The sequence below is a fragment of the Durio zibethinus genome, chromosome 16, assembly GCF_047325235.1.
Source record: "Durio zibethinus cultivar Kanyao isolate XHJ-2024 chromosome 16, ASM4732523v1, whole genome shotgun sequence".
Taxonomy (NCBI): domain Eukaryota; kingdom Viridiplantae; phylum Streptophyta; class Magnoliopsida; order Malvales; family Malvaceae; genus Durio; species Durio zibethinus.
Genome location: NC_143177.1, coordinates 21570610 through 21680515, shown reverse-complemented (window position 1 = coordinate 21680515; position 109906 = coordinate 21570610). Strand labels below are relative to the sequence as shown.

Below are 109906 nucleotides of genomic sequence, written 5' to 3'. Positions count from 1 at the left end.
AACTTTACTCTTACCTAAACTCGATTTAAAAAATAAAAGCTCAATTGAATTATCATGAATTGAAAAAACACATCAATTGGATTAGTGTTAATTGACACCAATTGAATATGAATTATTTTGTAATTTTTATAACAATTGACTTTTTTATTATAGAATTTATCTAATAAAAATAAATAAATAACAAGAAAAATGAAACGAAAAATTAAAAACTTTAAAAAAAAAATTAAAAAAAAAACAAAAAGTGCAAAGTGCAAAGTGAATGTTTAAAATGGGACAGAACACCTTTAATTTGTCTTCGATCTAAACCAATTAAAAAAAAAAAGAAAAAGAAAACTGAACCCAATATCAAAAAATTTTAAAAAAAAATCTTATATTGAACTTATGCGAATCAAAATCAATCAAATATAAATTATTTTGTTATTCATTTTTTAATTTCAATTGATTCTTTTTTTTATAAAATTTGTCTAATAAAAAATAAAATTAAAAACAAATTAACAAATAAAAAATAAATTTAATTAATAATAAAGTAAAAAACAAAAAAAAGTAAATTTTTAAAGGAAGGTAAAGATGCCAAGTGGACACCCTACCTTCCTTCAAAATCTACAAAATTAATATATTAGATATTAATTTTAATTATTGAAATTTTAATTAATTTATTTTAATTAATTTATATTTATCAAAGGATTATATATATAAACATATTTGAAAACAAATGAAAATTTTCTTTTAATCTTTCTTTCTCTTCCAATCTTTATTCCTTTCCAAAATCAATTTGTCAATCGTTATATTAAATAATTTTGTTTTATTATTCATTAATTTTAAATTTTAAATTTATGTGTAAAAGTCTAAAATTAAATCAATAAAATAAAATGTACAAAAAATTGAGTTCAGTGGCTCAATTATTATTGAATTTGATCCAATTTAATGGATCTAAGATAAACTATTGGGCCTCAGATGGATCCGCCTATTTTTTGTTCTTTCCCTTCTTGTCCTATTTTTTTTTTTAATCTTTATTACTCCACTTTAAAAAAAAAAAAAAAAAAAATCTTTGGCCAGACTTATAACTCTACTTAAAACAACTGTTCCAAGCCAAAAAAAAAAAAATCTAAAAAACCTTCCTAAAAACCCCAAGAAACTCGATATTAGGGAAAATGATAAATCAATAATTTCATTCTTCAGCCACATTAGCAGGCAGCACTCAGGTCCACACATAAATCAAGAGCCTGTACAGACATGGGAAAAATGATAAATGAATCAACCATTTGAACAAGAGATTAAAGAGGAGATATGTAGCTGCAGAATGCAATAAGATGAAAGTCAAAAAAATTGGAAATGAACTGCTATCTTTCCACTAATCTTACTATACATCTTGATCTCATCATTCACAGTGGTTTCAAATTGCTTTTCAGATCATAACTCTGCAAGAAATTTAAAGCTTGAATCAGGAACATTGAGTTCCGAAAGGTAAAAATCCCAACTAGCCAAAACCCTGATTCATTTGACAAAGATGCTCCAATAGGAGAAATATATCATGCCTGAGTCTTAATGTTCTTTCACATCATTCATGGACAAAATAATAATCAGTGGGAAAAGTTGCCTTTTGTACTTTCATTCAATATTTTCTCCAAAGAATATACAGAATAATAGGGGGATAGGGGGATAGAGGTCTTCTTACAGCAGATATGAAGTGTCATAAGTGTTGTTCAAGGGGACATATCTGTCATAGGTGTTGTAGAATATCTCATCCACTGGTCCCAGTAGGTTAATGCCGGGCTTCAACGTCCATCTCGTGGTTGTCAGTCTCTACTTCTGTTAAAACAAAAGCAATGTATTTTCCCTTGGGATCTATATTATCAGCATATGAGCAACAAAAGAGGTACCTGGAGCTCTAAAAATAAACCTTGGAAGCTACCTGATGGGAGACTTATAGCGCTTGTTTATTTGTTGAACATCTACTTCTCAATAAATCTTATGCACCTAAAGTGAATGATCAATATAAGGGAATTAAACTTTCCAAAATATATACATATAAGGTACTTAAAATACTCTTGATTTCTTAGCACTGAGTTTTTCTTGTCCTAAGTATTATTCTCTTTTACCACTAATCACTAAATTCTTTACAGAAAACAAAGAAAATTCAAAATGTGCTGAGAGATTTACCTTACAGTCAGGCTTGTTGAGCTTATGAGTGCCACCATAAACTGCACTTAAACGTGCAAATGCCTGCCAATAGAGACACAATAACAAGTCAAACCAACAAATGTTTCTATTGAACTAGGAAAAAAACCTACAAATAAAGACAAACCTAAGGCAATTCTCCCAGTCCATATAGTTGATAGATATAAGGAGATTTTCCTTGAAACCATGCCAAAGACTCTGCATAGAGCTTTATAAAACAAATGCAGAAATACTCTGAATATATGATAAAAAAAAAGGTATGTGCGACCAATGAAGAATAAGATTAAGCAGAATGTATTTAAAAAAAAATGCCCTAGCATAAACTTAATTTGGTTTCTTCCAACCACTGTTATCTGTCATGGAAGCTTAAGAATTAACCATTGCATTTATAACAAAGATGATAGGAAACAAATTTTTACCTTCATTGACTTAACAAAAGCCAAAGCTGGTTGATCCAAGTGACTATCATCACTGTGGAGTGCCAAGGCATGACCGATAAAGTCAACTGCATCATTTTCCAGCCCATACTTTCTACATTGCAAAAATTAGTATGCATCAAGACCAGTAAACTGTAACTAATACTAGCTAATGGATAGGACAACTAGAGTAAGCAATATCAAAGATCACGCTCAGAGATGATCCTTCAAATATGTCATATCTTTGCCCTAGATATTTAAAAAATGCCCTAGCAAAAACTTTATTTGGTTTCTTCCAACCAGTGTTATCTGTCATGGAACATGGAGCTTAGGAATCAACCGTTGCCTGTATAACAAAGATGATCATGATACGAAACAAACTTTTACTTTCATTCTCTTAACAAAAGTCAAAGCTGGCTGATCCAAGTAACTATCATCACCGTGGAGTTCCAAGGCCTGACCAATAAAGTCATCTGTATCATCTTCCAGCCCATACTTTCTACATTGCAAAAATTAGCATGCATCAATATCAATAAACTGTAACTAATACTAGCTAATGGATAGAACAACTAAAGTAAGCAATTGTTAGGGGCATTTTTTTGTCCAAAAGGTAAAATAGTCATTTCCCCTCATTAGAGACAGTTAGCAAATAGTCAAGGGCATTTTCAATTTTTGGACTGACTTGACTTGTCAGGCTGACTTTAATCCACGAGCCATGTCAACTTGGCCACCTCACCAGTCTATTTACTAGGTTTTTCTAGATGCTGACTCGTCATTTCGTGATTGGGTAATCAATGTCTAGCTCAGCTCGACCTACCAAGTAATCCTTGGCCTTAAGGCTAACCTCGAGCAACCTAACCTATCCAAAACCCCCCAGCTTACAGGTATAAATAGCACATTTCATATACCATTTGATCCATTTTGCTTTCTTATACTTCCTTACATTCTCCTTCTTATGCTCCTTTGACCGATCTCTAACTTGAGCGTCAGAGTACAAATGTTAGGACCATCCCCAGCCTTTGCCTTTAATTGTTCTCTTTCTCTCTCTTCTGATTTCAAGGTTTTACCCCTAGGAGATAACTCGACGTAAACAATAATATCAATGATCATGTGCAGAGATGATCCTTCAAATATGTCATATTTTTGCCCTCAAGTAAACATCCCTTCTTAAAAGGGAAAAGGAAATTCCTAAGCACAAAAATCCTTGCAAAAAACAGGTGATAGAAACCAATGGTCATGAAAAAAAATTCAAAAGTAAAACATTTTCCCTTTTGTGTAAGAGAAAATTTGGTAAATCCAATAAAATTTTAGATAGACTTTATGAAAAATGTTTATTCTACAAGTCTAAACATACGTTTTATAACAATTGCATATATTGTTATTAATTTCGTAGTTAATATAAGTGCTAAAATAAGCCTTTTAAAGGGAAATAGGGATTAGATGCACACGAAATAAGTTCTCTTGCTGTTACTTTAGTCAGGTCTGAAAAAAAATAATGAAAATTTTATTATAATGACTTGTGTTTTACAATGAGACTTAAAGCCTATTTATACAGAAGTAAACTGTTACAAAATAAAAAATACAATAAATAGAAATAATGACTAAATCAATTCTCATAATCAACTAAATCAATATCTAATATTCTCTAAATCAATATCAAATCAATCTAGAATATTACTGGAATATTAGTAGAATAATATCATCAATCCATAATATTATTAGAATATCATTGACACCCCCCTACAAACTCAAGATGATAATGTAGATAGCTAGCTCTCTCTCTTTCCTCTTCGCTCCGTTCTTTATAAGATAAAAAGAGTGTATAGCAGCATAGAAAAAATTCTAACTTAAACTGTAGGAAATAATTTCATATTATGTATATGTTTAGGACTGGCACACTTGCAAAGAGGTAATCGAAACAGCTGACTTCTGACTTCCTTATATTCGCGTTATAGGTGGTTACAAGTTAATAGGGGAATAGTTTATTATATTATATAATACCTTAAGTGGGTTGCTATTATTTCCAATAATAGGTTGTAATAAGCAGACAGAAGGGTTATCTTCTGTCTTTTGTTCTAAGCTAGCCAACCATGAAAGGTCATGGTCGACAAGAATGAAGAGTGCTTTTTCCATGTATCATGATATAGAAGCCAAGGTAATCGTTTGAAAATTTGGCAAGAAATTGACTAAGTGGATGTGATTTAGTGAAAATATCTACTTTTTGATCAACATTGGTAACAAGAACAAGTCAAAGAGTTTGAGCAAGCAAAGGGTGATGAATTAAGTGACTATCAATTTCAATATGTTTAGTACACTCATAAAAAATATCATTGTGAGATATCTTAATGACACTTTGATTATCACAAAATATAGGAGTATTAGAGTGATGAGAAACACCTATATCTTGAAGTAGCCAATGTAACCATAATAGTTCTAATGTGGCATCTGTAAGAGCTCAATACTTAGCTTCAGTCCTAGAGAGGGACACCACAATTTATTTTTTATTTCGCCAAAAAATGAGAAGAACTAAGAAAGAAACAGTAACCCGTGGTAGAACGATGATCAATAGGATCTCTTACCCAATCAGCATCACAATAACAATGCAAGTCCAAAGGCGAACTAGAGAAAAAATACAAATCATGAAACATAGTACCCTTGACATATAGTAGGATCCGGAGGACAGTAACAAAATGAGTAGATCAAGGAGTAGACAAAAATTGACTAACTAGATAAACAACATAAGCAATATTTGGATGAGTAACTGTCAAGTATACGAGACTACTTACCAGAGTTCGATACATAGAAGGGTCTGAAAATGGTGTACCATCAGAAGGAGAAAGCTTCAAATTCTGTTCAAGTGGTGATGATGTAATCTTACTAACCTGCTCAAGTAATAAGATCAAAAGCATACTTTGTTTGAGACAAATGTAAGCTAGTAAAATCACTAGCGACTTCAATGCCCAAAAAATAACTCAAAGAACCAACATTTTTCATCTCAAACTTAGAACGAAAAAAGGTCTTTAGATCTTGAATACCATTTGCATCATTACTTGTAATGATCATGTCATCCAGATAAAGTAAGAAAGAGTTGTACCATTTTTAGCAGTTCGAGTAAAAATAACAAAATCATGATTACTAGATGTAAAATCAAGTTGTACAATAGTGATACTAAACTTCGAGAACTAAGCTCTGAGGGCTTGCTTAAAATCGTATAAAGTACATCGAAGACAACGAACCATGTTGAAAGGCATAGATAAACTAAGAGATGGCTTCATGTAAACTTCCTTGGCAAGGTCACCATTCAATAAGGTATTTTTAACATCCATTTGAAAGGTTGACCACTTTCTAGCTGTAACAATAGCTAATAGTGAACGAACAGATGTGAGACATGCAACTTGAGCAAAAGTCTCTTCATAGTCAATGCCATATTCTTGTGTAAATCCTCGAGCAACAAGATAAGCTTTGTAACGTTCCACTGACCCATCAGATCGAGTCTTGATCTTGTAGACCTACTTACAATCAGTCATTGACTTATTAGAAGGTCGTTCAACAATATCCCAACTATGAGTTTTCTCAAGAGCCTGAACCTCTTCTGCCATTGCTTGCTACTACATAGGATTAGAGACAGCTTCACGAAAATTTTGAGGTTCGTGTAATGTGACTAAAGCATAATCATAGTGAAAATCATGAAGTTGAGTGTTGAGTTCTCTTACCCTGGTGGAACGACGAAGTGGAGGTGGTATGTATGGTGAAGGGACAACTGTATCAATAGGAGCCTTAGTCAGATTAGACATGTTAGCAGTGGAAGAAGGTAGATCACTTTTTGAGTTAGATGTACCTATAATAGTCTCCTTATTTGAAGAAAAATTAAAAGATGAATCTATAAAAATACATGGAGAATAACATGTTGAATGTAATGAGAACACATTAGTGAACTTTTTATATTTTCAAAAAACTACATGTCTTGAGATGCGAAAATGTTTAAACACTAGATCATAACACTTATACCTCATGTGTTCTATACCATAACCCAAAAAACAATACAATCTAGCTCTAAGTTCAAGTTTAGTCCTTTCATGAGTAAGAAATAAAACAAAGCAAGCACATCCACAAACTTTGAGAGAATGGTAATCAAGTACCTTATTGTATGAACACTCATAAGGAGACCATGTTCCTAATACTTGTGTGAGAACATATTTAATAATGTAAATAGCAGTGAGAACAACGTCACCCCAAAAATGTTCAAGAAGAGAAGAGGAAATGAGAAAGGCATGAGCTGTGTCAAGAATATGACAATGTTTTCTTTCAGCTCAACCATTTTCTTATGAAGTATATGGGCAAGACTTATGAGGAAGAGTCCCATCATCCTTTAACAAGTTATGAAACTTAATTCCTGTATATTTAGTAGCATTATCAAACCTGAAGATTTGTACTTTTCTAGAAAATTGAGATTGCATCATGTTATTGAATTCACGAAAAAAGGTTAAAAGTTTAATTTTTTTTTTAAATAAATATATCCAAGTATAACAAGAGAAATCATCAATAAATATAACCAAGTAACCTGAACTTCCTAAGGTTGGTGTGAGAACTGGACCCCAAATATCAGAATGGACTAAATCAAAAGGAATAGATGAGATAGAATCACTTTTATTAAAAGGTAAAGCACTTTGCTTTTCAAGTTGACAAGACAAACAATAAAAAATATTATGAGAAACATTACCTAAGACACCAGTGGAAGCAAATGACTTTATTCGAGAAATAGATGCATGTCCTAGCTTAGAATGCCATAAATATAAAGAAACTAAAGAGTTGGTTTTTGAGATATAGCAGCAATAATCAAATGTTGTGGAATTTTCAAAGTTTCAAGCTCGAACAGTGTTCTAACCTTACGTCTTGTCTCAACTTTCTGACCTATTTAAGGATCTTACACAATACAACCATATTGTTGTGAAAAATGTAAATCAAGACCAAGATCACAAAGTTGGCAAACAAAAAGCAAATTTAAGGCAAGATTAGGAACAAGATAAGTGTTAGATATACATAGTTTTGAGGTTTCAATTTTATCGATGTGACTAGCTTTTAAGACAGATCCATTTATTGTTTTAATGATTTGATCATTAGGTATAAGTATCTTGCTTTTGAAAAAAGAAAGATCACCAATCATATGATTTTCACAGGCAGTATGAAACAACTAAACATTACTTGATATGGCAGCAGATATGACAGAAAAATGAGATTGAGAGAATACTTAATTGAGCAAAGTTTGAAGATTAGTGGTAGAGATTGTAATGGTCTTAAAAAAAGACTTAAAAATGTTTTGTTTAGTGATTGTTTCCACGGTAGTCTTGTCAGTGTGAGAATCATGAATTAGACTATCGTTACGATGATAATTAGCTCAACATTTTTGAACGGGATGATTAGTCCTTTCACATCATGAATAAGACTTGTGGAAAATAGAGTTAGTATTTTATTTTTTTAGGAGCAGTAGCAATAATAGTATCAGCACTATGAGTTTGACTCATACCCAATCAAGTTTCCTTAGATATCAATTTCATAAGGCATTATCCATAGCTGGTAAAGAATCTCAACGCAAAAATGAAGACTTAATATTCTTAAATTCATCTCGAAGTGCCATTAAAAATTGAATAAGATGAATTTGATTTCGATAAGTAATAAAATTACCAGCATCACTTTTATCCTTGAATTCTGACTCAAAATTTTCAAGCATATCTCATAAATGTTACATAAATGTTACATGTTTAGAATGAAAATAATCAATTGACTGACCTAGTTCTTGATGAAAGCGAGATAAATTGGTCAAAATATGATATTGATGAACAAAGGTAGTAAAGCTATACCATATGGCAAGAAAATACCAAGCATATTTTACCAAGTTCAAATAGCCCAAAATGTACATTGACAGAAAGAACAATAGTGTTAGTGAACCATGTCAAAATTTGATAATCCTTATTTTCTCGTTCTTCTAACCGATTCGCAAATTTATCATCAGATTCTTTTTTTTTTCTTTTTGGTGCTTTGCGTTCTTCAGTAACAACTAGCCATAGTTTTATTCCTTTTAGACAATCACATATAGCCGTAGCCCACCTATTATAGTTATTTTCATTAAGGATAATTGAAATTGGTTTTATAGTTTTTTGTTGAATACTTGCCATTAAGCTCTTGAAAAAAAAATGAAATGGAGATGTAGGAAGTTATGAGTATTGATATAAAAGATGAATCTTGATGATGGGATGAGAAACCTAAAAGAAAATTGAAAGGTGGAAGCAAAAATTAAATTAGAAATGAAAATCAACCAAGGATGAGAGGAGCAAATATTGGTTATTTCAAGGTGATTCACCTTCAGAATAAACTATGAAATCACTCTGATACCATGTTAAGCATTTAACTTTAAACCGATTGGTGGTAAGCGGAAGGACTTAACTTGAATATAAGACTATAAGAAATTAGATACTTATTGGATGTGGATAACATCACACTAACAGGACCTTATCTCGTGTAGGCGAAGATGAAAAAAGCTTATTACTATAATATTACTAGAATAATATCATCACTCTAGAATATTACCAGAATATTACTAGAATATCATTAATTAGGTCCAGTCCTTCATGAGATTTTGGGTCATTGTCTTCATAGTCTTGGACATAAATGAAGAACTTTCTGGCAAGGCCCTTCTCAAAAAGCTACATCAATGGTGATTTCCGTGCTTCGATACATCTTACGATAATTTTTGTAAGTTGTTGTAGACGATAGAACAATGTTAATTTGCACTAATGTTTAGAAGCAAATGATACCAAAAATTACAATACCCTTACTTTTTGTACACAAAACTACCATCCACGGCCTTGAAGTTAAGATACTTGGCAATATCTGTGTGGATGAGAATACGTACCAGACTGCCATTGGCCACCATGAACTGTGAAACCAAATTAAGCATTCACCATATAGGATGACTAACTAGCAAAAAGATGGCATACTCAACATTGGTAAATAGTTAGCCACTGGACATTTTAAACACACAGTGCACAAGACAAATAGAAGGAAATTGCTGAATTTATAGTAATCCAGATGCAAAAAGAAATGCAGTTTCAATTACATATAATTAATTACATTACAAAAACCAAAGCATATACAGATGTTTCATAACCTTCAAAACATATATGAAGTGCAACCTAAAATATGCATCCAACATGCAATTAAGTACTGAAAACTACAAAAATAACATAGATAAATTTGGTTACGGGTTAGTAATAGAGAGGTCAAAAGAAAAAGTTAGTTGCATGCCTTGAGAATCATGTCAATATTAAATTCCCTGCTATTGTGGAGGCTTGTCATCTCTCCTGAAATGGTTCCAAAGCTATAGAGCAGCAGAAAGACATAATTCAGAAATGGGTAAGGGAAATGTAGATTAGCCAAATAGGCAATAGCAAGGAATTGTTTTACTGAAAAGGTTAAAAAAAAGTCCACCATTTGATCAAATTAAAAAAGAATGACCTCTATACAGATAACATGTCATTTCTGTCCTTGTGCAATACCCGTTTTGAAATGAAGATATCCAGATAACAGCTAATGATCAATGCAGAATTTATAAGATTTTAACCTTCCTTTGAACCACCTTAAGCAACACTCAGAAACTAATTCCCACCACATTCAATATTAATTCCTATCTAAAAATTTAAGTACTGCTTCCAAAAAAAGAAAAGAAAGGCAAAAAGTTGGGTGCCCATGATGCCTAAAAGAAAACCCAGATTGCTTTGAAACATGAAAACATAGAAATTAAACAAAGAAAGAAGAGTCCATCAATCAACGGTGACCTACTTTGAGTCCATCAACGGAGAGAAGACCACTGAGAATGCATTCCTTAAGGCTGGTCCCTAGGATTATCACATCCATTTCAGTTTTCTTTTCTCCTGAGAGAGAGAGAATGTATGGGAACTGGGAAGTGAAATGAAAAGGGAAGAGAATAGAGAGAGAGAGTTAGGTTATTGTGTGTTTTGAGATTGGAGCAGGTCTTCAGCAGAAAGTAAAGAGATTATGGCTTTCGGAAAGTACTAAATTCCCGCTATTTAATGCGCGTGGGATGCATTAGAGAATTTCTAGAACAACACGTGGATGGACAGTCCCACTTTTTCATAGGCGTTGCGTCCATGCGTTGGAGAATGGAGTGAGTGGACCTCGTTTCCATCCAGTTTTTCCCGCATGACTTTCTGTCTAAAACCCAGAGAAGAGAGAGAGAGTTTTGTTATCCCTTATTTTCCCAGTTTTGACTTTGTTTTCTTTTTAATTGTTTCAATTTTAATTAAAGAACAAGAGTGTAGGCAAAGAAACAAAAATAGAAAAAAAGAAATTTACAACCATATCTTTTTGAAGTGATTGGATGTATAAAAGTCACGATATTCTTCTCCAGGAACATGGCTAATTGAGATGGTTTCCATTCAGCTCCAGCTAGTTTTTACAGTATGCATAACAAACTCAACATTATATATAACATGAATCCGCAGCTTTTTCCAACACTTCGACCCTACCTTTAATTCGTACTTATAACTCATCTTTATACACTTAACTAGGCATGCGAACCCAGTTTTATTGTTATTTTCTCCAAAAACAAATTACCACTCAATATATAAACTCCATTAGTTGCAATAATAAATTGGTTATAAAGATAAATACATTATACATATAGGAGCCAGGTGCTATATTTACTGCTCAGACATGCATTTAAAGATGAGATTATGCCAGAGGATGATCACTTCTTGACATCATCCTCTCTAGCCTTTCAACACTCAGTTAGGGAAAGGTAACCTGCAAAAGGCATTCGAAGATACACTCAGGCAAAGCTATAGCAGTAATGGAAGCAAGTCTTTTGCAATACCAACTAGGCTTAAATTATGGTGATATAATACGAAAATATTACGGAGAAAGGCACAAAAATGACATAGTTAAAATTTTAATAAAAATTATATGTGAGCTTAATAAAATAAAAGTATTGTGTGTTTAATATCTATACGAATTGTGACATAATTTTTACGTAAAAAATAATATAAATACATCAATTGTCAATAAATGTAACGTTCATGGATGTTACATGACTTACCCCAATCTGAGAGAAATGTCAGAGCTATTATAGCCTTGAGCAGGATCTGCAGAGCTGTGAATATGGGCAATGGACTCTGATGGTTGGCCTTGCTGAGCTACAACAGCTTGGACCATACGAGGTAAATTCTCCATCTACCAAAAAATTAAATTTCCTGTCAAATGAAAGGCAGAAACAAGAAAGTTTTGGAAACGAGAACACTCACTTGCTGTTTCAGTTGCTGGTTTTCTTCCATCAGTTGTGCTCCCTTCACATTCAACAAGTATAAAGAATTAAGATTGAGAATAAACAAAGCACAGTGGATCTTTTTACGATTACAATCATTGAATACAGAAGCAGGTACAGTCAATTGTTTCTGTGCCGTTCTATGTTTTTATTATATCAGTTCCATTGAAACATTCCACCATTGCCTAATTGCTTCACACGTTTAGTTTCTACAAATTTATTTTTTCTAAATAGTGAAATTAAGTTACATTATAAATTAAGCAAGCAAAATTGTCGTGTTCTATATTTGATATCATCCAATAATAATTTATTCCACTATGAAGCTTAGACAAATCCTATCAACTGTGTTGCAAGTTAGCTATGTATATCACCTTCCTCTTGAGGGTGCTGATTTCTTTAAAAAATCGCTCATCCTGAAACAAAAATGTTTCATCATTAGTTAGATCACAAATCTACAAAATTTTCACATGACATTATTATACATCCACTAACGGCGAAAACAAAACTTAAAAGGGGGAGGATAAGGGCTGAGTTGGAGGAGATGAGACTTTAAAAACCTTTGTTTCTATAACTCGTCTCAGGCTTCCTTCCAGTAATTTCTCTAGGTTTTTCAATTCTTCTAAGTTTAACCCTTGGAGCTCCTCTCCCTTCAGCTGTCTACCAATGAAAGGATCACACAGCATCATCATGAAAAATTCATATATCGAAATGGAAAAATAGCAAATATTCAGATTTACCTCAGTTCTTGGGTCTTTTCCGCCATTTCCTTGCTCAACATGGCATATGTGCTACTCTCAAGCTAAAACAAAACAAAAGAGCAGCTTCTTCAGCATAAAAAGGTTTTCACTTTCTAAGTAAATAGGAATAAAAATGAGCAGGCATTTTCAAGGGAAACTAAATCTAAATTCGAATGTGCTACAGGAAGACGCATTTTCATGGACCAAAATTCTTGCTCCTATTTTTCATACAGTACTATTTATACAAGAAGTTCAAAGTTAAAACGTTAAGATGCTAGTTTCACACAATATTTAATACTCTCATCAAGATTCAAAGACTGCAATTTCTTGTCACATTTGTTCGTTTGGATTATATATATATATTTGAAAATTAAAGCAAGGTCAATATCCTCAGGTACCTGAACTGAGTATCATGGTGAAACGACTTAAATCCAGTAGCAAATGAGTAAACCAACAGGTATATTTAGATGGCAGCAATGGATTGGAAAATCAAAATCAAAACTCTGGGAAAAGAATAATATTGTTCTTTAGGTATGTTATATTGAACAGTGATTTATACTGTTTACTATTTTAATATCTACAATAATCCAGATGAGCTTCTCAAGATAAGAAGGCTTATTAATCCACTTAATTGATAATTGAAATACATTTAACTTGTAATTTTTTTTATATATTTATCATAATAAAAAAAGATAGCAGCAGCAACCTTCATTGAATGTTACTACAAACAACAAGAAAAGAATAAAAGTTCTTGTAACCTGCAGCTCAAGAGATGGAATGGGATCCAATCTGTCAATCCTTTCTGACTGCAGATTGCGCCTTTCAATCACCTGCCTCGAACTTGGAATAACAACAGAATGGCACAGAGTCAGTAGAAGAACAACCTTGTCTCAAGACCAAAAAAGCAGATGATATTTGATTTACAATGAAGCTGAAGGTTTAAGGTACACTCCCGTTTGTAGGCACACCCCCTATTGGACTTCAGGAATAAGCGTTTGATATATTGCAACAAAACTAGGGTGACCTAAGGGACAAATTCTCAGTGTTTTTCTGACCAAATATAATGCATAAAAAACATGGAAAGGCAAGCCAGTATGTATGTTTGCAGAGACAATCTTCTCTTGCTCTAGTTCAGGGTTCCTTGCCAGCAACAAGTACGAGTGCAATAGTACTCATAGAAAGGCATTATATATATATATATATATATAAATAAATAATCCTTAATCATTGCTAATAAAAGCACCCTCTTCAAATTATCTTGATTCAGTCTACTTATCAAAGTTACTCTTCTTCCCCATTATTTAATCTGCCTCTCATTCTTTTTTATTCTACTGTGTCTAAGAAATGACTTTTGACAGTTGTTCAAATATTTTTGATCATGTCTATTTTTTTTCTTTTGGATAATTAATACTCTCTGCTAATTCTTATTTGTGTGTATACTGATTCGCTGTGTCAAATTATATCAATTAAATCATTATTAATCATCTTATACCATATTTAATTTGTATTTAAAGAAAAGAATAGTATTACAAGGAGAATTAATCATTCTCTTAGCATAGGATGATTCAATTCTCCCAAAATAAAGAGAATTATTTTTAATCCATGAGATTGAACTTTCATATCCTATCATACCCTTAAAATTAAATCAATAATTTAAATTTATAAATTTTTAAAAAAGATAATTTTAACCAATAAATAAAACTATCATATCCTAATCCTTACTCATATCAAATAGAAGATTTGATGACATTATTTAATCTAATTCTATTCATAATATCATCTTATCCTATCCTATCATAATCTTATGTACCAAATATACCTTTAGTATATTGAGCCATTTTATTGGTGAATAATAAACATAACTTTTAATTTATGAACTTCAAAGTGCCAATGTTCAGCGACCATGTCATGTCAATGGTGAATATTAAACAATGAGTTACTCAATTTAGCTTCACACCAAAAAGAATTACTCAATTTAGCTAGACCTACTTTTCACTCAAAAGGCAAGTAGTTTGTTTCATTCTCTGGTTTACTTCTCTTGAATTTAAGAAGCTAAAAAATCTTATTCCATCTCTGATCATAAACGTGCTCATGATGATTGCGAAGCTAAAGAAAGATAAAAATGTATTAATGTAGCAAATAAATAGTTTCTAAAATGCTCCTAAAGCATAAAAAACTAGCCAACAGTCGCATGTCCTGTTGGTAAAATATTAATCTCTTAGTCCTACTGATCAGTGTTCAAATGCTGATAATCTCAAGTAAAAAAAAAAAAAACAAAAAGCGTAAATAACTAAGTGTTTGGAGGTTATAGATCTTCGCCTAGTCATGCATCCCAGAAGGGCGCAGAAGCAACTAAAACTAAAAGTTCACGGGTAAAAGAAGATTGCCCTTATGACTAAGAAAGAAGCGGATGGTTATATATATTGGCAAGGCCGGAAGGATACATTGTAAGTGAATGAATTGATGTTTTTGATGATAGCAAATGCTTTTATCAATCATGCTTGTGAAAATTTGCATCCTGTATATTGTTTGCCATTGAGTAACCTTATAAACAAATGCTGAGAACCACCTATCTACTTCTATTTTGAATAGTCTCAATTTTATTCAAATACCGTGTGGCCACCAATTATTGAAAGCATTTATAGTTGATGCATTGACATTGGATCAAATATAAACCCTTATTAAAACTCCAATTCTTTTCTCTCCCCTTTCTTTAGATACATAAGAGAAATTGATAATTTAAACTTGAGCTGTTTTATAGAGAAAAGGTTAGCTCAAACTAGAATTTTAAAACATTACTTGAACCTGTTTTATGCACAATTAAAAAGTTCCTAAAAGGTAATTACCTTTCTTGATTTTAGATTAATCTTAAATATTCTTAATTAACTTAGGGATGCCAAACATAAATGTCTCTGCTATGCATGGCCCCATTTTGTTTCACAGTTTGAATGTTTAAGAATCAAATTGAATTTTGTTTTATCCATGTCCCATTTTATAGCTTCATTTTTTTATGAAATTACTAGTAAAAAATTTATATTCAAGTATTACATTTCATATAAGAAATCAATGAATTAAATGAAACAAACAAACCACCGAACCCATATAACTAGATAAATTCCATATAAAATTGAATCAAATCCACGAATGATGAGACTTTTATCCATTACTTGAACCTGTTTTATGCACAATTAAAAAGTTTCTAAAAAGTAATTACCTTTATTGATTTTAGATTAATTGTAAATATTCTTAATTAATTAGGGATGTCAAACATAAATGTCTCTACCATGCATGGCCCCGTTTTGTTTCACAGTTTGAATGTGAGGATCAGATTGAATTTTGTTTTATCCAATTCCCATTTTATGTTTTCATTTTTTTATAAAATTACTAGTAAAAAAATTATAATCAAGTATTACATTTCATATAAGAAATCAATGAATTAAATGAAACAAACAAACCACCAAACCCATTAGTACATAACTAGATAAATTCAATATAACATTGAATGAAATCCACAAATGATGAGACTTGAACCTAAAACTTTCAAATTCCAAGATCTCTTCCTGGCCACTAAGACAAGAATTCATTAGCTTATAGTTTCATGCATGCTGGCCATTTAATTTGTAATTTCTTGTTGTTTGGAGATTCACACATGAGACCTGCATTTCACTTAAAATTTGCACACAGTTGTTTTAGTTGGTACAGTATGCATTACTTCACCAGTGTTCTAAGAAGTAAGATCCTAATAAGCTATATGGAGAAATTTGGTTTGCAACATGATGATTTCTTCAATTTATTCATTTGTTAGAGTAAGTTGACAATATGTATCTATTATGACTCAAATTTAGAATCTCAACCTCTGAACAAAACTCATTATGTAGCAATATGCAATGATTCAATATAGCTAAGTATCTTTAAATTAACTCCAAGAGAGATGTTAGTTTGATGTATTGTGTATATTATTGGACTTGATAGTGATAGTAAGTTTTAGGGTTTTACATTTAAGAAAATTGGGAATAATGTACAAGGAAAAGACCAGGATTCTACAGGAGGATACTTGAGGCTGGTTTTGACATAAAAAATTTTGGACATATGAATCTACTATAAAAATTTTAAAAGGTAAATGACGGTATTAAAGCTACTATTGACAGTTTTCCTTTTTCGATAGTTTGGAGGAAGGGGATTTGAGTTTGGTCACCCTTTTAAAGTAAATGTATGGTAACTGTTGAGGTATGCCTTGACCATTCATACATACATACATACATACATACATACATAAATATATATATATCCATATATGCATACATATACGTACATATATACAAAGATAAAAAAAAAATTTCACTGACATGACTTTAGTATGCAATGATTTCATTTTCAAGCTCCATTTGTGTTGATGTAAAAATCAGTTAAGGAAAATATAGAGCCATTTTTCATGTCCCTGATTCAATGCAAGTTTACTTACAATATCCACAAATATACAAAAATATCTCTCATACCCTCAAATTGTCCTTCAAATTCTTTTTTCTTTTTTAAATCAGTCTCCATTTTTTAGTCTTAATATCTTGTTTTTAGCTTTAAATATATCCTCTTCGTTCTTTAATAAATTAAGTCTAATAATATAGATATTATATAAATATTCCTAGTATTAAATTACTTACAAATCATTGCCTTCCTAATAAATTTTCCTTGTTCAAGAAAGATTACCAGATCCCATCTTTTACACAATTAATTTTATTGCACTTCATTAGATTTTTTTTCCTTTTAATTTGAAACAAGAATAAATTAAATGAAGAGAAAAGAGAGGCAGAAAGGGATCACATCATATGTCCTTAGATATCTTGATCATCTATGCCATGGGATCAGATCCATGTGTAAGATGGAATCTCACAATGTACAAATGAAGTACAAAAATTTATAAGAGTATATAATTTTTTAAAAAATAAAATGATTTCTTCATTAATTCTCCCATAAAGAGCCATCTTCTCACTATTTCATTAGTAAAACTTTGACCATATATATTAACAAAGGCAAATCAACTTATCCTTAGGGTTAATGTTATAAATAATTTCTAAAATATAGTGAGATGTTTAATATAATACCTAAAATTTAAAAATTTTTAATGTGATGCTTAGATATCTTCATCATCTATGCCAAAGGATCAAATCATGAGTAAGATGAAGCCCCGCAATGTATAAATGAAGTACAAAAATTTATAATAGTATATAATTTTTTTAAAAATAAAATAATTTCTCCATTAATTCTCCCATAAAGAGCCATCTTCCCATTATTTCATTATTAAAACTTTGACCATACATATTAACAAAGGTAAATCAACTTATCCTTTGGGTTAATATCATAAATAATCCCTAAAGTATAGTGAGATGTTCAATATAATATTTGTTGATAGTTTAGAATGCGGTGCATCTTACATTGGATAAAAGATTTAATTATTGATGAATAAAATTAATTTTTATATTAATCTTATTCATATTTTAAATAATTATGTTTGAATAAAAACAATTATCATATGACAAATGGTCATAACTATTTGAATATAAATAGATTATTATTCATAAAGGTTATGTTTATATAAAAGGTAATAACCATCTGAATAGAACTTTATGTCTGTTTATTCATTATAAATAAATCTTTCAATATAACCATTTTCACTGCTTTTGATTGAAAAGTTTGAAACTTCGTTGTATCCTAAAGGCATAACTACCTTTAAGAAAGTGTTCTTCATGCCTCAAACCCAAAATTCTTTTATATTATTTCTCTTCTCTTATTTATTTTTTTTAACAATACCTAAAGTTTAAAAATTTTTAATATGATACTTGAACTATGAATTAATTAACTAATATGGTACTTACCTCTAATGTGGCTAACTTCAAATAATAACATGCAACAAACAAACAACCCTTAAATACCACATTAGTTAACAAATTTATAATTTAAGTACTACATAAAAATTTTTAACGTTCAAGTACTATATTAAATATTTCACTATAAGGATTATTTATGACATTAACCCTTATCCTCATTTACAAAATATTAAATCTTCAATTCATGCTTACTTTCAATTCTTCTCCATTACATAAATCTTATTGATTGATCTAGCATCTGGATTCACCAGTCCTGTAAATCACTCAACTAGATCCATTACCTTCTCTTGTTTATTTCAGGACTTTAGTTTATTTAGAAACTTACTTTAGCAGATAGTTATTTTAAAAGGCCATTTTCTAATTAATTTGAAGAAATAACAAAAGAAAATAGAGATAAAAAGAAAAGAAAAAAAAAGAAACAGCCATACAGTCTACCTAGAAAGCTAAGATAGTACTTTCCTGCACTTAGATTACATAAACATTTCAGGGTTATCAGGTTTTCTTATATCCCAAATTTTTACTCTCAAGATCACATCACTACTTGTACCTCAGTAGAAATCTTTGCCATAGGTTAAGTTCTTGTAGTGAGATAGGCACAAAAAGGAGCCAATTGATCACTGATAGAGCAACAACTTGTGCTTAATTATGTAGAGGCTAACACTCATCATCCTTATAACATCATTAGCTGCCAATTTGCATGTACTAATTGTTGTAATTTATACAATCTAGTTGTTTAATCATGTAGATTATGCAAAATAGAAAAGATTTGTTCATTATCCAATTAATTTCATCGTATAATATCAAAATCAAGAACATAAACTAGTTAGTTAATTTCTTAAAACTTTTTTGGACCATTTCTCCACAGTTTTTAAACTACTATGACGAATTCACATATGTTCTTTGTCATCAACAAGATCAAACCTCACCTTCTTTTTATCTATCTGCCTTCGAACTTAAGTTTTGATTCTAATACAGTAGCAGATTTTTAGTATGGCATTGGTCACTAGGTAGGATCCCTATATTTTATGAGCATGTCTTAAGAGACTAAGGTGTTAAAGAACATTGGTAGGAAGATTTAAATCATAGGATTTCTTTTATTTAAGGTTATCATGAATTGAACTTTGATCACTAAAACTAAAACTCCAGCATTTTGCTAGCATATCACATGATTTTGGGCAAATTCATGATAAAATACAATCACCTTTCGGATTAAAAAGAAAAATGAAAGGTAAAGATCAGTGTTATATATATCCTAGTTGCACCAGCAAAGATATAAGAAACATCATCTGCCTAGCCAGCTGATCGGGAATAAAATATGGCTGAAACAAGATTCAGGAAAGTCCGAGGTAGCATCAACAAACATCAGACTTTCAAGTGAAACTATCGCCTCTTACCCTTAGTTTCTGGCATAAATTAAAGAAGTCTTTTTTGAATAGAAATATGAGATTCTAGTACATTAAGTCATTATGAATTTATACTTTGTACAGTTCCCTTGATTAGAAAGATCTTTTAAAAGTAACATTATCTCTTCCTCTCACACTCACCCAGGCACATTCAACACAGTAATTTACGGGCAAGCAGAGATTTCTACATATAAATTAAACCAGGGATAGAGCATAGGAGAGAAGGGAGAAGGAGAGCAAACCTTGTGCTGGAGTATTCAAAGAGCTTTCCGGTGGCTGAAAAGACTAGAAGTGCTATCTCAGCATCACAAAGAGTGGAAAGCTCTTGAGCTTTCTTGAAAAGGCCTCTTCTCCTCTTAGAGAAAGTCACCTGCCTCGCCGCAGTGTTGTCAATCTTCTTGATCTGAATTTTCTGTCTCGTCATTCTCTTCCAGCGAAAAATTTTATCTAAACCTTTCAAAGAAAATCAAACCAAAGCATCAAGGAAACAAGGACAACCAATATTCTAGGGAAATAACCAAAGAAACATAAACAGTTCTTCTGAAAGAGATAGAGAGAGGGGGCTTTAAAGGGAAATATTAAAAGGGAAAAGAAGATGGGCTTCATACAAGAACACAAAAATTTAATCAAAACATCAGAATCCGATTGAACAGCTGATCACAGAAGGAAATGCCAAGCTCCGGGGTAATTACCAAGATTTGCAGACAACTACAAGTATATCTAGAGAAAGAGAAACAGAAAGAGCCAAGATTCATATCGACAAATCAAACGTTGTTGAGAAGCAAAAATCCTAACATTAACCCTCCAGGAACAGCAATAATAAAAAAGTACTGTACTACCTTGTTGAGAAGCACACAAAAAAGACAAAACAAAAATGGGTGTTTGGTCAAAAGAAATCAAACAAAAAAACAGTAATTCTCACCTCAAATCGAGTAAAATACAAGAGAGAAGCAAGTGTAAGCACTGAGAATATGTTTCTGCATATGGAAAATGCACAGAAAAGAATCTGGGATATAAATAGCAAAGATATAAAATGGGGTCACTGTAGGATAAAGAGCTTAGTTGCAGCACTTTTTTTTTAATTAAGGCAGCATAATCAAGAGACTATATACAAAAAAAAAAAAAAAAAAGAAAGGGCATCAAGAAGGAACCATTAAAACCAACCCTAGATGGAAAAAGATATACCAGTAGAAAGAAGAAGCATACAGTTGCAAAAGAGGGGAAAAAAAAAGAAAATGGTTGAAGAATAAAAAAAAAAAAAAACCTACCAATCCAAGCTCATTTAGTATGGAAAATGGAACAAAGTGGGAACAAAAGAAGTATGGAATTGGTCAGAATTTATGGTTTTCTCATAAATTGATCTTTGCTTTTATTTTTAGTTTGGTCGTTCCTTTAGGTGCTGGTGATGACACTTTCACACAGAACCAGATACAAAGCCACCAATTATTTCCAGAGAGAGAAAAAATGGAAAGAAAGAAAGAAAAGGAAAAGACAGGGAATGAGGAAAGATATAGAAAGATTCCTTTTATGTCCCAAACAAGAAGGGGTTAGCTCTGCAAAATAATTTACTATTGGTGAAACATGGTAATAAAAAAATAATTTTCTTTTGCTGGTGGAAAAGGAAACTAGATTTTTATTTTTATTTTTTTATACGGTGGAGTTTTGGTTTTTCGTACAGCTGGACCATGCTGATCGTAGTCAGAAAATTATGACTCATTTGTACCCTCGTACCAGTCAGTTCTTCAAGGCTTCCTCTAAATCCTTCTATGTATTTAGTTCTCGTTAAATTTTACATAGGATAGGGTATAAATATTATATATTTTTAATTAATTATATAATAATTTATTAAAAAATATATTTAAAACTATTATTTTACAAAATATAAATTTATTAATAATGCATAATGTTTGTACATTAATATTACTTCAAATATGTATCATTTAGTTAAATACCAACAATTCATTTGATTGGTGAAATAAAATAGAAATTGAATTGAATTAATATTTTGTAATAATATAAAAGGTAAGAAATAAAATTAAATATGTATTCTTTTGTTTAGTTGATAGAATAGAAAAATTATTTTGATTTTATTTTTATGTGTGATTGATAACAATAAAATATAAAATCATTATATATATAAATATATAGAGAGTTAAATGTCTAAAATACCCTCCCCTCTGATTCTTTGTCCTTTTCATATCTACTTTTCGAACATGAAACTCGATACCAAAATATTAAAAAATAAAAAGCTTCTGACTCTCCCTTTCTCTCTCGTTTACTTTTCTAAAAGAAGAAATATCCCCAAAGCTCCTCTCTCTCTTCTTTTCCCACTTTCTATCTCACTCCGATCTTTAACTGGCAGAAAGATTCACGGTGAGTAGAAGAAGGTTTGTAAGGGGAGATGGAGATGAGTAGCATCGAGAGGGGAGAGGGCGAAATGACAAGATGAGATGCACCCCCTTTAGAAAGAAAGGGTCAAAGGTTTTGGGCTTGTAGCTTTCCCATCCCCACTTCGTCAGGTGGTGCTTGTGAAGAGGATATGCCACCAGAAACCAAGTACAACTGTTGGTCACAACTGCTACCAGAAAGCTGCAATGAAGATGAATTGAAGATGGGAAGAAAGGGCACTCTTGGAATAAGGAGAAATTAAACAAATTCCATGAAGCAAGGAATTGCAAATACCTGCACTTACAAAAGAAAGCCAGTTCTTCTTTCACACGGAACCCTTAGGCCACAAAATATCTTTTCTATTCCTTTATTTTGAATCAAACAATGGAAACGTGGTCCCCTTAAGAAAATACACAGAATAGAAAAATTAAACTATTCCATCTGTTAGAGAATGCAAATATAATGCTCTGCTCTTTTTTCTTTCTCGGCTTGGTCAATGCCCTATTTCTTCCTTACTCTGTTACTCTTTTGAAGTTGGTTTTGCATTTCTTTTAATTATACAAAAAATATTTTACTGATTTAAGCTCATTGTGATAAGATAAAATAATATAATATTATAATAATATTAAAATAATATTATATTTAAAAATGTTACTTTATTTTATATTTAATGTATATAAAAATTATGATAAGATAATTTATTTATTTATTAAAATTATTATTTTTTAAAATTTATATAATTTAAATTATTGATATAATTTTTAAGGATATAATTAGATATATAAATTTAATCTTATAAATTAAAAATAATTATTTTCACTTAAAAGATTTTGAATAATCCTAATCAATAAAATATTAATATTTTTTGCATTCCCTATCTCCTATTTTATATACAAATAAAATATGATATAAGATTATTAAATTTTTTGACATTCAAATAAGTGGAAAAGATAAGTTAAAATAAAAAAAATAATTAAAATTTTAATTTTATTTATTTATATAATTATTTTTTTAAAAGTAACATCCAATAAATTTGTATTTCAAATTTTAAAATTAATTTTTTTTTATTTTAGATTACAAAAGGTTTTAAGGTTGTTTGGGAAAGTAAAATGATTTATAGTGGAATGAGAGATTTATAGTGGAATGAGAGATTTAAGGTTGTTTGGGAAAGTAAAATGATTTATATATGAAAGGGACATGAATGACTTCATGCAAGAAGATTAGATCACCGGTATGCTTTTTATAATGCATGGATGGTATGCTTCCACAATTAATTATCTCAATTACACTTAACTTATGACATATTTAAGATAGCAATTTTCTAAAAGAGTTTTCATCTTATGTACTTGGTCTTATAAAAGTTATCACGAAATCTAAATGCGATTTAATCATTTTTAATTAATTTTATTTTAAATATTTCAATTAGATAAATATATTTTTTATTAATAAATTTGATTTTAATTAAAATTTTATGATTGTAATTAAATCATGTCAATAATTCAGGTAACTCTTATAAAATCTACCTCTCTTGGAATCAAAACTCTTTCACAAATTTTTTTTTTAAACTAATAAAACTTGCATTTATAAGTGCCTTTTTTTTATAGTTTGCTCTGCTCATTGGACTTTTTTTTTTTTTTTGAGAGAGAGATGGATACTATTTGAACTATATATTTAAAATTTCAATTTAAAAAAAAAATTTTGAAAGAGCATTAGGTTACGCAATGAATCGAGAAAAGCATCTTTCTTTGATTGGCAGAAAAAAAAATATATATATATATATATCAATGGTTATTAGGTGAGTTGTTAAATGCATTCATGCATGCCAAACTTTGGCAAACTTTAAGAGTCATTGAATGTAAGAAACGTACATTGGAGTTATTAATTGATAAGACATTTGGCCAAAAATTTTAGTAATATGGTTTCCAATGATAAATTAATATGTGGCTAAAATATTAAAAGAGTTTCTTAAATTTTTTTATTTAAATATATCCTTATATTTTTATTTTGTTTCAATGAATTCTTATTTTTTAATTTATATTCAATATGTCCTTATTTCAAATAAAAGAATGATTTACATTAATGATTTATTTATGTACAAATTAAAAAATAAAAACATATTTTGATATAAATTAAAATTTAAAAGTTTATTTGAATACAAAATAAAGGTTAAGAATTTATCTAGCTGTAATAAAATAAAAACATAAAGAATTATTTAAATAAAGTGATATAATCCTTTATTTCTAATAAAAGATTGATTTACATTAAGGATTTATTTATATATAAATTAAAGAATAAAATTTTATTTTAATACAAATTAAATTTTAAAGGTTTATTTGAATTCAAAGTAAAGGTTAAGAATTTATTTAGTTGTAATAAAATAAAAACATAAAGAATTATTTAAATAAAGTGACAAATTTTAGAGGCTTTCTTATGTTTTAGCTTTAATATTTTGATCTAAGACTTAATTTAGTTAGTTCATATAATTAATTTTAATACAAATTTTTATTTGAATGCAAAGTAAAGGCTAAGAATTTATTTAGTTGTAATAAAATAAAAACATAAAGAATTATTTAAATAAAGTGATAAATATTTTATTTAAAATAAAAGATTGATTTACATTAAGGGTTTATTTATGTACAAATTAAAGCATAAAAATTTTATTTTAATACAAATTAAAATTTAAAGATTTTTTTGAGTGCAAAATAAAGGCTAAGAATTTATTTAGTTGTAATAAAATAAAAACATAAAAAAAATTTTAAATAAAGTGATAAAATTTAGAGGCTTTCTTATATTTTTAGCCTATTTTGAATTGAAACTTAGTTTAGTTAGTTTATACAATCAACTTTAAGGTATTATATTAATAAGCTTAGAACTCAAAGATAACATTTACAATTTTTTTCATATCATGTCTTATTTTATACCAAAAAAAATTGATGTTATCAAATTTCCACAAATTAAAAAGGAACAATGACATCCAACAACACAAACCCTATAATCTCATAAAAATAATTATAGATTATTTATGTGATATTTAGAAAATTTTATATACATAATTTATTCCATAGAAAATTAAGGTACATAATTTATGGTTGTAATTAAATATACCATCCACAATTTTTTTCTTTATGAGAAAAATGTCACAAGTCTTTTTCAAAATAATACATATAGTAACATGATAAGGTCTAATAAAAAATTAATTAGTTATCGATCATTTTATAGTCACAAAATGATATTTAGATAGTAGGAAAGATTTAGATGAAATTTTTTAGCTAAAATTTGTAAAATTTTTTATTAAAAATGATTAAATAAAAATTAAAATAACAAATTAAATTTGATAAATTGAAATAATTTATTATATAAATCAAGTGTATAAATTTTGAAAAAAAATAAATTTTAATAAATTTTTTACTATTAAATAAAAATCGATTAAATTTTAATTATAAATAATATTTTAAATTTTTTTATATATATTATTGATATTTACATTAAATTTTATCTATTTATTAATTTAAAATTTTTATTAAATTTTTTATTAAATCATTTAAAACAAAATTTCACAAATCTCACCTGAAATATTTCATCTAAGTTTTGTCCTTAAGGTACAATAGTATATAACAAAAAAAAATGCAAAATACAATTTCAAACACAAAATGACCATAAACCCATCACAATACGAATAAGTCTTTTTATGTGTTTGAAATAAACATTGCTCTCATTCCAATGTAGGGTTGTAGTGTGGGTGTTACCAATTTCATACTTACACTACATTTTTGTTTTGGGTATATAAAAATATTTACAAAATTCAAGTGCAAAAAAAAAATGGAAATCTCTACATATTTCAATAAGAAAAAAATACATATCTATTTAATGACCAAATAAAAAAACACATAAATAATGAGATTTTCAAAGCCCTTTTCTAACAATGAATAATCAAAATACTGATCAAATAAATTATAAAATATTAAAAAAATTTTTTACCAAATGTAAAAAAAGTTTAGGTCGAATCTGATTTAGCCAAAAACAACCTCAAACATGCTTGAAAATCATCTTTCCCGTTTTTTTAATATTTCTTCAATATTTTTATCATAAAATGTGTTACTCCCTCTGTCCTTATTATTTTAAATTTATTTTTCATGTCTTCAAATGAATTTTCTTAATTTTTGAACACCTTATATTTTTATTTTTATATTTAAAATTTATTTTTTAATTTTTGATATTTTTATAAGTATTGAAAGAGCTTGTCCTTCTTATAAGATCCGATTAAATTAAATTTCAAAATAATCAATATCCAAAATGATTATCAAAAGAATCTCAGATAAAAAAAAAATTCATACAATAATGTATGATAGTAATGAAAATAAATGGTGAATTTATTTTCTTAAATTTTTGTAGTAATGCTGAAAACTAATTAACCATATAATTTGACCTTTGAGAATCAATCATCAATGAGGTAAAAGTCAACATCCATTCTATTGGGTGGCTTATTTATCAATTTGTGTGGATATCGAAAGTACATAGCCTACTTCTTCTTCTTCTTCCATCTTTTCCACATGTATGTGCGTACAGAATTCACGGGAGCTGACAACTGAACTGAGTGGCCAATGCGGTGATGAAATTGTTAATCCTTTCACTCAAAGTCACACTCCAACACGGGAAAATAGGAAATCTAAACTAGATATAAATAATAAATCAAAATTTTATATTAGATTTATGGCAAGAGGTAAACCAACAATTATAAATAAATTTTATCATATTTGAAATATGTTCAATTGGTTCATAGATCATAAAAGTTTATTCTTAATAATTTATTAAATTTAATAAATAAATAAAAATAAAATTTATTAATGAATTATTTATGGAACAAATTATTCCTATACTTATTAAAATGTACATGGATTGAATATTAACAAATTTTATAATATTTATTTAATTAATAAAATTTGAAATATTATTTAAATTAGTTATTAAATTTAATCAATAAACGTAATGGAAAAAAGTTTAAATGTATTTATGAATGGTTCATTAAATATTATGTTATGTTTGCTAAATTTAAAGTGACGCTTAGTTAGAAGGAATTCATAAATTTAAAGTGACGTCTAGTTAGAATTTTGATAATAGGTATTTGATTCCAACAATTACTTCAAGAGAATTTAATTACAAAATAAAATATGATATTCTCAATAGCATTAAAAATCTCGAAATCAAAAACCCATACTTAATTATAGTATTTTAGGATTCTAGGAAAAAATTACTTTATTTCCAAAATTAACCTAAGTAAAAAATGATAAAATAGTCATTACCCTTTTAAAAAATATATCTGAAAGTGATTAAAATTCAATTATAGGTTTTTGTATAAAAAATTTATATTGTAATTAAGGTGTTTGATATGAAAAAATATCTTAAATAATTATTTTATATATTTATAAATTGATTATTTAAGGTATTTTTATATAAAAATACTTTAAATAATTTATTTATATTTGTATAAAAAGATTATTTAAGGTATTTTTTGTACAAAAATATTTTAAATAATTTTTTATAAAAATGATATTTTTATAAAATATAAAAAAATTATTTAAAGTATTTTTATACAGAAAATGTTTTAAATAATATTTTTTATTTTAGACTTTAGGGTTTAAGATTAATATTTTAATAAAATGATTATTTAAGGTATTTTTTGTATAAAAATATCTTAAACAATTCTTTTATAAATTAAAAGATAATTATAAAATGATATATAATATAAAAAAATCATTTAATGCGTTTTTGTACGTAAAATATCTTAAATAGTTATTTTATAAATATAAAAAGATTAGTTATAAAAAAATTATTTAAGATATTTTATGTGTACAAAAAAACGCTTTAAATAGTCTTTTTATAAAATAAATTAAAGAAACATTTTTAATTTTTTTCATGATATAAAAAAGTAACAAATGCATTAATTAATATTTTTGTTAATAATTTTTTTTAATCAATTTTTGTTATTCAAAAAAGTATAAAATACCTCAATTAATGATATTTTATACATAAAAACAACAATAAAATAAAATATTTATTTTATTTTATTATTAAAAGTGTTATTTATCGTTCGTATATTTATTATTAATAAATTAAAATAAAAAATTATTATCATATATGTAAAAAGAATTATGATAATTATACAAAATTAATATACGTTAAATTTTTTAACTAAACAAGTAAATTTAAATATAAAATATCCTAAAAATAAAAAAAATTAAGTATTGCATTTTCTCAAATATTACACTCTTTTTTCAAAATAAAAATTTTACGAACCAAAAACATCTCAAACGATAGGTTCATTTACAGATTTGGTTCCTATAAAATGACCTCATTACCCTATAAAAATTCCAGAAGACCAAAATGACCCCTAACCCACAGCCCACAAGGTTTTTTTCCGCGAATAAGGTCTCTCGTTTTCACACGTTGGAAAGTGTACCGCAATTCATAAGTTCCCTTAATGACCAAAACACCCTTTTCCGGCAAAGCATTTTTTCATTTGGCCAGGTGTCTTGCGCACTTCATCGTTCAAGCCATACTTCCTACTTCACACTTCACTACTTAAACTCCATTCCCTCTTAAATGACAATAATTCCGACTTCCCACTTCGCTACTTAAACTCCATTCCGTCTTAAATGACAATAATGCCTATACACAGTTATTCTTATCCCATCCAAACAAACCGAAAACTCACTGTCATTTGCTAAAACTACTGTCCTCTTTCGTCCACCCATAAAACCAGACACGAGTGCCACTTTTGTCTGCTCATTCCGTTCACTGAACAAATAGTTCCCGCACAAGGAAAAAGCAAGAGAGAGAAACAAAATCCTAGAGAGAGAAAGATTGGGGGAATGGACGGCAACACTACCGAGGCGGAGCGGTGGCTGACCATAGCTGAGAAGCTCCTAGCGTCACGTGATTTGCACGGGGCCAGGACCTTTGCGATACGAGCTCGAGAATCGGCCCCTGTCCTAGCCGACCAAATCCTTGCCGTGACCGACACTCTCTTAACCGTCCAATCCAATCCTCAAGACTGGTACGGGATCCTGCAACTCGTTCCGTTAACTCAGTCCATGGAAGTCGTGGCGAGTCAGTACAGGAAACTCGCCCTTCTTTTGAATCCTGGGAAGAACACGCTCTCTTTCGCAGATCAGGCATTTCGATTCGTTTCTGAAGCTTGGAATGTGTTGTCGAATACTTCTAAGAAGCTCATTTATGATAACGAGTTGAGGTTCCTTCAGTTTGGTCAAGTGAGTCATCTCAGTCAACGACATCATCATCATCATCATCAACAACAACCACAACTTCAGCAACCGCAAACGCAGACGCTGTTTATGCAACCACCACCACCTCCGCCGCCCAAAGAAACGCAAACGCTATTTATGCAAACGCCGCAGAGAGAAAGGCAAACGCAAGTTACGCAACCACTTTTTGTGAGTAGAAGCCCTAGAAATAACAATAAAGATGGAAATGCCGAATTAGAAGGAGGAAGGCAGTTGGGTTTAAATAATAATCCGCCGGAGTCAACTCGGCTGGCTGAGTCAACTTGGACGAGGCAGATTAATCAGATAGGTTTAGCTGGGCCGAGTCAGATTAATCAGACAGGATCAGTTGGTTCGAGCCATATTACTCGGCCCGAGCCAATTCGGGCGAGCCAGATTAATCAGATTGGAACAGCTAGCTCTACTCAGTTTAATCGGACTGAGCCTACTCGGACGGGTCAGATTAGTCAGACAGCAGTTCCTATTTCTCCTCCTCATCCTCCTCCTACGGAGCATAGTCGGTCAGAGCCAACTAGTGTGACCCGGAAGACCGATTCGACTCGGCCTAGCCAAGCTACCGACTCAGAGGGACCGACTTTCTGGACGGCTTGTCCGTACTGTTACGTTCTCTATGAGTATCCGCAGGTGTACGAGGATTGCACACTGAGGTGTCAGACTAAGGAATGCAGGAGAGCTTTCCATGCGGTTGTGATACCATCGCCGCCTGTGAACGGAAAGGACACGTATTTCTGCTGCTGGGGTTTTTTCCCATTAGGATTTTCGGGGAATGATAAGAACATGGGCAGTAATTTTCCCAGTTGGTCACCTATTTCGCCCATGTTTGCTTGCCCTAACAACAAAAATGCTGGAAAACAAAATAATACCAAAAAGTCTGCTTCAAGAGTGTTTTATGATGAACATGATGTATATGTAGAGATTTCTGATTCGAGTGGGAGTTCTGAGCCTGATGATGATGATGATGATGATGAATGGCAGAATGAGAGGAGAAAGAAAAAGGCGAAGAAAGCCAAAGGGAAAGGATCTGTGGGGAGAAATGCAAAGAAACCACTGAGTGAGAGAGTGAAGAAGGGGAGTAATGAGCAAGTTAACGTGGGTCGAGGTGGGAATTTGAATGGTGTGTCCATGGCGCCAGATGGTGTGCGGACTGCTGAGTCGAGCGGAAGGGGGGTAGTAAATAGTGGGAGGAAACAGATGGGAAGAGGAACGAAGGATTTGGGGAAGTTGGATTTGAATGTGGAGTTTAGTAATGAGGTGGAAGAGCCAGCACGAGGGAGGAGTGAAGGGAATCATGCTGGATATGAGGAGGAGGAGGATAACATTGAAGGGAATGGGTTTTTTGAGGGTCTCGATGAATTTTTGAGTAGCTTGCCTATACTGTCAGTCGTTGGGGATGATAAAGTTAGGGCTACTTAGTGAAGTAAGATCCTTGATTTTTGTATTTTTTTTTTCAGCTGTTATAGTTGTTTTAATTGTATGCTTGTAGTATTTAATTATGTGGAGGTACTTGGTATCTTATTTCATAGTTCTTTCAGAGTTGAATTCGACTGTACATTTTGCAGCATCATGTTTTGTCATTATTTTTATTGTTTTGGGCTGCCTGTTTATTTTGAGTGAATTTTCCTGTTTGGGAGGATAGATTAGAAAGTTTGGTACATAACCGTGAGACATTTTTGGGTTGAAGATTGACTATTCTGTCCACCATGATACTTGCAGTCACAGGAATGGGTGGTAAGTTTTCTGACTGGTTCTCTTTCTCCTTTGAGTCGTAAGAATTATTAACTATGACAATAAGGGTATTGGCATTGCCCCCCCTCCCCCTCTCCCCCTTCATGTGTTACTGCTTTTAATATTTTCTTTTGCCTCCTTTGAGGGCGTGTTTCGCCTCTTCTTTTCCCTCATAAAAGGGAAAAGATAAAAGGACTAATGCTGAGATATGGAAGGTGGAAATATGCTTGGAAATGTTGAATTGAGCTATTTAGGCTTATTACTCTTGCTTTGGAGAAGATTTCAATGGACGGGATTAATAGCAGAAGAAGATTCAATTGTTATGGACATATAGTTACCAATTCTTTTGTGTTCGCGAATCTGCTTTCTTTGTTCTAAGCATGACTTTCCTAGGGTTGTTTTCACTATCATTTAACTGTCCCATTCTAAAAGTGCAAAAATATTAGCTTTAATATATTTTTTGTTGATTGTGTCATTGCTTTTACTTTGTATGTGCTTGTAAGTTGTAATTCATGCATCTTTCTTGATCATGACTAGAATTAGTTATCCACAATAATTGTTACTACTGTGTTAGTCTTTCTCAGCAGCTTCAAAGTTCTCTCTTTCTCTCTCTTAAACTGACTATTAGTTCTACCTTGACTGGATGCTTGGTAATATGACTTGCCCAGAATTAGTTTGAAGCTGCAATTCTGGCAGCAACTGCTTATACCTTCTTCATTGTGGTCCTGAAGCCTGACAGTTACTTCAAGAATCAAGAATGGCCTTTCCTTCAGTTATTTCTTGCTCTTTTTTAACTTTAAGAACTGAAGCATCCAAACCTTACTGTAATATGTGGCATCAAGTCCTTAAGGCCAAGTTGTTTAGAGATTTCCAGTCTGAAGGAGTTATTCTTACTACTCTTCTTTATATATTTGCTCCATAAAGAAGACCTAAACACATGATTTATCAGCTCACCTTAACTTGAAATGGATGAACGCCAATTGAAATTGTCAGACTTGGTTTAAATTTTGCAACTTCATCTTCTAGTTGCAGAGTAGTGCAAAATTGCTGGTTTGCTAATCCTGTAGCCATCAGCTCCCTGCCATATGTAGAGACTTCAAATCAGATTTTTCCCTTTCCTTTCTTATTATATCTTGATAGCTGGTAACTAATATGGTATAATATTTTTGTTAAATATCAAAATTCCCCTACCCAACCAACTGCAGCTTTTTGATAATTGAGTCATTGCGCTTTGTGTTTAATTTCTTTGTCCTATAAGAGGCGTCGTCTTTTATTGCAACATTCAGGGAGATAGCTAACTTTTTGATTAGATGTTGAAGAGCCCAAGAAGTTATTCTAATCATTAGTTTTAGTTAGTTGCAATATGGATTCTGCAGATTTTAAATGTTTCTATTCTATTTGATGTGATTTTTGCTTTCTTTTCTTTGTGGTTGGTACTGATAACGCTTCAACAGATTTCTTTTCGTTTCATAAATCTCTTAGTGAAGCAAAGAATGTTGGAACGAGAAGTGCTTGGTTGGATATCTTTGCTTTGAATCTGTGTTTGTTCTTCTTACGGGGTTTTAGGTTGTTGTAATTGACTCTTAAGGGCATTGTGTGGTGCTGGCCTGCAAAGACATATTGAATGTAGTCTGATAGTGACTTCCCTGTCAAAAAGTTGGAGGCTGCTCCTGATTCTTATTCCTTTTGGTGAAGTGCTGCTGATGGTTTTTGATGCCAAGAAGATGTCCAAAAGCAGTACTGATTGTGGAGAACAGATCACTTGGGAGGGAAGTGAACAGCTTTTTAATCTGTGTACCATACTAAGCAATTGCAGAGTGTTGCAAACTAATTCCTGTCTCTTTTCCAGCAGCAAAGGTAAGCTATCCATGAATGTCATAAAAGATAGTATCTCCTATCCATTTAGAAATAGTTGGTTAATGTTAGGCATGTGATCCTGGGTAACGAGAGTTGTGGCAATGAGCCACAAAGTCGAGCTGGTAATTGTGAACTTGCTGCTGGACAAGAATGCTAGCATTGCCAATAGTATGGTTAATTGGTGATATTTGTGACACAATTAGTGTAGATGGCCTTTCCATCTTTGCAGCTATGATGGATTTGAAATGTTTTGCCGTTTGTTTTCTTTTGAAGAGAGTTCTTATAGTTGGTGGCCCCTATTCCATGTCTATAGGAATCAAAAGTTCTCCAATCTGTGAAAGTATGTTATTACTATGAATCTCACAGCATTGTTGGCATGATCCATTTGGGTGGGCTCTGGATGTCTCATGCTCAAGCAGAGCTCTCTTGTTCGTATCAACATTTTCTTGCTGCAATTACTGTGAAAAGAAAAATGAGCTAGGAAATCCAAGGGCCAGTGACTTTTGGCTGGAAGCTTGCAAAAAAATATGCGTGGCAAGAAGTGTTTTGCCATTGAAATCCCTCCGATGCTGGTTTGAGAACTTGAAGACGATGCTAATACTTTGCCTAAATGTGGATGGATTCAGCACGCCCCTGCATCTATAATCACTAATCAAGTTTGCCTCTAAATGGTTATATATATATATATATATATATATATATATATATTATCACACCACCAACGTGTTATATTCATTTCATTTTTTGAGCAAAGACCAATAAGGTTTGAAGATGAAAGGATTGTTACTCAGGTTTTAAAATTAAGGCTTGTGGATTAGGCCAGAGTTTATAGTGTTCGTATAAGCAGTCAATTAGGACGGTGCTCTTCATGAGTTGTTAAAAGGGTTTGGGATTTTTGGATATCAATCTGCTTTTTTGTTGATTGAACATGAACAATTCTAGAGCCAATTAATGAATGAAAGTTACTCTTTTAAGATCTCTTGTGTAAATAATTTTGTCATGCATTCAAACTGTGAAGGAGGCCAAAATGCACATGGCTGGCAGGGTTGTAGCATCGACAAAAATCCTTTGATGGTAATTTATTTCTTTGACATGTTTTCTCCGTCGTTCTTGGAAGACAGAACAACTGAGCAAGTGTAGTTTGATCCAAGTCAACCAACGGATAACCACTTTTTAAGAAAAATTCACTTTCCCTTGTTTTTATGCTTTGAATGACTGCCCTAAATCTTCTCCACTCCTTTCCTTCTGCATTTCTTTCATCACCAAAAAGAACAATGCTCCTTTACTTCTGAGACCCTCTGACCTATTATTTTTAGATCCGTCCAATTCGAATGGCAGCTCTTGCACCTACCTCTCTTTCAAAGGACCCTTTATCGCATCGAACATTAACGCTAAACCACTCCCCCCCCCCCCCCCTCTCTCTCTCTCTCTCTCTCTCTCTCTAGCATTTAATACTATATGTGCATGTTTTTATGCATTATTTTGAATTTGGATTTGCTAGTTTTTTAGCAGATCTTTGGGTCAAAAGTGGGGAAATTCAGCAGACCCAGTTGGGACCGTATACTTCTTTTAGGTAAGGGACTGTTTTAATCAGTTTTCCCACTGTTCAAAATCTGGGCTTGGTTTCTTTTACCTCTTTGTAGGTGGTTTCTTGGAGAGCTATAGGTCCAAATGTTTGATCTTTAATAACTTCATACAATTGCAGGTAAGGTGTTAATATTAACTGAGTAAGAAACAAAAAAAAAATTATTAACTTTTTTTTTGGATTTGAAAATATATGCGGGGAAGTCTATGAAAGGAAAAACTTTTATCTCTTTTCTGTAAAATAAATCTGTTAGTACTTTTTTAATGACTTAATCTGTTTCTGCAGAAACTTTTTGCAATTTTGTTATTGCTCTATGGCCTTAAGAAGGCTTGAAGTGATTTAAAAATGGATATTAAGGTTGAGGATCTGGATGAATTGAACTGATGAAATTTTGTCCCTTTGGCTATAATCATTTGTTATTCTTCACGTAAGGAAATTAAAATAGTGGGGTTCCCTAAGATCTTTCGCGAGTTGGTTCAATCTCTGATTAATCTTGTTTGATGATTTGTTATAGGAGAAGTTATACAATTAAGATATCGACTACAACGCAAGTTTCTCGGTTGACCCTAAGAGATAAGCTTATTTCGAATTTGGTTTTAACTCACCTGGAATATAGTTTCTCGGATTCAGTTTGACTGATAAATCTATTTTATGCTGCCACAAATGTCTTTCTCTGACGTTTGTAGGAGCAACATAGGTGTGAAACTGAAGGCTTCAGCAGAGCCTCCGGCTTTAACACAGGAGCTTAAAAGTGCAAACAGGAGAGCATAGTGGAAGCGGGAAGCAGATGTGATTGTTTGATGAATTGAAAAATAGGTTCCTGAGTTTCAAAAAGCATAAATAAATGTAAGCTACAAAATCTTGGTCAAGGTGTTTTAGCTCGGGATTTCAACCAGGAGAAGCATTCATGGTTCTCAATGTTGCAAATATGGTGCCCACACACAAGGTATAATATACTGTGCTTTTATTTAACTTCTGTTGATATTTTCTTTTTAATGCTACAATGTCTGCACTTAGGAAATGATATTGGAAATTCACCTTTCAGTTTTTCTCTCCTTTTCTGTTCGTGAAGAGTGGGCTGTCAGAAACTAATGCTGCATTGGAATTTGCCGTTAAGTCACTCCTAAGTCCTACCCCTCTCTCTCTCTCTGTGTTCAGCCTTTTATAAGACTTTATAATCTTATATTGCCAGTTATGCAATTCCTTTTGCCGTTTGAAAACATTTTAATCATTGGCCATATCTGCTGTGGTGGCATCCGTGCCCTCATGAGTATGCAAGATGAAGTACATTCAAGGTTTAGTCAGAAAAACAGCTTTTATTTTTTTTTTTTTTGCTTTAGCATTTTAATCTATCACTTGCATCTTCAGATAAGAGAATGAGTAATTGTGTATGCATGCTTAGCTAAACTCTTCTGCTTCAGTAGCTTTATCAGAAGTTGCGTTATTGTTGGAATGAATACCAACCTAAGTACGAAGGCTGCTGCTTCCAACCTCACTTTTGACCAGCAATGCTTGCATTGTGAGAAGGTACTCTCACTCTCTCGGAGTTTAATGTGTCCAGAGTCCCATGGGACTCTTTGGTCCAACTAAAATATTCTGCTTTGGGTTTAATCTCATGCCTGTTGTAAATGTTTCATTTTTGCTGGAACGGATAAAATTTGGGCTTAAAATGTAAAATCAAATGATGAATTTCATGATATTCTTCTTTTCAGGAATCGATCAACTGTTGACTGTTAAACCTGCTTGGTTATCCAAGGATAGAAGAAAAGGTGAAAAAAAGGGTGCTTTCTCTGCACGGAGGCTACTATGACTTTATGGACTATACTTACGAGGAAATGGACATTGGATTACAAAGGAAGCATTATGGACGGGAAAAACAGAGGTGTGGTGAAGAACCGATCACTGTCTCTCGTTCCATCTTCTCGTTTTATCATATGATGCTGCATTCTCCTTTTCTTAAGAATTTACTTGATTTATAAATGACTGTTTTGTGTAATAATATTCTGCTTCTGTATCTGTGTTTAAAGGGGATAGATTTTGTATGATGTAATTTTGTAACTCAAAAAAGAATAAGATTTAGTTGTTGAGAGAACATCTTATTTGCATCCGCAACCATAAACATTACATTGATGCAGAATATGGTGTAAAAAACACTCAGATACCTAATGCCACTGTGAGTGTAATTTGAAACAAATATCTTGATAAAGAGATTTTTAAACCCACTAACAACATAGATATATTGCTTTCAACCATTCTCTCCCTGCTAAAACCTCTCCTTACAGGCTTTCTATCTCTTGTCCTTAACATGATACTTCAATTGTGGCATTGATTTGGAATCATGAACGAGTGCACTTAATGCCCTTACATATTGACAACCAAATCACAAACAATAGTAAACAAACAGCTGCATCAATGGCAAGAGCAATCCGGACTTGACGCCTCCACTTCTTTTGGATGTTCCCAGATCCAGATCTTATCCTCGTTGAACCCAAGTCCTTCTGCAATGAGATTGAAGAACTTGCTCCATTTTGGTTGTTATTATCCAATACGGTTGAATCAACGTTCACTCTATCTATAGATTTCTGATGCTCCTCCAATTCAATATCTCTCACCGCAATCACGTGATCCTTCAACTTCTTCTCTTGGTTGCTAGATTTGCCCAACGAAAGGGCTTTAGTAGAACTAGCAGCTTCAAGTTGTACATTTGCATTACTTGAAGATGGGGAGCGACCTGCATGATCTGATGATGGAGACTCAGCCTTCCAATCATTGCTACTATATGAAACACGTTCTAATGAAGTTATCAAGTGCAGGATAATGGGCATTAGTTGCTCTTGGATGCCAATTGAACTCGTACCTGAAAAGCTACCTCTTGAACCCTTCCCAACTACATTTTTAAATTCATCCCTCATGTGCTCTAGAAACTGAAGCACACCACGGTTTTCATGACCCTTGTCAACAATTATGAAATAAACATACCCATCTTCTATCAAAAAGCCATAAGTCATTTTACTTATTGTCTCAAAATACCACTTATGGAATCGGGGAGTCCTTTCCAAGCACAAGGCAGCCAAATTTTCTATCTCATGATCTCCCCCACTATATTCATACAGAGACCTATTACCCTTTGAAACACAACAATAATGAACTGTATTCTTAATTGATCCCATCAATATGCAGTGAATCTAACTAGGCAGCAAGCATTAGAACGACCAAAAATATTCAAACCTTCAACTCCCAACTGGAATAAGCTTTCAATGTCAAATCCAAAGTTGTAAAGAATCTAGGCAATCAAGATCAGGCAAAACAAGAAGTGAACAAACTTCTCAGTGAAGGACATTAACACCGGGAAGAACACGATTAATTCCTCAGCAACAATATCCAAAGCCTCGAGAAAATGTAAATAAATACTCAAAGTCAAGAATAAAGTCCCTTGTGCCTGTAACAAAGGGAATTTTTTTTTTCATAAAAACCCACATGAAGAAAGCCAACTCAACCCAACATGTAAAAACCTATTACTAAATACAATCACGAATTTCAATCATAACATCACAGAATGCAACAGAAACTCAATACAATTCGTGTACTGCTAGATAAACTATAGTCAAAAATACTAGATACGGGCAAAACCCCAACACACTCCAAATTCCTTAGTGGTTAAAAATCCAATTATTGAAACAAAACAAATATCAATAAATAATAAAAAGCACAAAGTATAAGGAATCAGTGTCATACAGAAAAAACCATAAAAATTTAAGGAAAACCCAGGAATAATTCTGAACCCAATCAAAAGACCCACTTAACAAACAAGAAAAACAAAACGTTAACTTGAAAAACATAACAGAAAAATCAAGCTAAATAGAAGAAAGGATCAAGCAAGAAAAACGTTTGACCTATTCAGTCAAAAAATTTTTCTCTGCGGCAACCAAGCAGATAATTGAAATGGTTTTTTTTTTCTTTCTTTTTTTAATAATCACAGTCATTACTCGCAATCATTATTCGTTACCTGTGAACAAGGTCTCCAGTCTCCAATAATGATCTTCAATATCTGGGTAAAAATGAAATCTTTACATGGAGAAAAAAGAACAGAGGCCTTGGGGAGTTGAAACATGAAAGAGAAAGAAGCTATTGTGAAAAAAAAAAAAAAAAAGAAACCGACCATTTCAAACGTTGTACAATTAAAGTAATGGATTATGATTGATGATTTTTCCTTTTACTGCTATAAACAATGTCGTGTTCGTGTTGACGTTGTTCTTCATGACATTTTTTTAATACAGGAGGAAGAGAGAATGATGCGACGTCCTTTGACCAGCCATAAAGAAAGATAAGCGGACCCCATAGGATTTTGGAAGTATTACACATCATCTAAGGTGGAAAGGTAGGACCCACATATATCTGACCCGGCCTACACCTTTCTAATCCGAAGTGGATTCCAATACGATGTCGGATTATCTTTCTTACTCAAAAAATATTTTTAGGGTTCTAATTTGAGACTCAAAAATCAGAATCTCTTTTTTTTTTTTTTTTTTTTTTTTTTTCCAATTTCTTTTGAGAGCTCTGATTTTTTTTTTTTTTTTTATGGGTTTGAGATTATTGGAAAGCAATGGAGGCAGAGGTGATAAAAGCAGAGTTGGTATTGCCAACGCATATGAGTTTCAAGAGGATACAAATATATGAGAAGTACCCAAAGGGCCAATCGAAGGTCAGGTGGAAACAGCTGAAGCAAATCCTTCAAGCTGAAAATTACCAAAATTACCATCCTGATGAACCCAATTGTAAGTTTCTTTCATTTTTTTTTGCAAGGGTTTTGTTAATTTGTGTCCATAAGTTTCTTGGAGAGTTCACAGTTGGATGAACCTAAAGTTTTCCAGTAGTTTCATTGAAAATGTTGCAAAATTCCATAGTCAAAAGCTTGATAGCTTTGGATGTTGTTGTTTTTATCTACTTGGTCTAAGACATTGGCATTTTACTCGGAATCCCATGTTTAGAAGCTTCCGTTGTTTAATATCTTTTTGCAAAGAATTCAATGTCAAGCCCAACCTGATCAAACAATTTCCTTTGTTTAATTTGGTTTTGCAGATGTTAATATTGAGTCACCGCCTTCAATACATCCGTGCAAAAGAATTTGTGATATAACAGGATTTGAGGTATGTCGCTCTGTTAATCACTTGAAACTTTGATTATTTTTCAGAATATATAATATGATGCTTGCTTAACTTAAACTTCATCTCTGTTCAGTTTATACCCTAGACTGCCTCATTCCTGTTCTCAAAAGGGAAATAACACTGCAGTTTGAATTTTTGCCCGTCTGCTTTAAGCTTCTACTCTTCATATGTGTCTTTCCACTTTTTTATCAACTATATAAGAAAAAGATGCTTGTAGTATGTCAGTCGAGGGTGTTGGTTGTTGCTGTTTGAACTAGGTTTAGATGGATATACTGGGAGTAGTTCCTATATACTAAGCTAACCTCAACTACGCTGTTGATGATTCTCATATTCGTAGTTAAATAAATGATTATGGCTTAAACTCCTTGATTCAAAAGAAAGTGAAATATATAGGCTACCTTGTCTCACAACCTGCGCTAGGTTTAGTGGCTGACTGGTAGATACTGGTGCCATGAATAGAATTCTGGAATGGTTTTGCAAACTTTATTTTGAAATGTTGTGTGAAAATCCTCCTGCAACCAAAAATTAACTATGACTCAGGTCTGCTGTTTTGGAGTCCATTGAGCCATGTTTGAATTGTTTACATATAACTTGTAATATAAACCTGAACTTAACTGTTCTGCTGAGTAGAACTCTAGCTAGTTGTAACTCAAATAGATCATATCAATTTCTGAATACAATAAAGAACAATATACTCATAATTGTTGTGCAGGCACCTTACTATGATCCAAGGACCAATCTTTGCTATGCGAATGCTGATGTTTTCAAGCTTGTGAGATCTCTTCCCAATGGGTATGTTCAAAGGTATCTGGCTCTGAGGAAGGCAGCAGTGGTTTTGAAGTGAAGTTCGGGAACTCAAAAGATGTTGAAGACAGGCTTTGGTCTTGAATCAAATACTTACTTGACAATTAGATCAGTCTTTAATTAAATGAATCATCATAGAGATATCATGACGTATAATCTACACTTTATTTGACTGATGGGTGGAAGGAATACAGGATGACATGTTATGTTCCATCCGTCTCTTGAAACCTCTCCAAAACTGAAGTTCCTAGGATAGTTTTGGGTTAATTGTAGCATCAGATAGTTTTGGGTTAATTGTAGCATCAGATATGGCCTATGAGAAATGAGAATATCTGATGAAGTGCGCCCCAAAGCAGGATCATTCTATTTAGGATTCAACATACTGATTTGTTCATGGGTTCATCCATTTGGACTAAGTTCGGTGCAATGTAATTGTGTTTATACTTAAAATAGAAAGTTATTAACAACTGATCTACTTATTTATGACTACTTAGCACCCATCTTCAAATGAAAAGAAGAAAATAATTTAATATACTTTACAAAGAAAAGTGAAAATTACTCCAAAGATAGTGTATTCTTATGTCAATCAAAATAATGTACGGTATTCAGGTTTGACACTTAATTCACCAATTGCGAATATTATTAATTTATTATTATTATTTTTTTTTCTTGAAGTAGGACAACAATAAAAGTAATCACGAGCCCCTCTGTCTAGATAGTTTTTGAAAAAGAGACCGACAAAGAAACTTATAACACTTTTGTCTAGATGCAAAAGCAATTTGTAGATAGCAGAGTATCCAAAAGAGCAGATAAAGCTCCGAGGTAGTGTATGTTTTGTTGAACGGCCCAGAAAATCCAACTTATGTTTGAAGAAATTCAACTTTAATTAACATATTTAATAGATTTCATAATTTTAAACTAATACAGTAACATGATATATAAAAAAAACAAAAATGACACGTAAATTTTTATGTTTTATATGTATTTAATGAAATCAATAAATATTGATTCAAATTATTAAATCCATTTGTTAGCCTTGTCTGTGTTGTTTCCTATAAAAAGAAAAGAAAAGAAAAACTGTTAGCATTGCAAAGAGTTCGCCTTGTTAATTTACTGTGATAATATATGTGTAATTCAATTGCTTATTCAAGCCAAAAAGATCATAGTGCTTTGAATAAACTGATGAGAACTGAAAATAATTGCTTTGCATTTACAACTAATAACGGAGGAGTCAAATGGATGTGTCATCATCATATCAGAGATTGGATAGTTCCATTGCATGATAGGGAGCAGCTTTAGTTTGAAAGCTTTACTTTCCTGTCATGAATAGGTGAGAAGTTGAGCTAACAAAATGTAGAATTTCTTGCCAACACGCCCTAGAAAATTCCCCTCTTCTCCACTTCCCAACACCTATAAAAGGCTTATCAGCACATGCAATTGCATAAACAAGCACACAGCTAGTATTCATTTTGCAGCACCTCTTTTGATCTGATTTTTAACCATGGCTTGCAATCGTTTTCCTTTTTCCATACTATCATTTTTACTCGTCACTTTGTCACTGATGAGCAGCAACACAATTTTGGTTGGTGCCAGGCGTCTTTTAGAGACATCCGTGCCCGAGAAACCTGAGATACCCACATTCCCTAAGGTTGAACTCCCAAAGCCTGAGCTGCCAGATGTTCCTAAGCCAGAAATACCCAAAATTCCTGAGTTACCAAAGCCAGAATTGCCTAAAGTTCCGGAGTTGCCAAAGCCTGAATTGCCCCAAGTTCCAGAGTTGCCAAAGCCAGAGTTGCCCAAGTTGCCTGAATTAGAAAAACCTGAAGAAGCAAAAGTCCCAGAGTTGCCGAAGCCTGAATTGCCTAAAGTTCCAGAATTTCCCAAAGCTCCTGAGTTGCCAAAAGTTCCCGAGTTACCGAAGCCTGTATTGCCTAAGTTGCCTGACATGCCAAAACCTGAAGAACCCAAAGAACCCGAGGTTCCCGAGCTACCAAAGCCTGAATTACCAAAGTTGCCTGACTTACCAAAACCTGAAGAACCCAAAGTTCCCGAGTTGCCAAAACCTGAATTGCCGAAGGTTCCAGAGCTACCCAAGCCAGAATTGCCCAAGTTGCCTGAATTGCCTACCATGCCAAGTCTTCCTAAAGGCTTCCCCATCCCTTCCTTCACTCCACCATACACAAGCCCTTGAATCATGACACTTCCTTCGTTTTCCCTACGTTACACATATAGTTTCTAGGTATTCTTCATATAGAAGAGTGTTGATTGGCGGATGTGAGTATTCATTTCATGAATCTCTTGTAGACCAGATTATTCATAAATGTGTTGTTTGAGTTGTTGTTTGCGTGGTTCTGTCGTAGTCATCTCCTCTATATTAATCATATATATACTTTCTTAATAAATTTATAGTTATAAGAAACAAAGTCTGATCATTTCCCTATTCAGTGTGGTCGTTGTTATTCAACTTATAACATTTGGCGGATGTGTGCTACGCATAAATTTTTGGCATGGATTGGCTAATGACAACACTCAAACTAACAATTCTTTCTAAACAAAACAAAGTTATTCAAATTCAGGACCATGATCTATGTCTAAAAGAGAGAGCGAATGAAAAGATCATGATAGAAATTCTTTGCAAACACTCATTTGATGTGACCACAATAAAAGTGGTCTTCATATTCATATAGTCCTTCGGATTGTTCAAGCCTCTAACAGTGATAGCCAAAATTTGGAGAAGTAAAAAAGAAAGAAAGGAAAAAATAAAAAAACCCCAAATAACTACATCTCATTACTAGAAATTTGAGGTTTCTTGTCATTTACTGCATTGTATAATTAACACAATCAACTTAACGTATTTGGTCGGAAGAACCTGCTTCTATTGAGGGTTTTCTCCGTCGATTGTGGCGGAGATTAGTGGTCATTTTTATAAGTGCAACGAAAAATCTCACATTTTGAGCTAATTTTTGGAATCAAGAAATTCTAAAATCACCTAACACAAGTATCAGATTTCAGATTAGCAACATCTTCTCGTGTCGGACACATAAGTGCTCCCTCATGGCCTGATGTTTTGAAGGACAAATTATTTGGCTTTTCCCATTGTGGAAGGGATTAATGATCATTTTATAAACGTGAAGAAAAGCCTCGAATTATTTTTGGGTTTGAGAAGGCTCAAAATCACCTAACAATTTCATCATATGAGTTGCTATTGTTAATAAAAAAAAAAAAGAAAGGAAAACTAAAGTTGAAACGTAAAATTTTCACTTAAAATATCCGTGTAGGCAACGAAGATGTAATTAAATGAGAATGTATAAAGGGTGAAAAAGAAAATTATGCAAAGAAAAATAAAAACAAAATGTAATTTTTATTTTTTTAAGGTATTAGACATATTGTTGGATAGAATTTTTTTTTCTTCAAGGACATGAGATCAAACCTTACCTTTAGGAAAAATGGAAGTTTAAAATGGAAAGAAAATATTTTAATTCTGCAACAGCCATTAAATCTAAAAAATGAAAATCGAGAAAAGAATTTGAGATTTTAGAATGCAAAAGATAAAATTAACTTTTTTAAAACGCTGAGGGTTCAAATAATTTGGGCATAGAAGAAATTTTTTTTTGAGTCATTTGCTTATTTATGCATTATTATTATGCAAAGTTTTAACTACCTGTGTGGTCACGTAAGGAGGAAGATAAATATATGCAATACATGCAATTTCTAAAATGACATATACCCAATTTGGATGGTATCGTCGTTTTGATTCAAAAGTCTTACAGTTTCGTTTTATAAAAAATATTTCACAAGTTTGAGATTAGATCTCAATTTATATATTATAATAGATCTTCAAAATATTTTGATGTAAGATTAGAGTGTTACAAACTCTCTCCGTCAAAACTTGACGTTTTTGTCAAACTTAATACAAAGTACGCAGATTCACTAAATTATACCAAATGTTGGGTAAATCCAACACAAAATACATATAGATAATAAGATTACACTAGACATTAAGATTCTAAATGTGACTCCACCGTATAGCACCTAACTCTATAGGATTCTAAAAATAGCTCATATGTTGTAGTACTTAGCTTTCATCCGACTGGTGACTATTCTAATACCATTTATGGAGATCTGTATCAAATCTGGAAGGTATTGTCTATTTTGATTAGGGTGGGCAACCTAACCTGCCCTTTGCGGATTTCGACCCAACTTGAGCCCATAGAGTCGGATTTTTTTTTTGAAAATCGAGTTTCGGGTTAGGTCGTTTCGGTTAGGTTCAGGTTTTACATAAACCTGACTCGATCTGATATTATATAAAAATAATTTTTCAAAATAATTATTTATTTATATATATTTATATAATTATATATTTTGAATATTTATATTTTAAAAAATAAGATTTTATTAATTTCAAGTCGAGTTGGATCGAGTTCAGATATGAAAAAATTTTTAAAAAAATCAGGTCGGGTCAGGTCGAGTTTGGTGAATATGAAGTCCGGTCGGGTTCAAGGTGAGCAAAAACTCGCCCTAATCCGACCTGTTGCTAACCTTATTTTTGATCCGAAAGTCTCACGATTTTATCTTACAAATGATGCCTCTCAAATTGGGTGCAAGTATCCACATCGATATATTTTTAAGATCTATTATGATATATAAATTAAGATTTAATCTCAAACTTGCAAGACACTTTTTGTAAAATAAAATCATGAGATTTTTGAATCAAAACGAATAATATTTCATAGATTGAGTGCGAATATTCACAAATGGAGTGTTCATTAGCCAAATTGAGTCGAGTTAAGTTCTTTTATATTAAGGAGATCACACTTTGGGAGTATTAGAAGAATTTCAGCTATTGAAATTTGAATTTAAATTTTATTGAATGTCATTTTTTTTATAAAATAAATATATAAATCAATTGAGTTAAATTTTAAATTTAAATTTAGTTTAATTGACCCATTTATATTATTTTTATCATTAGAATATTAAAAATAAATTTATCATTAAAATTAAATAAAAACATATTATTTTTTAATATACTAATATCGTCGACTTAAAATTTATTTCCAAAGCTCTACTGAGCCTAACAAATAACTACATCCATAAACATCTTTAATGGAGAAGTTTCTGTCAACCAAAGGAATAAAACTTTAACAGACCATAGTCATGAATGTGATGGTGAGGAGATATGTGAAGTCTAGAATAATATAGACTTTGGTTAAGAATTAAGAACAAAAAGGGAATTGAAACTAAAAACATGCAAACAGTAGGTTACCAACAGTAGATCAAAGCCAGTGCTGCCCGCAAATTTTTCCCTTTTCAGCCAGTTTATGCCTCCTAATGGATAAAGACACCTGTTTAGCTCAACTGCTCACAAGGACTGTGTTAAAAGAAAGCAAAAGGAAGGAATTAGCAAAGCTGCAAAAAAAAAAGAAAAAAGAAAAAGGCCGATAGATTAGATGAATGATACCTTTGATTATGATTATGTTATAATATCATTGTTATGATGATTCATAGTACATAAGTTTTGTCTATTAATTTTAAATTTTTATTCTACGTGAGTTTTCTTTTATGCAAAGAAAATTACCGCTTAAATATAAGAGAATGAATTGTAAGTGTTGAGATTTGAATCTTAAACCTATTAAATGTTACATCATAAAAATGACTATAAGAACAAACTAAGTTATACTCTAAATTCAATGAGCATTTTCTGATTACATGACCAAAAGAATTCAAATTGATAATGTTGAATTTGTTTCTTAATTTAACTTATTTTTTCCACTTGTTCAATTAATTTTTCTAGGAATTGCTGATAAGGTATTTGGAGGTAGAGCACATTTTTTAGGTGATACACCGTTAGTCAAGTAATGTAGATGAGAAGTTGCACTAACTACGTAGAGTAGAAATCCCACCAAACCAGCTTTCAGGCCTCCTATTCTCCACTTCTCGCATCTATAAAAACGCTAATGACAAATGAACAAAGATGCACAGACAAATACACTTACTATCTTGTAATCTGCTTTAACCATGGCTCAAAATATTCGTCTTCCTTTCTTCATTTTACAACTTTTACTGGTTAGTTTGTTGCTAATGAGTACCAACAGTGTCTTGGTAGGAGCTTGACGTCTTTTAGAGACACAAACAACCTTGCCAGAGAAGTCGGAACTTCATGATTAGCCTCAGTTGCCAGAGGTGCCTCAAGTACCAACTCTGTCAAAATTTGAAAAGCCTGAAGTGCCTGAATGGCCCGAAATCCCAGAGTTGCTTAAGTTGAGATACCAGAAGTGCCTGAGAAGAAAAAGCCTAAGTTGTTAAAACCGGAAGTGCCCAAGTATCCTGAGTTACCCAAATCGGAAAAGCCTGAAGTACCAAATCGGAAAAGCCTAAAGTTCCTAAGAAAGAAAAACCTGAATTTCCCAAAATCCCGAAGTTGTTAAAGCCAGAAGTGCCCGAGTATCCTGAGTTACCTATATCAGAAAAGCCAGAAGTGCCTAAGAAACAAAAACATGAATTGCCCGAGCATCATAAGTTATCTAAACCAGAAAAGCGTAAAATGCATGAAAAGGAAAAACCTGAAAAAATGCCAGAATTGCCAAAGTCGGAAATACCCAAGTATCCTGAGTTCCCAAAACCTGAATGTCCAAAACTGCCTGAATGGCCAAAGCCAGAAGTACCTAATAAGGTGCCCGAATTTCCAAAGTCGAAAATGCCCGAGGTGCCGGAGCGGCCAAAGCCAGAAGTGCCCACGTTTCCTGGATGGCCGCAACCCATATTCTCTCAAGCACAGTCAACTAATCCTTGAACCATTCCACTGCAGCTGTGTCTTCATTCCGTATAATGCTAGGTGTTCAAGTATTTTATATTTGGAGTGTGAATAATTGGTTGATTGTGTGCATTCCTCCAACAAGTCTCCTGCTGAGAGGACATTCATATACTAATTCTTACTATTTGAGTGTCCACACCCATAGTGCATGTATTGTTAATTTCTATGTCGAAGTTTCGCGTGTAATATGTAGAACGTAAATCTATACATTGTCATATGGTAGAATATAAAATTAATTAATTTTAATTTTTATCTTTTAGTATTAATTTGAAACTTTTCATATTCATTTAACAACTCATACTTGACCTACCAATTACTCTCTCTAGGAAGATTGAGATCCAAGTGTTTGAATCTCTCCCTCTCATACCTTTTCCGTATGTATCAAAAAAGATTATCATACTTCACTTATAGTGTGTAATTAGAAAATAATAATAATAATATAATACCTTGTTCAGTTTGAACCTAACTGTTAATTAGTTAAAACTGATTTAATCATTTTTTTTTAAAATTCCATATAATTCTAATATCTTAGTACAGTTTATCGTCGTAACAAGTAAATGTAAGGATCACTTAAAAAAAAAATTTTTTTAGTTGTTGAATCATTTGATATTGGTATGCTCAGCTTTTAATAAAAAAAATTAGTAACGTGAGAATGTGAGTCAAATTCAATATTCATAATTTGATCAATCCTTATTGTTTTCGTGAATTAACACAGAGGAAATATAAAAGCAGCAAATTATAAAGTAGAGATTAAATTTGAATGGCTGAATATTGAGATATAATTATGTACGTACAGGAAGTAATGCTTAAGCTTTTGAAACTACTTAGACATGACATGCTTTCCCACCAACAATATTTCTCAAAATCTTCCTACTTTCTGCTTCCTGCATCTATGAAACACTGATGCACAAATATACAGAGTCGTAGGATCCGGGAAAAGTTACACTGTTTTTTGCCTAAAGCTTTTTAGCTTTTTTTTTTTTTTTCTGTTGCACCTGCAACCATGGCGTCTCACTACTGATATTTTGGTCCATTAGCGGCCACAACATCGTTGCTCATTGACGAAATCTTCTGGAAGTAACTTTGTCGGCGATACCTGAACTTCCCAAGCCTGAATTGCCTGAGCTACTGCATGCCATTTCCCCAGGTTAAATTGCCACCTTTACCTGAATTCCCTGAATTGCTAGAACCTGAACTGCCCCAAATTGCCTGAATTTATCTTTAAGTCCACTTTGCCTACCGTGCCAACTCTTGCAAAAGGACATCCCCGACCCTAAGCTTATCCCATCTTATTCAACCACTACCCCTTGAACCATTACACTACCTTCAGTTCCATTATTGGATTTCTAGGTTAAAATATTATTGAATCATTGACGCTGTCGATCGAAATTACAAAAAATATATGTTGAAGTTTTCATTGGCGCCGCTTGTATTGTAAACTAGGTACCTAAGTTAGTCGGTTGGTATTGTCTTAAAATTATAATTATTATTGCTTTCTAAGTGTGGTTGTGTTGAGTATTACTTGTATTTTCATCCCTCCATTTATAATTAAAAAGAATTCTTGCTTTTATTTTTTTTAATTCGTCTTTGTTTAGGGAATTACATGTTTTTAGTAAAAATTATAATTATATAGTTTTTAATAAACATTGGAAAAAAAAATGAAATCCGTAAACCAAATTTAACAGCCTATAAATTAACAAATAATTGGATGAAACTTAATTAAATTTATATTGATAAATAAAGAGATTTCTAAATTTTGAGCTACATAACAGAGTTCATTATCTTGTATCTCCCAATTCCTATATTCTTTTTTCCATAACACAAACTTGAAAGTTTTAAATTAAAATTCCCATGAAAATTACTAGATTTTCTTATTGGAAACCTTATTTATCACTAGTAGTTATTCTTTTCATGTAAAACATATGCTCTTGAAATGCTAGTTTAATATCCACAAGATTTTGGTGAGGCAGGTGCAAATATCTTTGTGTTTTCACGTCTTAACATTATATATGGATAATATTAAATTGATAGATTAATGAGTTTAATGAAAAAATTAATAATATATAAAAATAAAAAAATAAAGATTATTTATAATTTAAATTTGATTAGTATTCGTTTGATAATAAAAAATTTAACAAAATTTTTAATGAAAATATTTATCTAAAAAATAAAAATTTATTAACAATATTTTAATTTTACACCTTTGATATTGGTAATGAAAAATTTTTATTTTATTTTTATTCACTCTATTTTATCAAAAAATTTTACGAATTTAAGAAAAAAATTCATTTAAAATCTTTCCGGAAAAAACTTGAAAGAGAGAGAGAGCGAGCTGGTACTTGATTGAGTCCTGCAAAATTTCTACATTGTCCCACCAAGTGACACGGCACCTTCTTTCGTGGGTCATGGACCGGTTTGAATTTGTTCAAAAAAAAAAAAAACAAAGAACTTGGTTGTCGGGTAATCAGCTTATTAGATTGCTAATAAGTGGATTTAGATTGTTAATGAGTGAATCGCACATGTTTTTGTTTCTGCCGTTCAACTTCTTACGATTATCATCAATACAAAACATCTATAAATGTTCCATGCTTTGAGCTTTTTTTTTTTTTTTTTTTAAGAAAAGAGACTGCTATTATTGAAAATTCCATTTACAAACAAAAAAATCATTGAGAATTGCATAGTTGGTTAAAGCCTCACAATTCAAAGCAAGATTCATAACAATGGCATCATTAACTCAACTCTCCCAGAGATTTTATTTTTTTTTATGAGCGGTCTAGGGTGAGAGTTTGATATTTTCAAAATAAATTTGAATCATTAGAGTTTAAAATTCTATTTTAAAAGTTTGGAATTTAAATTTTGATATGAAGGAGATTAAATTTATGTTAAAATACATTATTTTTCATATTTTAAACATCACATGCATATTAAAAAAATATATTTTAAAATTATTAGAATTAATACTCACGTTACAATGTTGATTTTATGATCTCCTTTAATTTTTTTTCTCTTTTCTATCATTTTATGTCTTTTTTTTTTCACTTTTATAAATTGATGGATGTTATCAATTTTTGAGAATTCCCCACTCTCATGAAAAATAAACAATATCCTTGAAAAAAAAATTTCTTAATCATATTTTGATGGATAAATGTTAACATCAAATGAACCTATAAGTTTTTTTTTTTTTTTAAATAGAACCTATAATTCATCTTAGTTTATTGATAGATAGATAGATTTCATAAGATGAGATAATATATACGGGTCGGTTAAGTGGGACGGCCCAAATACGGCCCGCTTTTGTCTGATTAGACTCAATCAAATTCTAACAAGATTAAAAATTTTCGCCCAACCCAAAAAGAAAGACATCAAGTTATCAACCCCTCGACGGTAAACAAAAGACTTACACAAAAGGGTTACTTTAACCACTTCCATGGTATTGTACTGGAACAGTAAAAAAAATTGTAGTGGGGTTCTAAACTTTTTTTTTTTTTTTATCCTCACTTTTTTTAAAGTTATTTAAATTATTTAATTATTCCTTTCATTTTAATTTTAAAACTTTTAAATATATATATTTTTAGTAAATTTTTTAAATTTATCTAATATTAGTAAAACTTATCAAAAATATATACAAAAAAGTTAAATAATTTATTGGATATACATATTTAATAGATTATAAAATTTATTATATTTTTATATTTGATAAATTAAAAAATGCATAAATTTATGAAAAAAAAATTATACATGTGGGTTTATACTTTTTTTTTATTTAATGACAAAAATTTTTATTTTTTTGGATATGTGAATCTAAAATTTTTTAAATTTATAAATTCTCAAAAATTTTTAATGTTTTTAGATTTGAAAATTTAAAAACTTGTGGAGGAGATGTGAAGAAAAAAGAGAAAAAAGATAATTAAATAGTTTTATATAAAATAATTTAAAAACAATGTGAATGAAAAAGCAAAGGAGTTTTACAATTTAGAACCACTAAAAAAGTATAGCAATAATTGCCAAAGAAAGGGTAAACCGGGCATCCATATTGTCTATATGTTCTCAGGGTCTTGGGCATTAACTGTTGTCTTTGTTTCTCTTTCTTTTCTCACAGTTTGGAGATCCTGTCTTCAGATTATCTCTGTCCCTTGGATCCCACCATATTAAGGCTAGCTGATTCTGTAAGTTTGCTATATTCAGAGTTCTTTCTTTTTTTTTTTCTTTTCATTTTTGGCTTGTTCTTTTATGTTGTTTCTTTACCTATAGCTGGATGGCCTTGTCTTCTCCCCTGCTTGTTCAGAAAGAAAAGGAAAAGGTTTTCATTTCCTATATTATTTCTGGGTTTTAAATTTTTTATTCTTCCATGTAGGTTTCTCTGACTAATCATTTGGTTGTTAAGAAAATTTTGGAGAAAAAGCTTCTTGGGTTGTTAAAAACGAATGTTATGATTGTTAATGCTCATATAAGAAATGGTGGAAGAGAAATGAAATTGGAATTTTTATGTGACAGGCTTTTCTGTTCTAAGAAAGAAAACGTATGATTCATTATGATTGTTTTATTTTATGTTAGCATTGTTGAGCAGTCTAAGATTTAAATTTTTGTTCCTTATTTCTTGCAATATCTCTTCAAACAAGAGGATTATCCTGTTTTGATTTACTTATTTATGCCCTATATATATTTTTTATTTGTTGTGGTCATGCTTCTATCCTTATGAGAGCTTTTTGTTTTGCAGAAAATATTGGGTTGTGTACAAGTAAGAACATAGGGGAAACATAGAAGGGAAACAACATGCCTTGGTTGAGTGTCTTGGTTGATGTGTTCCGCAAGGTTGTGCGCTTGAATTTATACTGCAGAGTTATTTTGTAAAATTTACCTCTTCTCAACTTTACCATAATTTTCTATCAGCTTTGCTCAATCTTCGATGGGAACTATCCACTTTTTTGTCTTTTTTCGTGATCAATATAGGATTAGTTAGAAAGATTGAAAGTTAAGTATTAGTCGTAACCCAAGCTCCTTCTGCCAGTTTCTTGATTTCATACCATTTCTTAAGTACAAGTTAGATCTGTTATTGGTCTTATACCTCTGTGGATTTGGTTTGCTTTATTATTTGTGGCATTTGTTTCTGTTCTCATCCTATATTGATCGGAGTGGTTAATCCAAGGGAAAGAAGTAGTTATGGTGTGCCAAGCAGCGAGTCAAACAAGATTTCGAGCACTAAAATATGAAAATGGGATTGCCGGAAGACCAACAATTGTAGTTAGAATAATTGCATGCTTTCAACCAATGGAGGATTGCCAGGTTTCTTCAATTTAGTTTTATTTATTTTTTTCCTCTGGTTAACTGCTCCTCCAATTAATTCTTTGTAATAATCATTTTTATGAATGGTTGTTTAAATTGATATCCTGTAAATTTTGCTGTTTTCCAGGCTGAGTACTTCCGTCATTTGCTTAAACCTGTCACGTAGATTGATTCCATATATGTGGTATATTGTCAAGCGGGAAATTTTGGTTTTTGTTTTCAACTTTTGTTCATCAAAGAAGCGTTAAAAGAATTGAAATACAAGATTGAGCATTGTCCATCTTCTGGTATGGTTACACCATATTGTTTTTCATTGCTGCTAGTTTATTGGTTCATTTCCTGGGATAAAAAATTTATTTCTCATTTGTCATCTGCAGGTGGTTGTTCTAATTGGATGGTTCAGACCAACAATTCTTGGTTTTTCCCTCAGCATTCTTCTAGGCAACTGCCCAAATTAAGTTGCATGAGCACATCATTACAGCCCAGGCAACCAGAATGCTTGCCTGTATGTATAAATCCCAGCACTCACTTTTTTTCTGGGAGTATGTCAATGCAAGGGTCTCTAGTTCCTGGTACAAATCCTGGCATTCATATGCTTCCTGCAAATATTGCAATGCCAGGGTCTGCAGATATTTCTGTTTTAAAAACAGAGCAAAAATATCATTCTCTTGAGTTGCTTCGGCAGTTATGCCCCTGTTTCCCCACTTCATTACCCTCTCCAGGTACATATCTCAATGAACAGCAATTTATGATTGCTAAGGGCCAGAGTGGTAGGGCTACAGCTAAGGTGGTCTCTGGCTCCTTGCAGAAAGGACTGTTAATTTTTGATCAGTCAGCAAGTCAGACAAGGTTAATTTATGGTTCTGTTCACCCTCCATCTCAGTATGCTACCACTGCCACTACCGAACTGGCTTCTTGTCCTGATTTGCATGAAGGCCGAGCAGTTAAAACAAATCCTTTTACTCCGACACCACCAACTTTACATGAGGAATATGATGAGAACAATTTGAGTGCTGAAGAGGGTGAGGTGCATGAAGACACTGAAGAACTCAATGCCTTGCTATACTCTGATGAAGATGATGATGACCATGAAGTAATAAGTTCCGATCACTCTCCTGTTGGAACTAAACGAAACTACCTGAATCAAGACCATGTTGATGATATAATGGAGGAAGTTGCTAGCTCTGATGGTCCAAACAAAAGGCAAAAACTGCTTAATGGTGGGCATAAGCAATCAATAATGGTGGATGCTGCTTGTTCTGGGAAATTGAAAGGCTCTCACGAGTATGAGAGTGATGCAGAATCAAGCTACGGCATTGGAAAGAATCAAAGAGATGACATGGATTCCAGTTTTCGTAGCAAGCAGTCAAAGAAGGATAAGATTCGCTTGACATTAAAAATTCTCGAGAGCATAATACCTGGTGCAAAAGGAAAGAACCCATTGTTGGTCCTTGACGAGTCTATAGATTACTTGAAGTCTTTAAAGCTCGAAGCCAAAACTTTAGGAGTGAACCACTACTAAAGTTGCACTCCCTTCTTTGTAGTAATTTGTTGGCTAAGTGGTGGGAAAGAAGGATGAGAAAGAACTAATTCTTACTTTGAATGATTGATGAGTTTGAAATCACTACACCGGCTTTTGCTCTGCGGGGTCCTCAGTTTGTCATCTTTTACTTTCTCAAGGAGCTGTATGCTGTATATAATGGGCCAATAAGGGTTAGTGATGCCAGTAACGGGATGCTATTGGCTTTTTTGCTTGAAGGGGGTGAAGAAAAAAACGGGTTTTTGTTTGTTGACCAGAAATGATTATCTTTTTAGCTTTTCGTTGGGATTTATTAGGGAAGAAAAAGTCACCAAGGCTTTGAACGCATGGGGAGGCTGCTAGTGATGGTCTGTGCTGTAAAACGAGGCCCCCCTTTTCTGGATGTGTTGATAGCCCCCATGGATTTAGTGCATGCGCGTTAGGTGAACTTGGGTCCCATTATCTACCCTGTTTCTTTTTCTCCCTTTGATTTTATGTCTTGTCTTCTTTCGTTACCTCGAAAACACATCATGTCTTTTTATTAATCTCCCTAGAGCATGAAGACGAGTTTCCAGGGGTTGGGATGTACTCATGTACATTTATGGAAGAGCATCCTCTTGTTCTTTTTTTTTTTGGGGGGGGGGGGGGGGAGGTCCATCTTTGATCAAATCCTGTAGTAGAAGTTTGGCTTGTTTCCACGTGAGTCTTTAGAAGACTCTGGTACATCCGTACATTTACAGTATGTGGTTGTGATGTGTGAAAATGAACAATTTGGCTTTGCTTCTAGTAATTGCAGGTTTTTTGTTTGTATAATTTGATTTATGTGTGTACGTAATTGGGGCATGGCCGATTTAGTTTGAGCATTTTCAATAATATATGTAGTGATTTCTTTAGTTTTCAAAAATGAAAATTGACAACAATATGGAGGATTAGTGTTAGTCCCTTTTAACATATGCGTAAATCATCATGTTCCAGCTTCCAAACTGCCTTTTCCTTTCAAGGTTTTTTCTTTTGGTGGGTTGTTTGCCTTAAAAGCGAGTAAAGGGTACCTATGTTTTGCCACACAATTGATAATAAACACATAAATGATAATAATTGAGAAAACTATCTCAGCTATCTCTCCTTTTTTGGTTCTTTCTGTCGTCTATCAAGAAAAAGGAGGCAGAAAACAATTGAGGGCAGTGACTAGTGAGATGAGGTGACTGGGTGCAGTGTAAACAAGGAGGCAGCAAAGCATGCAATATGTATAGTGAAATAGAAAGAGAAAAAAGCATGTATATAATGTTGTTAATAAGATACTGTAATAATAGTAGTTATTTTTGTTTTATTTCCCATTACTATTGTTGAATGAAACCTTTGTGACAAAAAAATTCAATGACACGACATTGTGGTAGCAGCAAGTGATGAAACGATGCCTAAATTCCAGGATATACAAAATATAAACCCAACACTGCCACTGGCACCCTTTTGTATGAAAGAGTGGACTTTCAGCGATTTTGGATCATGCATCGCTTTTAAAAAAGCCTAACACTGTAGGTTTAGTTAGTTTTTGTCTCCCACCGCCTGAGATACTTCAAGTTATGCCCACTTTTGAAACCAGAAGGATGGTAAAATCTGCCCAAAATTAATGTGAAATTTTTATTAATGGTTTTTTTTTCTTTGCATTTACCAGTCATTGCATTGGTAGACATCCCAACATGACCAAATTTAAACTGTTCAAACACTTGAAAAGAGGGAAAAAAAAGATAAAATAAATCTGTATTGAAGTGAAAGTAGATATAGAATGTACAAAATTATATAATTTGGGTAAATGATGTGGGATCACCTTACCTTATTGAGTTAGAGCAATTGTTGTTCTTGTTGTCAAATGTATTCATGTTTTCATGTGTGTATGTGATCCAAAGGGGTGAAAGGAAGATTTTATTGTGATTCCATTTTTGGAGAGCCGTCTTTTCCTGATTTTGGTGAATATTATGAGGAGATTCATGTTTGTAGGGCTTCCAACTAATCCTATTAGAAGTTCTTAATTCCAAAGTCATCATTCTAATTTTTGTAATCCTCTGTCTTTAAAGTGCTGTTAAAGACAAACATATTGGATAAACCACTCTCTTTACTTACTAACCAGTAGCATAACCGATCCTGCCATTTGTGTTCCTGATCTGTTATTTGATCAAATATTATGTGAAAAGTGACAAAATATTAGTGAAGATGACATGTTTACCAAATCACTAGCCCATCTTGAGGCATGACAAAACTTTTTGGAATGACAAGGGGAGGTTCTTTGCAATATCTTAAAGTGACTTGGTACTTGAAGATGTGTTTAGAAGTTTAGGACCAACTTTGAATGATGATGATGTTACCAAGACAAAAATGACAGAATTCATAAAAACTTAGGTGTGTGCTTTTCAATTTGTTTTTGTTGGTACGACTTGTCTTTGCCCTTTAACCAGGCACATGCATTTGCAGGTTCTGTTTCTGGTGTATGAATTTTAGATGATTGTCTTCTGCCTGATTTCTATCTAATCACGAATATCTCCATGTGATATTCTGCTTTTGGTCTAATTTATGCAGCTTGCATCCTATCCTTATCTTCGCGTGACAAAGTTATTGGCAGTTAGTTGTCCGTATGTTTGAACTCATTCATGATTTTCTATGTTTATTTGGGCAATTGACACTAGTTTCCTTTGAAAACAAAGTGGACTAAATTAGAATTACAGAAGAGCACTCCATTCTTTAATCTTTTTTTTTTCTTGGCCTTTTGCCTTTATGAAATTGAATTTCTTCATCTTCTAGGTGCCTTTCTAGTCTGTTCTGCTGTGGTTGAGATTTGAGGTCCGATATTGTGGTTTTCAAAGGTTGTCATCTTAGTGAGTTTGCTAAGTTTCTTCCATCCGCTGGTCCATGCGGATGTATGTTCTGCTTCGACATCTTATCAAATTGTCGTTGCAAGTTCTCCATGTCGTTTTGGAGCTCAAGGTAATTAGCCTTCACGCTCTCGAGCTCAAACTTGAGTGTGTTAATATCCTTCTTAGCAGCTGTCCACCCTTGGAATGATTGTGGTGTCCCATCAAGCAATGTCTTATGGTTCGGTATCAAGGGCTAGTATTGAGTTTCTCCAGGATTTTGAGGGTGCTGTTGGCCAATGCATTGCTTATTTTCACTTGTTCCGAGAAGAGCACCTGCACCACAACTCGCAGTTGGAGCCTTTCGTTTTGAGCAGCATGCATATAGGCATCGATGAAGATTTTTTGGCGGTCCATGACACGACAGAGTAGCTTCCTTTCATGCTCAGAGTGTTGGATGAGCCTGTGAATTTGTTAAATAGAGATGAGAATTTCCAAACAACTGGAATATTCATGTTAACTCTATCATATCCATGTAGAATCAATTCAAAAGGAAAGGGGAAAAAGGGCATTACCTTAGGAATCGATTGCTCGATAAAGACCATAATCGCAGGTCCTTGCAGACTCAGGCAAAGCTTCTGCCAGTACCTGAAACTTTGTCATAGACAGGTCTCTATCTCTGGAAACCTCTGTAAGATAAGTATCAACTAGCGTGGCGACTCTCATCTTGGCATTTGGATTATTGCCCCTTTTTGTTCCTTCATGCATGCGTTTGTCAGAAAAGAACTGTCTACTTGAGCTCGAACTTTCTATCTGCTCTTGAACGAGGGAATGCTCCAATAGTCTCTGAACAAGGTCCACATCATACAAAGTTTCACTTTCATTGTAAGAAGGAATGAAAAGATCTGCCAATGTAGCGTGTTCAAACTGCAACCCTACTCGCTTCTCCAATTCAGTTATCAAAGCAGGTGCCACTTTCAACATGTTTGCCATCCTTACAATCCGGAGAATAAAACTGCACGGCACACTGTCTTTCTGCAGTGGAATTATGCTAATCAGACGTTCGATGATCATCCATTGATCTTTGGCCTGAACGGATGGAGTGTCATTTTTAGTTCCCGCTACAATCATATGGAATCCACCTTTACAGCTACTGCTGATGGTCATATCATCAGGTTGTCCCTGACCATCTTTTATCAAACTTGGAAGCCATTTTGCTGTACAATGCATTATTTAGGCCCCAATCAATTCAATTCTCATTCCTTTGACCCTTATAGCAGTAATAACCCTTACAAAGTGATCAATCCTGAGGATTGAAACATCTTCAAACTACCAATCAGGAGGAACAGGTTAGCTTTTACTGGGGCTTGAATTCTTCAAATCATTCCATTTGGGGCTAGAAATTTTAGTGGGTTTCCCACTTTATGCCCATTTCATTCCTTTCGGATTGGCACAAGCCTTCCAAGCTATCGACTCACTGCATCTTCGCGGAATTTGAAGGTTTTCTGCCCATGGTGAGAGGTTTTCACAACTTTTCAGCACAAGAATTGAGTCTATCCAAGAGGATAGCACCACGTAGCTGAGAAATGCTTCAGTTTTGAATGTAAGATTGCCTTCTTCCAAGTCCTCTGTCATCTCAAGGTACTCTGCAGCGCATCTCAGACCGGATATATTCCCCACTGTTAAGTCTACTGCAATACCATAGCAGAATTTCGCAGCTAGCTCAAACGCCTCAGGTCCTTCGGGAAGATCTTCGAAAGCAATTTTGTTCAGGCCTGGGTGGTGTGACTCGTATATAAGCTTCTTCATCTTTCCACTTCTGGAAAGCATGGGATACTTCCCCAAGTTCAGAAATTCATTAAGTCATATGATTGCAGACCAATCGTTTTAGTAACTGAAAATTGAATTTAGAAGCTTTTGAGGAATATAAATAAAAATGTACAAACATCTAAGCAGAGCAACGGCTACCTTGTGCAAAAAAGAAATTGACGTCTCCAACCTGAAATAGAGTGTCCCTTGGAATATCAGAAGCAGCGAAGCTGCACAAAAGACAAAATATTTCAGAAGCTAACTTTGATCTATGTTCTTGTTCTGAAACAAATTAAGATATTTCCTATAGGATAAAGATATATATAACTTGTTTGTTTTATTTTTTTAACGTAGTCAAGAAACTATTACACATGCATGATGCAACCCAAAAAAAACACCAAATATATCACAAAATTACATGATCTAGTTCCATGAACATACCAGGACTGGCCTTTAAGCTCAAACCCATCAGTCTTGACGCCATGCGGGGACGGTTCCTAATGGGAACCTGAGGGGGGGCTTTTTGAAACCCTCTTAGTATGCATATATGTTTATATTAAACACATTTAAATTAGTCTTTTAATTAAAAAATGTTAATTTTATTATTTTTTTGTTTTATAAATTAAATTTATGCATTATAATTTAAGAGATGTTTAAATCACATTTATATTTGTTTATTTATTATATTCAACAATTATTACTTATAAATTCTCACATTTATATTTGTTAATAATTTTTTTTTTCATATATTTTTTACTTTTATTTTACTTTAAATTTCTATAACATTTTGTAATTCTTTTTTCAATAAAAAGTTATCTTTGAACTATTTCACAAAAAGATAGAAAAATATAGTTTCAAAATTTTTTCTTCATTGTTTTAGAGGTATATTTAAATTTCTTATTTTGATAAAAATGTTTAACGATTGATTTATCCATACTTTTTTCTTTTACTTTTAAATTGTAAATTTTTTTTTGTATAATTAATAATTTAATAATTAATTGTAAATCATATTATTATTAAAAATATAATATTATCATAATAATATATATAATATATTATATATTATTAATTGATCTTCTTTTATATTATATATCAAGATCCGCCGCATCATGTTTACTGGAGCTAAGGACTCCATTCCCATACTCTCTGCCTCTAACTGATTCAGTCTTCGACTCCCAGATATTGAAAAACGAAAGGCCTAAGACGAGGTTGAACAGGGTTTTTTTTTTTTTTTTTGTTGGGGAAAAGTGGCACTTGCCAGAGAGGAGGAGAGGAGGAGAAGAGGGAAAACCCAAAAAACAAACACAGCCAGCCAGCAAGAACAGAACAACCAAGTCTTCACATAACAAAGAAAGAACTGATGAGGGGAAGACAAGGAAGAATGGGAATATGGGATGCTTAGAATAGTCTTGAATTGTCGGCTTTCTAACAGATTTTGAAAGCTTTTTCTTGCAAGCTGTGAAGTAATGGGCAGTATAGTATTGTACTGTTTTTGGATCATTTTGGTTTTGCTTTTCCCTTCACTTTTGTGGGTTTGGAAATTTTAGATACTTTTCTCTATGCATAATAATAACAAGAAGAGTGGGAGATTCAGTTTCTTTTCTTCTCTTTTCCAGTGTTATTGCTTTTGCATCTCTCCTCCTTTCTGTCATTTTCGAAAAAAGCATTCTTCAATTTTACATACATAGAATAGAACTAAGCTCGCGTTGGGCCCGTTTGATAAAACAAAAAAAAATTGTTTGACAATTCTAGTTCAAGTTGAGATCAGGATTCAATTACCATTCCAGAAAGTTGAGCAAATATGGACCCTATGGCAGTGGGCAAGTAGTGTCTGTCCGCCAAAAAGAATTGAAGCAACTTGGGAGATGAAAATCCAATTCACTATGGCCTGACTTGGTGGTCCATTTGAAGAATGGTATATGATTATTTGTCTTCTTCGCTGCTGCAAAAGTACTGTGCTTTTATTCTTTATACATGGTATTTACTGTATAAGAAATGATAAGCATGTCCTCCACCACCATGCATTTGGACAGGCTAGCCCACCAAATTGTACATTTATCTTTTCTTTTTGTTTTTCTATCAAGGAACAAATTACTTTAATTATTAGAGGAAAGCTTATCGTAAGTTTCAGGGAGCTCTGAACTCGAAATGTTGAATTCTGATACCTCTCATTATATAGTCAAAAACCAAGTTTTCCTTCCATAGCATTAAGTGTTTTAGTCTTTTAGGATCATTTGAATGGATGGTAAAATTAATTGTGAGATTAAAATAATAATAATAATAAGATTAATTATTATCAATAGTAAAATGTGTTTAAATAATAAGATAACGGTGACAGTGAAATAAAATATTATAATAAAAAAATTATCATTAAAAATATTAAATTAAAAGTTATTATAATAAAATTTTATATTCTTTCAAAAATATTTACATATTTTTAATATTAAAAATAAATACGTATTTAATGATAATTATTAAATTAATTATTTATTTGTTTATGTATTTAGTTATAAATGAATATATTTATTTATTATTTTAACTAATTAAATAAATAATTAAAAAAATTTAAACAAAAAGGGTAAAATGGAGAGAAAGCTAGGGTAAGTAGTAGCTTTTTTTACCGGACCTTTAAAATGCAGTCACTAACCATGGCTGCGGTGCAGTGAAAATATATCTACTGCACTGCAACTCTGTTATCCAAATACTGCATAGGTGCCAATTGGCATAAATTTTCTTGACAAACTTAGGTGCTTTTGAATCCAAATGCATAGAGTGACTTAAATCACTAAAAAGAGTGTTTGATATAAGATAATCACTTCAAAAATTATTGTGATTTTGCATTTAATATTTACATTGATAATTTAAAAATCTTACAAGACGGTAATTTTAAATCACTGGAGGTGATAAGATCGTTATCTTAAGGAGTAATTTGATTCACAACCTAAAGGATAAGTTCAGTCTCTTTGGAAGCTTGAAGTTCACTCTTCAGATATTTCACTTCGACTAAGGCATCAGACAGCTTGAAATCAGATTGTGGCTGCCAGGACTCAGCTATGGCTTCTTGAACTAACATGTCATCAAGCTGTTGGGTCAGACTCTCAACTTTCTTGCCCCCGACCTGACCGGGCTGAAAAGATGATGGATCGATAATTTTAAATGTTGGATTTCGTATACGTTCCAGGCAAGATTTCCCGCCAAGCTTGCTGCTCTGTTGAAGCTCCAAATATTCCTTGTATTTCATTGCTTTGTATGCTGGTGGATTGCTCCCATCTTCCAGCAACTTCGAAGCTGGGCTAACAACTGCATCCAATGCTGGTCCATGTGTCACGACTATAGTTATCCTTGTATCTTTGTTGTTCACCACTGCTCGATGCAGAACACTTTTGTACTTCCCATTACTCAAAATCTTGCCCAAAATTAATATCATATCCGATCAATCACAACAAAATAATGAACAAAAAAAAAAAAACTATTTTGAAAAGGAGGCAAAGGAAAAATGGGGATAAGAACTTAGGACTTAGAGTGCACCTCAATATGATCTCCAATGTTAGCTAGAAATGAATTGGGAATGGGATTAACATTGATCCATTTCCCCTTGTGTTGCACTTGAAGGCCCCCAATTTCGTTTTGTATTACGAGGGTCAAAAGACCATGGTCTGAATGAGGCGGCATCCGCATGGCGAGCTTTGGCTGCGGACACGGTGGGTACAAGTTCGCTACCAGCACTTGCAGGCCATTTTCCAATTTCATGGCCTTGTCAATATAATTCTCTTCTAACCCCAAACTTTCAGATATTCCTCTTACTATTTCTCTTGCTACTTACCGGACTCTTTTGCTATATTCTAAAGCAATTTCACTGTATCCATAAACATTCAGACAACTTGTGTTAGCCAAATTGCTGTTGCAAATGGCTATTAATACCGAACGAGCAGGCATGACTCCAATTATTTGTAATGAGATTGAAAAAAAAAGTTCATCAATTCACCCATCAGAAAGGAAAAAGGTAAAAGAATCCAGAGTAACAAAATAATAATCTAATTCACTACGACCTTTGGTTCTCTTGTTCATATCCATATTTTTAAGGTGGGTGTTCCCTTAAGACGAGCTCAAATCTTGAATGAAACTTGAAAGACATCATATGAATAACCTAGTTTCCTTCCTTGATTTCCCATTATTAGTTAACAATTCCATGAACATTTTAACTGTTTCATGTCAACATTTTGTCTAGCAAATGAATGGTAATCCACAATATATATATATATATATATATATAGAAAAGTTGAGAAGCTAAATCCCAATGGCAAATTCCTTGGGTTTCCACCTTCTATATATATTGCAACCCCAAAATTCATTTTGAAACCCTGTACTAATTGTAAGTTACGAAGCTAATTGGGATCAAAACCTGAAGGCAGGTGGCTTGCTGGGTGAGTAAAACTCGGGATGCTGTAAGACCTTGAGAAAATCCCTCCAGAATAAGACATTGTCCACTGAAACGTTGAAACTTGTACCACACCTTATGGGGTCCAGCACATCCTTTCCTTCGAATTCTTGCTTCTCTTCCTCCGTTAGATAAAAAAAATCCTCTACACGTTTCAATTATTGTCTTCATCATGCTCTCTGGCACCCCATGGTTGATCACCTGATATGCTCAAAACTTAAAACTAAACCCAAAATAAAGAAAACAAAACAAAACGGGTTGATCGACAAAAGCTAAAAGGGATTGCTACATATGTATACCATGAAGAAGCCCCAATCCTGACAGGCTTTTCCAAGATCTTGGATGAATTTAGAGCGTTCATCAGGAATACTGGAGGTAAGAAGAGAGAAATCAATGGTGGGGATAGATTCTTTTGTGTCCGATTATGTTTGATCATTGGGGTCTGTTGGGAAGGTGTAAATGGAAGGGATGGCAGAAAGACCAGGCAATTCAGCTAGTGCTTTGATACTCGTTGGCTTTCGTGGTGGTTGAGTAATAGACGCTGGCGAGGGTTGAGAAACGAATTGACCAGTCGCAGCCATGCAGACCGACGGTGAGGAACTGAGACACTGTTATTGAAGGCGAATTGCCCTGGAATTGATCCCGATTTACATGTACAGATATATGTGGTTCCTAATAATTTATTGGTTAAAATATTAAAAAGCGTTTAATCTATTTCAATTTTGTTTTAAAAAATAAGTTTTTATATTTTTATTTTTTCTAAATAAATTTTTAATTTGTTAATTTATATTTAAATAATTTTTAGTTTAGATAAAATTTTAATTCATATTAAAATTTTATTTAAATATAAATTTGAATTTAATAGTTATTTTTTAAAAATAAAGTATAATTTTATTATTATTTTTAATTATATTAAAAGAATAAAATCTTAATACAAATAAAAAAAATTTAATTCAAAATCATATTGTTGATGTACCTTAAAATGCGAAAACATTCAATAAGTACATATAAATATCTAGATAATTTTCTGCCCATTGTGCTTCCCCAAATTTGTTTTAAAGCCATTTTTGCTAGATAATGGGATACAGTATTCTCTTCACACCTGGCAAACATGCATCTCCGTTCAGTAAAATTGTGCAGTATGAGCTTGATTTCATCTATAATATGGCCAACTGGAGTTAGATTTCTACCCTTCTGAGTGATCTGTTTTAAGATCACTTAAGCATCTCCTTCAAGTTCAATTCGTTGATACCCCCTTTCAAACCCCCATTTTACAGCTTCTAGAGTTGCCAGAGCTTCTGCGTAATGGTTTACAGGTATAGCCAAAACTTGGCAACTGTTCATAGCTAATTCTCCCCCACGTTACCTTTTGATTCACTTCCATCGTCACCGAGACAGCTCTGCGTAATGGTTTAGTTACATTAATCTCCACCCTTATTCATAGAAATCTTGACCACCCTTCTTTATCAAGAGTAGCATCGATTTCTTTCAACACGCCTAACTTCTTCCCGATCTTGGTTGCAGTATCATGGTTCCTCATTCCCAATGGCAAGCCGTATACTCGAATCCAGAAAGTAGCCTTTTAAAAAACGTACTCCTCTGGCCTTAAAAACCCATCATACTCATTGAAAAGAATCAATTGCTTATCGAAAGACCATGGAGAGCCATCCAGTACTTTCCTTTCGTCCTTCACTGTAGCAAAATTAAATAAAAACTTATTTTCTTTTAAATCCAAAATCTCAACTTGTTTTACCAGACGCCATAATTGTTTGAGAGTACTTTTCATGGCCTCTTTATTATAAGGCCTCTTTGTGAGGAGCACCCCCACAAGCCATGCTCTTTCTTCCGCTGTCTCCATCCCCTTCTCTTCCATATAGGGCCATCACGCCATCTTTTTCATCCTCTGTCAATTTAAGGCCCTTCCACAATAGATCTAACTTCTTTTCCATTTTCATTTTATTCTATGTATGACGTAACTAATCTCCAAAGGAACTACTTACCAATTTACTATCTACGGTACTGAGTAAAATGCACTAAGAACTAAAAACACTAGAAGAAACTGCTAAGACTTTTTATCAAAACCATCCATCCTGGTAATTTTGAGACGAAACTAAGAAACTCCTTGTAAGCCCACAAGACTCCTACCCTCCCATAGAGAGACTCATATTATAGAGTTTGAATATGTTGAAATCATGTAAAGAGTTGAATTTAATAGTTTATTTATATAAACTATTAAATAAAGCAGGCATACCGTCGACTCCCGACGCTTTCATTGGGTGAATTTGTTTTGTATCCTCAACGATCTCTTCAGGAGTAAATTTTGCCATAAGCGTATTATTCATCTCCTGCGTGTTTGGACTGCCCATTTGTTTGGAAGATTTTTTTTTAAAATACTGCACTGCTTGTGATGCCACCTCTTGCTCTCCCTCATGCCAACCCCCCAGTCATCCTTCAAATCGAGTATTCTATTGACCTTTTTTCGTTGAGAGGCTTGCGCATGGACGTATTTTGTATTTCTGTCCCCCTCCCTAAGCGAATTCAGCCTAGATCTTTAGAACCAATACATCTCTTCTTTTTCCAGCAAACAATTCAACTTATATTTTACTGTCTTCTCCTCACATATCGCCACCTCATCATTGCCTTGGAATTGGGTGAGTTGTAATTCTTTTATCAAACCTTCAATCTCTACATGCTTGCCATGAAATTTCTCCTTCCCATATGTAGCTAAGTTGCTCATCACTCTTGTCAACTTCTGTCTTATTCCACAGTCACGTTCCTCACTTCATGCGGTCTCTACTATATGTTCACACTCAAGTTTGGTCACCCACAAAGCCTCAAATTGCTTCCTTTTACCCTTTCTTTTATGCTTCCTGTTTATTCGATTTCTTACCATGTCAACTAAGATCGAACAATGATCCGAAACCGAGCTTACGAGATGTGTCACCTTGTAATATGAAAACAACTCCCCCCCACTTTTTGTTGGCAACCGCTTGATCCAGCCTCTCATAGATCCCGTTTGATGCACTTGTTCCCCTACTCCATGTGAACTGCGTCCCTGTAAAACTAAGGTCAGCCAAATCCATGTCTTTTGGAGCATTTCAGAACTTTACCATCTGCCATTCGAGTCTGTTACCCCTTCCCTATTCCATATCCCACAAAATTTCATTGAAATCTCCACAGCATAGCCATGCTACCTGGTTTAAATTAAATAACCGTCTTAGTGTGCTCCATGCATCCACTCTCTTTCTCGTGTCTGGGTCCCCGTAAAAACCTGTAAATTACCACTCATTTCCACCATCATCTGTGATCATAGTAACTTGCAGCAACTGAACAAACAAACCTTTAAGCCCTCCTTCTAAAGCAAACTAGCCTTTCACTCCTCCCTACTGCATCGACTCCAACCAACCCATACATTTTGCACATCTTGCAGACACTTTCCATTTTGGCTACCGTTGAGATAGTCTTGCTTAAGAAAACCACCTGGGGGTCTTCTCTCTTCAACAACTTCTAAAATGCTCGAACTACCCGTGGGTTCGCAAGCCCACGGCCCTATGGCAGTTCCACGCTAAAACCCTCATGGCTCTCGGTGGGATTGGTCCCAATCACCGTCAATAGTTCTGGACTTCCATCTGACTTCCCTCTATGTGTTTTCTTGCTTCTTTTTTCCCCACTGTCAATCTCCTTATCTGTGACCCCATTAAATTAATGTTTTCTTTTCCCAGTTTCTGGGTTCACACCTTGGCCTTCTACTGTTGTGACTTTAGCCAATTTCTTCCATTTCTTCTTTTTTGTTCCAACATTGGTTAGGTCTGCTTTGCATGGAGAAAAGTCTTGACATGCAAGTCCCACTACCCCCGACTCGTTTGCACGCATGGGGTTATGACCACCACCTTCCAACCATGTTTGTAAGTCCCCTTGGCGGTTCCTCTTATCTTTCAATTGGGCCTTGATGCTTACTTGCTTGATGCCATAGAAAATGCGCCCATGAACTTCTGAGATTAAGGTATCAGTCTGTTAGGTTGAGTTTTTATCCAGTGTTGGGCCCATTTCCTGTATGTTTTTTAAATCGTGGTCCCACGTCCTTCTTGGCCCTCTATGCCACCTTTACGAGCCTTCCATGCACTATCTTTATCGATCCTGACATTTTGCCCATAAACTGCTCTTGTTGCGCCATCAACGGGATTCAAAAGTTTATCATCCCTATGTTCACGCTCCGTGTTAAACTCCATTACGCTTTTACTGTCCCATCTGCAATTCACGCATCGCCGTCCCATGTTTTGTCACCAAGATTGGTCCATCCTCTTTTGCTTGCTTCTTTCTAAGATTGTCCTTCTCTAGCTTTCCCCTCTCCCAAGATGAAACTTTCAATTTCAAAGGTGACGCCCTAAGCCATGCACCATATTGTTTACAATCATCTTTGCGTACACCCTTCTGTATTGATTCACCACAATCTTCCTTCACATGACCAAGTTCGCCACAGGTGTAGCAAAAACTTGGCACCCGTTCATAGCTAATTCTCCCCCATATTTCTTCTGATTCCCTTCCATCATCACTGAGACAACTCTGCGTAATGGTTTAGTTACATTAATCTCCACCTTTATTCATAGAAATCTCAACCACCCTTTTTTATTGAGAATCGCATCAATTTCTTTCAACACGCCTATCTTCTCCCTAATCTTGATTGTAGTATCATGGTTCCTTATTCCATATACTCGAATCAAGAAAGTGGCTTTCTAAAAAACGTACTCCTCTAGCCTTAAAGACATATCATACTCCTTGAAAAGAACTAACTACTTATCGAAAGACCATGGAGAGCCATCCAGTACTTTCCTTTTGTCCTTCATTGCAGCAAACTTAAATAAAAACCTATTATCTTCTAAATCCACGATCTTAGTTTGTTATAGCAAAAGCCATGATTGTTTAAGAGCACTTTTCATGGCCTCTATAGGGCCTCTTTGTGAGGAGCATCCCAAGAAGCCATGCTCTTTCTTCCCGTCTCTATCCCCTTCTCCCCCATATCGGCCACCACGCCATCCTTTTCATCCCCGGTCAATTTAAGGCCCTTCCATAATAGATCTAACTCCTTTTCCATTTTCTTTTTATTCTATGTATGACGTAACTAATCTCCAAAGGAACTACTTATCAATCTACTATCGACGATACTAAGTAAAAAGCACTAAGAACTTAAAACACTAAATGAAACTAGACGTCCTATCAGAGTGTCTCATTATCTAACATTAATCTATTTGAAAAGTGATCACGTGTCAACATCTCAGATTGGTTTGTGTTTTATCTTTTAATTTTTTTTTCTTTTTGTGAAAATTTTCTTTTGATTTGACTTTCAACTACACAATAAAAGCTCTGAAATATCAAATTCTCTTCCGGTTTGGTGAATGTTCAAACAATACCTTACAATTTCAATTCTCAGTTTCTTCATCAGTTTTTTTTCACCACTATCAGAGCGTACTCTTTCATAAAGAGGAGGTGAAGAGTTTATCACATTAAAATGGCGAAACCTCTTCCTCTTCTTGATCCAACCATTTCCTTTTGCCTATCGATTATCTTATCCATTTAGTGATTGATGATCTCGATCTTCCAAAAGTCTTTTCGAGGAAACCTAGAAAAAACTATCATCCATTCCTAATTCTTCCTTCTCCATTTAATTTTAGCATCTTTGAAAAAAAACGATCTTGGGTTTGTAAGCAATTTCAACATTTTGATTTAGACTTTTATGATTTGTTGTTGGATATACCCACTTATCGACAATTTCCTCTTGTAGAATTTGTGGGCTACAAAACGTAGAGTGCAAAGTTGGAAAGCATCGAAACAACTGGATGCTTTTCCATTTTGTCAAGTCAAATACCTCAATTTTTTTTTTCTTCCTTAAGTCTAATTCTTAGGCTGTACAAGAATGTTGAAGGAGGATATATCTATAAACTATATATAAAAAGTATCACTAAAGGTCTTAGGAATTAAGAATTATACTTCATAATAAAATGATCATATTAACCTTTATTTTTGAGTTTATTACCCATAGTCTACTGAGATTTGGATGATCAGACCCTTTGGAAGTGCCATAGCCACTAGGCCTTGGCTACCACCTACCTTATTTTAATTATGAGGTTAATTTCAAATTACATTTTAACTCAAAGTTGATTTTAAGTTTAACCTTTCTTTTATTGCCTATCTCCTTAAAACTATCCCACAAGGGATTAGTTTTATTACACCTGTCCAATGTTGCAAAACTAGTAATCTTAATCAAAATAAAAAGGAAAATGCAATTTGAGAAAAACCAAGAAAAACACCTTCAACTGAACTCCATTGCCTAAAGCACCATTAAACTCAACCTATCCTTTACCACAATACAGCATCACTAAAACTTAACTCCCATTAAATCTCCAACATTTCAATTTTTCAACGACAAAAATTTAGAAAAAAAAAACCAAAATATATCATAATAACAAAAAATAGTGGGATAACAAAAGTGTGGATTTTTATTTGTTTGTTTTGACTCTGAATTTTGAGTGGAGTTTTAAGATTTGGAATGGGTAAAAAGTGAGAGAAATAGCAAAGGCAAAAAGAATAATCAACAAGATGGCTTGGATCGATATATAACCCTCTAAAAGAAAGCCTTTTTAGGCAAAAATAATCAACAGAAAAAAGGAAGTTGGGCAAAGAAAAAGAGAGAAAAGCAAGAAATGGCAAATAAAGGAAAGGGCTTTAGGCTTTAGATTTTCAGATTCTAAAGAGATTTCTTGAAAAATAATATAGAAAGCAACAAAGAAGAAAGTAGGAAGACTATAGAGTTTTAATGCAAGTTAATCGCCATAAAAGATTAGAATATGATAGGGTTATAGTTATGATTTTGATTTTAAAGAGATGGGAGAAGCAACGGTGGTGGGAGAAAGCTGAGAAAAGAAATGAAAGGTTACGAATTTTTGGTTAAAGAGTTAAACAGTACCATTGAAACTAATAAAAGAAAATAATGAGGAGTGTTGGCCATAAAAAACAAATATGGTAGCACCTAAAGGTAGGGCCTTTTTTTTTTATGAAAGGGTTTGGTCCATTATAAGTAAACCATGAAAAAAAAAAAGTTTATTTTTATTATCTTTAGAAATATTTTGAATTCATTAAAAATATTTTTTTAACTTATATTTATTTTATATGTTACTTTAAATAGTAATAATTAAGGGTGTAAATGATACATTAGTACTCGCAAGCTATTTAAGTTCGATTCGAAAAAAATTTAAATTTGATTCGATTATTATCGAGTCGAACTCGAGTTCGAGTAGCTTGATTTATCGATCTAGTCTAATTCGAGTATTTTTATATCCGGTTCGAATAGATCGTGAGTTTAATCGAGCTTTTATATTTAAATATATTTTTATTATTTTAATTAATAAAATATTTCAAATTCGAATTCGAACTCGAGCATAAATAATCGAATTTTTATTGAATATACGAATCAAATTTATTTTTACATATTAATCGAGCTTAATCGAGCGAGCTCGAGTAGCTCGAATTCGATCACGAATCGAGTTCAAACTTGAAAAATAAAATTCGATCGAGTTCGAGTCGAGTATCAAGTCTCGAGTTGTGAGTTGTGAGTCGAGTTCGAACTTATCACTGTATCGACTCGATTTGACTCGATTACACTCCTAATAATAACAATAGAACGATTATCATCAATACTATTATATTAAAATTATCTCTGTTGAATCTAAAGTTTTCATTTAAATTTTTGAGCTTCAATTTTAAATAATTAACATTTGTCATAAATAATGATTCGAGGTTTGAGGGTTAATTAAGGTATATGAATATACTTGAATATGATTTTATTATTTTTTTTATGCTTTTTAGTTATTTGTTTTTTTTTTCTTTCATTGGAAATTAAAAAAGAAAATAGTTTTATAAAAAAATAATTATTATGTGATCATATTTATTATGTAATTTATAATCACTAATATTACCAATATTAAGACACATAAAAAATAAATATTATTTAAATAAACAATTAATATTTAATTTGATTTAATTTAAATTATTTTTAAATATTAATTAAACAATTAAATATTAAAAAAATCCTCCACAGTTTGAGTCCTAAACTAAAGTTGCTGAAATATATAGGTTGAAACATCTGCCTAGAGTTAATAAATCCATTTCCTAAACTAATAATTCCTAAACTACCATTAAGAATTAAAAAAAAAAATCTCAACAAATGTTTGCCTAAATAATTTATTTTATATTTTATATAGATAGAACCATTATATTCAAGCATTATTTCTATATTATATATCATAATACAACCAATTGAACTGTTAAAAGTTATTTGCATAATTTATAACATATATTTCTATTATACATTAGTAATGAATAATTTTCCCAAAATATGTGACAAACTTAAAAAAAAAAATTAAATATATATCATTAACTGTAGCAACGCAGGGAACTATCTAGTATTATTTTATTTTGACTTGCACCTGCGTTTCAGTTGTGGAAGCTGTATTTTTTATTAAAAAAATTATTTTTTAATAAATCAAATAATTTTAAATAAAACACGAAGACATTAACTTCAAAGTTACGTCATTTAAAATTTTAATAAAAAAAATTTATAAACATTTGTCACCAAAAAAAAAAAAAAAAAACGTGTTTATAATAGCCCCCTACTTTTGTAACTAACAAGAACTTTTTCTCCCAATGATAGTGTTTTTCTTTTATTGCAGGAAATTGTTACAACACCCTAAAACAGTAACAGGAAAATAAATGGGATGAAATCAGATCTCCTTTTTACTTTAGCCATTTCAGAAAATAATACTCTACTCTATCTCGTGCTTGGGAGATCAATCCCATAATAATCAGCTTCATTGTCTATGATCATCTGAAGGACAAGTACCTGACAATTCAAGTTAGGCTATTTTTTTTCTTCATGATTGAACTTAAGAGTTGTACGCCATATGCTTTTTCTCTTGATGAGTGAATGAACCTACAATCTCTGAATTAGACCATTCTTTTTGAAAAGGGCATTATCGCATGCTTTATTCTAGTGTGATAAAGTTATTTGCAAGTTTCATTCTAGTATCACAGAAAGAAATGGTCGAAAATACATCCTCAACAACCCAACAATTTGCCACAAGGGCTCATTTCCATAACTTGATCAAATATCCCTCTAGACCGAAGGCTCATTTCCATTGACAATCTTAAATTAAAACCTTGGAAATATCTGGATTAAGACTGAAGCTAGTAGGCATGTCGATGGCCCATTTGCATTGGTTCTCCTGACAACAGATGAGATTGATGCTTAAAAATTGAGTTCTAGACCCAAAACAATTTGCCCCTTTCTCATGTCCACTTACATGAAACAAGGGCAGAGTCTGAAATCATTAAACAAGAAGATAGCCCTAGTCATTAGTCTTAAAAGTTTTACTTACAACTGTATGTTTTCTATAGAAAACTGATACTGCAACAATCATAATAGCTATCCCCTCAGAACAGGATTCTCTTTTTTGATGAATCGCATTTAGTATATTCTATTTTTTTAAAATAAAAACTTATAGAAAACCCTCAGCTTGTTGATAGTTCCCAGAAGTCCTGAGCATCTTAGCTTCAGGTATCTCTCACTTGAAAGTAGATACATGCAGCAACGATCAAAACCTCCTCAAAGGAGGATCTGTGCTGCGGCTTTTTTTGTTGCATATCGGCAACGAGAATTTATCACTGCAAGAGAATGACCTCTTTATGAGAATTGGCCTATTCTGCGAAGACTTACCGATAGAAGAATTGCATGTCAGTCTCAGCAAATTTTGATTTCCTGCAGCTCTCTTGAAACAATTCTCATGCTCGATTCTTTCCATTTAGCCAATTCATTATCTGAATTGCCATTAGATCCCACTGGAATACCATTAGCAAGAGCCTGGCTGATCTGAGAAGCTGCCAAGGAATCCCAAGAAACTGATCTTCTCATAGGTTGTACCGCATCCTCTATTCCCGAACTTTCGCCTGTGTTTCTCTCTTTTTCAACAGCTATTTCCTCTTCATCATCTGGTCTAATCCTTATTTCACTTGTTCCACCTTCAGTTTCTCCCTCAGGTTCTCCACCATCTTCAATAATAACCACTTGGGTTTCCTCACTTAGTCCTGAATCTTCAGTATTTATCTCAGACGATGATGGCCCTATATTAGCCTTGTTTAAGACAATAGGTGCCCGGCACATAGGACAATTGGTATGCGATCTAAGCCAAGTATCAATACAAGGGCTGTGAAAAGCATGATTACACTTGGGCAACAGCCTGAGAGTTTCATCTTCTTCAAACTCATTCAGGCAAATAGAGCACTCTGTTCCTTCAACAAGACCTTCACCTCTCTTATACTTACAAATAGCGATGGAATTAATGATAGATGGTTGCAGACCTACGGTGTTGATGTACCAGATGGGATGATCAACGATAGGACCATAATCTTCCTCAAGGAATTCGTCACGGTTTTCAGTTGTTTCAGGTTGTGATCTCCTCCTAGAATTAGACCGGCGTCTAGAGCACCTGACAGAGTAAACATAAAAGCAAAGAACCAGAAAAGCTGTAGCCAGAACTGTGAACGTTATGATCAACCACTTGGGCGGTGAATTTGTATGAGAACTGGAATCAGAAACAGGGCTCGGGGGACATAACACGGGACATGATTTAGAACATGATGAAACACAAAAATTGTAACAATTGCCACATGAGTAATCTGGTGAAGTTTCATTGCTTGAATCAGACATCAAGTTTCTATGTTGAAAACCCATTTAGGGAACCAAATATCAAACATCAAAACAAAAGCAAAGAAGAGAAACGATGCCAGGAAGGAAGAAATAAAAGAAGAGAGAGAGAGAGGTATTTGTGTGTTTTTCTTTTTTATTTTTAGAGAAAAATTACCATATTAATTAATAATGAATTAATGAAGTTTTAAATTTCATGAATAGAGTTAGTAGGATGAACATATATTTTTTAAAATATAATAAAAAAATTAATTAAAAAAATGAAACACATGACTTAATCTTATATATATGAAATTAAAAATTATTATCTAAGAATAAATGACGATAAAAAAGACGAGTTGATTCTATGCCTTATTTATTTATTTGTTTATTGTCAAGCATCGGCATTACTCCTACGGCACGCCACCGGGAAATTATCCTTTTTTTTTTTTTTTTTTTTTCACATTGATATGAACAACAAATCTTATTAAAAACAAATCTTAATAAGAAAAGGAACAAATCTAATTATTAAGAAAATATTTCCTCTGGCAAAAAAGAAAAGAGAAAATATCCCAAAAATTTTTATTAATTAAAAAAAAGCTGCATTCTGTTTATAAGAAAGGAGCAAGTTCGGTCTATAAAACTAGTTCAACTTCGGGCTATGGATTTGATATTTTATTATGCTAGCTGCAAAAGAAATAAAATGAAAATTGAAAACCACCACAAACTTGAAAAATTCATGCAAGCGTGAATTCCCCTAAATCTATACTACACTAGATTAAAAGAGTCTCCTTAAGGATTAATTTTCAATGTAATACCTATCCAATATTATTAAATTATCATTGTACCTTTATTCATTATTTTTTTATTTTATTTGTTTTTATTTAATTATTTCTGTATTTTTGTTTATTTAAATTTTAAATTAGGAAACATTTTAATTAGTTAAAAAATAACAATTTTTAAATTTGAAAAAATGTAAGAAAATTTTGAAAATAAATAAAAATGTTCTGATGATGAAATTTTTAATAATTTCAAATGATTCATTTTCTAAGAAAATTCTTTATGAGATATTTTTAAAGTTTACCCAAATTATGTAAAATTTTAGAAAAAAAATTCAATAATAATAATTTATATTAATTTTTGAGCCAAAAATAAAATGTATTAAAATTTTGAAAAAAATAAAAATTATTTCAAAGATGAAATTCATAAAAATCATAAATGATTTATTTTTTAAGAAATTTTTTTATGAAAAGTTTTTCTAAATATGATAGAAATGATGAAAATTTTTTTATAAAATATAAATAATGATAATTGGCATTTATTTTCAACCAATAAATTATTTAATTTTTTATAATTTGCATTTATTTTCATTTAGATTTTACGTTTTATTTGATAAATTTTAAATATTGAAAATTTAATTTAATAAAAATATTGAAACATTAATTTTATATTTAAATAATAATTAATTTGCAAGAAATAAATAACAATAATTCAATATATATAAAAATGATATTAAACATAAGAAATTTAACATTTATAATAAAATAAAAAATTTTAAATATAAATACAAAATAAAAATTTTATGATTAGGGGTATTTTTGAAATTGAAAATGAATATTAATGAGGGAATTAATTATGATCAAAATTTAGAAGGATGTACCAATTAGACCCCTTCTCATCCCAGCCCAAATTGGGGCTCTAAGTTGTGGTGCTGGCAGCTTGCCAAACACCTTAGAGCTGTGAAATTGGGCAAAAATTTTGCAAAACTGGTGACTAACTGCACTGCACCTTGGATCCAAATTGAACCTTAGGGGACAGTTTTTGTTGGACGTTTTCAAGTTTCAACAAAAATAGCTAGGAATACAATCTTACATAGGAAAGAAAGAAAATTACATAATCGTTAAAATAAAGAGGAATCTCAGCCATTAATAGATAAATTAAAATTTGATTTGAATGCGTTATAAGAGTTCTTCTATCATGTTAAAAGTTATGTTTTATTTAATTCGAAATATATTTTATTATCGAATAAAATATAACTTTCAATATGATTCGAGAATTTTTATTATATATATTCAAATTAACTTTAAGTGATGTCTAATATTAAAGTATAAATCATGGTTAGGAATCTCAACTCTCAAGCCTTGGTTAGTCTCGTAATAATTAATTAATTAATTATAACTAATACAAATATATGTTTTTTGTAATGAAACTTGGCTAACCACATGGTTTCCCTATGAACCAAGGGCTGCGGTTCATCAGCACCAATATAGGATATATATATATATGTATATATCTGCTTCCTGAATTCCCATTTATCATCGACATTAAACAGTTTGGGACATTGATTCAATACATTTTTATTATGTTTAATTGTGTAGTACTATAAAGGATAAGAGGTAGAAGTATAGGCCACCAGGCGCAGGTTCAGGTCCTCCAAAGTTCAAATTCTTCCCTGATATGAACTTGCTTGACTTTGTGATATTCAATGTTTCAAACCAAAAGAAAAACGTTACTCTCATTAGAAGACAAGCATAAAGAAAATCACCATTTTCATGCAGGGCAAGATGCCATTTGGGTTCTGTGTTGAGTTTCTTCCTGCCCTTCTCTTAGGAAAAATAGGCAAAATTGAAGGGGATTGAATAATTCATAAATGATAAGTATTGTTTCCCACCTCAAAAAACTTGAGAAAATTTGTCAAGATTTGGTAAAGGGTACAGAATATAAGAGTCTGAACAAAATTTCATCAATGGTGAAAATATGCTACTGTTATCAAATTTATTTTCAGTTTTGGAATGTATTTTCAGGTCGAAAATGTAGCGTAGGTAGTGGAAAAGGTAGCAACCGCAGCATAGAAGGTATCAGCCCAAGTGGCAGAAAAGCTTCCAGATGATAGCAAGCTGGAAAGGCAGCCCTGGTGGCCGAACGTGTTTAAGAAAAAACTGCCCAAGAGGCTCACAGCCTCACACCACAATAGCATTCATCCACCAGGTAATGCCTTGCCAGTTCATTTATCTCTTCCACCACTATAAATTAGTATACTAGACTTACATTAATAAAGAAAATTAAAAATTCTGAACAATTGCTTTGCTCCGATGCCAGAGTACATGAAGACCTGATCAAAATTCTGATATGTGCCTATCTAGCAGTGGTGTTGCCATCTTATGTCGAGTGGGTCAATTCCAAATATTTTCTTTTCATGATCAGACTTATTCTCCAGTGTTAGACAGCCACGAAAGGTTTTATCTGCAACAACCACCAAAACCTCCTTGGATAACTCCATGAACTCAATGATCCACCTAACTATCAAATCTCAAACCCCTCCAATTCCTTCAATTAACATGAAAATCTTTAACAATATGCAAATCCAATAGAAGAGATAGTTGAAGAAGATTAAGAAAAGTATGGATACTTGTTACAAAAATGCCAGCTTAAGAGGAATAGAATATGACAATGTTGGTGTACCAAAGACAACAGAGGATAAAAAAAAAAAAGAGTTTGTGTTTAATACGTCATTAATATATAAATTTTATATATTATCAGTAAATTAAATGATGACATTTTATTAATAAGTAAATATAGATCTTTAAAATAAATCTACACAAACTAAATTTTTTTAAAAGATTTATTCATCAATGAAATATTATCTTATTCACTTCATTAATAAGTTATTATTATTTAATTCAGTATGTAAAATTTATAAATTGATAAAATATTAAATATAAATTTAAAAAATAAATGGCTTTAAGTGATTTATTGACGTGAAATGTGTTTAGTTTTTTACATTTTCTTTTTGTTGTCGATGATGTGGTCAGTTTCAAACCATGCATTTCAAAATTGGTTAGGTGATTGCATGTGCATATCTACCCATTAAGATAAATTTTTATTAGGGATAAATTAGAAGAAAATATTTATTTAAAATTTTTACCGCATGGTGGAATATTTTATATTTAATTTTGTCCATAGTATATGAAATAACAAAAAATATTATAAAGAAAAAATAATCTTACTATAGTAATCCCGCTAACACAAATTTTAGATTATGCCAATGCTGAATAGGTCTAAAAAAATTTATAGTTGACCTTTACATATTTATTTGAAATTATTGATAGTTTAAAGTGTAAATCAAATAATTCACATATATAAATACAAAAATTATCATATTATAATTAAAATATATTTTTTATTTATATCATTAAATTTATATAAAATTTTAAATTAAATTATTGTTATTTTTATATTATTTTTATATCATGTTATTTTATCATATTTAAAATTTATTGAGTGTGGCGCACTCTTGATGGATGAAAACGTTTGAAAACCTTCTTAATTTTGCCAGTGAATTAAGCATAGTTATTTGAAATTGTTGAAAAAGAATTATTTCTTCTAAATCTGGTTAATTTGATTTCATTGGTCCAAGTCTGGTCAACGATCAACCCAACAACATTATATTATATCTTCCGCCTAATACAAGACACATATTGTCACGGTAAAACATGAATCACTATTTCGAAAGCAAAATTGTCCGTTGGAATAGAAACTAAGCTTAAGTGACAAAAGATGACAACGTTGGTACTGTACAAAAGCACTGTACTTTAGTGAAAGTTGAATAAAAGATAGGACTGTATCGACACGAATGCCCATTAATTTTATTCAAGAAAAATCCAATAGTGAATATGGTAATTCTTTTTTTTACGTTATATTTTATGGTATGTTTAATATGTGTAATAATAAAAATTATTAAAACATACATGCGATATAAATTATAAAATATATTTAAATTTTAAATATAAATATTATACATTTATTATATATATTATATACGATACGATTAACATGAATAATATTAATATACATAAATAAACATGAATAACATTGATAAATATAAATAAATAGTAGATACATATCATCAAACATCATATTCAATCAAGACATACGAACCTATTAGTTTCAGAGTATTCAAAAAATAATAATAATTTATAAGTTACATTTTAATAATATCGTAACATGTAATACAAAATAAATTATATAATTTTTATCATTACATATTATTTAGAATTGTAAGATAAATTTACATGCAAAGTATATATACACAAACATAATTATATATACTTATTTGTTAAACAAAAATGAAAATGAAAACTCAACTTGAACTATTGGTCATTGAATAACATCACAATACGAAAATTGTTCATTTTCATAGCATAAGTCATTCTCACCGAATATAAGAATTTCTTCACTGAGAGTTGTTGATTACCAATCTTTCTTTTTTCCTTTCTCCTTATCTTTTTGTGAGAAAATTTTTTTCTCACTTGGTTATTTTCTTTTATTAATGATGACAAAATGCTTTTATTTCACAAGAGAAAAATAGGCGGCATTTTTTCAACCTTTTTTTTTTCAAGTTTATAAATTATCTAAGGCAATTTTTCTATTAAGAAGTAAATTGTCCAATGGCAGTTACTTCATCATAGGTTTATAACCCATTATGTATGATTGTGCCACTTTATATAATGGGCGGCTATGCCTTTATCTTCTATTCATACAAAATGGGTGTTAAACTCTCATGATCTTGAGAATGTTTTTTCTATTCTTTCCATCGGGTTCGTACAAAAAAATAAGTTGTGCGACTAGCATACTTCGATAGCTTAATTGTTATACGACTATTAGGTGCATATAACAGCTTATAATCAGATCTAATCACTTATATAACTGTTAGATATATTTAGTAACTCTCAAGTACAAGTTAAGTAAATATGCAGCACCCTAGACCTATTCAATCATATTTCAAGTTTCTTATGATCTCTCTTTTATCATATTGCATAATATACTTTTGTATTCATAATTATGTTCAATGTTTCAAACATAATTGGTCGACCTGTGAATACAACCAATGTGACACCAAAATGATCTTTCTTTCTTCTAAAATCTCTCTATTTCAATTTAACTGCTATCCAGATATGTCTTATTAGATCGAATCATCCATAACTATTGACAACAATCCAAGATCACTAACATTGAACTGAAACTTTATATAGACACTGAATTTTGTCTAGAACAATCCAACATTGTTGATTTGAGCTTATTTTGCATGTGATCCGAGATCTTTATTTTTTGAGCCTATTACACGATTAATTTTATGAAGTCCTAAGACAAAAACCAAAACTTATAATTTAAAACAGCCCATTTAAAACCTAATGGGTAGCTCTTTTTAAGGCTCGTTAAAGGCCTAAACAAAACCCATTTCTTAGCCCAAAACAAGGCCCAAGAGGTTTTTAAAAGCCTAAACTGAAATTCAAACAAAAAAGAAAGAGAGGAAGTCATTAGTTTCCTTCACGTGAACGCATGAGCATATTGTATAGGTGAGACATCTAACTAAAGAAAAGTTGGTTTGTTGTAGCAAAAGGAGAACGATCACAGTTTAAACAAACAAAAAATAATGGTCAATGGCAGGGTTTCAAATAGCATATGTGTAGCGGTATTGCGATCGCTATTTTGCGATTTCGATAGCCTCTGCCACTGCTACATACCTAAAATTGGGTTGTGAATGAAATTCACAATCACAACGATTGCTCGCGACCATAAAATAACAGTGTAGCAGACAATAAAGGCTATAGTGGGATGCTATAGCTACAATAATCATTTTCAGTTCAAAATGTGATTTGAAAATCCATTCTTGTTCAATAGTTAAAGAATTTCATATAAAAAATCACATTCTAAATCAGAAAAACCTTTAAATTTATGACTCAATCAGCAAATACAAACCTTAATCAAGCTCAAAGAACATGTTGTTGAAGTCAATCAATAACTATCTCAGACCTTGAGAGTTGAGAAGAAGCAAAATATTTTTTAACTGCCAAGATGGGAAGATGAGAGGCTTGGGTTCAATAATAACGTTGCCAGTGGCTTGGGTTAAGAAAGAAGACAAAGATAGCGGGGATGAAACTTGGAAGAGGTTAGAAGATAGATGAAGAATGGGATATGCTTGTCAATTTTTAGAGAAAGAGTTAGGGGAAATTTTGGACGTGGGTTGGACATGGGTTTCTACCTTGCCTTTATGGTTATCAAAGTTTGGAGGGAATTTTGGAAGAGAGGGGTGCTGCACTGAGGGGGATGCGTGGGGTGAGGTGGGGTGAGGTAGGGTGGGTGGCTGGGTGGGTTTTTATTTATTTAATTTTATAATTAATTTTATTAAAACATAAGTTTAAAATTTTGTAATTTTTGAAATTATATATATATATGGATTTTAGATAAAAATTTTTAATAATTTTTTTTTGTATAAGTTAGATAAAAAATAATTATAATTAAATATTATAATTTGATTTTTTTATTTATTAATTTATGATTTTGCATTTGAAATTTAATAATTTTTTTGTTATTTTAGTATTTATATTGTTGTAAATTCTTTTGTTATTAGATTAATCCTTATTAATTTATAACTATAGTTGATGAAATTTGAAATTATTATATTTTTAAGTTTATAATTTTATTAAATACGGATATTTGGTATTAATGTATTATGTTTAATTAATATTTTGATTTGTTTAGAATTAATTTTGAATATAAACTTGGTTCAAGTAAAAATTTTGTTGCTAAATCAAATATAAATGTTTTATTACAATCTAAATAAAATTATGAATAATTTTTTTAGAAAATAAAAAACATAGATATCATAAAATACTGTTTAAAAAAAAAAACATTAAACAACAATTTTTATAATTATAATTATTATATTTTATAACAAATTATGCAAAATTAAAAAAAATTTACGACCGCGATGATCATAATGATCTCCGTTATATTCGAAAACGTAACAAACGCGATGTGATCGAAAACGTGACTGCGACTGCTATTTAAATCTCTGCTCAATGGGCTAGTACAAGTAGTGAATGAGGTATTTGGTAATGGTAGTAGAGACGTGGCTTGGTTTGGGGTTTAAAGAGATGAGGAAGAATGTTTTTTTTTTTTTGTTTGGAAGTAGTCTGAGATTTTTTAGGAAGTCAAGAGGAGAAGATAACAAAAAAAAGAGAAGATAAAAGAAACAAAGATGAGACCAGAAGTGAAAAAAAAAAAGAAAAAATTTAGGAAAAGGTATTATTTTTGAAACTTTTTTTTCCATGAAGGTTTTTACATGCTCTTAGGGTTTAAATGTTGGTTTAGGAAATGGCTATGGTTTCATATTGATCCATTCATGAAAGTTTAAAGCAACATTTTTTTTATTTTGTTATCTCTGATTTAGTGACTTTCTAGTTTGAAAAAAAAGAGTTTTTTTTTTTGTAGGAAAATAACCTATGAAATTAGGAGGAGAATGGGTTGTGCATGAAAACATTAAGTTTGCTTTTTTTTTTTTTTTTCTTTCCATGTTTTCTGATCTTGCGCATCACTTATTACCATCTATGCTATTTATTGTTTGTTCATATGAAATCTACTAACAAAAGCCTAAGACTTTATCATTTTTTGTGATTTTTTTTTGTCTGTACATAGGAGTTTAAAGCTCCATTTTCCTTGCTTCTACTATTCTCTCTTTCTTTTGTATGATAGCTAATGGTTTATAAAAAGGATAAATAGGAAGACAATCTTTATAGCTTATAAACAAGAAACAAAAACATTTTTTTTTATGCATGCACCTACTTGGGTCATTAGTATAGGGAAGTTTTCAGGTTCTAACTTGTCCACTGCTCCCATTTTAGCATGTTTGGTAGTTTGTTAGAAAGGTTGGGCCACTCTGTTTTAGGTTTCTTTTAGTTAAATGCTGTCATGTTCAATTTTAAGTTCTTTTGCTCATTACCTTTGGCTCATGGGTCTAGTTTGCGGGTCTTGTTAAGGTTGACTTTTTTTTTTATGAAGGGTTTTAGGGAAACTTTCAAAACAGCAACAAAAAGTTTCTAAAACCAGCTTCCATCCCTTTCATTGTCTTGAAAATTCATGTTTTTTGGTTTGCCAAATCCTTGTTTTGATAAATGAAAGTTTTTTGAAGGCATAGAGAGTTCAATAGCTTTTCAAGATACATTAAAAACTAAAAAAAAATGGAAAAAGTTTATGAAACCAGCTTCCATCCCTTTCATTGTCTTGAAAGTTCATGTTTTTTGGTTTGCAAAATCCTTGTTTTGATAAATGAAAGTTTCATGAAGGCATAGAGAGTTCAATAGCTTTCCAAGATAGGAAAAAGTAAAAAAAAAAAATGGAAAAAGTTTATGAAATCAACTTTTGTCCCTTTCATTGCCTTGAAAGTTCATGTTTTTAGGTTTGCCAGATCCTTGTTTTGATAAATGAAAGTTTCATGAAGGCATAAAGAGTTCAATAGCTTTCTAAGATATGGCAAGAACAAAAAAAAAAAAGCAAAAAGAAAAAGTTTTTGAAACTAGCTTCCATCCCTTTTGTTGCCTTGAAAGTTCATGTTTATTTGGTTTGCCAAATCCTTGCTTTGATAAATGAAAGTTTCATGAAGGCATGGAGAGTTCAATAGCTTTCCAAGATACGGCAGAAACAAGAAATATAAAAGAGGTTTCCAAACCCAGCTTGCACCCTTTTCTTGGCTATGAAAGTTCACCTTTCGAGTCTATTCTCCTCTAGGATTTAAGTTGTAGAGAGAGGGTTCCTTTTTAAACAAACCAAGAGTCCAAAAGCTTGGGGATTATAAGAATTTTGTAAAATAATAATAAGGGATGGGCTTTAGATAAGCTGTGCATTGTCAATTTTTTTCTTCCTATTCCTTGTATTGTCTAATCCAAAATAGTAATGGAAAAATAGCATGGGTAGAGGTCTAAAAAGATTTATTTGTTTTGTCCCTTTTTTATCCACTGACATGAGAAAACATCAAAGCATGGGGTAGAAAGTATGTTTGTTCTTAATAGGTGTCATGTATATTTCATATAATAAATGTCCATGTTTAGTTATTTCTTGCTCAATTAAAGTTGTAATCTTATACATTATAATCTCTTTGGTGTTTAAACTTTTATTTTTAATTTAATTTCACGTAGTAAACTATCACTATTATTTTTTGTGCAATTTATCATTATTTGCATTTTAGTTTCACATCAAATAATAATAATAATAATAATAATAATAATAATAATAATAATAATAATAATAATAATAATGGAATTTCTAAGGATTAGAGAAATCTAAATTTCTAGATGAGAATTTTTTTAAAAAAAATACTACCAAAGTAATGGAGTATTTAAGAAAATATTCAATATATAAAATCTTCATTTATCTTCCTAAGAATATGTTTAATTAAATGATTTTATATAAAAAAAATGAACAAATAATAATAAAAATAAAATATATAAAGAAATTATGCCATGACACTTGAAAATTATGATTAACTATTTTTGTTTATAATAATAATAATAGAAATTAAAAATTAGAACTAGAATAAAATTAAATAAGAAAGGAAAAAGTAAATGAAATCACCAAGGATAAGATTATAAGGAAATTCGAGCAAAGATTCTTAAGAAATCTTTAGGTGAAAAAATTCTTCTAAAAAAATATCACCAAAGTATCGAGGTATTTAAAAAAAATTTTCAATAAAAAGATATATTTACTTTGTTCCTTTTAAAGTTTTGATGACAATTGTGAAATAATTAAGAGATTAAAACAAAATTAAAACCAATAACAAAAAAGTATAACATAAAGAAAATGAGTAATATATATTTTTCATATGTATATTCTATTTTGTTGTTTTGCATGACATAATCTTAAAAGTAAATAAAATTTTTGATGATAAGATTTTGAGAAATCCGAGTAGTGATCCTCGATAATTTTTTAGGTAAGAAAAGTCTTCTAAAAATTATCAAAATATTGAAATATTTAGAAGTTTTTTTCAATACAAAATTTTTTTATCATTATTTTTAATTTGAGTAGTTTTTTTAATAATATAAGAATATACTTTTTTTTGGAAATAAATTTATTTATAGATAATAATATTAGTACATGATTTTTAAATGTTAAAACAAACGAAAGAAATCCAAGAAGTAATTCTTTAGGAATCTTTAGGTAAAAAAATTATCTAAAATATCACCAATGTATTGGAGCATTTAGATTAATTTTCAATAAAAATTTCTCATTTTTTATTAATGGTAGAGAAACGAATTTTTAAAAAATATTATTTGATTTTAAATTATAGATATTATATTTTAAGTTTTTTAACATAAATATTGGAAATAAATATAAACTACTGATAATAAGATTTTTTAGAATTTCGAGTAACAATTCTTAAAGATTCCTTAGGTGAGATGGTTCTTTTTAATATTATTAGAGTATTAGAATATTTTTAGGGATTTTTCTATATGTAAGGTTCTTATTTATTTTTCGAGAATACTAAAAAAATATATTTTAAAAGAAAATTAAGGAAATTAAATTTTAAATACTAAAATTAAGATTATTTTCATCAAATTTGAAAGATAATAAATAATTAATTGGTACTATTTTTAACGAGCGTTATAGGAATGTTAATCTTTCTCCATGTGTAACTTACTCCTGAATTCAAATTGTTTCGCAGACCCAAAATTATCTTTTTGACAAAGTTTTAATTAATTTTAAAATTGTTATTAAAAATGTAAATCTTAATAGGTGACCAATCACACATAGTCAAAAAATTTTGGTGGCCACTCTTGTTTGTTTTTAAATTCGTCTAACAATCCCTAAAATCGTTATGACAAAATACATGCTATAATATTACTCTCTTTTTCTTGAAGAACGTATGTCTTCATCATTTATATATTAATACTGTACAGGTGATAGTTCAAATACTCTCAATATCTAACTTAAGTTCACAATTCTACTTGATTTCATATAATCAACAAGCTTTTCACCAGGGATATTAAGATAGACAAAGTGAACTGTGGGTTTGTTTATTTTCGATCAAAAATCTCAATATTAAGTAACTTTATTTTCATCCCTTATAAAGGCGATTCCATTTTATGCTTGGACTTTCAATTTATAACTTAAAACTAATATCATTTCTATAATGTCAAACTATTAAGGCAATTGCTTATATGAGAAGGCCAATCATCTGTTAGACAAACCTTTTAACTCATATCATATATGTATATATACTTGTACACATGCATTACAAAACAAAGTACTAAACTTTAATAGCATTAATTGTATTCAATATAAGTTAACTCAAATGAAAAAATATCATATATTATTCATATAGAATTGTTTAATCAATACATGTACATCAACATCTACGTAATCCTAGAGACTCATATGGCTATTAAGCACATATTTAGGTATAGATTTAGTAAATGAATCTGTAATCATCTTATGAGTAAAAAATATATTGTATGTTGACTTTATTTTGTGCAACCATGTCTCTTGCGTAGTTATATTTTGTATCTATATATTTGACCTTAAAATAATATTTGAGATCCTTTGTGAATGTGATTGCAGCTTGACTATTGTAATTCACCAACATTAAGTTGGACTCATCTTTATCAAATCTTAAATGATTTAAGATCTCTTAAAGCTAAACAATCTTTTGTACTACCACTGAAAATGCTACAAATTTAACTTTCATTGTGGATAGTGCTATACAAGTCTTTTTCTTACTACTCCATGAAATAGCCTCACTATTCGTAAGAAAACATAGCCAAAGGTAGATTTTCTTTCATCTAAATTTTTTTGCTAATCAACATCCATATAGCCAAACAAATGTAGATCACTTCCTTGATAGCATAACGAATAATTCACTATACTTTTTAGATATCTCAATATCTTTTTAACTACTTTTCAATAAGGTCGACCTGGATTGAATTGATATCTGTTTACCATACCCACAACATAATAGATGTCCGACCTTGTGAACATCATAGCATACACAAGGCTTCCAATAGTATTAGAGTAAGGAACTTTTGCCAATAGCATACACAACCTTAGTGATATACTCTTTATCATTGTAAGCCAAATAGTATGTCATCTATATAAAGTGACAAGATTACAAATTTATCTTTATCTCTTATGACATACACATAGTGGCCTTCACCAATCATGATAAAATCATATGAAATTATTTTTTAATGAAATCTAATATATCATTACCTAAAAGATTGTTTAAGATTGTAAATTGATTTTAAAAGCTTGCACACTTTGTGCTTTGGACCTTTGTCAATGAAAACAATCAGAAATTGTGCTTGTGACCTTATAATAATAAGAGTCATCACGAAAACAGTTATGATTTTTTATTAAGAAAATACGAGAAAAAATAATGAATTCATGAGTTAACACAAGTAAAAAAAATTATTAAAACCTATCTCAACCATTTTTATGTGATCCAACATCCCAAAGTCAATAAGGATAACTTTTTCTTTTAATTTTGCCTAAAACAAGAAAAAAATGATCCAAAATGGCAAAAACATCAATGCCATTTTCTTATTCTAAGAATTATCACAACAATATTAATTATATCAAGAACACAAAAAATATGTCATCTCTTATGAATATTCGCAAACATACAAGAATATATTATGTTTTCAATTATGAAAAACATACGAACCAACATAACATAAGCCAACCTAGTTCTAATACCAATGTAAGATAAATTTACATGTAAGGTATATATACATGAACATAATCATGTATACTTACTTGTCAAGCAAAAGTGAAAACAAAAACCCGACTTCAATTACTAGTATTTGAATAAGATCATAATATGAAAATTATTTGTTTCCACAGCGTAAATCTTTCACACCAAATATAAGGGTTTCTTCACTAAAAGTTGTTGACTATCGATCTCTTTTTTTCGCTTTCTCCTTTTATTTTTGTGAGAAAATTTTTATCTCTCTTGGTTATTGTTTTTTATTAATGATGACTGAATGCTTTTATTTTGCAAGAGAAAAATAGGTAGTATTTTTCAACCTTTTGTTTTCAAGTTTATAAATTGCTTAAAGCAATTTTTCTATCAAGAAGTAAATTGCCTAATAGCAGTTACTTCATCATGGGTTTATAACCCATTATAGGTGATTATGCCACTTCATATAATAGGCGGTTATGCCTTCAAGAATATATATTATTTTTAATTTCAAATGTATAATATTTTATTTTAATTTTTATAATTTAAAATAATCACATATTATGATTCATGTTATTAAGATAATCATATAATTTCTTATCATTATAACATATTATTGTATGTTTATATGATTTGGTTTTGCTTTGCTTTATCAATGATCATATTATCGGATGTTACTTGTTATTAACAATTTAGTGTATATTTATCCTTCTAAATTCTTTTTTTAATAAAAAACTATTTTTTAATCTTATTATAAAAAGTTACAAAGAACAATATATATTTAATATGTTAAAATTTATATATTATATATGCATTACTAATATAAAATATACTTGCATATTTAAAAATATAAAAAAATTGATACCATTTAATATGCATTTAACATATTATATATATTTAAATTTTAATATATACATTACTTATATAACAATCATAAATGTATACATAATTATATTAGTTTTTAATACCAAATCCAAATTGATGAACTACTAAAGTTTAAAGAATAAAATAATAATGTATTATATTAATGTTTTTATTTATATTATATTTATATTATTAATATAAAAAATAATTTTATAATAATTATTAAATTAGTATTATGATTGAATATTTAAAACAATCTTTATATGGTATATTGAATAGTTAATTAGGTATCATAATTAAAATATTAAAAATTAAAACAATCTTTATGTGGTATATTAAACCATATACCATATTTTTGATTAATTTTGATTCCTCTATTAACATTTATCCTTTTAAAAATTGAACCAAACTAAAACTCTGCCAATGCCATTCACGATAAAATTTGCACCAAATTCAATCTGTTATCTCTTAAAAAAATAATGATAAATATAAAAATAAAATTAAAAAATAAATAAATATAAAAAAATCGAAGGTAAGAACAAATAAATAATCAGCCTGAAAATAAAACCAAAAAATATAAATATAAAAAATGAAACAAAAAAAAATGAATGGCCAATTCGGCCAGATAATCTGGGCCCTATTGAGCTAGGCTCAATTAATTTGAGCTTAGATCCAGATCCTATTGGACCAGGCCCAATGGGCTTGAGCCTGACTAATTACGATGTCTACAAAGAACATACAAACCAACATAACATAAGCAAACCTGGTTTTGATACCAATGTAAAATAAATTTACATGCAAGGTATTTATACACGAACATAATCATATATACTTACTTGTCAAGCAAAAGTGAAAACAAAAACCTGGCTTCAATTACTAGTATTTAAATAAGATCACAATATGAAAATGATTTATTTTCATACCGTAAATCCTTCACACCAAATGTAAGAGTTTTTTCACAAAAAGTTGTTGATTATCGATCTCTCTTTTTCCCTTTCTTCCTTTATTTTTGTGAGAATTTTTCTCTCTTGGTTATTGTCTTTTATTAATGATGACCAAATGCTTTTATTTTGCAAGAGAAAAATAAGTAGTATTTTTCAACTTTTTTTTTCAAGTTTATAGATTGCTTAAAGCAATTTTTCTATCAAGAAATAAATTGCCTAATGGCAGTTACTTCATCATGGGTTTATAACCCATTATAGGTGATTATGCCACTTCATATAATGGGCGGTTATGCCTCAAGAATATGTATTATTTTTAATTTCAAATGTATAATATTTTATTTTAATTTTTATAATTTAAAATAATCACATTATGATTCATGTTATTAAGATAATAATATAATTTCTTGTCATTATAACATATTATTGTATGTTTATATGATTTGGATTTGCTTTGCTTTATCAATGATCATATTATTAGATGTTATTTGTTATTAACAATTAAGTGTATATTTATCCTTCTAAATTCTTTTTTTAATAAAAAAACTATTTTTTAATCTTATTATAAAAAGTTACAAAGAACAATATATATTTAATATGTTAAAATTTATATATTATACATACATTACTAATATAAAATATACTTGCATATTTAAAAATATAAAAAAAAATTGATACCATTTAATATGCATTTAACATATTATATATATTTAAATTTTAATATATACATTACTTATATAACAATCATAAATGTATACATAATTATATTAGTTTTTAATACCAAATCCAAATTGATGAACTACTAAAGTTTAAAGAATAAAATAATAATGTATTATATTAATGTTTTTATTTATATTATATTTATATTATTAATATAAAAAATAATTTTATAATAATTATTAAATTAGTATTATGATTGAATATTTAAAACAATCTTTATATGGTATATTGAATAGTTAATTAGGTATCATAATTAAAATATTAAAAATTAAAATAATATTTATATATTTATATTAAATTAAATTAAATATAAAAGTGTATTAAACATGTTTTCTTATTGTGTTACGTATTAAATATATTTTTATATGATATATTTTATTTAAATATATTTTTTTATATATTAAATGTGTTTGAACGTGTATAAACATATAAAACATAAATTATATCATATCAAAATTTATATTAATATAAATAAATATAAAATATAATTTTTTATATAATTTTTATATTTTATTATCATATCATATTTAAAATTATCGTATATAACTTCAAGTAACGATTAACCTAACAACATTATATTATATTTTCCTCCTTTTACGAGACACATTGTGTCACGATAAAACATGAATCACCTTTACCAAAGCAAAATCGTCCGTTGGCCTAGAAACTAAACTAAAGCGACAGAAGATGACAACGTCGGTACTGTACAAAACCTTAGCTCTGTACTTTAGTAAAAGTTGCAAAAAGGACAGTACTGTATCGTCACTAATACCCATTAATTTTATTCAAGAAAAATCGAAACAGAGGATCCAAATCCCAATCTGAATCTAAGATAGGAGACTGATCAAAGATATTCTGTTCACTCCGTTGAATAACAAGATTCTCTCTCTCAAAATAAGGTGATTTTTATTTTATTTTCCAAATTAAAGGTAATTATTAATTTATATAAAAATTAATTAAAATGTTGAATTTACGTTATGTTTAATCGAAATTTTCTTTCAAATTTACTTGATAAAAATATTCAACATTAAATATTTTATTATAATTTAAAAATTATTTGTAATCAATTTATTTTCAAATATTCAATTTAAAAGATGCTTTTGGGAATGAACTAAAATTAGGAATGAACTAAAAAATCTTTAATGGCATATAAAACTCGTCAGTTCAGTGGAGTTTAATTAGCAAGATATATATTAAATTAAAGCAGCGTCGAAAAAGAAACAGAACAATATATCAAGCAAAACCAAACCAAAAAATAATAATAATAATAATAATAACGATAATGATTATTTAACAAACGAAAGATGAAGCCATGCCGAAATGGCAGATCGATCAATGTCAAACTATGAAACAATCGACTGTATGTAAAACCCAAGCACTCACAAAAAGAATTAAAAAGAAGAATACTAATGAAGGCAACCACGCACAAGGATGAACTCTCTTCAAAAAAGAAACCCAAAAAATAAATCCACTAAATGACCAACACGGCGGCGCAGACACCAACTGCAACGGACCCAGCGGTAGAAAATCTGTTGAAAACGGCAGCGCTAACGGAGGCTGGGGTAGGAGCAACTGATGGTGTAATGGAGTGGACGACGGGAGAGGGTGCAGGCGTTGGAGTCTTCACTGGTGAAGGCGCATGAGCCGGTGGGTGGACCGATGGCGCATGAGCCGGTGGGTGGACCGACGGCGCATGAGATATTGGAGCATTTTCCGGAGGAATCGTTGGAGAATGGCCTGGGGCATGAGATGGAGATTGCGCCGCAACAAAACCAAAAAGCAATGCCAACACCATCACGTAAACAAGGCTTGAACGAGCCATAACAAAGAAGTAAACAAAAGAATAATGAAATTAAAGAACCAAGAAAAAAAAAAAAGCCGAAAACTATGATCTATCAAAGTAATCGATGGAGTTGTGTGACTGAGGGCATTTGAAAGAGTTTGTCTGCCTTTATATATAAAACACCAAGGGAAGCGAGTTGTTGTGAGGGTTTAAATCAAATTGAACGCGTATGGAGTCTGACGAAGGATCGGGTCTTTTCGATTTTTTTTTTCTAGTGACGGCTTTCTTCGGGGTTGCGCTTAACTGGTAAAGGTACAATTGTTTTGTTTTTTCTTTTTTTCCCCTGTTGCAAGTGAAATGAAAATTGACAACCTGCCAGCCATATTCGCAACGTTGAAGTTCTAAGAAATTGGAAATAAAAAATTCGGCAAATTGATGTAATTGAAAATTCTAGAGCATTCAGGACCAGTTGTGAATGGAATAAAGAAACGAACATTTATGATATGGACTGGGTTGAAGGATAACTATCACTACATTAGGAAGTCCGATTAATTAAAGGATTTTTATTGTATCAACTAGTGCGTCTTATGTTTGGACTTCAAATAAAGTCTATGTTAGAAAAGAAGAGGAAACACGTCCGAAAGAAAGGAAACTTAATATTATAGTATAATAATAATAATTTACAAGTAAATTTATCATTATGTATAAGTACTTCCCGTATTTTTTTTATTTTTTTCTTATTATTATAAAAAAAATTATAATATATCCGCACATTTAACCAACCTCATTGATTGTAATTTTATAAATAAAGATCACATTTCTTCTATTGAAATGTTTTTTTTTTTCAAATAATAAAATTTTGAGAGAGGCCACATCTAGTCCCCAACGAGAGAACAACATCTTGCACGCCATTCAACTACTTTATACAAAATTTCAAACAATGTGAAAAAAAAAAAAGAAGGTACAATCCACTGCCACCCAAAGGGGCAATAGATAGGATTGATAATTTAATTCATTATCGACGATTTTGACTCGATTTAATTTTATGAGATCGATTTTATTTTTTTGAAATTTAAATTTTAAGTTAGATCAGATCAATTAAGATTATAAAATAATTAAGATCGGATCGGATTTAAGTTTTAGATAAATTTAATTTGATCTGATATGATATTATATAAAAAATTATTTTTTAGTTAATTAATTATATATATTTATATAATGATATTTTTAAATATTAATATTTAAAAAATAATATTTTATTAATTTCAGGTCGGATCAGATACGATTTATCTAGTATCGTATCGAGATCAAGTTCGGATATAAAAAAATAAAAAAAAATTTAGGTAGAATCAAATTCGAATTTAAAACACATAAAATCGAATTAGATTTGAGGTGAGCAAAACTTATCCCGAATTCGATCCGATATCAACTCTAGCAATAGATAATTCATTGCCACCCAAAGAGCAATAGATTGCTCTTACTAATTTCATTTGTACTTTTAAATTTTGTTTGTGCAATCAAATGCATTTTGGGGTAATTACTCGAACAAAACATTCGCGAACAATTCATGAATGAATTTGATATCTATTTATTTATTATTATTTATTAAGTTTAATAAATAATTATAAATTATATTTTAAAATTTGTTAATTAAATAAATAAATTATAAATATAATAAAATTAATTTATATTAATATATTTATATTTAAAATATAAACGAACAAAAAATATTGAATAAATAATTCATGATAAACTTTTTTTTATTCATTATTAAATTTAATAAACCGCTATAAATAATATTTTAAAATTTAATTAAATGAATTTCGAACATAATAAAATTTACTTATATTTAGTTCGTTTACCCCTATAAATGCAAAGGAGGAAGACAAGTCGGCGAAGACGGTGTATATATAGAAGTCAGATTTCAGTAGTAACCGAGTTGGTTCTGGCATGGATCTCCAAGAAACCGAACGTTTGGCATTTGCTTTAACCTTTTTCTTTTTTTTTTTTTTGTTATCCAAAGGAGGTAAGAGCCTTATATTAAAAAAATAGAAGAAAGTTGAGGTTCAAACCTGATTTTAATTTTTTTTTTTTAAATTATTTTGACTACTGAATTGAGCAGATGAAGATAACATTTACTTTAACTTTAAAGAAAGGCTAGGGGTTGCTTGTGGGCTTTTTTCTTCTTTGATATTGAGCTTGTAATAACGACTGGAAAAAAACGGTCGTCCTTTACATCCTATTGGCTGATGTTGTGCAGTTGAAACTTGGGGATCCCGATCCAATCTGAATCGTTGAAGTTCTTTTAAATGTTTATATATTTGCAACGGTCCAGAACTGAAAGCATCTAACGGTTTCTGATTTACTAGAAGAAAATAGAAGTGTACATGGAGCATTTCATCTCTAATAATTCAATTACAATAAAAATTAATGTAAAAGTTTATCACTTAATAATATAGATAATATTTAACAAATCCTATAAAATTATAAATAAAAAAATAATTATAATATAATAGTGTTGTATAATATTATCAAAAATTTTTTGAGACCCAAGTCCTAGATAGAAATGAGCTCTTCCAAGTAAAAAAAATTTAAGGTTATTTCTCTTTTTTCAAAAAAAAAAAAAAAAGGAAATAAAATACCCTCATCAATGTATAAAACAAGAGAGAAATGTACAAATAAACAAATGCAAGGCTTTGTCTTTTCTATTTATTAAACAAAATCGAAATTACAACAGTGACAACTGCAATGAGAGACATGATTTAGAAGCTTAACAAGGTCAAGCAATTCTAAGTTCTAAGAATGTACATGTTTTTGTTTTGTTCTAATTGTTATAGAAAAATAATGGATGACCCTTCCACCGTGTACAATAGGAAACAGCGTAAATTTTTTACTTTAACCAAGTTCAGTGATGATGTTCTCTTCCTATTATCGCGTCAGTAGTCACAACTCGTAAGGGGATCATGTCAGGTCGTTACCAGCATTTAAAGCAAGCGGAAAGCAGCAAATTCTAAGATTCAGATGCAACATCCACCGAAGTGGTGTTACCATGGCCTCCAATGATGAGATTGTTCAAATGGCCACTAAAGTCAGCCATATACGTGGCCCATCTTAGAGCGTTTCGTCTCCAAGTATCTCTTATTCTCCTTTGTAATGGGAGTTACTAGTGGAACCCTGCTTGCAATTGCTAATCCATAACCCTTGAGTCCACTGTATTTGGCAGGATTGTTTGTCATCAGTTTCATCATTCGCACTGTTGCGCCTGAAGCAATAATCACAACAATACAGAAGCAATAGACAACAATCAATAATCAAATGCGCAGAAAAATAAAGCACACCAAGATTTACGTGGAAAACCCTCCAGTGTAGAGGGAAAAAACCACGGGCCGCCAGAAAAATCTTCACTATCAAATAATAGTTATACAAAGTTCTTCTCTAGCTAAAACTAGAGCTAATCAACAACTAGAGAAACAATTGGAGAAATCTCACCAAATAAGTGACTCAACAAATACACCCTGGATTTGTTCCTAGAGAGCTTCAAACCCGATCTTCACCGTTCAGAATGTCAAACTCTGAATCATAAACCTCCTGACAAGGTTCCAACTCAATCGGACCACGGATCGACTTCCGTTCAACCAACTCTCCCTTCTCCTTTTTCTCTCTCTGCTTTTCCTGGCTTTTCTTCTTTCTCTGCTTGGTTTTCGACACACACCTTAAACAACCCCACCTCTTTTTTATTAAGTAGCTAGGGCTCTGTGTAAAATAAAAGATCAAGGCCCATGGCCTTTACTTGGTCCAAAACCACTTACATGGGACTGGACCCCATTTTCCTAACAATCTCCCCCTCCAGTCCCATTAGAAGGAGATTCATCACCATAGCAGTTTCATTTGGAACTTACCTTGGCCAGGGAACTCATTCCGGCCAAGTTACTACAAAGCTCAAGCTTTTCCCTGGGAAGTATCTTAGTCAACATATCTGCCACATTTTTATCAGTATGGACTTTCTTCAATAGCATCTGCTGTTCTTCAATCACTGAACGTAACCAATGATATCTAACATCAATGTGCTTTGTTCTAGCATGGTACATGGTATTCTTACTCAAATCTAAAGCACTCTGGCTATCACAAAATACCACATACTCTTTCTGATTCAACCCTAATTCAAGAAGAAAACGTTTCATCCAAAGCATTTCTTTACATGCTTCAGTTGCTGCAATATACTCAGCCTCTGTAGTTGACAAAGCAACACACTTCTGCAACTTAGACTGCCAAGATACAGCTCCTCCTGCAAAAGCAAACAAATACCCTGAAGTAGATTTCCTACCATCAAGATCGCCTGCCATGTCAGCATCAGTAAACCCTTCTAGAACTGGTTGTGAAACTCCATAAGTCAAGCACATTTTTGAGGTACCCCTCAAATATCTAAAAATCCATTTCACTGCTTCCCAGTGAACCTTCCCTGGATTAGAAAGAAATCTGCTCACTACACCAACTGCATGAGCAATGTCAGGCCTTGTACAAACCATAAGATACATTAAAGAACCGACTGCAGAAGAATAAGGAATACTAGACATAGCTAGTTGCTCTTCCTTAGACACTGGACAAGATTTCTTACTTAGATGAAAATGGTTGGCAAGTGAACTGCTAACTGATTTAGCATGTTGCATGTTGAATCTACCAAGCACTCGTTCAACATACTTTTCCTGTGACAACCACAGCTTTCCAGCTCTCCTATCTCGGATAATGTCCATACCAAGAATCTGCTTTGCTGGACCTAAATCCTTCATATCAAAGGACTTAGACAATTGTTCCTTCAACCTGCAAACCATACTAGCATCTTGTCCTACAATCAACATATCATCAACATATAATAATAGGATAATGAAGTTACCATTAGGGAATTGTTTAATATACACACAAGAATCTGCTGCTGTTCTTTTATAGCTATGACTCATCATAAAAGAATCAAACTTCTTGTACCACTGTCGCGGAGCTTGTTTCAAGCTATACAAGCTTTTCTTCAATTTGCAAACTAAGTGCTCTTTCCCTTTCACTTCAAAACCCTCAGGCTGATTCATATAAATGTCCTCCTGCAAATCACCATGCAAAAATGCAGTTTTAACATCAAGTTGCTCAAGCTCAAGATTCAAACTAGCTGCCAATCCCAGTACCACTCGAATAGAACTCATTTTTACAACTGGAGCAAAAATCTCATCAAAATCGATGCCTGGTTTCTGAGAAAAACCTTTTACTACCAATCGAGCTTTGTACCTCACTAGTTTGTCACCATCCTTTTTCAACTTGAACACCCATTTATTCTTTAATGGCCTCTTCCCTGTTGGAAGTTTAACAAGATCATAAGTACCATTCTTTCGCAATGACTCCATCTCTTCTTTCATTGCTTTTAACCAGTGCTCTCTATCCGGAGTAGCCTGCACATCTTGAAAGCTTTCTGGCTCCCCTTCACTGGTAACTAAAATAAAATCTGAACTTGGATACCTGGTAGATGGCCTGCGCTTTCTAGTAGATCTCCTGAGCTGAGACTCTACATCACTTGATGCTGAAGGTAGCTCCCCCTGCTCAACACTCTCAGGTAGAGAGGATTGCTCCCCCTGCTCAAAACTAATAGCATCTGGCTCATCACCAACTATGGCTGGCTCATTCATATCCCCAAGTTCTGTTTCTGGCTCATTTTCACCATCTGTGGCTCTTTCCTGTGAAATCCCTGTCGGTGTTGAAACATCACACTCAACAGTAACTCGTGTAGTCTTCTCATTTTTCTCAAGGTCTGCTATGGTTTCTTTTTCATGAAAGACCACATCTCTGCTTCTGACTGTCTTTCTCTTTACTGGATCCCATACCCTGTAGCCAAATTCCTCATCACCATATCCTACAAACATACACTGTGTAGCTTTACTGTCAAGCTTTGATCTCTGCTCTTTCGGCACATGCATGAATGCTTTACACCCAAAAATTTTCAAGTGAGAGTATGAAGCATCTTTTCCTGTCCACACTCTTTCTGGAATGTCAAAGCCTAAAGGAACTGATGGTGACCTGTTAAGTAAATAACAAGCTGTGTTGACTGCTTCACCCCAGAATGGCTTTGGTAATTTTGCCATCCTCAACATACATCTGACTTTTTCCACAATGGTGCGATTCATTCTTTCAGCTATACCATTATGCTGCGGTGTTCCAGGTTCTGTCCTCTCATGCCTGATCCCATGCTTTGAGCAATACTCTTCAAAGCTTTTAGATGTGTATTCCCCACCATTATCAGTTCGAATACACTTCAAGGGTAACCCTGTCATCCTTTCAACCATGGCATGAAATTTTTGAAAATACTGCAGTACCTGACTTTTATATTTCAACATATACACCCAAGTTTTACGTGAAGCATCATCAATAAAAGTAACAAAATATCTGTTACCACCTAATGACTCAACCTCAATGGGACCACATACATCAGAATAAATTAATTCCAATCTATTTTCTTTTCTCTGAGAACTTTTACGAAAAGAAACTCTATGATGCTTACCAAACAAACAATAATCACATGAATCGAGAGACATACCTTTGGTCAAGGGAATGAGAGAGTGCCTTGCCAAAACCTGTAACCCTTTTTCACTCATGTGTGCCAGCCTCCTGTGCCACAAGTTTGCTGAAGCATCATTTTCAACGGTATTTACCTGGTTACCGTTCAATTGCATCCATGTCTTATACATTGTGCAGCATAGTTTTCCCCTTGCAACTACCATAGATCCTTTGAGAAGCTTCCACTGTCCATTCTTTTGTCGGCTTTCATATCCCTCCTTATCAAGGACATTAATAGCAAGCAAGTTCATTCTCATATCTGGAATGTGTCTGACATCCCTCAAAGTTAACATGCAGCCTGTACTAGTTTGTACACCAATATCACCAATCCCAACAATCTGCGACACACTCTTGTTTCCCATCTTGGTACAACCAAAGTCTCCTGCTTTGTAAGTTGTAAACAACTCTCTCTTAGGAACACAATGATATGCCGCTCCTGTGTCAACTATCCACTCAATGCCGGGATCACTAACATGATTACAATCACCATGTGTACAAATCAAAGTAACTGAATCACTATCTGAATTCACTGCTGCAACATTGCCATCATCTGAACTCTTGCCTTTCTCATCTTTTCGCTCTTGCTTCAAGATTCTACAATTTCGTTTTATATGACCAGCCTTACCACAATGGAAACACTTCACTTTACCTCTAAACTTAGATTTATGTTTAGACTTACAAGTTGCAATCTTTTTAACAAGCATAACTTTATTCATACCTGTTTTTCTCTCATACAATGCTGCCAAATTTTCCCAAACAATGTGAGCATCCGATTCCTGCGCTACATGATGGAACACGCTGATATCAACCCATTTTCTGATTGTAGCCAGCGTCTTTCTACCTAGCTTCTTCCAGCTTTCATCTTTCATATCTGCTGGTTTAGCCGAATCACCTAATACTGGCTCATACAAATCTTTGCAGTATAGATGATCCTCCATCATAGGCTTCCAAATTGAATAATTTGATGCTGTCAATTTTATCATGGAACTTGTATCACCCTCCATGATCTCAAACAGAATTTACTTCTATCCTGGGATGCTTCTGTATCGATGTCTCAAAATAACCCTCGCTCTGATACCACTTGTTGCGCCTGAAGCAATAATCACAACAATACAGAAGCAATAGACAACAATCAATAATCAAATGCGCAGAAAAATAAAGCACACCAAGATTTACGTGGAAAACCCTCCAGTGTAGAGGGAAAAAACCACGGGCCGCCAGAAAAATCTTCACTATCAAATAATAGTTATACAAAGTTCTTCTCTAGCTAAAACTAGAGCTAATCAACAACTAGAGAAACAATTGGAGAAATCTCACCAAATAAGTGACTCAACAAATACACCCTGGATTTGTTCCTAGAGAGCTTCAAACCCGATCTTCACCGTTCAGAATGTCAAACTCTGAATCATAAACCTCCTGACAAGGTTCCAACTCAATCGGACCACGGATCGACTTCCGTTCAACCAACTCTCCCTTCTCCTTTTTCTCTCTCTGCTTTTCCTGGCTTTTCTTCTTTCTCTGCTTGGTTTTCGACACACACCTTAAACAACCCCACCTCTTTTTTATTAAGTAGCTAGGGCTCTGTGTAAAATAAAAGATCAAGGCCCATGGCCTTTACTTGGTCCAAAACCACTTACATGGGACTGGACCCCATTTTCCTAACACGCACACCCAGATCCGTAAGTATCTGCAAGGAAGAATCAAATCTTGCGTTTCAAAACTTCTTTTAGAGGTAAGAAGAAAGGAAAATCCATCATAAGTTCATAACATAAAAAAGATGCAATAGGCATACGGTTTAGCCCTTTAGCAAGAAGCAAACCAGAATTCTGATCCTTCCCAATTTAATGTTGCCAAACTTTCTTCCATATGATGTTGTAAATAATTGAAGAAAAAAATTATGTATTTAAGTACTTGGGCTTGGAGTACTATTTCTAGGCTGGCTTCCAACCTCCCAACAATTCTATTCTTTGCTCCATCTAAATAGCTATGCAACACATGAAGGTTCCATCTTAACATCACAAATATTGTTTATAAGTAGAATTTAGCCAAGCTCTCTGTTATTTTTAGTAATAACCTGAACCTATAAAAGATTCAATGGTCAAATCAACATATATTTACCTACTTTTTAATTCCAAAATTTTCTTTGAGTTAGAATTGATTCAAGGTAACAGTCAAACCCTTTGGACCAAATTAGATAAGAGGACAAACTCAAGATGGTAGTTGGCTGCTACAGAAAAAAATAATTCAATATAGTTTCTCAAGTAGCAGCCGGAAGTATTTTCAGGAAAAAGGGGGGGGGGGGGGGGGAGGAGGAGACAAACAGATGATCCTTTTGAATGCAACTGAATTATGCTGGATGTATTCATTTAGGCTTTGCTTGGTAAAAAGGATGGAAAAATTATTAATTCAATGGTTAGATTTCATAACCATTTTTCTACTTTGTAACTAAACCAAGGGATTACCAAGCAAAACCTTTAGTGTGGTTTTTATGAGGAAGTACCTGTGCGCCAATGCCATATTCTCTTAAATCAACAGGCAATCCAAGCTCCACATTTGCTTCTACTGTATCACGACCAGCATCCTGCAGAGTGTAGGCACGAAGCTTGTGGCCCAAACCAATACCCCTGCCTTCATGACCACGAAGGTATACCCGAACACCCCTTCCAGCAGCCTCAATCTGTTTCATTGCAAGGCCAAGCTGATTCCCACAATCACATCCAGCAGATCCAAATATATCTCCTGTGAGGCATTCTGAGTGGACCCTCACAAGAATATCTTGCCCATCTCCAATCTCACCCTGTTTACGTCATGGAAAAGAATCACGCCATATTCTTCAGGGAAGGTTAATCCAAGAAAACCTGAAATCTAAAGGAATATACAGAATGGTGTATCTCTTTGAAAAAAAAAAATAGAAGCGTGCTTAAAGTAGATTGAAACATTTCTGAGTTGATTCAGCAGAGGCAAAATATTTATATAGAATTCTTACAGATATTAAGGTAAATCAGATATATAGGAAAGTGAAACTAGCTATAAGAATGTGGATATATCCTCACCTTGACCATTGCTATATGCTCAATCCCATCTAACATTGACCTGTAACAATAAGCCGTGAATGGCCCCCACATAGAAGGTATCCGCGCAGCACCGGCACGATCAATTAATTTATCCTTCTTTCTCCTATACCTGTAAATCATAAGCATTATTAGTAGTCCTTTACTTTATCATTCTTAAAAGAATCAATAAGTCCACAAAAAATTGATAATAGTTTTGGCAAGAATTAAATTTGGTCAACTCAACTGTAGGATCAGTGAAAGATAAATAGAAAGCAAAGCTCTGCATATGATAGTCATTAATTTACCTGATTAAATCAGCAATGGATATAATTTTCAAGTTCTCCTGCTCAGCAAACTGACGAAGCTGTGGTAATCTAGACATGGATCCATCATCATTTACAACCTCACAGAGAGCTGCAACAGGGTCCAGTCCAGCTAGCATTGCAAGATCAACTGAAGCTTCAGTATGCCCAGCTCTTTTCAGAACACCACCTTCCCTGTACTTCAGTGGGAAAATGTGACCTGGGCGGTTGAAATCCATAGGTTTGGAATCTTTATAAGCAAGGGCCAATGCTGTTGTTGCCCTATCATGAGCTGACACTCCAGTTGTAGTACCATGTTTTGCATCCTGAAAAATTAGTTTTGGTGCAAGACAAAAGTTGAGAACCATTGGAATTTTTGAGCTAGATGGTAGAGAAGCCATCTTTCTCCAAGTAAAATCAATTCACCCCTAATCATATTTTGTCCTAAGTATCATATAAGATTTATCCAAAGTGGTATTCGAGTTTATCAAAAGTTTATAGGCACTCATGATCATCACTATTTTTCAGATATCTAAAATTTTCAGCTTTCAGATTCAACTCCAGTCGTTGGCTATGATTTTCAAATATGTTATGATGCAGTAAATGCAATTGAACAATAAGAACAATTAAATCTCAAATTTAAGTTAGTATCATAAGATAGGAACTTATTTCTAAAAAAATTATTGTTTGATTAAAATGATATTATCCATGTATTGAATTTATAGATATCAGACAAAACAACATACCAATGTAATAGTGAATGCGGTGCGGAGTTTCTCTTCATTTTCCCTTTGGTTCACCATCAAAGGAAGCTGCAACCTCTCCAGATCCTCCTCTAGCATGCTCACAAAAACTATTCCAGTTCCATGCTTCACAATAAAGGCCATAGCTTCAGGTGTCGCCAACTGAGCTGCCATTATAAGATCTCCTTCATTTTCTCTGTCCTCGTCATCTACTTCCACTACCATCTGCAAAGTTAATTCAGATTAGTAAAGAAAACTGACTAATATGCAGAAAAGTAAACATACAAGCATTACCAGCTCATGGAAAAAAGAAGGATTCCAAGGAAAAAAAAAAAAAAAAACTAACCTTGCCGTGGCGAATGTCCTCTATGGCCTCAAGTATGGAAGCAAAACCTTCAGTGGGACGATCCAAATCAAACTCATCATTATCAATGGGAAAATCATCAGTTATGGGAGCAGTATCAGCAGCCAGAGTTTCAAATGCTACTGCATCTTGTTGTGCTTCTATCCCAACTGATTTATCACCGAAGAGAGTAGCATTTGTTGAAGCATCATTGCCATTGGAATAAGACGGGAGGTCGTCTCCTCCAGATACAAGTGCAGCTCTAGTTTTGCCGACACTTTTAATAACACAGGATTATCTACTAGCCAACCGTATCAAGGCCAAATCAGACGTGTGGCCATTTGCAGAGAATAGATTTGTGCTGTGTAATCCATTATAGAATTTGAAGCTTTTGGATGCCCTATGCAGAAAGAAAGGTCAATAATTAAGAATTTCATACAATCAAATATACGGATTATGGTAAAAATTGTAATATAACATTGGTAAGGCAAGGCATTGTGTAACAGTTAATGGGGGGTTGCTAGAGTTGAAACTTTTTTTTTCTTTCTAGTTCTAGCCATTTCTTGTCAACCAAACACAAAGACATTTCAGCATTCAAAGAAAAAGCTGGTAAAACCGTCATATTGCTTTCCAACCAAGCTAATTCTTGATGCACATACAGGATCTTTTGGTCAAAATTGCCAAGGCTTAAGTTTGCCAGGTAACAATCTCCGACCACTTCGGTTGTTAGAAACTTTGGGTTGTATAAAAGAAAATTCAACGACCAAATCGAAGTCAATCACAGCGTCTGTATAAGATCGAAACGGAACCATTGACCCTTAAAACTTGAAACTTGATTAGAAAACCGAATAACAAAAGAAGGAAAGCATATTGGAACAAAAGAAATAATGAAGAAAACCTAAACGAAAAGATTATGACGTGAAATGTAAGAATATAGATACAAATTATCCAACCAACCCATTAAAGAAATAGAGAAGAGAGCTTACTGAGGACGAGAAAGAGCTGCAGTTGAAGGAGATGAAACATTGAAAGAAGCCATGAGCAGACGGAGAAGAAGCTGCAAATCCAAGGGAGTTTTTATCTTGTAATTGTAATGTTTTCTTTAAGTTTATATTATATTTATAGAATCATAGGAAGAGGAAGCAAAATGGAAGAAGCGAAGTGTCATTATGAAGCAGCGGCAAATTGAAACTGTATATGAGATGTTACCCGCGGTTGAGCTACTAGCAGGTTGATCTGGTAGGTTTCTGTGACGGCTGCTTGACGAGAAGGAACTGTTAAATGTCTTCTTTGCACTTAATAAATTAATAATAAGATGGATTTGGTATCTCTTAAGATTCGTTTTGATGACATGGGAAAAATTATATAAAAATAACTAGCGTTCGTTACCTCCCATGCGTTTCAAATGGTTTATTTAAATCGTTTTGTCAGAATGTTTTTAGCATAGCTATCAAAATTAGATCGAGCCGTCGATTTGATTAGATGAATAAGTGAATTGATATTAAAATCGATTTGATTTTGTAATTAATCAATATTATAAATAAATCATTTAATTATTATGAATGAACAGTTTATATAATAAATTAATAAATTAAATAATATTTTTTAATTGAATTAATTTAATATTAATTAATAAGTTTAGATAAAATATAAAAAAAATTTTCAAATATTTAAAATAATCTAAATAAATCTTTATACTATTATTTTATCTAAATAAGCCCCTCTAATTCTTATTTTTACTATCAAAACCCTTGCATCCTTATATGAATGATATGTTGGTATATTTTGAGACATATGGATAATGATATTGTAAAAAAACTTTTACATGTATAAAAATAAGCAATTTTCAAAAAAAGATGATTGTCATAACATCCAAATTGAGAAAACTTATCTATTAGACACAAAAATCATAAAATCATTATCAATTTTTTTTTATCTAAATGCGATTGATCGCCTATGTGAATCAATCATCTTTAAAGTTATTGTAACCCTAAGCTAAAAGTCTTTAAAAAGAATAGTTTCTGTCTATATTATCAGAACTAAGGTTCAAGTGTTGATTACATGTAAAGAGGGTGTTAGCAACTCTTTACGCTCAAAATTAATATCAAGTTAATTATGTGTTATCTTAATTAAGTCTTATCAAAGATAATTTTATCATGCAAATCTCTTATCAAAGATAATTTTATCATGCAAATGAATCAATTTTAATCTTTTTATTTATTTATAAAAACATGGTGGTAAAAAAAATTTATCAAAAAATCAAGTAATTATGCAATAATGCAATAAATATTAAATCATATCATGCAAAAGTGATCACGTAAATATAATATTATAAATTAGATCATATATCATGTAATAATATCATGATTAGATCTGCTAAAATATTCATGCAAGAATATTATGCAAATATATTAATTATCATACAATAATAATAATCATATAAATATATAATATCATGCAAATATATTAATAATTTTGTAATTAAATATAATCATGCAATTATGAACACAATAAATATAAAATCATGCAATAATAATAAATAAATAACCATGCAAATAAATAAATTAATAATCATGCAATTAAATATATAATCATGTAATTAATAATGTAAATCATTCAAATAAACATGCAATTAAATGTATAATCATGCAAATAAAAATATATAAATCATGCAAATAAATATGCGATTAAATATATAATCATGCAGCTAATAATATATAAATCATGTAATTAAATATATAATCATGCAAATAAATATATTAATAATCATGCAATCAAATTAAATATAATCATGCAAATAAATATATTAATAATCAAGCAAAAATATTAATAAATCACACAAATAGATATATTAATCATGCAAAAAAAAATATTAGGCAAATAAATTATTATGCAAAGATATTATTAGTCATACAAATTCATGAAAAAATAAATACCATGCAATAAATATAAAAATAAGAGTAAGCAATTAAATATTATAAAAGTTATACAAAAATCACAAAAAAAAAAAAAATGAAGACAAACATTCCCGTAACGAGTTCCAACAATTTTTCATCTTTCAAAATCTGATGGTTTCTACTATAAATCTTCACCTTCTTTCCAAAAACTCCAACTAAATCTTCTAGTAAGCTTTTTTGGCTTGATTGCCTCTTCCTTGTTGATTTAAAACTTTGTTCAAATTTTTTTTTCGATGACCTCTGTTTGATCTTGAAGTTAATTGCTATCAAGCACTCCTTCGATCATAGATTCAAGGTTATTATACAGGAATTGAATCTTTTTTTATTTGAAAAAAATTAATTCAATCGAATCTAGGATTTCATTCTAAATTTTATTATCTATGTAATCTTTTATCGTTTAATAGATTTAGCCTTAAGTTTCAAAATTATTTACCCATTAAAGTTAAAATCTAATATAGAATCCAAGAGTTGAATTAAATCCAAGATTTTCCATACAAAATTCCACATTGTTTTCTTTTTTATTTTTACCTTTTTTTTTTACCATTTGACTTTGACTCTTTTAACTAAAAAAATAAAAGTTAAACAAAAAATTAAACTAAAAAATTAAAATACAAATAAAATTTATGGTTTAATCTTTGGGCGCAAAATTCACTTTTCCAATTAAGACCCAAATGCATAATCAAAATTATAATTTGAAGCCCAATAATTTCAAAAAATCCCCAAATAAAATAAAGTGTCTACAATTACAATTTTTTGTGCATTTTCTGTGAAATAAGAATTGTACAAAGACAAAAAATATCTATTTTGCTCGGGTCAAGAAAATTCAAAAAAGAAAATTGCAAAAACTCCTTCTCAAAAGTTTGAGACTTTTTTTTTTTTTTTTAAAATGCTTCCCCACAACTAAAGCTTTGGAACTTCAAAAAATAAAATGCTCTCACACAATTGAGGCTTTGAAACTTTTGAAAATAAAATGCTCCTTCATAATTGAGACTTTGAAACTTTGAAAAATAAAATGCTCCCCTACAACTGAGGCTTTTAAACTTTTGAAAAATAAAATTAGATAATTTTTACATTCGAAAAAACTCTTCTATGATAGAGGCATTGAAACTCAAAAAATTTTACCTTAAATTGAGTTTTTACATTTCATCTAAATCATCGTTGATTGCCTTTCAATGTCTCTTTTCAAAATTATTTTCTCATCTAGTTTTTCCTTCATGCTTTCCAAACATATGCAATGAATGCATGCAATGAATGAAAAGATTCTCCATAATTCTCAAATTCAATTTCAAGATTCAAATTTTAATTTTTCTTCTTTTCAAACATGCATAATGCATGGGATGAATATGATGAACACAATATGTGCATACAATGAATACATGAGCCAAAGATTTTTCAAAATTTCATCCTAATTTTGCAACTTAAACTTTGATCTTTCTTTTCCAAACATGCAGTGCATGAGTGCAATAAATACGATAATATATACAACATATAATAAATACAGTGAGTATAATGCATAAACGTAAAATTTTTACCCAATTTTGAAACTTTAAACTTTATTTTCTTTTTCAAATATGCATGATGAATGCCATAAATGAGTGCAATATTCTCAGTATGATGCATGCATGTGGTGAATGCAATGTATGTTATGCAATTCATTTATCTTTTCAATTCTGGTAAATAAAAGGGTTTTTAAAACTCTTAATTTATCTTCTCACTCCTTTTAACTCATCAACACTTGTGATTTTCAACATAAGCTATCATGCACCATTAAGTAGTCTCATCCATTATATCATCCAAATCCAAAGTTTTCTTATTTCAATGCGATCACTAGACTCTTCTTCATGTCTTCGTTTAAGCTTTTCATTATGTTTTTCTTCAACTTCTTTGGAATTATCCAACAAATGTATCAACTGATTTGTGACCCAAAATTCCTCTTCATTAGCTTTATCATTTGATTTCAACATGTCAAATGTTTCTTTTCTTTTGTAAGCCACAGGGATCAGCATCATTTTAAACTTCTTTCATCTTTCACATTTTATTTTTAATATGCCTTAGTCATTTCGAAATAATGCAAGGATCTTTCATAAGAGTCATTTATTCATTCATCATCATTTCAATTCAATACCAAATGTAATCCATCACATTTTTTTAATTCATCATGGGAATAAATAAGTGGTGAAAAAAAAGAAAAATCAAAGAAAGGACATTCATTATAAGAACAAGTCTAGTAAAGAATAAATAGGTAAATAAATCATTTTAGGATGAATAATTAAGATAAATACTGGAAAGGGTATACAACATCTAAGATAATGAATATTCAAATAATTTTAGATAAATTAATTTTGAATTCTTTTTCAAAAGCTTATTCTAGTGATATTCTTAATCTTTCATCAATTCAAGCTTATCCCTATTTTTGAGGGATCCTAATCAAGGCTTTTTTTTCAAGTTTTTTTTTTGTTACTTAAACCGCTCTTTCTGGTTTTTAGTTTAAGTTTTCCTTCTTTTTTCTTTTTTTTTTTTAATTTTTGTTTTTTGCTTTTATTTTTTACACATCATTTTCTTCTTATTTCCCCTTTTTCCTTAATTCATTAAAACATTTTGATCAAAACTTCTAACATTCCTATTACAAGTTTATCTTAATTCAATTCATAATTCTTCATTTTAGGCACTCACATTCAATCAAAATGAGTTTTTAAGGGGTCTAACGTAGGCTAGGATGAGGGGGTTATGATAAAAATGGATAAAATAGGTCTAAAATTAATTCGAAGGGTCTAAACCAAAGGATCATTTATTATGATATGGAACATGTTGATTATTTATCCCATTCTTCATCAATTCTATCTTTTTTTCTTTCTTTTCTTCACATTTTTATGATTTGCACTTTTCATCCTTTTTTAGAAATGATTAAACACCAAACATGGTTTTTTTTTTTTGCCCCTAAAGTCATTATAGACGTTTATTGTCTTTTTTATTTGTTTTTCTTTTTGTAATTGAGCCTTTTTCAAACTTTGCCCCTTAGTGTAGAGGGAGATCCTTGGTTAGGATTTCTTCCAAAGAAAATTCAATAAGCTCAAATAGGATAACAAATGGATAATTTTACTCATTGGGTGAAAGGTAAAAAAAGTTACCATTTCTCATTTCAAATATGAATTCTCTTAATGAAAAATATTTATTGACTAAGAGCAAACTTGTAAGTGAACCACCATAAAAAATCATACACTACATTACTTCCGTCTACGAATGAATGAAATCTCATACTAGTTTTATTTCATAAAACCTGTCCTCTTTTACTTTAATGATCTTAACAAATTAAGAGTCTCAACTTATCAATTCTATCAATATGAATGATGTTTTCAAAATCTAATCCTAAATTATTATCATGGTTGTCTAAACATTCATCATTTAGAACATAAGAATTGGTGAAATATGAAGGCATGTATATAAAAACAATGGAACAAATGAGGAAATGTAATGAAAATGCATTTGTTATTTTATTGAAATGATGAAAGATAAATAAAATATTAACATAAAAGACTCCAATATTCCAAACTTGCATTCTTTCTTAAAATTCTTAAGGTGATAGACATTTATAAAAACTTTTTCAAAATTATGCCCTAGTTGGTTGAGCAAAGGGTTTTTTATGACACGTCCTTACTTTTTTATAAAAATTCACCAATTCATTTTTTACCAAACTTTGCACTTTATACTTCAATGTTGTGTAATTTTTTGTAGAATGGCTAACAATCACAAGATGATAATTACAAGTAGCACTAATACAATATCACTTGGGGTAAGAAGGCTTTATAAGTTTCGAACAAATTGGTGCGACCAAACAGTTCTCAATAAATTAAGGGAATGGCTTAGTGTATGTTATAGAAATTGGATC

General features: G+C 31.6%; 7 protein-coding genes, 1 long non-coding RNA gene and 7 pseudogenes across 17 annotated transcripts; 5 read left to right on the top strand and 10 right to left on the bottom strand.

Annotated features, from left to right (window-relative positions):
• Window positions 1–5667: 5667 nt before the first annotated feature.
• On the bottom strand, window positions 5668–21436 carry LOC111298666 (MADS-box protein SVP-like). The gene is made up of 11 exons (XM_089745391.1): window positions 21222–21436; window positions 20196–20406; window positions 13427–13508; window positions 12669–12730; window positions 12489–12588; window positions 12303–12344; window positions 11912–11953; window positions 11707–11840; window positions 10431–11414; window positions 9897–9969; window positions 5668–9528 (listed from the first exon to the last, which is right to left on the bottom strand). Exons 2-9 carry the CDS (start codon window positions 20375–20377, stop codon window positions 11396–11398), a joined length of 663 nt encoding a protein of 220 aa, XP_089601517.1. The 5' UTR covers window positions 20378–20406; window positions 21222–21436; the 3' UTR covers window positions 5668–9528; window positions 9897–9969; window positions 10431–11395.
• Window positions 21437–28787: 7351 nt separating this feature from the next.
• Window positions 28788–31203, top strand: LOC111298373 (uncharacterized). The gene has a single exon (XM_022893109.2). The coding sequence runs from the start codon at window positions 29211–29213 to the stop codon at window positions 31053–31055; it is 1845 nt and encodes a 614-aa protein (XP_022748844.2). The 5' UTR covers window positions 28788–29210; the 3' UTR covers window positions 31056–31203.
• Window positions 31204–31376: 173 nt separating this feature from the next.
• Window positions 31377–36840, top strand: LOC111298664 (uncharacterized). Of its 5 annotated transcripts, none has more exons than XR_016328694.1 (4): window positions 31377–33224; window positions 33538–35755; window positions 35855–36336; window positions 36522–36840. It is a non-coding gene; the product is annotated as an uncharacterized LOC111298664 (long non-coding RNA). The 5 variants fall into 5 exon arrangements; XR_016328696.1 differs by having other exon boundaries at window positions 31377–34797; window positions 35324–35755; XR_016328697.1 differs by having other exon boundaries at window positions 31377–34929; window positions 35324–35755.
• Window positions 36841–36884: 44 nt separating this feature from the next.
• Window positions 36885–38999, bottom strand: LOC111298662 (phytolongin Phyl1.1 pseudogene; annotated as a pseudogene). 2 transcript variants are annotated; one of them, XR_016328691.1, is made up of 2 exons: window positions 38816–38999; window positions 36885–38248 (listed from the first exon to the last, which is right to left on the bottom strand). The product of XR_016328691.1 is annotated as a phytolongin Phyl1.1 pseudogene, transcript variant X1 (transcript). The 2 variants fall into 2 exon arrangements; XR_016328692.1 differs by having other exon boundaries at window positions 36885–38092; window positions 38816–38998.
• Window positions 39000–39290: 291 nt separating this feature from the next.
• Window positions 39291–41308, top strand: LOC111298661 (protein EIN6 ENHANCER-like). The gene is made up of 3 exons (XM_022893385.2): window positions 39291–39584; window positions 39889–39956; window positions 40687–41308. Exons 1-3 carry the CDS (start codon window positions 39413–39415, stop codon window positions 40816–40818), a joined length of 372 nt encoding a protein of 123 aa, XP_022749120.2. The 5' UTR covers window positions 39291–39412; the 3' UTR covers window positions 40819–41308.
• Window positions 41309–42008: 700 nt separating this feature from the next.
• On the top strand, window positions 42009–48802 carry LOC111298372 (uncharacterized). Its single transcript, XM_089744973.1, has 4 exons — window positions 42009–42913; window positions 46957–47029; window positions 47133–47521; window positions 48741–48802. The coding sequence occupies exons 1-4, from the start codon at window positions 42280–42282 to the stop codon at window positions 48800–48802; spliced, it is 1158 nt and encodes a 385-aa protein (XP_089601099.1). The 5' UTR covers window positions 42009–42279.
• Window positions 48803–51660: 2858 nt separating this feature from the next.
• On the top strand, window positions 51661–55204 carry LOC111298370 (transcription factor bHLH143-like). 2 transcript variants are annotated; one of them, XM_089745390.1, is made up of 5 exons: window positions 51661–51755; window positions 51841–51889; window positions 52307–52872; window positions 53000–53159; window positions 53250–55204. In XM_089745390.1, exon 5 carries the CDS (start codon window positions 53267–53269, stop codon window positions 54392–54394), a length of 1128 nt encoding a protein of 375 aa, XP_089601516.1. In that variant the 5' UTR covers window positions 51661–51755; window positions 51841–51889; window positions 52307–52872; window positions 53000–53159; window positions 53250–53266; the 3' UTR covers window positions 54395–55204. The 2 variants fall into 2 exon arrangements, with proteins under 2 accessions (XP_089601516.1, XP_089601515.1); XM_089745389.1 differs by lacking the exon at window positions 51841–51889.
• Window positions 55205–57155: 1951 nt separating this feature from the next.
• LOC111298369 (root phototropism protein 3 pseudogene) lies at window positions 57156–57769 on the bottom strand (annotated as a pseudogene).
• On the bottom strand, window positions 57676–58470 carry LOC149514429 (root phototropism protein 3 pseudogene; annotated as a pseudogene).
• A 186-nt stretch (window positions 58471–58656) lies between these two features.
• On the bottom strand, window positions 58657–59064 carry LOC149514428 (root phototropism protein 3 pseudogene; annotated as a pseudogene).
• Window positions 59065–61871: 2807 nt separating this feature from the next.
• Window positions 61872–64117, bottom strand: LOC111298660 (2-oxoglutarate-dependent dioxygenase 19-like; annotated as a pseudogene). Its single transcript, XR_016328491.1, has 4 exons — window positions 63781–64117; window positions 63446–63682; window positions 62572–62899; window positions 61872–62449 (listed from the first exon to the last, which is right to left on the bottom strand). The product of XR_016328491.1 is annotated as a 2-oxoglutarate-dependent dioxygenase 19-like (transcript).
• An 8051-nt stretch (window positions 64118–72168) lies between these two features.
• LOC111298659 (RING-H2 finger protein ATL54-like) lies at window positions 72169–74470 on the bottom strand (annotated as a pseudogene).
• A 17034-nt stretch (window positions 74471–91504) lies between these two features.
• Window positions 91505–92193, bottom strand: LOC111298658 (uncharacterized). The gene has a single exon (XM_022893384.2). It carries the CDS (start codon window positions 92068–92070, stop codon window positions 91720–91722), a length of 351 nt encoding a protein of 116 aa, XP_022749119.1. The 5' UTR covers window positions 92071–92193; the 3' UTR covers window positions 91505–91719.
• An 8224-nt stretch (window positions 92194–100417) lies between these two features.
• Window positions 100418–101561, bottom strand: LOC149514427 (bifunctional riboflavin biosynthesis protein RIBA 1, chloroplastic-like). Its single transcript, XM_089744972.1, has 5 exons — window positions 101481–101561; window positions 101085–101419; window positions 100697–100702; window positions 100534–100606; window positions 100418–100423 (listed from the first exon to the last, which is right to left on the bottom strand). The coding sequence occupies exons 1-5, from the start codon at window positions 101559–101561 to the stop codon at window positions 100418–100420; spliced, it is 501 nt and encodes a 166-aa protein (XP_089601098.1).
• LOC111298657 (bifunctional riboflavin biosynthesis protein RIBA 1, chloroplastic-like) lies at window positions 101314–104454 on the bottom strand (annotated as a pseudogene). Its single transcript, XR_016328690.1, has 5 exons — window positions 104050–104454; window positions 103067–103463; window positions 102724–102945; window positions 101981–102303; window positions 101314–101805 (listed from the first exon to the last, which is right to left on the bottom strand). The product of XR_016328690.1 is annotated as a bifunctional riboflavin biosynthesis protein RIBA 1, chloroplastic-like (transcript).
• Window positions 104455–109906: the final 5452 nt, after the last annotated feature.

What these genes read in the sequence shown, in the direction of transcription:
- LOC111298666 (XM_089745391.1), bottom strand. Translation starts at nt 20,377, where the DNA reads ATGACGAGACAGAAAATTCAGATCAAGAAGATTGACAACACTGCGGCG. An exon ending in TCAGCACCCTCAAGAGGAAG is followed by an intron (nt 11,954 to 12,302) that starts GTGATATACATA and finishes TTGAATGTGAAG; the next exon opens with GGAGCACAACTGATGGAAGA. An exon ending in ACCAGCAACTGAAACAGCAA is followed by an intron (nt 11,841 to 11,911) that starts GTGAGTGTTCTC and finishes ATTTTTTGGTAG; the next exon opens with ATGGAGAATTTACCTCGTAT.
- LOC111298373 (XM_022893109.2), top strand. Translation starts at nt 29,211, where the DNA reads ATGGACGGCAACACTACCGAGGCGGAGCGGTGGCTGACCATAGCTGAG.
- LOC111298661 (XM_022893385.2), top strand. Translation starts at nt 39,413, where the DNA reads ATGGAGGCAGAGGTGATAAAAGCAGAGTTGGTATTGCCAACGCATATG. An exon ending in CCATCCTGATGAACCCAATT is followed by an intron (nt 39,585 to 39,888) that starts GTAAGTTTCTTT and finishes TTGGTTTTGCAG; the next exon opens with ATGTTAATATTGAGTCACCG. An exon ending in GTGATATAACAGGATTTGAG is followed by an intron (nt 39,957 to 40,686) that starts GTATGTCGCTCT and finishes ATTGTTGTGCAG; the next exon opens with GCACCTTACTATGATCCAAG.
- LOC111298372 (XM_089744973.1), top strand. Translation starts at nt 42,280, where the DNA reads ATGGCTTGCAATCGTTTTCCTTTTTCCATACTATCATTTTTACTCGTC. An exon ending in TGAATTGCCTACCATGCCAA is followed by an intron (nt 42,914 to 46,956) that starts GTCTTCCTAAAG and finishes CTCAGTTGCCAG; the next exon opens with AGGTGCCTCAAGTACCAACT. An exon ending in AGAAGTGCCCACGTTTCCTG is followed by an intron (nt 47,522 to 48,740) that starts GATGGCCGCAAC and finishes TTCCCCAGGTTA; the next exon opens with AATTGCCACCTTTACCTGAA.
- LOC111298370 (XM_089745389.1), top strand. Translation starts at nt 53,267, where the DNA reads ATGGTTCAGACCAACAATTCTTGGTTTTTCCCTCAGCATTCTTCTAGG.
- LOC111298658 (XM_022893384.2), bottom strand. Translation starts at nt 92,070, where the DNA reads ATGGCTCGTTCAAGCCTTGTTTACGTGATGGTGTTGGCATTGCTTTTT.
- LOC149514427 (XM_089744972.1), bottom strand. Translation starts at nt 101,561, where the DNA reads ATGTTTCAATCTACTTTAAGCACGCTTCTATTTTTTTTTTTCAAAGAG. An exon ending in TATATTCCTTTAGATTTCAG is followed by an intron (nt 101,420 to 101,480) that starts GTTTTCTTGGAT and finishes TGACGTAAACAG; the next exon opens with GGTGAGATTGGAGATGGGCA.